Source organism: Hippopotamus amphibius, chromosome 4 (assembly GCF_030028045.1).
Source record: "Hippopotamus amphibius kiboko isolate mHipAmp2 chromosome 4, mHipAmp2.hap2, whole genome shotgun sequence".
In the NCBI taxonomy this organism is placed as follows: domain Eukaryota; kingdom Metazoa; phylum Chordata; class Mammalia; order Artiodactyla; family Hippopotamidae; genus Hippopotamus; species Hippopotamus amphibius.
Window position 1 is genome coordinate 158,605,421 of NC_080189.1, and position 112,176 is coordinate 158,717,596.

The window sequence follows — 112,176 nt, forward strand, 5'->3', positions numbered from 1 at the left end:
ATTACACATTATCACCACCTAACATAGAGACCCATTTGAGTTTTGCTAATTGTTTCAGTAATATCCTCTAGAAAACTGGAAGATCCAATTCAGGTGATATGTTGCATAAAATTGTCATGCCTCTTTAGTTTCCTTCAACTTGGAATAGTTCCTCAGAATTCCCTTGTCTTTCATGACCTTGAAACTTTTGAAGGTTACAAGACTGTTATTTTGTAGAATGTCCCTCAATATGGGTTTATCTGGTGTTTTCTCATGATTAGTTTCAAGTTATGTGTTTTGAGCGGGAATACCACAAAAGTGATGCTGTCTTCTTCTCACTGCATTTTTATCTATCTATCTATCTATCTATCTATCTATCTATCTATCTATCTACCTACCTATCTGTTTATTTATTTTGGCTGTGCCGCTGGGTCTTAGTTGCGGCACATGGGATCTTCACTGTGTCATGCAGGATCTTTAGTTGCAGCATGCGGGATCTTTTAGTTGCAGCATGAGGGCTTCTTAGTTGTGGCATGCATGTGGGATCTAGTTCCCTGTCCAGGGATCGAACTTGGGGTCCCTGCATTGGGAGCACAGAGTCTTACCCACTGGACCACAAGGGAAGTCCCCTTCTCACTGCATATTATCAGATGGTACCCAATCCAGATTTCTGTCATTACAGGTGATATTAACTTTGGTCACTTGATTAAGATGGTATCTACCTGGTTTCTCCACTGTATAAATTACCCTTTCCCACTTTGTAATTAACAAGTATTTTTTTAGGTGATATCTTGAAATTATGTATATATCCTTACCTAATCAAACTTTTACCCTCTAAAATGCAAATCAAAACTACAATGAGGTATTACTTCACTCTGGTCAGAATGGCCATCATCAAAGTCTGCAAATAATAAATGCTGGAGAAAGTGTGGAGGAAAAGGAACTCTCCTACATAATTCAAAAAGATACATGCACCCCAGTGTTCATCGCAGCACTATTTACAATAGCCAAGACATGGAAGCAACCTAAATGTTCATCGCCAGATGAATGGATAAAGAAGATGCAGTAAATATATACAATGGAATATTGCTCGGCCATAAAAAAAGAATGAAATAATGCCATTTGCAGCAACATGGATGGATCTAGAGATTATCATACTAAGTGAAGTAAGCCAGACAAAGACAAACATAAGATATCACTTATATGTGAAATCTAAAAAAAAAAAAAAAAGATACAAATCAACTTATTGACAAAACAGAAATAGATCCACAGACATAGAAAACAAACTTATGGTCACCAAAGGGGAAGGGGGGGGGAGGAAAAATTAGGAGTTTGAGATTAACATATACACACAACTATATACAAAATAGATAACCAATGAAGACCTGATGTATAGCATAGGGAATTATACTCAATATTTTGTAATAACCTATAAGGGAAAAAAAATCTGAAAGAGAATGTGTGTGTGTGTATACTCACTTTGGTGTATACCTGAAATTAACACAACATTGTAAATCAACTATATTTCAATTAAAAAAAAATTTTACCCTCTAGTTTCAGCATCCATTGATATTTCTTTGCTGAATTATTTCTATATGGTTGACAAATAGTAAATTTCGATCTCCACCATCCCTTCTCCATTTGTTGGCATTCTACGGTTAGAAAAAGTTTTCTCCTCTCTTCACTTATTTATTAACTTAGTTATATCAGTATGGACTCAACGATTCCTACTTATTCAATGGTTTGGAATCCCTTACTACCATCATTCATTTTGATGCTCAAATTGCACCAGATTTGACTAGCAGGAGTCCCTTCAAACTGGATATTCCAGACTCATCTTAGACCTTCTCTGCCCTAACCCTGGAATCAGGCATTTCTTAAAACAAAAACAAAAACGGGTTCCTTTAACTAGAAAACAGTGTTTAGGAACCAAGGTCTGAACACTTAGTGTGCTTATTGCTACTAGGGTGTTGCCGCTCCTGAGCCCTCTCAGTGGCCAGGGGTATGGAATATTTGCATATGTGTATACACACACATATTTACATCTGTGTTTGTTTTTCTATATATCGGTACATACTGAAAACCATGATTACCTCAATTCCAATCTAGTGTTCTATCTTTCTATATTTACAGCTTCCTTCTCCAACAGTAAGAACCCTCTCTCTCACTATTCTCAATATATCTGTTTATTGAATCATGTTATGGGCTGAACTGCATCCTCCTCGCCTCCCAATGCATGTGTGGAAGCCTTCACAACTCTCCTCTGCCTCAGAATGTGACTCTATTTGGAGACAGGGCCGTTAAAGAGGTGACTAAGTTTAAATGAGGCCCTCATTTTAATTTTAATTTTAATTTTTAATTTAATTTTAGTGGGCCCTAATCCACTCTGACTGGGGTCCTTATCAGAAGAGGACATCTGAGAGATACAGAGAGACTCCAAGAAGGCATGCACAGAGGAAAGACCATGTGAGGACAGCGAGAGGGTGGCCACCTGCAAGGCAAGGAGAGAGGCCTCAGGAGAAACCAATCCGACCAACACCGTGATCCTGGACATCCAGCCTTCAGAACACTGAGAAAATAAATCTCTGATGTGTAAAGCTACTCAGTCTGTTGTGTTTTGTTATGGCAGCCCAAGCAAACTAATACAGATCAATTTTGCCCTCCCTCCTCACCCTCCCACTCCTGCCCCAGCGTGTAATCGGTCTCCCATCACTGCCCCACCCATTCTGCCCAGCCCGCCCCCCTGCTGAGCACATGTAGCCTCCTTACCCCATCCAGGCTCCCGTACCCCACACTGGGCTAGTCTTGCTGCTGCTAACAAACATCCCCCTATCCTGTATAAGCCCGCCTTGTTCTACTCAGGATCTGACACCCCCATCACATGGCTACTTATCTTGCTTAGCCTTACTTAATGACTTTTGAACTAAATCTCACCTTCATTCTTACAGGGTATTTTTCACCTTTTCCAGGACAGTTTTCTCTAATAACAATGCAAAATGGAAAAACAGGTGAGGCTGCAAGGATACGTCCAATTTATTACCCGTATTGGCTAGACCTGAGTCAGCAGGACAGTCCTGCAGAACTCAAAAAATTCTCGAACACACAGACCTTATTTCAGTATTTACACAATATGAGCCTCCCCTCCTTCTGCTCCCTCTTGACTCCACCCAGGTTCCTGCCTGGTACCTCACTCAGGGAGGTGTGACCGTCCTGGTTCCCTCCACTCTCATGTTATTATCATTGGGGGACTTGAACATTTCTTCCCTCCTAGTGATGTCAATTGATGCCAAGGAAATCTAAATCTTCTTCATTTTCCTTGAACTCTGGGTTTTACTTTTTTTTGGCAGAGGCCTCTTTTCCTTAGTTTTTTTTTTTTTTTTTTTTTTAGTTATATCACCTTATTTCTGAAACATTATTAGACTTTTCTTTTTTAACTTTAGTTGCTCATCAGAGTGGGCATGAGACTGCAGAGGTTTGTGTCAAGGAGAACAATTAGATGTGCAGACAGAAGCAGAGATGAGAGTTCACGTAGCTCTCAAAAGGCAGAGAGAAAATCACCTGGGTTCCTGATACTCCAGCTCCTAATTCCAGTGCCACCACCTCTTAGATACCACAACATATCCCATAATACTTCCGCTAAATTCTACTTTGGCTTGTGGTAGCCTGACTGGTTTCCTGGTGCTTTGCACAAAGAGGAATGACTAGGACATCCATCTATCTGCAAATCTTAGTCCATCTAGCCAAAAACATCCTCATCTAAAATCAGCGCCTACAGTCCAACTCGAGGATGGAAGATGCCTTAGAGGACTGGGGCGGGGAGGGTGGGGGGAACTCGAGGGGGGGGGAGTCAAGGAAGGGAGGGAATACGGGGATATGTGTATAAAAACAGATGACTGAACCTGGTGTACCCCAAAAAAATAAAAAATAAAATCAGCGCCTACAAACGCTTTGTGATGGATAGTCCAGCCTGCCTTAAGCAAATTCTGAGAAGCACCTACTGTTGTAGCAATCTCATGTTCATGTAAATCCAGCATTCTCTGCCAACCAACTGGCCACACACAATCTCCAACCAACTGGCCACGCACAATCTCAGTATATTTGTAGAAGCTGCTTTGGCCTTATAGTTCAGGGACCAGCTGATTTTGTCACATTTATTCTGTGTATATTGCACTGCGATGGGCCCTATTCGTTCCGAAGATCTCCCCCACGGCTCAGCACCTACAATGTCTATTTTACTGAGCACTAAAGAATGTAGGCTTCCACCAGAGAGTGCAAACTCTGACAAAGAATCCAACTCGGAGTTTGTTCCTTAATACGGAACTGCTCCAGCTGTTTCCCTCTTAGAAGGTGTCCTTTCAATCGCACTGTCATATTACCTTAACTTATTCAACATTTCAGAAACCTGAAAAATGACTCTAAATCACAGACCTCAAATCCTTTATCTCACCCATTTTTATTCCTCTCAGAATTTATGTCCTGACTTCACACGTCTAAGAATGATTGCTCTGGCTGCTCGCACTGCACGATCTGCTGGGGGCGGAAAGCCCCAGCTGTGCTTTCTCTGCCTCTGACACCTCCCCCGGCAATCAACAGAACTCCATCAGGGCTTCCCTAATGGCTCCTGCAGCAGTGGGCAACGCTGCCACTCATTACCAGTGGCACTGTCACCACAGGGCCAGTGGGAACAAATGTTTATTTGGCTCCAGAAAATGAGCTGGCCCCACCATTAGACACTGTCCACAAAGGTGCAGTGAGAGGAAGCCATTTCCATTTGTAGAAAGAGAAGCTTACTTTGCTGAAGCCCCTACTGTAAAATGAAGTAGTTAAAGCTTCTGCAGCAAAACCCACCATGGTTGACACTTAGCCTCGTTTGAAGGAGCTGCCTCGTCAGAGGAGAGGGAGGAAAATCATACCCATGTCTCAGAATGGGAAGACAGATGTCTGGGAAACTGCCCTCTGCGATTCTCCTTTCCTTTCCCTGCTCTCTCGAGAGAGTACAGCTAAGCTGCTGGGATGCCCAGTGTGGAAGAAGGTTACACTGCAACTATGGGGATTCTGTTCCACTGGGTCCTCAAGTGTTCACCGTGGGTCAGGCACTGCTCTAAGCGCTTTACATAATCCACGTGTGTTTAATCCTTACATGGAGGTGGATATCCTCAGATCCTCATTTTTCATTTGGGTAAATAGGCCCAGAGAAGTCAAGAAACATGTCCAAGCTCCCACAGCTAAATTGTGAAGGAACAGGAATTTGAACACAGGCCAACTGGCTCCACCGCACAGTCTTAAATTCTAGACTGTATTTCAGATAACAGTTAACAATAACAAGCAACATTATTTATAAAGTGTCTGGATTTCCCAGGTGGTCCAGTGATTAAGACTCTGAGCTTCCATTACAGGGGGCATGGTTACGATCCCTAGTTGGGGAGGTTCTACATGCTGCCAGCTGAGGCCAAAATAAAAATTTGTCTTCCTTCCAATATACAAAACACCTTCAAATATGTGTCTCATTTATCCATAGTATAGTATTTCTCTAATCTGGAAAAGTGGGGTAACTGTACTTCAAATTACCTCTTTTAATGCTTAACAGAGGACTAGGTAGTGAAATTTGGGACAAAACAAGGACGAAATTAATTTTGTGAGAGCATGTAGCTTTCAGTGTTGATTCATCTGAGAGATGGGGAGGGGACACTATTTGTGGTTGAAGACGTTCCTTACTTTAGCCTTCTTGGTTTACCTACCTGACTGTCTACATACATGATTCCAGAAAACACGACAGAAACACAACAGATTCCTCTCTTGGGATCAGGAACAACATTGTCACCAGATTTTTTTAAAGCCTCTCCAGGCACAAGTACACATGGGTTTCTTGACGAATTCAGTTCTGCTTCAAGTCCTTCTGTAGTTTCCTAAATCTAAACTGGAGCCAAATTCTCCCCTATTCCCCTCCTCATGTCCAATAAAGGCAATGCTCCTAATGGCATTAAACAGAAATTCAAATGCAGAAGAAACCAGGGAGGCAGTAAGATTTGGAACAATTACATGCCTGAATTTTTTTTTCCTGCTCTTATTCTGCAGAATATTTTTTTCCTTCTCTCAATCTATAGTTTCTTACTTCTATAAAGCTGTTGACACTGATGAAGCCAGTCATGGGAAACAATGCACATTCTTTGAATGTTCTTCAGTCTTCCTGAGGAACTAAATGATGCTCATGGAAGCTACAGCAAGGTACTCTTCCTGTAAGCCCCTTCTCACTCTTCAATCCAGAACATCCTAGGAAGACCCCCAGGCTTGCAAATGTTTAGCAGAGTGGGGAAAAAGGTTTTTTAAATTATTTGAAGAATCCTCCAAATGGAACCACAATTCTTGGCTCTAAGTAGACAAATAATAAAAGAAAAAGTAGGCTCCTGCAATGGCCTGTGTGTCCAAGAAAGGGCTCTGCTGACTCCTAATGGCTGAGAACCCTCCCTAGGCAGGCAGGGAGTGGAGAAATGCACAACTGAGGACAAATCTTGATGAAGGAAATACCGTCCGTATCATAAAGAGGCCCAAAATGGCATTTCTTGGCTAATCTGGATGCCTGGGAGATACAGCCACAACAGCAAGTGTATGACCCTCTTGAAAGCACAACTCAGACTTCTTAGGCCTCAGGTCAGGGGCAGGACAAGAGGGGAATCCATTCTGCACACAATTCCAGAAAGACAAGCCTGGCTGTTTGTCTTTTTTAAATGATCAAATTGAGTTTTTGAAAATCATATTGTATAAGAACATGTATTGACCCGAAAAATGATTCCCAATAACTGTTTCAACAAAAAGAGTCATTTCCTCAAAGAGCCCTTTCCTAAAATAGAATCCAGCTCAATGGTTCCAGAGACTTTAATGAAGGTCCTATTAACAAAGGTGTAAGCAGGATAAAGAGACGAGGCCATTGGGGCGCCCACGAGCTAGCAACAGCAGGAGCCTATTACCACCAGGAGCCTTGAAGGGACAAGAGGGGGAAATGGAATTTTTGGAGCCTCATGAGAGCTGGAGCCAAAGGAGGGGCCACTGCCAGAAAACACATCCTAAAGCGGGCAAGGGATTCTCTCTCCTCTCTCTCACCAGCCTCCTACTGGTTGCACTCAATCAGGAAGCAGGCTGCAGAGGAGTCAACGTAATACATTTTGTAGATATGCACAAAGCAGGGCGAAGAAGGATGAGGGGGTATGCATGAAGAGAATAATCAACGTCACCAACCCACAGTAGCACCCCAGTCACTTCCTATCACATTAGCCTTTTTTTAATTGCTCTTATCATTACCTCATGTTTTGTTTTAATTTCTCTGTTCCCCTTCCCCCACCATTGAAGTGCAAGCTCCTTGAAAGTAAGGATTTTGTCTCTCCAAAACTATATTCTTACATGGAGTCCTGGAGTCCAGGAGGAGTGAGGAAGGCATCCTCTTTGCGGGGGGTGGAGACTACAGCCCAGCCCAGGGTCTCAGACCCTGTGTGGGGTTAGGAGGGCATCTGCATTGGGGGGGGTGTAGCGGCAGAGACTCCTGCATGTACGGCCACATACAGAGGGATTGTTCAAATAAGTAAGTTAAATAAGGCAATGGGAATTTCACTGTTGGAGAAGGGAGATACAAATATAGGAAGGGAAAAAGTTTGAATGAGCCCTGTGGTGATGGATTGGAATTGGAAGTACTGCTGTGAACTCATGGTTTCTAGATAGATAGATAGACCGACAGACAGATGGATAAATGGATAGGGTAAATGTAGATGTAAATGTGTACGTGTTTGTATTGTGTGTGGGAGTGTGTGGCTATATATTCCCAGCTGCAACTCTGTTCCAGTATCCTTGGAATAGGGATACCCTAATAGCAATACATATACTTGGCACTCAGATCTTGGCTTCTAAATACCAATTTCCACTAAAAGGGACTGGGACTCCTCAGCAAAATGACTCATTACAGGTCTGGGCAGAAAAAGTACAAGATAAGCCTGGGATGTCTTTTGCCAGAAAAGAATGATCAAAGGATGATGAGAACATGTCAAAAGGACACAGAAGTAGGTATGAAGAGCTTCTCCTAGCAAAACTAAGACAATCTGAGCATCAGAATAAATAATGATAAGGATGGATTTAACCCACTGAATAATATAGGAAACCATAAGCCCATAAATTAATTGAATGTTTGATAGAGTAGGATATTTACACAGACTCACAAATACTAGCCAAATTACAAAAAGATAGAGTAATATTGTACTATGGTTATATGAGATGTTACCACAGGGGAAGTTATATGAAAGGTACAAGGACCTTGCAACTTCCTGTGAGTTTATAATTATTTCAAAAAATTTTTTTTAATTTTTATTTTTTAAATAAAAAAAAAGAAAAAGAGTAGCTTTACATTGGAGAAGACTGGCTGACATCACCTTAATCAAGAAGTGAAAATTAACATCATCCATAATGGGACAAACCAAAATCACATGCTACCTGATAGGATGAAATGAGAAGAAAGCAGTGCCACTTCTCTGATTTTCCTGCTGAAGATGCAGTCTGAATCCAATCATGGAAAACATTAGACAAACCCAAATTGAGGGCCCAAACTGAGGGACATTCTACAAATTAACTGGACTGTAATCTTCAAGGGTGTCAAGGTTATGAAAATTAAAGAAAGACTGAAGGAGACAAGAGACATAACTAAATACATGTCATTCTGAATTGATCCTTTTACCATAAAGAAAAGTATTGGGACAACGCGTGATACTGGAGTGGGGCCAACGATTAGATGGTAGTGGTATAACAATGTTAGTCTCATGATTTTGATGGTTATCTTGAGACTATGTAGGAGAATACCCTTGTTTACAGAAAATACAACTAAGAGTATTCCAGTGTGAAAGTTCTCTGTACAATAATTGGAATTTTCTATTAGTTTGTGATTGTTTCAAAAAGAATTTTTTTAATTATTAAAAAAATAGGGCTTCCTAGGTGGCGCAGTGGTTGGGACTCCGCCTGCCAATGTAGAGGACACGAGTTCAATCCCTGCTCCAGGAAGATCCCACATGCCGCGGAGCAACTAAGCCCGTGCGCCCAAAAAAAAAAAAATAGAACTACATCTCTAGCACCTAGAACAGGCATGGCATTCCACGGGCTCAACAAATATTTGTTGAAGGAATTAATGAACTATATAAACAACTACAACAAATACATGCTTAGAAATAAAGACATCCAAATATTAACGGTGGTTTTTTGGAGGTACGGACTTTTCATAGGTAATTTGGGTATATTTTTTATTTTGTGAGTCTCTGTTTCTTAAATTTTCTGAATCAAGCATGTTCTATTGTTAAATTGGTCAGGCTGCTAACTAGTTAAGAATAATATTTTAGAAGCACCACTGGTCTCATCCTTGGGTTTGTGGGTTCCAAGATTTGATGTTATCAGTTACTTGGACCAGACTCTTGGAAACTGCTTCAGTCCACCCAAGTACATAGAATACCAATAATATACGTTAATTATTACTGGGATATATAACTTCCTGGTGTCTAGAATATCCTTGCCGATTACTCAGGACTCCCTCCTTCCCAGAATCATGTCCTGAGTGGCAGAATCAGTTATCAGCAGTTTGCTGAACATGCAATCATAATAAGGGGTTTGGAGAGTTTTGTGAGATATTTAATTCCTGTTAGGGAAAGGACTGGAGAATTACTCTGGATCCAGCTTTCCAGTGACCAAGACATTCACATCCCTTGGATACTACTGAATAAAAATTGACAAATTCTAATGAAAAGAATCCTTTTTCTGGGCTCTGGGTGGACTATTAGCACATAATGGACACGTTGATTATGTTTCTTTTATATTGATTATATTTTGAATTAACATCTCCATGATGGTATTTGACAGGTGTCTTAGTTCCTTTAACACCACATTTACATGTCACTTCTTAAAACGAACAACTTCTGCAGTTGGTTGGCTGTGCGTAATATGTAGATTTAATTATCATTTAAATTTTATATTTTAATAGATAATATATGCCAATAGTCAAAATTCAAAAGCTACAATGGGGTGAAAAGCTCTCTCCCATCCCTGTCACCTAACCACCCAGGTCCCCTCCCAAGAGGTAACCGATATTATTCCAGGGAGATATGCATACACACACACACACACACACACACACTTTTCACCCTATATAATACTTTACGTACTGTTCTTCACCTTGCTTTTTTCACCAAGAATCTGTCTTGGAGGTAATTTTACATCAGTACATAAAGAGCCTCCTTTTTTTTTTTTTACGTATTCCACTGAATGAATGTACCATCACTTTTTTAACTAGTCTCTAACTAATGGACACTAAGATGGCTTCCAAACTTTCCCTATTACACGATGTTCCATGTACCTAAGTCATTTTGCACATAAGCAAATATATTTTCAGGATGAATTCCTAGTAGTGTAATTGCTAGGTCAAAGGTATATGCATTTTTAATTTTGATAAATATTGCTATATTGCCAAATTGTCTCCCTTAGAGCTTGTATGAGAGCCTCACTGAGTATTACAAAGTTTTGGACTGTGCCTATCTGGTTATGAAAAACAATATGTCAGAGGAGTTTTGAACTATAGTTTCCTTACATTGAGTGAGGCTGAGCATCCTTTCAGGTTGACTTCCTTTTCTGCATAGTTGGTATAGCCGCTGCTCCCTTTTTTATTGAGTTTATTTGTAGGAGCACTTTATATTTTAGGAAAATTAGCCTTTTCTGTGATACAAGTTGTAGATATTTTACATCCAACTGGAGTATGTCTTTCGACTTTCATTATGATAGTTTTTGTCTTGAGAGCACAAACTCTGGAAACTGCCTGGGTCTGAATCTTGCTCTCTGCCACTCACCAGCCTGAGCAAGCTACTTAACCTCTCTGTGACTCAATTCATCAGTAAAGTGGTGATACTAACAGTACCCGCCTCACAGGGTTGTTGTAATTAAAAGAACAAATATACAGAAAGGGCTTAGAAAATATGTGGCACGTGACAACGACTATAAAAGTATTGTGTATTTCTTACTGTAGTCAAAGTTAATGCTGACTCATTTAAGGTGCCATTTCAAAGAAAAACATATTTGCCTTGCCTTCAAATTCTGGAGATAAAATGAAAAAAAAAAAGAAATTATTCTTCCTTTTGATAAGTAATATGGACTATTTACATACCAAGCCATCCACATAATAAAGGGTGCTCAGTCCATGGGAGTGTAGACCAAGCAGTGAGGTGCTTTACGGTCATTGCATTTACTCTTCACAACCACTGTCCTCAATAAACAACAAGGTCCTACTGTCTAGCACAGGAAACTATATTCGATATCCTGTAATAAATCATAATGAAAAGGAATACAAAAAAGGAATATATGTCTAACTGAACCACTTTGCTGTACAGCAGGAATTAACATTGTAAATCAACTATACTTCAATAAATTTAAATATATATTTATGTATAATATAAATATTATAAATTATTATATAATATTAAAATACAATATAAATATTATATATATATATATTTGGGGGGAAAAAACCCCACTTCAGCAGGTATCACTATCCTCATTTTACCTATGAGGAAATTGAGGTTCAGAGATGCCAAAAGACATGCCGAAGGCCAAGCTTCCTTTGTGCATTGATTTGCAAATATTCTTAATCTTTTTTCTTGGCGTGCCTGCTGCAGGTCCCCAAGGCACCCCGTTCCCTCAGTGAATATTCAAGAGAGCCCTCAGGCTGGCTATTTGCCATTCATTCACTCAGCAAGCCCCAAGCCAACTCCTTCTGACTTCCTCCTGTGACTCTGGCTCTTCAGCTTGGAATCCCATTTGACTCCTACCACAGAGTTCATCAAGTCTTACAGATTGTCCCTCCTCTGAAATGTGCCTCGACTCTACCCCTGCCTCCATCCCAGCCGCTACCACTCTGGTTTAACCCTGACTATCTTTCGCAGGGACTGTACCTGCACTAAGCTTCTAAGAAGGCTCCCAGCTGACTTCCTCACTCTTTCCTCTCCAGTTTCATCTACAGTGCTGCCCAGGTGATTTGCCTAAACCACAGCTCTAGTCTTACCACTCCCCAACTCTCAAATCTTCAGAGGCTCCCTCTGCCAGCTCCTTACCCTTGATATTTTGACCCAACCTATTCTGCCAGTTTTGCTTCCAAGACTCCTCGCCCATCCAGCCAAAACAAATGCTTCACTATTTTCAGTCAACTTGTTTGTTGAGCTTAGACTTACTCTCTCTGCTTTCTCTTCCAGGCAGCTCAAGCTTCAAGAAGCTGTCCTTTATTCTGACTATACTCACTTCTATCCTTACCCTCATCACCTCTTCCCACTCCACACCCTTTCTTATATAAAATTCTTGAGAGGTGGAATCCTACATTCCTTGTTATTTATTGAAATGCTTTCACACACAAGTACAACTGATAAACCTCACAACCTATTTCCTAATGGGTCTCGCCACTCACAAGGCCCTGGGTTAACAGGACACGTGGTGTGAGAGGTCTGCTCATAGCAACAACCAAACCTGGCCCATTTGAACCCAGCTCTCCTCACAAAACTGTCACTTCTGCATAGAGAACAGAACTGTAGTTCCCAAGGTGGGTAAGGGAGAGATGGAGTGGGAGGTTGGGGTTAATAGAATATATATAGAATGGATAAACAACAAGGTCCTAATGTACAGCACAGGGAACTATAGACAATACCTTGTAATAAACCATAATGGAAAAGAATATGAAAAAGAATATATATATGTATAACTGAATCACTTTGCTGTACACCAGTAACTAACACAACATTGTAAGTCAACTATACGTCAATAAAAATAAAGATAAACCAGGTCTGGGGGAAAAAAAAAAGCAAGATGTCACTTCTGGTCAAGGGCCCATCACAGGCTTCCATTTTCCTTTCAGATCTTTATGGCTGTCAGTTGATACCTAGAACAGGCACAGCACAAAGAGACTATTCTGGAAATATCAGTGGTATGAACAAACTTTGCACTGGAGAGAACATCAGAACGTTACATCAACTTCCTTGTTTCAGCAGAAGAAATCAAAGCACAGAAAGGGAAGAGACTCGCCCTAGGTCACACAGCAAGAAGGAAACAGAACAAGATCTAGAACAGAGTCCTCCTGACTGAAGTTCAGGGCACGCTCCTCTGCACCTTGGAGCCACGCAGACTTAGGGTCAGCAGCCTCAGCTACCAGAGGTCACAACCGAACCTGTCACCACCAGTTCAACACCTGTTGCTTTTTGCTCTCACTATATCTGAGCCTCCTTCGCCCTTCCCGCAACACAATCTTTCCTCCTCTCTAAGTAAGTTTTAAAGGTAGGGGTCCCGAGCGGCGAGAGGACTTCCCTGGGCTGCATCAACCGGGTTGGACACAGAAAATACCCGGTGCTGCGTGGGGTACCCGCCGCTAGGGAAGACATAGCCTCGCAGCTCCACGGGTCCAAACTCAGCCTCCGGCCCCGCCCCGGCCCTGCCCCCAAGCGCGCCCGGCCCCGCCCCAAACGCGCGTGGTCCTGCCCCCAAAGCGAATGAACCCGCCCCAAACGCGCCGAGCCCAATCAAACCTGCCGCCGACTTGCGGCCTCCTCTCCAGGCCTGGGCGGAGCCGGGCTCCCAATCCCCGCCCTCTCCATAAGGTCGACCCTATTGGCTTAGACAGTAGGGGGCGGCCGCCATGGCCCTATCCGCTGCGACAACGCGAGAACGGACGCAACTAACTGGCAGACACTGCACCTGGGTGGTTCCGGGTCTTTCCACGCTTCGCCTCCACGGCTGCCGACCCTGGGCCCAGCGGAGAGTCGGAAAGGACGCACTGATCAAGTAAGTCTGCGCGGACTGAAGCAGTGTTGGCGTCGGTCCGGGGGCGGCGGCTGCTCCCCCGACGGAGCTCCGGGTGGGATAGGGGCTGGGGGGAAGGGGGAGAAGGCCCGAGAAAGGGGCGGAGCGGAGCCGAGCACGTGGAACGCGGGCCGGACCCTGGCGTGGGTGGGGGGCTGGGCCGGCGAGCTCCCGCTGTGTGGAGTCAGTGGGCGCCCGGAGCTCGTGCGTCCGGTTGGATGTACCGCCGTAAAGACGGGGCGGGGGGACCCCGGGTGTGGTCGCCGCGTGTCGACCCCGAAGGAGCGTTTTTCCAAACCCCGATGTGAAAGCGCCACCCAACACCTGTCAGTGGCGTCTAGCTGAAAGTTTAGGTTGTGCTTGGCTTTTCTAGACAGGTCAGCGTAACAGCTAACGCGAGTGCCTGCTGAGCGCCAGGCTGTGCCAGCTGCTTTGCAGGCATGAACTAAGCTTTCCACACACCAGCCCAGCGGCGGGGGTGGTAGTATGATACCTCCGTCAGACGCAGAAAGAGCCCTAGAGAGGTGGTCACTCACCCGAGGGAGCTCGCGGGCTGGCGAAGTGTGGGGCCGCGGGATGAACCCCAGCTTCCCCAGGTAACCTCCACACCGAGCTGCGGTCGCGACAGAGCCACCCTCCCACGCTCGCGCTGTCCGGGAAGCCTCGTCGTCTCCCCAGTTAGTTGTCGTGACACCCCTTCCCCTGGACGGGCGGGTCGGGCGGTCCACAGGCTTCGTCAGACGCAGAAACAGCCCGAAGGAAAGAACACCGAGGCCACAGCTTCCGGGAGGAAACAAAATTCCAACGCCCCAAACTCTAGGTTTAAAACATCAGTGGAGAGTGCAGTTGAGGTGTGGTGTCCTGAGGTCGGACCAGCGGGGGAGGAATCCTTTTTCCCCCACGCGCTGTGTCTTTCTGGGCACCGTACTCGGCCCTCTCAGCCTCGGTTTCCTCATTTGTGTGGTAGAGTTTTTGTTTTTGTTTTTATTATTATTTATTTATTTTATTGGCTATGTTGGGTCTTTTTTGCTGTGCGCGGGCTTCTTTTTAGTTGCGGTGAGTGGGGGCTACTCTTCGTTGTGGTGCGCGGGCTCCTCATTGCTGTGGCTTCTCTTGTTGCCGAGCACGGGCTCTAGGCGCGTGGGCTTCAATAGTTGCAGCACATGGGCTCAATAGTTGTGGCGCACGGGCTTAGTTGCTCCGCGGCATGTGGGATCTTCCTGGAGCAGGGATCGAACCCGTGTCCCCTGCATTGGCAGACGGATTCTTAACCACTGTGCCACCTAGGAAGCCCTGTGAGGTAGAGTTTTAAATACCGACGCAAGGTGGGCCTGGCGAGCCCCGCATAGAAGCCGCTTCGTGTCGGGCTTTTCCAAGCCAGTGGCGTTAGCGTTGCCCACTCTGCGGTCCGGGAGCCTCTGTAATATCAGTTCACCTGTCACTGGATATTTAGGATGTCTCACTTATAACTGTTATAGTCATGCTGTAGTATTAAAATCTTTTTCGTTTGTTTTGGGGATATAATTCACATACCATAACATTCGCCGTTTTACAGTGTACGGTTCGGCAGGTTTTGTAGAATATTCGCAAGGTCGTGCAACCATCTTATTCCAAGACATTTTTATCGTCCCAAAAAGAAGCTCTGTAGCCCCAGCGCGGCCGAGACCGAGGCACTCTTGGGCTGCAGGCCCAGGGCCCCGCGAAACGTGCTCGGCAGGATGTTGAGGCCCCGCTGCTCAGGTGGGGGCCGTGGAGCCTCGGCCCCACGCTGAATTTCGGCTGTGGGCCGCAGCTTGGACCGAGCCCACTTCTCACAGAGGCCGGGAGGGAGGCTGCCTGCCTCGGCGGCCGGGCCTTTTCTGGGCCGCACCCTCGGGGTTTGGCGGCCAGGCCCGGAATGGCATGTTGGGGGAGGGGAAGGAAGCGGTACCCGGAAACTGGGCGGCTCAAACCGGGAGCACTTTGGAGAGATGAGCCAAATCTTTGTCGCGCCTGCGCAGAAAACTGCCAGGCTTGGCGGCAGAGCCGATTGTCCCACGAGAGCCTCGCAGAGACCCCACATTTGAAGCAGGGTCCGGAAAACCGCTGAGGAGGGTGCGGAACTTCAGGATTATCGGTCCACCGCTGCCTTTGAGAGACTTGCAGCAAAAGGAACCATTGTAAAAACGAATATGGGATGACCTCGCAGTGACATCAACATCAAGGAATGGAGAAGCTAAGTAGCTACCTGAAGTAGAAAGGACAAGTCAGCACATCCATCCGCTGGACGTGTTAATTCATGGCGATCCCAGTTACAGAGGGCCACAGTGGATGCTGTGCAGACAACTCTCATCTGGAGGAAACTGTTGGCAGTTTTGAAAAGCAGAAAGTAAAGGATATAAAGGCAGTATTTTCAGAATTTATCACTATTGAAGTGCTATTTCACAGCAAAGCTTCAGAGGTATACAGTGCTGCCTACCAAAATATACAAAAGATTGATGAGAAGATTTTAGGTTTTCAAAAGCTCTAGGTATTCACCCGATTATCCATCTCCCTTATATATTGTAAGAGCAGATTCAGAGTTGCCTTTTCAGAGGTTTGTGTCAGCTAAGTGTGTATCTGGAAAAGGACAGGTGTCCACTTATGGACGAAGAGAGGATCAACAAGTAGAAAATGAATTAGATATTACAGAAGAAGAAAATTAAGTTTTCTCAGTACACTTCTCATTTCCATTTTTATCTTAATGTGACTCAGAATTCAGGATTGCTGAATTGTGAAAGTTTATTCTGGCTTGCTATGCTAAACATCAAAATGGGATGCTATTGAAAATAGGGGGAAAAAAATTAAAGGATATTTATGCTGACCCAAAATGAAGGTTTTAAAAAATATTACAACCCAGTCATTTCAACTTCTTACCTAGTGACATATGATCTTGTTGTATAACTCCCACACTTTTTTTTTTTTTAAGATTATGAGTTTCAGAGTATTTCATATTAATGTACCTGGTTGGGAGTCTTATAGTAAGTAGATATCAAAAACCAAAAGATCTACCAATTCCACTTAGCTTCTTTTAGATTGACCCTGCAAAAGGATCCTATCTAGTCATTTTGATTAAATATAAATTCTATCCCACAGGGACTTCTGTGGTGGCACAGTGGTTAAGAATCCACTTGCCAATGCAGGGGACACAGGTTCCATCCCTGGGCCGGGAAACTCCCACTCGCTGCAGAGCAGCTAAGCCTGTGCACCACAACTACTGAGCCTGCACTCTAGAGTCCACAAGCCACAAATTCTGAGCCCATGTGCCACAACTACTGAAGCCCATGTGCCTAGACCCCGTGCTCCACAGCAAGAGGAGAAGCCTGCGCACTGCAACAAAGTAGCCCCCACTCGCCACAACTAGAGAAAGCCCATGTGCAGCAATGAAGACCCAACACAGCCAATAAATAAATAAATTTATTTATTTTAAAAAAAAAGTCTATCCCATGAAGCTTTAAATAAAAAGACAGGTTATCTTTTCTTAAAAAAACTTTTACTGAAAAATGAAGTTTCATCATTTGGTCTGTAAATTTACCTTTCAACAAGTGTATAATCAAACAGAATAAAGGAAATGTAACACCTATATATCCATGTTTTACAAATGCACAGAGCATAAATTTTAGTTTAAAGTCACATTCAACTTGATTCTGACTTTAAAACAAAACTGCTGTCATACTCATAGAACAGACTTGTGGTTGCCATGGGGGAGGGGGTTGGGGGAGAGGTAGGTTCAGAGGTTGGGGCTGGCAGATGTAAGCTATTTTATATATATATATATATATATATATATACACACACACACATACATACCGTGGATAGATAAACAACAAGGTCCTACTGTAGAGCACAGAGAACTATACTCAGTGTCCTATGATAACCCATAATGGAAAAGAATATTTAAAAAAAGAGTATATATATATATATATATATATATATACACACATATAACTGAATCACTTTGCTGTATGGCAGAAATTAACACACGTAAATCAACTATACTTCAATTAAAAAAATTTTTTTAAACTGCTGTCATACTAAAGTATTACGTATGATACTACAGCTTTTGGATAGCTAGTAATTTGGTGGAATGTTGCCCAACAAAACATAAACAAGAACACATAGAACACCATAAATCATTTAAAATTCTGTAAAAATTTTTCTGAGCTACCATCTAGATAATAAAAAGATTTAACAGTTACTCATATCCTTGGAAACATAAAACAGTTTAATCAGAGTCTTTATCAACTCATCTGGAATAACTGGAAGAACGAATTATTTATAACAGAAAAGTAGATTTTCAAGAAACTTTAAAAAAAAGGACCCGGACATTTATGCTCCCTGTTCTGTACCCACTCTTCCTTCAAGCCCCTGGCAACCACTTCTTTCTCCCTCCCTGAATTTGCCTATTCTGGAGATTTCAGATACATCATATAAATCATACAATGTGTAGCCTTTTATGTCCCACTTCTTTCACTTAGCATAGTGCTTTCAGGGTTCATCCACATTGTAGCATGCCTCAGTACTAAATTCTTTTTATGGCTGAATAACATTCTGTTGTATGGATGTGCTATATTTTGTTTATTGATTCATCAGTTGATGGAAACTTGGATTATTTACACTTTGGGGCAATTATGAATAATGCTGCTATGAACATTACTGTCCTGATTTTTATATGGCCATATGTTTTCATTTCTGCTGAATTTTGCTAGGTCATATGGTAACTCTATGTTGAACCTTTTGAGGAACTGCCAAACTGTTTTCCAAAGTGACTGCAGTGACTTACGTTCCCACCAGCGGTGTAGGACAGTTCCAATTTCTCCACATTCTCACCAAGGCTTGTTATTTGGTTTGGTTTTGTTTGGTTATTAATTATAGCCATCCTGGTAGGTATAAAGTGGTATCTTATTGTGGTTTTGATTTGCATCTACTTAATGACTAATGATGTTGAGCATCTTTGCATGTTCTAAGTGGCCATTTCTTTGGAGAAATGTCAGATTTTTTTCCTTTTTTTTATAAATTTATTGTTTATTTTTATTTTTAGCTGTGTTGGGTCTTCATCGCTGTGCATGGGCTTTCTCTAGTTGGGGTGAGTGGAGGCTACTCTTCGTTTCCGTGCTCGGGCTTCTCATTGCGGTGGCTTCTCTTGTTGCAGAGCACAGACTCTAGGCACACAGGCTTCAGTAGTTGCAGCGAGTGGGCTCAGTAGTTGTGGCGCACGGGCCTAGTTGCTCCGAGGCATGTGGGATCTTCCCAGCCCAGGGCTCAAACCCATGTCCCCTGCATTGGCAGGCAGAATCTTAACCACTGAGCCACCAGGGAAACCCTCCTTTTTTTTTTTCCCCCTCATTTTTTAATTGAGTTATTTTTTTTTTCTTGTTGAGTTGTTTATATATTCTGGATACTAGACCCTTATCAAATATATGATTTTAAAATATTTTCTCCCATTCTGTGGGTTGTCTTCTCACTTACTTGATAGTGTTCTTTGCACAAAAGCTTTTACTTTTGATGAAGTCTAATTAATCTATTTTTTCTTGTGCTTTGGCACCATATTTAAGAAACCATTGCTTATTCAAAGTTCATGATGATTTATACCTTTGTTTTGTTCTAAAAGTTTTATAGTTTTAGAGCTTGAATCCATTTGAGTTCATTTTTATACATGATGTGAAGTAGGGGCCAGATTCATTCTTTTGCTGGTGAATATCCAGGTGTCCAAGAAGTTGAAAAGATTATTCTTTCCCCCCTGAATGGTCTTGGCACCTTCATCAGAAATCAGTTGGCATAGATAGATGGGTTTATTTCTGGAATGTCAGTTCTACCCCACTGATCTGTGTTGCTATTCTTGTGCCAGTACCAGTGTCTTGATTACTGTAGCATTGCGATTGGGAAGTGTGCATCCTCCAGCTTTGCTCTTTTTCAAGATTGTTTTCACTCTTCTGTGTCCCTTGCATTTCCATATGAATTTCAGGATCAGCTTTTCGATTTCTCCAAAGATGGCAGTTGGAATTTGATAGTGGTTGTGTTAAATCTGTGCATCAATTTGTAGACCATCTTAAGTCTTGCAATTCATGACATGGATATCTTCCCATTTATTTAGGTCCTCATTAATTTCTTTCAACAATGTCTTATGGTTTCAGTGTATGAGTTATGCACTTATTTGTTAATTTTATTCCTAAGTACTTTATTCTTTTTGATGCTATTATAAATGGATTTGTATTTAATTTCATTTTCAGATTATTCATTGCTAGTGTATAGAAGTACAATTGATTTTTATATATTAATCTTGTATCCTGCAGCCTATGCATAGTGCCTTTAGCTTATAACATAACTAATTAATGAATACAGCTTTATCCTTTTGTCTGAGGCTTAAGATAATTGATCCAAAGGGAAACCTATGCATGTGGTATTCAGGAGCCATTAAAATGGTTGCTGAGAAAAGTGAGTAAAATTATTTTTGGTTGGGGGTGGATCAGAATTTCAGAGAAGGGAACTACAGATAGGTGAAAGAGCAGACTAGGAACTAAGGAGAGATCATGAACCCACTTTGGAATATGTTGAGTCTGCTAGGTCTTTGAAAGTAGACAAGAGGCAGTCTTTTAATAAGAACTTGATGCCCTAGAGGGGTGCTAGGTTAGAGATGAAACTGTTTGCAGGTGAGATGGTATTAAGTATGAAATGAAGAGGTTCTAGGACAGGACGTTGGCAAACAGAGTGGGTGACCTAAGGGAAACTAGAGAAGGATGAACTTGGCAAGTAAGAAGAGAACCAAGAGAAAGATATTCCAGAAACCTGTGAGGAGTGAAGCTTTGTGGTGTCACGTGTTGTATGAATAAGGGCTTAAAAGGAGACCTCTAACTTTGGCAAGTAGGCGATCATTAGTTAATACCTCAGCAAGACCATTTTAGCAGAACGGTGAGGATGGAGGGGGCCTGACTGCAGTGGGTTGAGGAATGATTGGAAAATAAAGAAGTGGAGTGTGTGCATATAGACCATACTTCCAGAACATTTCTGTTCCTTTTGGATTAGAGGTGGAGCACATACAAATGAAAAACCTTGAGTGTGTTTATAAGCTGAGGTAAGGAGGGGGGGAGATTGATTAAACATATGAGAACAGATGTGTGCAGAGTTTGAGAAGGAAATGAGATCAGCAGCCAGGAGAGATGGGTTTGCCTGGAAAAGGCACAGGGGCACCTGTTTCTCCAAGACAAGAGGGAAGATGATAAGAATTAGTAAAGGCACAATGAGAAGCCTGTGCACCGCAATAAAGAGTAGCCCCCGCTTTCTACACCTAGAGAAAGCCCAAGCACAGCAATAAAGACCAACACAGCCAATAAATAAATAAATAAGTAAATAAATAAATAAAATTTTTAAAAAAAGAATTAGTAAAGGCAGACATTTGTGGAGGGGATGAGAAAGAAGTTGGGGTATTCGTGCTGGTAACATCCCTCTTCTGGGTGAGGTGGGGAGCTATACATGACCAGAAGGAAGTAGGAAGGGATTTTAGGGGAGCGGTAACACCCTGGACTGTTGGGAGTGAATCAGACTAGGAATAAATAAAACTAGGTCAATTTATAATGTCCCAGCCGAGGATGATGACTCCAAGTCGGCATGGCTATATGATGTGCTTTATTAGTGCTTATTCATTCTGGCACAGGACTAGACAGTGGCTGGTTAAGCTAATCCAGATTGTGGAGTGACCCAGTGTAGGAAACAGACTGACTCTGAAACAGGCAAATCAAGGACTTCATTACAGAATTCATGAACTGTTTGGTTAAGTACGATACTCACTAAATTTGTCTTTCTTTGTATGGAATTAGCCCCAACTCACAGTCATAGGTTGACACAGAAGTCGGATAAATACTGAATTCTGAAATGTAGGTCCAGACTTCTGGTGCTCTGTTTGATGCTAACAGACACTCCCTACTCAAAAGTAGAAGTTGGGAAGTAAAAGCAAATAAATTTTCTAATCTATTCTTTGGTTGCATTCAGCTCTTGAAATTTTTTTCTAATTTTGTTATGGCATTTGAATATACTTTTAAAGTGTATTGGGTAAGATGTCACAGTGTCTCCAGTGAGTGGGGAAAGGATCACCAGGTGTTGGGAAAGCATGAAACTCACAGCAGCTGGTCTACCTACTACAATTCAGTCTCTTTAAGAATTCCTACTGTGATTGCCAGTGTTAAAACTTGTGATGATTTGATGATTAAGTGGTAAATTCACGCTATACAAGATAAGACTTGAGGAAGCCATTCAAAATAGTTATGGCAACATCAGTGTCATTAAGACATCATTCCTTATTTCAGCAAATGCATCTGCAGATCCTTTCCTTTAACAGCTAGTGTACTTCAGGAAGCTAAAACACCCTTTAAAGCACATTGAGAAGTCACACGCACTGGCCCCGTTTAATTTGTTCACAATTTTCCCTGCTTGATACTGAAACTGAGGAAGAGACAGTGTTCATTATTAACTATTCTTTATGAATAGGGATGTGTGTGGATTGAACGAAAAATTATTATATACTCTGGTATTAATCTGGTAAGGAAGAGAAGACTAGCGTAGGAGAGTTCTCATGCCAGGCTCAAACTGTCAACAGTTTGTGAGAGTCTGTCAACATGTCACACAGTGACCCAGGAGGTTGGCAGGTTGGCAGGCCAGGTGTCAGCTGTGACGTAAGAGGACTGCATCCAGAGAGGGGGCTACAGACACGTTGGGTGTTATTGGTGTGTCTACCTGGTGGCAGTCCTTCTACAGGTAAGTCTTGGTGGCAGCTTTAATGATAACCCAGGTTGGGCCATCCTTTTGCCTAGTTCTGAGCAAGAAGGAACTATCAGAAAGCAAACAGAAGAGAAAGGTGTACACATGTGCATTTGCATGTAATTTTCTTTCTTTTTCTCTTAGGAGCTGAAATGCATAAAAGCAGCTGGCAGAGTAGAAGACATGGGAGAAGGAGCCACCAGTACAACCCTTGGTTCAGACAACATGGTCATAATGAGAGGCAAGTGCTGTGGCCCAGTGTCTTCCTAGCATTGACAGCACCCTCACACACACGACTCCCTACAGGTCTTGGCAAAGTGCAGGGTCTGAGTTGGGGCCGACTAGAGTCTGTACTTGTCACACACTCCCAAGGGGGTGTCTCTGCTGCAGGCCAGCCCGCCTGCCACACTTTGAGTAGTGAGGAGATGGCCACAGTTGTCTTTCTTTTCAGTGTGACCATGACTTCTGACCAGAACCTTAGCCACAGGCTTAGAAGTAAACATTATCTGATTGAACTGGGGAGCACTTTCTCCATTTTTTAGACATTTTTCCTCTTTTTTTTTTTTTTTTTTTTTAAGCCTATGAAAATAGCTTTCTGGAAACCTAATTTCATTAATTCAGCCTAAACCCTAAGTAAGGGTCTCTAATATGTAATACAACATAGTATTTAATAAACACAAAATGGTATAAAGAATAATACAGTGAATATTATGTACTTGCCACCCAGCTTACAAAAGTAAAACTCAGTGTCTACTCAGGTGAAATCCCCATAATAAACATTTTCCACACTCTACTTTTCCGCATGAATGAAATACAAACAGTCTAGTCTCAGAACATGATTCACCCTACCATGTTCTGAGACTGGATACCTCTTCACAGTTCAGGGCTGCTCACATGACTTCTGGCCATAGGAGGTCTTTGCACAACCCTCTCCTCACCAAAGGAGACCTGTGTGCCAATTTCAAAACTCTTCCATACTCCAGAACTCCTTTTAAAATGGACAGATTTCTAGTTATAGGGTCAGAAGATGTCGAATGCCAGTATGCTCCTCTAGAACAGAGTTACTCAAACAGTATTTTTTAAAAAAAAAAAAGGTATCAAAGTGTTGTGCTAGGAACAAGAGCTTTGGAATTAGGAGGCCTGGGTTTGACACTCTACTTTTTCCTCTGTGAAATTGGTCAAGCTACTGATTCACCCTGAGTCACTCCTCTTGTACAGTACTTCTCTTCTGAGGTTTGCAGAAATGTATGTAAAGCCCCATCAGGCTGCCTGGCTCTGAGCAGGCCCTCTGTATGTGGTGTGCCTCATTTGGTGCAGGATAATGGGGACTGTGAGCTGAAGTCTCAAACTTGACCCACATTGTAGAAAGATCAGGACAGTACCCAGTGTTTGTACGTTTTATAAGGAGAACCATGGATACTTTTTGGGCCCCAGGCTTTCCCACAAGAGCACAGCGTGCAGCAAAATGTGATCTGTGCAAGAGGAGTCTTGACTCAGCTTGGCAGAGTCACGTGGAAACATGCTGGACAGCCACCTTCTAGGCTCCACGTGGAAAGAATGGAGCAGCAGTCCTTGAACTAGAAATGTAGACATTTGTCATGACACTTAATCCTTCCTCCTCTCGCTGCTGATCACAGATGAGCTGCCTCAGGAAGCTCCGGGCTATAAAAAGGGAGAATAAATAATCTTCTTTGAAACTGTGCATAGTTAGTATTTATAGACAAAAGAGCAAGTGTTTTGATTTCTTTAACCTAGTTTTGCAGTTTGTATCCTTTTGGTGTTATAGGGGGGCAAGGGAAGTTCTTGATTTTAAAGTGAATTTTACCAGAATTCTAAAATTAGATCTTTTGTTCTATCATTATATCTTTCAGTCTATAATTGCTAACGGAAGCTGCTTGTAACTTTGCAAAATGAGCATTTAAACCATGGCTCTATCCTGGTGTTGCTGAGCAAATCAGCGCTGTGCCGTGAACCCCAGTCTCTCCATCTGTAGGGTTGGGTAGCCAAGTAAAATTTAAATTCTTTGTACTGCTGAATGCAATAAAGAATGAAATCCACCTGGCCTTGTAACTGCTTTTGAGCTGACAAATGAGCCCAGCTGGTAAAACTCTTATTGGCCAAGATTTCCATTCTCATTTTCATCTGGAAAATTCCAAAAGACCTCACAAAGTGCTCAAATGAGGAGATAAAAAGGGGAACTACTGTGACATGCATCCTCTTAAGGATGAGAAACCAAAACCTTGCCCTGACTCTTTGGTGTATTTGCAGTAGGTAAACTGCTTCTAAGGAAAAGAGAGGTCAGTGTTCCCCATGTAATCGAGGGTCGGGGGTAAGGCTATGGAACTGTAGGACCCCACAGTCATAGAATGACTGGGGCTCACAGTTACCCTGACTGTGTATCAACAGGAGTAATGGAGGGGCACAGCAGAGCCCACAGGGTTCCAGCCACAGCGATGACGAGGCCCCCTCGACCTCCAGCACAGCTGGCAGTTCTTCTGTGCCAGGTAAGGCAGCCTGCTGGACAGGGTTTCTCCGGCCCTGCCTGTGGAGGAAGGTGAAACCCATTCATGCCTTGTCATCTGGTTATGTCTGTTCTGGCTGCCCTTCTTCTCAGCCCTGTGTCTCTTCACTTGGGTGTGGGTACACTCCATGTGTGTCATCAGCCCATTCCTGGCTCGGAGGAAGTTCTGGGAGCAAACTGAAACCCTAGTGGGAGAAGCCGGGCGTGCCGAGAACCGTGATCCCGAGGCAAACAGTTCCTCCCGCCTCCCCCCGCCCCCCACACTCGCCCCCCGGGCTGAACTGGGCCCAGGGTGGTGACTGGCGGTGCTAGCCCACCTCTTACCCCTCAGGAAAGACCAGCAACGGTGAGGGGTGGCGGACAGGCCTCTGGGCTCCTCGGTGCGTCGTTCGGTTCACAGTGTTTTAAGCTGAATTTTTATTTCTTTTAACTAAAGATCTACCAGGTTATTACTTTGACCCTGAAAAGAATCGCTACTTCCGCTTGCTCCCTGGGCATAACAACTGCAACCCCCTCACGAAGGAGAGCATCCGGCAGAAGGAAGTGGAGAGCAAAAGGCTGCAGCTGCTAGAGGAAGAGGACAGGCGGGGAAAGGTAGGCTCCCTGGCCCCATGGGCTGCCCTGTCCCCTCCACTCCTGCCAGCATCCACCCACTGCCTCAAGGAGGTGCCGATTAAACGCCCCGTAACATTCTGTGTAACCCACTTTAGGGAGGGTGGCATCGACTTTTCCCTGACAGGAACCTGATGAAGAAAATAAGAACAGGCAAGAAATCTCCTCCCACCACCACCCCCCTTTTCTTATTTGCTGGATTTCATCAGTAATTGTAACATTCTGTCCTTCCTCAGGAGACTCTTGGGTAGCAGCCCAATATGGCCTCTGTAACTGTATATTTTACATAGAAAACCAGGGTGTGTGGTTTGGATGTGAGGGTTTCTGGTATCCCTTCTGCGGATTAGATGCCGAGACATTTCGATGATCAGGGAGGCAATGGAATGGAGAATCCAGGCCCCACCGTCACCATAGGTTGAGTGGAAAGCACGATGCAGACCTGTGCAGTGTGCAGCGCCATCTCTGCACTCACTAGCCCAGTGGCTTCATCTCCTCAGGTGTAAACTGATAGGGGCCTTGGAGAGAGGTGCTGAGCACACGTCCCAGCTCGCACATACTTTCTTGTGATAAGCTTTTCCTATTTCCAGGGACAGGAGACTAGCAGAGGAGACGAATCAGATTTTTATGCGTATAATTTCTGCCAACCTAGTACCTGTTTCTTCATTGCATCCTAAAAACATAATTCATTATACAATAACATAAAACTTCATCGAATCTTTCTTTCTTTAATTTAGAAAATAGCCAGGTTGGGATTTAATGCATCTTCCTTACTACAAAAAAGCAAGCTGGGTTTTCTCAACGTCACCAGTTACTGCCGGTAAGATAATGCCTCGTTGTTGTTTTCTTCATGAACGTTCTTTTCCTGTTTCTTATTTCCATGGTCCCAGAATTAAGTCAGGATAAAGCGTGTAGCTGCTCTGTGAGGAGTCTTCACAATTGAGGAGCCTCAGCTCACAGCCTGCCTTCTGCTGCTGAAATCAGCCCTGAGAGAATCATCCTTCCTCTAGAGCCAGGGAGAGAGCAGAGGGGATCTAGGTTGAGAAATTGGGCAGAAATTTCTCAAGATGTTTCCTCTTTGTTACTCATAAATAATTTCTTGTTAAGTAGTTCATTCTGTCAGCCTTCTGCCTCCTTTTCTCCTTCTAATGAGTTGTCACCAAAAATGGAACACTAAGTGGATGTGCACTAAACTTTAAAGTGTCTTGATGTCTGATACAGTTCTAACTAAAGCCTTGTAAGATAGGTTGACACGTCCCCCTCAGAAGAAGAGACTGAGACTCAGGGTGGAGTGATTTGCTCAAGTAAAGCTAGGAAGGGGGGATCTGTCTGACTCCCAGGCCTGAGCTCCTGACCCCTGCATTCCACTGCCTCCCACTGTACCTGGGTCAGTGAAGAAACAACATGAGTGTGGTGGCTTACCCGGGGAGGCCCCCTTCAGGGAAGGCCAGCCCTACAGGCGATACCGGCCAGCTCACAGGGCATGCTTCTCCTGTGTTTCTCTCCCGAGAGGGAGAAGAGTTAAAGGTCTAGTTACAAAGATCTGTTCTTCAGCCTAAAGCATGCTCAGTCTTTGGTGGAGAGGAAAAGGGCGGCTGCATGCCTGGCTCTTCGTGAACTCTGTGACCTTCAGCAGGTTGTTTCATTACTCAGGCACATTCTCTTCATCTCGAGAGAAAGAGTTGCGCTAGATGATCCAAAACAAATCCTTCTAGTTCTGACTTTCTTCGACACTGTGAATGAGCCACCCATTTCTTTGCTTTAGTTTTCCTAAGAGTTCTAAAATTGAGATTCTTTGGGGCCTTGCTCAGCTTCATTGCTAAGATTTAATATGGAGAGAGAGCTGACCAGAGAAGATGGTCTTCAGAGTGTGGGACAGAGCAGAACCCCTGCATCTTCTTCATGGATATCTAGGTATGGCGTCCATCCCTCCCCTCCCTCCCTCTTTCTCCTCTGCAGTTTAGCCCATGAGCTGCGCGTGAGCTGCATGCAGAGGGAAAAGGTCCAGATTCAGAGCTCGGATCCCTCCGCTTTGGCAAGTGACCGATTTAACCTGATACTGGTGAGTGGGAGGGAGCCATCTGTGGGTTCCAGGGATATAGTTGCCATCCCCTGGACAACTCGTGGCTTAGCATTGGTCTTCGTCAAGCCTGGCTGAATAGAAGCCACTAGCCATGAGAGCAGGTTTTACGGTTTTAACAGGCACTTGCCAGCTACCCATTGGCAGATGCCAAGCTGGCAAGACAGGCTGTGCTGTGACCATTGTCACCCCCACTACAGCTCTGTCATTTGACATTAGACCTGGGTTCCACACACTGACCAGTAACTTTCCTTTGGGTATGTTATGTACACAGTTGAAAAGGTACACAGTGGACTAGGCGCTCCTGATCCTTTCTATACTGGACAGGATTTGGTGGCCAAACCTGAAGCGCCAGTATTCTTCAGTAGCAGCAGCGAATTAGTCTCTTGCTTTCTGTCACTGACCTCAGCAGCAGGGGCCTGCTGTCCAGCACACCTCCATTGCATTTGCAGAGACAAGAAAATGATCTCTCTGCTTCTGGTTAGACCTGGACTGGAAGCCAGGGGCCAGAGAAATGTTGGCAGAGGATCAGAGGGTCCACTGCAAACAGAAGGAGCCAGATCTTCCACCTAGAGTGGCAACTGCTGGCGGCTGAGGGACAGCCAAGGCGGTCTGCTGACAGGACTGGAGGCTGAGGCTACGGAATTGACACTGGAGGTCCTGCCCCAGGAGGCTTTGACAACAGAGCCCTTCCACATAAGCGGTGTCTGGGGCCAGGACTCATATTTTCTCCTGTGTTTGGGGTGCAGTTTGACCCAAATCAAGCAGATACTTTCCTGTGGTGGGCTCCCCTCAGGAGCCCCTTCCCTGGGGTTCTTGAGTAAACCAGGTGGGGCCAGTGGAGGTCACTGTGCACCTGCTGCTGAGCATGGCCCGAGCACCCGATCCTCACGCTGTGTGTGCTGGTGCTGGGAAAACCCTCCCCATCACCCAGAGTTAGGATGACTGGGAGGCTGGTGTGACCAGAGGGGTGGGAAGGGTGGTGTGTCACCCAAGAATCAATTTTTCAGATCTGACTGTAGTCACTGGTGGTGATTCTTCAGGAATATAACGATTCTTGCTGAGTAAACTTGCCAAGTGAGTGTGTTTTCAGCAGCATCGAAACCCATGTATATATGTGTATGTTATATTTATAAATATATATATAAAACACATAAACATATATATAAAGGTGTTGCTTTGAAATAATTATTAACCGTATTTTCTAAATGAAAAAGAAAATCTTAACAATAACCCACATCCCAGTGGCATCTTTTCTATTGTAATTTTTTTTCCCACGTAATGCCTCTTTTTACTTGGTGGTAATCATAGTGCCTGTGTAATCGGAATACAATTTTGCATTCTTCTTTTATCCCTTGGCAGTTATAACTAGCATTTTCCACATTGCTGTGTGGCTTTTGTGATGGCCGCATGCTCTGTCACCACGTGGCGTATCTGAACAGTCCTCTGGGTGGACATTAGAGCTCTCCCAAAACCGGTTCTGAGTGGGGTCCCTGTGCAGATGTCAGACTTGCTGGCCATGTCCCCTCACTGCCTTTTCTGCTGCTGAATTGTGAGACCAGATGCCTGTTAGCTTTGCCCAGTGATGGCTACACCAAATAGGCAAGTCAGGTCATTCCATGCTCCCTCACGGTTGGGAGCCCTCACCTGGTGAAAATGCACGGAGCACGGGGGCTAGGTAGATGGTCTTAGGCAGACCCCCTGGCTCAGCCTAAGGTCACCCACAGTCCACCTCCCCTCTCCAGGCGGATACCAACAGTGACCGGCTCTTCACGGTGAACGATGTCAAAGTCGGGGGCTCCAAGTACGGCATCATCAACCTGCATGGCCTGAAGACCCCCACGCTCAGGGTGCACATGGATGAAAACCTCTACTTCACCAGTCGGAAGGTACACGGCCCTTCCCTTTAGCCTTGGCAGCCCGCCTTGCCTTTGGATCCAGGGCCCGGTGGTAATTGGCCAAATTCAGAGTAGAGGAGAGAGCTTTGTGAAGAAGGCAGGGCTTGGTTACCTCATTTTCCCAAGGGAAAAAATGGAGTTTTAGATCCTGAGAACTCATGGGGGAAGAGAGGGGCCTCATTAGTTGCTGGTCTTGGAAGAAAAATGAATTTACATGGGGGAGGGCTTGAAGCAGTGCTACTTTAATTAGACTGTTGCAGGGACTTCCCTCCAGGAGGGTTAAGGTGATCTGAAGGAGTCCATGCTAAAGCACAGAGTTCCTGGGAGGTGGGCCATGGAGAACTGGGTGGCGGGTCCTCCCAGTGCATCAGGACATTGTGTCAGTCTCCCAGCCAGTCTGTAGCCAGCACTGAAATTTACGTAAATGTAAGGAGCTTGCTGTCTAGGGGGCAACCTTTACATTGCAGTGGGGTGATGGCTGCATCTTAAAAACCTGTGACTTTCTGTTCTGTTGAGACATGAGCCACAAGATGGACACAGGTTGAAAATGGTTTCTGAGCGAAGTGAGATCCGTTGCAGAGAACTCAGCCCCACCCTGGAGGGTATACCAGATGTCTCATTGTGAGGCCCATGCCAGTGATGAGGGACTGAGGCCTGGGGGCCACTTCCTTCCTTTCCCCTCAAGGTTCCACACAGTGGGCAGGGAGCTTTTGTTCTCAGAGTGCTTGTTGCAGCCCCTATTCAAATAGTGAGACCTGAAGAAAGCAGTCAGTCACGTGTCTATTCTATAAGAAAATATTTTTCTGTTTCTCTCCATAAGTTGGCAGTCAAATCAATCATTCCATCTTGCTTTGTTTCCTCACCAGGTGAATGCTGTGTGCTGGGCCTCGCTGAATCACCTGGATTCCCACATTCTGTATCTTTTGGCAGGTGAAGAGGTTTGGTGGGCAGGCCACGCCCTGATGGAGACCTGGGCATCTGTGGGGTTTGTGAGGTGGCGTTTTAGTGTCCAGAGGTCTGGGCCATTCTGCACATGCGTCTCACCCTGTAGGAAAGAGCAGTGCACCTGCTGGAAAACAAGGATTCCCAAGGAGCACGGAGAAGCAGTTGAGGTCCTGGAATGATGTCGATGTCACCATATGCCAGACGCTGTTCTGGAACGTGAGAGTTGGTGCTTTAGCAGAGGAAGAAAGCAGAAAGGAACAGTAAAGCCTTGAAAAGGAAAACAAATCCTCCATAGGCAAAGGAGAAGGAGCTTCCGGGGGCAGGGAAGCTGAGGGCACACACCAGAGAAGGGTGTTTTTGACATTGGACTGGGGCCGTGGGCTCTGGGCCTAGGCTCCCTGCCCAGAGATGGCCTTCTTTAGAGCTCTCTTCATTCTAGTCTCTGCCTTCCCTTCCCAGAGAGGCATCTGGGCTTTGTAGGAACACACAGTGCAGTGTCAGGTAGCTGGGATCCCTGGGTTCTCTTGGTGCAGAGGACAGCTGTCCACAGTGTCCTTCCTGGAGTGATATTGTTTGACCCCAGACCACGTGTTAATGAGTCTTGTTGTGGTTCATTTCCATAATAAATGAGTTCTTGAAACCATGTGACCACTTGTTATACCCAACATCAGCTTCAGAGTTGTCATAAGGTTAACTAGGTGACATCTGTGAATACACTTAGCACAGTGCTTGGCCACATCACGTGCCCTTAGCAAATGATGCCTGATTTGGAATCTGTTGGTTTGTTTTTTGGGGTGTTGCGGCGGGGGTGGGGGGTGTTTGTTAATTTGTTCCACAGTACTTTTAAAGGGGGTTTTTTGGTTTGTTTTAATATGTATTTATTTTATTTGACTGTGCTGGCTCTTAGTTGCAGCACGTGGGATCTTTTTTTTTTTTTTTAATTGCAGCATGCAAGATCTAATTCCCTGACCAGGGATCGAACCCAGGCCCCCTGCATTGGGAGCATGGACTCTTAACCACTGGACAACCAGGGAAGTCCCTCAAAGGGTTTTAAAGCCTAAAGCACATTAGATATCTGATTGTAAATTTTATGTGAGACAAACAAAACTATGTGTTCTGTAAATTAGAAGTTTTAGCAAGTCACACGAATTTTGGGGTTTCCCAGTACATACAGAAGTTGTGTTTATACTATACTGTAGTCTGTTGCATGCGCAGCAGCACTATGTTTGAAAAACAAAGCACATACCTTGACTTAAAAATACATTGTTGCTAAAAAAATGCTCATCATCATCTGAGCCTTCAACAAGTCATGATCTTTTTGCAACAGTGACATCAAAGATCACTGATCACAGATCACCATAACAAAATAGTAACGAAAAAGTTTGAAATATTGTGAAAATTACCAGAACGTGACACAGAGACACAAAATGAGCAAAATGCCATTGGGAAAATAGCACCAGTGGACTTGCTCAATACCAGGTTGCCACAAATCTTCAGTTTGCAAAAACACTATCTGTGAAGGGCAGCAAAGGAAAGCAGAGTAAAAGTATGCATGTAATTGGGTGTAACGCGTGTGGTTTGATCAGCGGCTTGCCCTCCAGTGGTCATTTCAGGTAATCTTCAGGCTTTTGTGACACCTGATGCTTCTGCTAAAGGTCTTGAACTTTCTCCCTTTACAGAAATGACACCTGGTGCAGACCTGCACTCTGCTTTTTCCCAAAGAGTGGTGGGAGGTTAGACTGAATTTTTTCTACACTTACCAGGTTCTTCATTGACTTGTGGCCTGTTAAAAGATTAACTCTATGATACTGGCCCTGTAAGTACCATACAAAATTTGGGTGTAAACTTTGGGTTTGCTGGGTTTCAGCCATAGTAACATGAGTAAGTGCACATGGGTAGGGACTTTCTCCCCACATCCTTGCCCTACAAACCTAGAAGGAAAAGATTTATTTCAGAAAGAAGTGAGCTGCCCAGGTACAGTGTTCTCATTTATAGTTTCAGCAGCCTCTATACTAGAGATAGTTAACATGGGACTTACCACCCAAGGCAACATGATACCCACACATCACACATGCAGAAGGTCAAGACCATTGCCTCATTGCCTGGCAAAGAGGTGCATTTTTTCATTGAGGTGTGTGTGTGCATTCTGCCAACATCTGTTGGACATCTACAATCCCTGTGCAAGGTGCTAGAGCTGGGCAGCTCAGCAGGTGGTCACTCTTTGCAGTGATGTCCATGGGGCAGTTGCAGGGCACAGGGATTGGGATGGCCTTCCTGGAGGTGATTCCCACATGGAAAGGAGAGGACGGAGCTCCCATTAGAAAGAAGAGTAAGGGGACTTCCCTGGTGGCACAGTGGCTAAGACACCATGCTCCCATTGCAGGGGGCCTGGGTTCAATCCCTGGTCAGGGAACTAGATCCCACATGCATGCCACAACTGAGGAGTCTGCCTGCCGCAACTGAGGAGTCTGCCTGCTGCAACTAAGACCCAGCGCAACCAAATAAGTAAATATTTAAAAAAAGGAAGAGTGAGGAGAGCTTGACACATTTGGCAGCAGTAAGTGGTTTAGTATTGGTGATGTCTGTGGCTAGGTAGGGCCTTGCAAAACCAAATCCTTAGGGCTGTGGGATGCCCCTGGAGGACCGTGGTCATGGATTCACGTCTCATATAGCAATGAGGGTGGTAGGCTGGTGAGGACTAAGGGTGGTGGAGAGGGTGTGAACTGATGAGCAGGCGTGGAGGGGAGAGACGAGCTTAGGAGGCTTAGGACTTAGTCCAGGGAATCTTGGTGATAGGAGAAGGTCCAAGGATGGAACGCCAGGAGAGTGATTATGGAGGCCAAGAAGGAGTGTGTAGTTAGAAATTGTGCTGCATGGCACAGGAGAGGACTGGAAAGCATTTATCAGATGTAGGTAGTAGGAGCTCATTGAAGACCTTGGGCAGATTATTTCACTGGAAAGGTGAGGGTCTGACCTAGGTTTCAGTGGGTTGAAGAGTAACAAGGAAGTGGGGATAAACAGACTCCTCTGGAAACTGAAAGGAAAGGGAAAGTAACCAAATCAATCAGAAGACAGTCCAGTAGAAAAGCAGGCAAAGGATATAAAGAGGCAGTTCAAAGAAAGGGAAGCCCAAATGACTGTGATCAGATGTAGTCAGAGAAATGCAAATTGAAAGGAGATATTTTATGCCCATTCAGATAAGCACAATTTTTAAGTTCTGATAGTGCCAAGTTTTGGCCTAGGTGGAGACTGGGGAAAACTGTTGGTGTAAGTAAACGATACAAGCACTTCAAGTTGGAGATGCATGTATTTTACAACCCCCTCAGCTCCACTCTAGGTGTAGCAGTGTTTTCAAACTGTGAGTCATGACCTATCCTATAAACTGTGACCCACGAAATCAATTTATTGAGCAGCTTTTTTTAATGAAATACTTTAGAAAATATCCACTTCATGTTTAGTAAGGGTAAATATTTTATGAAACTTCTGTTTCACATGTTTGTGTGTATATGGCACACGAGTGTAAGATGAAATCCTTCCCATAGGTGGAAGAAATTTAGAGAAGCCTTCATACGTGGGAGTAGGAGACAGGAGGCTAGGAAGAGAGGCTCATTCCAGCAGCAGAGGGGGAAAAAAAGGTGAAAACTATCTCAGTGCCCAGCAGCAAGAGACTGGATAAGTAAAGTGTGGTCTCTTCATGCAAAGGAATGCTCTGTGGTGAAAATGGATGAACCAGAGCTACAAATGTGAACACAGTTGCATCTAGGAGACAATGTAGATTAAGCAGTTGTAGAAGATTCTGTGTGATGCCATTTATGTGTGTTTCAAAATCAAACAGTTCTTTATATTCCTCATGGACAGATATGTGTAGTGGAAATATTAAGGCCTAGAACTCAGACCAGTTTTAGAATAGCGGTTTTCTCTGGGTGGGGGAAAGTTAAAAGGGGGCCTTTAACTGTGTCTGTGACATTTTTTTTCCTTTTGAAAAATCGGAAACTAAATATGGAAAATGTAAACACGTTAAATGTTGACAGTGGGTATTATTCTTACCTTTCTTTGAAGGGTACTGATGCTCATTCTCCTCCCAGAGGAGACTTGTACTTCAGTGTCCTTAACAGCTCTTCCAGGCTGTGCCTCATGGGAATGGCAGAGACGCCAGGCTGTGCCACCCTGCTCCCGGCATCACTCTTTGTCAGTAGTCATCCAGGTACCGGGGGCCCTTTTCCTTTGGATGAGGAGGTGCTGAGGGACATCTTTGTCCTCTGCCTCCCAGGAGCTGCAGCCAACTGCAGCATAAGCTTTGTGGTGATGGCTTGGACAGGAGAGGTGGGAACCATGGGCTGGTGAGCCCAGGTCGGAGCTTGCAGTGTGGGGACAGTCTGCAGAGCACCTGGGAGGATTCTTTAATCCCGACCCAGGATTTGTACTAGAAGCATGTGCATCTTCAATTATCCCCTCCTTTTGGGTTATTTCAGCAGCCAGAACCATTAAAAGTGTGTGTGACCAATACAAGAGATGAAAATATTTATTTGAGCCACTTATACAAATCACCCAGAGAGCATCTGCTAAGATCTTGCTGTAGGGCAGGTGCTGTCAGGGATACTTATATTCTGTCTGACTGAAGGCAGTCCAACTTCCTGGCAACATTCTGGATATTAAGTTTTCAGTCTTTCAGAGAATTAGGATCAATTAGGTAAGGATCAGGCCTCTTAAGAGTGCAGGCTTCAGGTAGACCTGGCATGAATCCCAGCTCTGCCCCTTACCAGCTTGAACAGATTGCTTAACCTCTGTAAAGTAAATACCTGCCCCCTCAGGTTACATGGAGGAGTAAATGCTTTAATGCACACTTAGCCTGGCGCCTAGCATTTCATCATACAGCAAGCTTTTAAGGCAGGAGTGTATTATCACCATTTTACAGATGAGGAGACCAAGGCAAAAAGAGGTTCAGAATTTGCCTTACAAAACCAAGAGATGGTGTTAGAGTCAGGATAGTGGTTCCCTTTAGGGAGGAGTGAGAAGGGTAGTAATTGGGAGGGGACCGGAAGGGTACTAAGGTACTAGAATGTTCCATTTCTTAACCTGGGTGGTGGCTACATAGCTATACTTTGAGATAACTCATTAAAGTGTATACTATGATTTGTACCCTTACTGTATGTTTTATCAATTAAAAAAAATTCCATTTAAAAAAGTTTGAGATCACACAGCTGGAATCGAAACCCTCTTATCAGTGACACCATACTGCTTCCCTGAAAGCTGTTGGTATTTCTAACACTACTACTGTTCCCTTAGCAGGAGACCGGCCTGGCATGCTCTGCAGTTTCCGGATCCCCGGGGCCTGGTCCTGTGCGTGGTCCCTGAACATCCAGGCAAATAACTGCTTTAGCACGGGTGAGCCACGGTTGCCTCCCCAGGTGCCCAGGGTGAAGGATTTCACAGACCCTAAATCCCGTCACAGTCCCTCTCCCCGGACCCAGAGTGACACTGTCCACCCCATACCTCTCTGTCAGGCTTGTCTCGGCGAGTCCTGGTGACCAGCGTGGTGACGGGACACCGGCAGTCATTTGGGACCAGCAGTGACGTCTTGGCCCAGCAGTTTGCTCTCATGGTTAGTTGGATTGAGAAGGGCATAATACAGAGTTTCCTAAGAGTGGATGTTTTGCTGGATTGGAATGGGATTCCCCTGTGTGGACTGTAGTCCTCCTCCCTCTTTTACAGGGAAAAAGTGGGCAGGCACCAGAAGTGATTAATGGGTTACTTGGTGAGTAAGTCAGCGCTGAATGAAATTTGGCTGATCCAGAAAGGTCTGGCTCAGCTGGTTTTAAACAACTTCCTGTTTAAATGAATTGCCAGCAATTCTTGAGTACTTGGATTAGCCAGCAGGACAGCAAAATTTTTTAATGTGTAAATTAAATATGTCCCAATTCGTTACACTTTTATATGCAGCTGTCAAGTTACACATTTTATAAATTTAAAAATCAAAATTCTAGTCATTACTACGTTTCAGAGACTTGACCCATAGATAGTGCCACCTTTCTTTAAAAGTGTGGAAGAAGATGTGCCAACCTGCTTTGGGCAGTTAGCATGGAATTCATTATTCAGGTTTCTTCAGCCATCTTCCCACTCTATCTGGGGCCCCACGTCTTACCTGGATTTCTAATCTCTCTTACTCCACTCTCACCACCCAGCTTCTCACTAACAGCCTGGGAGGAGAAAGGACACCCTCACTGCACAGGGAGAGGGGTTCAGGGTGAGGCCTTAGGAGCCAGTTGCAGCCAGCGGGGAGGACACTAGAGGGACACATGGTGTCCAGTTCTTGACTCTTTATAAGGAACCCTTCTGTCTCCACTGAGGCTGAAACCCTAACCAACCTGTCTCCACCTGTACCTCTGAGCCAGAGACTGGGATAGAGGAGGGGAGGCAGGGGGTGTACTCTGGAGGCTGGCATATCCCTCCCAGCCTTGGAGGGAGGTACTGAGCAGTGCCTCTTTCCGCAGGCTCCTTTGCTGTTTAATGGCTGTCGTTCCGGCGAAATCTTTGCCATTGATCTGCGTTGTCGAAATCAGGGCAAGGGCTGGAAGGCCACCCGCCTGTTCCACGACTCAGCAGTTACCTCTGTGCAAATCCTCCAGGAAGAGCAATGCCTGATGGCGTCTGACATGGCTGGAACGGTACGGGTACCACTGACTTTCTTCAGCCATTAGCACTAGCTCTGGGCCCTGTGTCAGACAGAGGCAGGGGAAAGGCATCTGGAGATCAGGCAAGTTGTGAGTTGTGCAGGGCTGCTGCTCTGCTGCCCACTGGGAGTCCAGTCTGGTCTAAACAGATGTGAAGCTGGTCCTGTGCTTTTTTTTTTTTTTTTTTTTTTTTTTTTAATAAATTATTTATTTATTGGCTGAGTTGGGTCTTTGTTGCTGCACACAGGGTTTCCCTAGTTGCAGCGAGCGGGGGCTACCCTTTGTTGCCGTGCACGGGCTCTAGGTGTGCAGGCTTCAGTAGTTGTGGCTCACGGGCTCTAGAGCATAGGCTCAGTAGTTGGGGCGCACAGACTTAGTTGCTCCACTGCATGTGGGATCCTCCCGGACCAGGGCTTGAACCCATGTCCCCTGCATTGGCAGGCGGATTCTTAGCCACTGCGCCACCAGGGAAGTCCCCTGGTGCTTTTGATGGAGTCTAGGGCTCAGGAGTTTGAGACTTGGATTTTTCTAACTTGGAGAGGTCTTTGGAGACCACCTCGCCCTCTCTGGCTTTCGTGCCTGGGGTTCAGCAGTATACCTGTTGGACCCTCCCTAAAAGCCCCTTGTGCTTCTTCCCACAGATCAAGCTGTGGGACCTGAGGACCACAAAGTGTATCAGGCAGTACAAAGGGCACGTGAACGAGTATGCCCACCTGCCCCTGCACGTGCACGAGGAAGAAGGGATCGTGGTGGCAGGTACCTGGGGACGAGGAGATCCATCCCATTGACCACTGTCCCTTAGGGCTCCCAGCAGCTTAAGCAGATAAGGGAGAAATTAGTCTAAAACAAAACTGAATAAAGGATTTTGGACAGTTGGGGACAGGGAGTCAAGATGGGATGTAGAGTTGGACATTAGTAAGCAACAGTTTAAGCACTCACCAGGTGGATAGCCCTTTGTCCCCACATCACTGGGCAAACATCATTTAAGTTACAGGCAAGTGAGAAGCAATAAAACATAGTGGCTTAGGAGACCTGGGGGTGGGGGTTAAGTCTGTGCACCAGGTCAGCAGTCAGTGTGAGCCTCGTCCCATCGTGCAGCTGTCCTGTCGAAAAACTTGAGCTCCCTGTTCTTTGTGCCTGCGTTTCCACCAGAGGATGCTGAGAAGAGAGATTGAGGTCATTGTAGAGGAACCGATGCCTGGTCCCTTTAACACCACCAGGAACCCATGATTTGTAGACTAGAAGCAGAGCTTTCTAGCACCAAACCCCCTTGAAAGGAGTTGACAAGTTGATGACAGATCATATGACTATTTGGCGGTTGGACAAATGAAACAGTAGGAGCTTGGCATTAAGGAGTATGTTCTCAGTTTTCACAGATCCCAAATTTTATAATATTCCTACAGAAAGTACTTATTTGCTGTGAAACTTTTTGTGGCTAAGAACCATCACTTTGCTAGAACTTTCTTAGACTTACTGCTGTCACCACCAGCAGCAATTAGCTTCCTTAAGTCTGTTTTCCACAAGTTTTCATCTCTGAAGAGCTTCTGCGTTCTGGATAATAGAAAAGATACGAGCCTTGTTGAGAGGCAGATGTGGGGAGTGGGCTGGCTGCAGTAATTCTTGAACTTCACAACCTGAATGACCCACACCTAAGGTCAGCTCAGATGGTCAAAAGCACACACTGAAATCTATGACACCTAAAGTCTGCCCTTCTCCTCCCCCTGAAGATCTCCAGTAGCACATATTGCCTGTCTGGGCTGCTGTAACCAGTGGTGTCAGGTGTCAAATTCCTCTCAGTTATGAACCCTGAAGACTATGAAGTCTTATGAACTGAACCATTAAACCAAAAAATGCTCTGGGGAGAGTTGTCACCTGATTTGGCCCCAGGATGTAATGAAGTTGAGATCTTCCTGGTTACTATGTCGGTTGGGCTCCCTCTTGAACAGCCCTTGTCACCAGGAGAAGCAGAATGGGCCACCTGATCGCCAAGATGCCCCATGAACCACCCAATGTGTCACAGCCAGCCAGTGCATCTTGTCACTTTGAACACCTGCAATCAGGTGTTCAAAGTCTAGAGCATTAGGGCGACCTATAACTTTAATTTTCAAAAATGACATCTTATCAGTAGAAATAATTTCCATTTGTGAGTTTGTTTGGCCCACATGGAAGCACCTTTGGCCCTGAGGAATCATAGGAGCCAGGGCACAAGTACACAAGTTCTCTCTGCATTCTCTCACTAACCTGCCACATATCTCCCCTCTTTCTTAGTGGGCCAGGACTGCTACACGAGAATCTGGAGCCTCCACGATGCCCAACTGCTCAGAACCATACCCTCCCCACACCCCACTTCCAAAGCCGACATTCCCAGCGTGGCCTTCTCTTCTCGGCTTGGGGGTTTCCGGGGAGTGCCAGGACTGCTCATGGCTGTCCAGCAGGACCTTTACTGCTTCTCCTACAACTAATTCTGCAGGTTGCAGCCTGGAGGGATGTGGATGTGACTCAAGGGAGCAAAGGTAGCCCTATTTTTGCCACAACTGCCACAATTTCAGTGAGGGCATTTCAAGCGGGGCTCTGTGTACACATATCCCATCCATCCAGCCGCTGGGGAAAAGGTGCTACGTTCTATGTGGAGACACTTCAGTAAAGTTATCTCAGTTAAGTTGTGGGCTCAAGAAGATTAAAAGTCCTTTTCATAAAAGGTACCTATTTCCTTTTCTTGTTGAATTCCTTAGAATAGTCCCTGTCCCTCCTCCCCCCACCTTTTTTTTAAACAAAAAATATTTTTCTAAGAGCTGAAGATTGACAGTAAAGCTGCTTCTTTCACCAAAAGCCCTTTCAAGAAGCCTAATGATGAGACTGGGTGAGACCATTAGCAGTCGGTGCCTGGGTCCCAGACATGCATCCGTACTTGAGAAAGCCAGCTAGAGAGAAGGGGGAAGCCATTTCTCTGAGTCTCTAGAGGATGATTTTAAGGCTGAGTTGGGAATTATTAAATTAGCCTTCTCAAAGTCACTCGATACCAGTGTCAGATCTCAGATTCTCATTTATTACCATTCATTGGCATTGTAAGGAAAGATGGATCCTTTTAGATGCTAGACAGGCCTTAGCATATGTTTGTTGAAGCACCTTCCAGAATGTTAGGTACAGCAGCTCCTGTTTCTAGCATGGTGACTTGAATGTCAGATTCAAGGGCCCCGTCTCAAAGAAAATTGGCCTTGACTTTTTGTAATCTAGGAGAAGCAGTTTGTGAGACGCTCATACAAAGTGTTAATACATTAAGAGCCTGTCTGCCAAACAATAAACTAGAAAGAACCACAACATGGTGTGTTGCTTCTGTTAATGATTTAGAAGATCATGATGCTTGGCTGCTGTAGCATCCAACCAGCTATAGTAACATCTGCTCAAATCTTGGGTGAGGAAAAAGAGACTGAGACCAGCTCTAATGGCTTTGCTGGAGAGCTTCCACTTGCCCCTGTGCCCCAAGAAGCTATGGACGACGTGAGCAGACTCTGGCCTGGGGTGGTTCAGCCAGTGGGATGTAGCAGCAGCAGGAGATCGAGGGGTTGTTAGTCCACTAGCTCCCCTCCTGCTGGAGTGTGGTGGGCTGTGGCTGTGTTCCTCTACCCAAGTCTACAGCTTCTGCTGGAACACAGCTCTCTGGATTCCAGTAACTTCTGTCCATTTGTCCCTTCCGACCTACAGCTGATAATTGCACCTCACTGTTGCTAGCCCAGGATGCTTCACCAGTTAAACTCTCTTTGGTTACCCCCTTGAGTGTTACGCATCATCCGTGTCCTGCCAGGACCCTGCTACGACTTAATGTGCAGAGAGAGAAATCCAAAAGACATGAGACTATGAGGTTGGTCACCTGATAGATGAGCAATATGTTATAATAAATATTTTTAGTGCCTTAGGTTTTGTGAATAACTTACCTGACTTGATCCTTAAAACAGCCCATAAAGGAGGGAGGACAGTAGTAGTAACATAAAAATCATTAGCGTCGTTTTCTGGGCACAGAGAAATTGAATGACTTGCCTCGGATTGCAGACCCGTTCAGTGCAGAGCTGGGACTTGTGACCAGAAGCTGTCGTGTTCTCAACGTTCCACACTCTTCCAATTGCTGACAGTACTTGTGTATCACACACAGCTAGTGCTAAGGAGAAATCACAAAGTAGCCTGGTGCAAGTGTAAACACGCAGTGCTGACATTTCGCATTTAATCGCTAAGTAAATGAATTTTTCTGGCACTCACCACAGGCTAAGAAGTTTGCCAATTGCCAAAATTCTTTGTTTACTCATTCAGACATCACCCCTGTATCTTTTGCAGCCTTGGCGTACTGACCTGCACATAGGTCCCAGGAAATAGCTATATGATTGAAGGGAATGACCACAGTCATAGCAGGGTCTTTCAGATTAATTTTGGTGACATGCCCCTCCCCAAGAGCACAAAAAAGCATATAAGTGCTGAGCCATGATCCCAATATCACTCATACTTTCGCCCCTTAAAGTTCTAAGTTCTCACAGTATACAAGTTTGTTCATTACATGATCTGCTCTTCATAGTCACTGGTATTGCACCTCTAGTGCAGAGCTTTTGCCACAGTTCTGTACTATTTCAGTGGAGCTGTGGCTGTTCCGTCCAACGTTGATCTCTCTCGTAGACCTTGGAGACAACTGACTACTCAAGAGAATACCTGTTGAGTTCTGACATGGAGGGCTCTATCCCCACATACTTTCATAATTCCTTTTCAACTGTGCCATAGCCCAAGTTTCTTGCTGGGCAGATATAATTGTCAAAGAATTAGTTTTAGGTTTCCCTTAGGCTTAAAAAAAAAAAAAGGTGGGGGAACATCTTCAAAACCTCTAAATTTACCAATCTGTTCTTTATCTTTGGTTAGTGGTCAGTGCTCCTAATGTTTGGTCTAGAGTGTATGAAAAATGGTTAAACGTAGCTGAGAAGTTGATTAAGCATTTGGTATGTCTGCTTGTCAGTGTCCCAAAGATGAGTACATTACACAGTCTGGAAGCATTTTTCACTTGCAGGTCTGTTAGGGCATTTGCCCCATTCCTCAGGTGACAATGAAAGGTAGAGACTAAGCAAGGGGTGGTGGCAGCAGGACTGAGCTCCAATAAACCCTTTGCTGTTTGCTTGCTGTTTGCCTTCTAACCAGATGAGAACAGTAGCACAAACTGGTTACCAGAAATGCCCACAGATCAACACGCGGTGTCTGCCAGCAAGGGCACCCAGAGGAGACCAAGTTAGCCCCACTTACCTGTCAGCCCTCCATCTGTCCTGGTCTAAATCTTTCATGTAACCACCTCTGAAAACAATTGCAGGCTAAACTCAGTTTCTCCTTCCATTTCTCCATTCAGGTATGTTAGTAAAAGCCTCTGGGTCCACTCCTTTCATTTTTTTCTGTTTATGTTTTTTTGGCTGTGCCACATTGCTTGTGTGGGATCTTAGTTCCCCAACCAGGGATTGAACCTGGGCCCTTGGCAGTGAAAGTGCAGAGTCCTAACCACTGGACCACCAGCAAATTCCCTGGGCCCACTCCTTTAAGTCTGCCTTTCCAGGCCACCCACCACATGGCCACTGCCATGGGAATGACCTTCCCCAAAGATCCCTGCATTCAATGGCTTCTTGTACCTTGGAATAAAAGGTGTAGCCTCTTGAGATTTGATCCATGTGCCGCACCCTGTTGCCCCTTCTCCACCTCCCACCTGGTGCTCTCAGGACACATGTTTCAAGTCCCTCCCTCATCTGGGCCTCTGCTCAAGCTGTCCTCCACTCCTTTCATCTGTGAAAGTCCAACCGTTGAGTCTCAGCTTCACAGAAACCTCCAGGAAGCTTAGTTTCCCCAGCACTTGCCACATCTAGACACTTCGTATGTTGAAGGAACAATTTTTGCCAGCATTATTCCCTTTTAATTCTTAGAACCCTGTGAAGCAGGTGAAAGTCACTCCAATATACTAAAGAGAAAACTGAGAAGAAAGCAATTTGTCAAAGGTCTCCTGCTGATAAATGGCAGAGCCACTGGGGTCTCCTGCTTAAGAGATCTATTAGGCCCCCTTGTGTTGGAGGGAATGGACGTTTTTACTTTTCCTCTGGAAGTTTAAGATCTCAACATCATTTTCCTACAGGTGACTTCTGGACCCATCTCTGCTTGCTCCTACCACCTGCCCACCTGCACTCTTGGCTTCATGTGAATGAAAGCAGCTGCTGCAAAAGCAAAATGAACACTGCGTGTGCAGGGCAAGAAAAGAGAACTTTTGGTTATTTTGACACTGGGTTACCTTCCTTTCTGGTCTGACTAGTGTAAGGAAGAGAGTTTGGAAGACTATTTGGGAGAGAGATAGGAAGACATGCTTCCTTTGTGGTCTAGCAGACTCCCACGCTCAGGGGCGCCCCCAAGTGACAGGACACGAGACGGTGGACAGCAGTTGTTCAACAGGAGCCGAGCAGAAAGCAAAGCAGGGCAGAGAAACGAAGCCAGAGGGACAGGTACAAAGGGAGAAAACAGTCTTTTCCTGGTGTTTCCATAGGTCCCTAGTAACACCTAGTCTCTCCTCCTGTGAGAGAGGATTCCTCAGGGAATAAACCAACTTATCTACAGGTAAAATACACCTCTTACTTCGCTTCTGTTCTGAAAGCCACCAGCTACTTTCCCATCAACTAGAAAGAGGCAGCAAAATGTACAGATGAAGTTAAAGGAAAGAGGCGGCACAGTCCATATTCCGCAGGAGGATTCCTTTATAACGGCAAATTTAATAATACACAGTACTAGAGCAGGGCCTCACTCACAGGCCACAGGAGGCAGAAAGGAAGCAGGTCTGAGAGGGACCAACACATTCCAGGGCTCACGTCACAGTGACACGCCAAGAATGACCGCCGCGTACCTCCCTGAAGCTCGGCCCACCCACCAGTTCAGTCAAGAACTATGTCGCTTTCAATTCTTCGTTTTTGGCCATTGACGATAAAATCCACCGTGATGACAGGATTTCAGCACAACAGTCTCTTTCCAGTCACGATAGATATGGATGTTTCTTGAGAAACAAAAGTTCATCTGACTTCTCTTGCCAGAACCGGAGAGAGAATTTTTTCTTAATGATCTGTTGAAATATTTACATATACTTTAAAAAAACCACTAACAGTCCATTCTGTGCTCTGTTTCCCTGGAATATTTCTCATGATCACCCCTCCAATAACTAGAGGGGTCCTGTGTCTAGGAATAAAGAATTAAGACACTTCAAAATAAGCAAAAACCCTAGTGCAACACTCAGTAGATGGTGGGCTGAAGGAGTTGGAAGAGGAGGGAAGCAGGTGCTCTATTTCAAGGCAGGGAAAGCCAAGTGGTCACACAGACGGAAGCAACAACAAGCAGGAAGCACTGCTGGGGAAGGCTTGTCTCCTTCCATGCTCCCCCCGCACGAGGGCCATCACGTCACCTGCGCTTGGACTTCTCAGGTCTGAGAACCCTACCCTCCCACCCGCCACCCATCCGTGACCTGCACGCTAAGCTGGGTGGTCTCTGACCGAAACGGGCCTCGGCAAGGAATTGGGCTCTGACTCTGGAGGGCCCAGGGAGATCCCAGCAGGCTATCCCAGGCAACAGGCACCTGGGACGCTCACCTGCCCCGTCTGGCAGCTGAGGGGCATGAAGGCTTCAAAGGCTCGGAGAGAGGCAGCAAAAGGTGACTAGCAACGCAGTGGCCTTGGGCCTGGCTCGGTTTTGTGGGGAAGACCTGCTGCCACTGCCACCTGATCCCTGTGCTGGGGACAGACTGTGCAGTCTTCAAGCCAGCAGCAGCCTGCATACACTCCACACTCCTTTCATACGTATATACGGGTATGTATTATATGTTTCTTATTTTTAACTGAAATAAAATGCAATGGATTCAGGTTCATTCCCCTTTGCTCTAAGCTGCTCGGTCCTCTGCCCTGAGGGGTTCACGCCTTCAGGCCTGCCACCAGGCTCACCCTGGCTCGCCATCTGCCCCACCCCCACCATGGGAAAGTGGCCCCAGGATGAGTAGAGAAGACACACACCACAACAGGTGACCAGGAGGAGGCCCTACCTCAACGAGACTTCGTTGCTAACCCTGAGAACCTAAGGAAATGTGAAGGACTTGGAGAGGGAGCTGGGGTTAAAGGTCACCAGGCTTTTTATTGCAGTTAAAGCAGACTCGGACAGGATGGTCCCAGCCTCGAGAGGGGACAGCCCGGCGGTCATGGGAACACTCGTCACAGAAGCCCTGTCCGCAGGCCCGGCAGTGGTGCTTGGAAAGCTTGACGCTGAACTCCTTCCGGCAGTTGTGGCAGTGCAGGATCTCATGGTCCGGTACCCAGTACGCCGGCCTGGCCGCATCCTTCACCAGACCTGCAGCACGCAAGGCACCATGACAGGCAGCACAAGTGGAACCCAACACCCGGAGGCCCACAAGGCAAGAAGCCATCCTCAGACACTTCACTGGCTCACAGTGTAACTGCACACAGGTCACCCCTTTCCACCCAGGTCTCCTTCATCCCCTAACCACCCAAGTCAGGATCTCTGGGGCTGGGGCCCAGGCACTGACATCTGTGTATCTATTAAGCTCTGCAGGTGAGCCTAAAGTGGGGCTGAATTAAGAACCACTCGAGTAATGATAAAGAAGTTCGGGCTCAGGAGTCAGGACATATCTTCATCCCAGTTCCACTAAGCCTGAGTCAGTTAGTAGATGCAGGATTAAGAGGTTCCTTAAATTCTCAGGGTCTCCACTCATCTTTAACAACCCACCTTCAAAAGTGGTTGCAGGATTGCAAGAAAAATGGGTCTGACTCACTGGGACCCAATGGCCAGTGAGTGCTCAGCAGGTGAGCGCCTGTGAGCACAGCTGGCAGACTCTGTGCCAAGGGCAGCCCCTGCCTCTCCTGGCTACCCGTGAGAGCAGATGCAACCTGAGCATCAAGCCTGTACAAATCCATCTGTTCCTACACCCCTGAGTCAAAAGCTCATCATCCACTCATTCTGTGAGCCACACTGATCCAAGCAGCTTTCATCACACCCACCCAGGAACCCTTGGTCTCTCCCCTACAATGGGCTCAAACACCCCAGGCCCGGCCAGCCCTGCCCAAGCCCTCCACACACTGGCAGGTTTCCCTTCCTCTCCCTCTTCCCATCCTGGTTATAAGCACCCCTCACATCCGGAGGTGAGTGGCTGTCTTAAATCTTAAAGGAATAACAGCTTGGCTGGTGTGGTGGATTAAAGACAGCCACAAATTCTTTGATACCCGGCCTCCTCCCTCGAATCTAGGCAGGCCTGTGACCACAGCAGACGGTAGCAGAACAGCTAGTTTCTAGGCCCAGGCCTGTCTCTGAGAGCCCTGAGCCACCACGTAAGAAGTCCACTACCACTGGAGAAACCACGTGGAGAGGCGTGGAGAACACAGGGAGGGGAAGGGTGGGGGCAGTTCTGAGCCCAGCCTTTGAGGCATCCCTTCCAGGCTACCCAGCATGTAAGTGAGGTTGGCTTGGCCCCTCAAGACCAGTCCAGCTACGATACTGGAAAATCCGGCAGTAATTCCAGGCAATGCCACTTGGAGCAGAAGCACTGCCCTTTCTGTGAGACATGATAAAATGCGAGTTACGTCTTCACATGTTCAGGTAGTTTGCTGTGCAGCAATAAATACGTGACGAGAAACAAGCAAACCTAAGTTTTCAGTCACCTCTTTGCTACCCAACTCAATCTAGGTCAGTAAGACTTTGACAAAATGACAGCCCAAGGCACTCCAAAAGCCTTCATCCCACATACACCGCACCCGAGAGGCACTGCCAGGCCCACCTAGTGGTATGTCAATGGCTGTCACCACGGCTCCCAAAGTGTTCTGCACGGCCTCGCCCACCTTCCGAGCAATCAGCGTCCCGCCTTCATCGTCCGCCTGTGCCTCAGCAACATCTGCAGACAACGAGGAAGGGAAAGTCGCCAGCTCGGTCATTTCCCAAGTGGAAAACTCAGAGGCCACAGCAGAGCGTTCTGGATGCTTCTCCCGGGGTACCACTGTGCTATCCTGCAAGGACGGCCAGGTTCTGGGCTGTGGGTACCGACACTGCAGCCAGTGAGATCTGTTAGTCCTTTACCTCAATCCTGTGGGGCTACTTTATAACCTCCCTTTACAGGGAGCCAGAAAGGTTTGAGCAGCATGACCCAGAACCCCTCCAGGCAGAAGACTCAGTGTAAGCCTGTGCTAAACACAGGGCAGGTTTAACACACACCGCCCCGCAAGGAGCAGCATCCCCAGAAGCCTGTTAACAAAGAGCTTAGAGGACGACTCAGCAAGACCAGGGGAGTGACTGCTCTCAGAAGGCTGACATGCTGAGGAACAGGGTTAGGCAGGCAGGAGTGTTCCCAACACCCAGTGCCAAGGAGAGAGGCTCCCCCTCCACCCTTGCAGCTCCCGGGCCCCACGTTACCTAACTGGGAATTCCTGGCTTCATAGCAGTTGTCACACACCCGCACGGGCGCAGGGCCCCAGCCCCGCTCGGGCACTGGCCGGGTCTTGGATGAACAGCTGTCACAGAAGCCCTCGCCACAGGCCCGGCAGTGATGCTTGGTGTCGTTATCTTTGAAGGATGTAGCGCACTTGTTGCAGCTCTGTTCCAAGTCCAAAACAAACAGAGAGGCATGTATCATTCATGTCTGCTCAGCTGAGAAAGTCAACCCGGGGGGACCATCTGGGAATGGCAAGACCACGATGGTCCCAAAGGAGGGGACCTAAGACCTGCAGCCACATGGAGTACCCCTACTGGAGCACAGCTGTGATTAGCATTTTCCTCTAAGTGCCTGGGAAGGTACCTCAGATCCACCTGGCTGAGTCACAGACAGGGTTCTCAGAAGGGACTGAGGCTAATTCCAGCCATAAGAGCAATGAGGATTCGTTTCTGTCACGGCTTCTCCAAAGGGCCTCTGGGGAGCTGATGACGAAGAGTTTCCCTGTCACAAGTGTCTGGGCCAAAGCTGGGTGCTCCCCTTCTGTGGGCGGCATGAGGGTTACATCTCAGGCTGAGGATGACTCTAGATAACCTCTAAAGGCCTCTTTTCCTCCAGATTCTATACGTATGACCTCAGACATCTGACCAATAATAACTGGCCCTTGCAGGGAAAGAAACTAAAATCCACCACAAAGAAAATACTTGCAAAATCAAGAAGGGAAATCTGGGCAAAAAAGGACACTGGCTGCCTCAATATATCCCACCCTTTCCAACACCCTGGAAGCTAATCTGATTGAGAAATTCCGAGCCTCCCTCACAGAACAAGCTTAGGACAGGGCGAAGCGGCCCGAGCAGAACGGGTTGAGCCAGGGGTGCGGGGCATCTTGCCGCACCATACCAGGATCTGGGAGTTGGGCCTCCAGTAGGCGGGGGCGATCTGGTCTGTCAGCCAGGACGTCACAGCCTTGGTGGGCCCGAGGCTAAGCTCAGACACCGACTGAGCCATGAAGTTCATCCCATCCAACAGGCGCTGGGCAGCATTGTTGTTGTCCTTCAGAAATCCATCAGTCTGAAATGAAAACGCCGGCCCCCAACATGCTCTGAGCGCAGGGAGTGAAAGGAAGGAGGGAGTCAAAGGAAGAAGGGAGAGGAGAGGGGTCTCGGGTGACTTAGACACTCATTACAGCCAACTCAGAACTACAGACTCCCTGGCAGAGACGCATGGGAACAGGCCAGGAATCCCTCTGGCTTCTGGGCAGTATGACACCCATGAGTCATTGCTGGTATCATTCTTCTCTTCAAGGTGGCCATCAGACTTGGTGCACAGCTGTTCAATTCAGAACTTACTTTGCCTGTAAGTGAGATATACAACCTAGAAAATACTTACGTAATGAGGACACCTCCTCCAGGAGGCCTCCCACCCCAGGCTGGGTCAAGAACCTTTCATCTCAGTTCCTCTAATGTCTGCACATCTCTAGGAATCCCATTTCCACATATAAGTGCAATGTCTGTTTATGCATCTGACTCCCCATTAGACTGAGCTGAGAACAATAATCCTTTTTCATTTTTGTATTTTTTGTAAGTATCTAGTTCAATTCTGGATACAAAGTACTCAACAACGCATGTCGATGAATGAGTGAAACCAGTAGAAGGAGAGGAGCCTACATTCCCTAATCCCAAGGCCTATGAGCAATACAGCCTAAAAATAAACTGGTATTACTGTTTTCTCGGAGTATAAACTACCACAAGGACGATAGCTTTTACAAGAAGAAACACAGATCAGAAACAAAAGAGATTGGTCCAAGAAGTCTAGTGAGAAAGTTATACTAGTTCAAAGCCACATTAAAGGGACTTTCCTTGTGGCACAGTGGTTAAGAATCCACCTGCCAACGCAGGGGACACGGGTTCGAGCCCTGGTCCGGGAAGATCCCACAAGCCACGGAGCAGCTAAGCCCTGTGCCACAACTACTGGAGCCCACGTGCCTAGAGCCCATACCCGCCACAACTAGAGAGAAAGCCTGCGTGCAGCCAATAAATAAATAATATTTTTAAAAAAGAAACATTGGAAATATAAGAAAAAATAACAAATTTCAACATATTAATCTTTGAAAAAAATACACATTAAATCCTTGGGACAGAATGGCCTGGGGACATCACGTCAAGGGGGTGGGCTGCAGAAATGAGACCACACTGCAGTAACCAATTTCAGTGGGGCTGGAAACTGGAAAGACAACAAAACAATAAGGAGATCTTCAGTTCTCTGGTACCTGCAGGATCCAGGAAAGCTCAAAGGTGGATCTGCAGATAGGCCTTAATTAGGCTGACCGGTGGCTTTAGGAATCACCCAGCAAGGGGAACACCACCAAGTAAAATAATCCCTTAGAGAAAATCACTTATCTTTCTTCCATGAAGGGAAAAGGTTCTGGATGTGTTGTGACTGATCGGTAATTCCAAGTGTGAATTGTGGTTTAATGCAGAATGAAAGCACCATATCACTGCCTCGTAAACAGATTTGTTTTTGCAGCATCTTGAATTCCAAAGTCAAATTTAAAAACAGTAAAGGTCCACAGTAATTCTGCTTCTTAGAATATACTTCAAGAATAATATACTCCAAAACAAAGACTTTCTTACATGAAGATGGTCACTATGGTATTTTCTTTGATAAAAAAAAATCATAAGCAGAATGAATGTTCAAAAAGAAGGGAATGGGGAAATCAGACTATAACACTAGACAGAATATTACACAGTGATTACAAATGAGAATCAAGAAAAGTGAAAGCAATGTGGAAACAGCAAAATTGTGGTATGAGAAAAAAGCAGTTAAGTGGCACATAAATAACTGCATCTATATGAACATATGCATATGGAAAATAAGTGAGGAGACTATGAAAAAATAAAGTTTTATTTGCTAAGGAAATGTAACTAGAGAGCAATTTTTAGTTTACTTAAAGTTGTGCTTCTAATATTTATGCAAGAAGAAATGGAAAAAATTTCAGAACAAGAAAGGATCTCCAGATCACGCCTTCGTAAAGCACCAATATATTAAAATTCATGGTTAACCTTAATTGTAAACAAGCTCCACTTTCCCACACACTGGACTGGACAATATGAGAGAAAACAGAAAAATAAAACAGCTTACTCCAGGCCACACATGCACAATCTCTGTCCGCACCACCGTATCCACAGGATCTTGGTTCCCAAACCAGTACTGCCGGCTACGATAGACCACGCCACAGGTGGGACATTCAATTACATACCTACAAGGAAGGCAAATAGATACTGTAACCCCACCAGGGGCCTGGAGAGGAAAACACACCAAACAACCAGTCACTGAAACTCACCCAGACCAGGCATATTTTGCGAGACCCATCCAGGGGGAGTCGGTGGAAGCAGCCGTCTTGGGCACCACGCTGACTTCATTACCTCTCTCGTAACAGGCCTGAAACATGGAGCACTCTGCCAGCTTCTGCTCTGCCCACCAGACCCCCTGGCCTCTCCACATCCCTGTCCAGCCCCACTGCCCGCAAACCAGACCAGCTGAGGGTTTACAGACCCTGAGTTTAGCACAGCAGAAGAAAGTCTCTCTAAAGAAGTCAGCGCCCTAAATGATTATGAATTGAATGTGTACCCATCCCAGGCCCCAAAACTGAGCTATAAATTATATCCAGACAGGAGAAATCCATCAAAACTGGGTTTCTGAAGAGCAATTCTGAACAGTCAATGTATGGGAATTCCCTGGCGGTCCAGTGGTTAGGACCCCAGGCTCTCACTGCCAAGGGGCCAGGTTTGATCCCTGGTCAGGGAACTAAAATCCCACAAGCCGCACGGTGCAGCAGAAAAAAAGAATGAATAGTCAGTGTAGATGACCCTTGCATTTATAAGCTCAACAGAATAAAGGGGACTGAAGCTAAAAAAATAAATAAACCAAGGGGCCCCCAGCAACAGACATGAGAATTCTTACGGTTAGAGCTGGAGAGAAGTTCCAGAGATACTCAATTTGAATATCAAATACTTTGCGATGCAGCAAAGAGTGGTCCCAGGCCAGTCTTCCCGAAAGGGGAGTGTGGCCAGCAAGCCAGCCGCTGGAGGAGAAGCTGGGTAGACTTACCTTGCAGGTAAAAACCCGGTTGTCGTACTGGTGGGAGTATCTGCAGCGGCTGCTGGCTTCATGAGGTACTCCTTCTTTCCCATGATTCATACTGTTCTTACATCCAGCCCTGAGTGAAGCCCAAAAGCTGACAGTGAAGCAGCTGAAAGGAGCCAGTGCCACTTACAAAAGTCTGACCCTGAGCCAGACACGGGGCCAAAACCAGAGCTCCATTATTAACTGGGCCCTGAATACTGAGCAGAGAGAGGGCAGTTTGTCTCAGAAACCCATGAGCCTCTCTCATACTTGCAATCAACATCCCTACACAGGTAGAGCAACCATCACTCTTGTATGAGGAGAAAGGGCCAAAGGAATAATCTCTTCTTGGAAAACCGCCTGGCCCCTCAATAGGAATGGAGGAGCCAGAAGACACCACCTTGACAAGAGCTAAAACCTGAATGGCCCTCAGGGAACTCAAAAATCCAAGCAGCATGAAATGGGAAGTTTAATCAGAATAGCCTGCCAAGATGCAAAACAAAAACTGACCCTCAAAATTTGGCAATGCATTAAGAGGAGGCTTAAGCTGAACAAGAAAACCTTCCAAATGAACAGTGAGCTCCGCTATGCTGACAACGCAAAACCAGGGACTGGGACTTTAGAATTTCACTGTGATAGGAGGGAAAGTTCTGGAAACCCTGGTGAGGCACAGTTAGAATGGAAAAGTGATGACCCAACAGAGCCTAAGCCTCTCCTGCTGGGCTCATGGGGCCCCTAAAGGAAGGCAAGTCACACTGGCAACCACCATGCCTCTTTCCTCTCCAAGACAATCCTCAGTTCTCCCTAGTCTAGACTGTGGAATCCAAGAGCCGAGTCCTTTTTACAAACTCAGAGCCAAGGTGGTGGCTCAGCAGGTGGCCTACAGGGACCAGGGCAAAAAGGCATTCACAACAGAAAAGGTTCAGGTCTCCTCTGTATGGGCAAATGTGGAGGACAGGAGCAGCAGTCGTGACGAGAGCAAAGACACTGCAGTGGTGAAAGGGGTGGAGAGCTGGGCGAGTGTCTGCAAGACAGTGCCTGCAATCTGACCCTCACACGCTGCATCTAAATCTCTCAGGCTCAGGCCTCCTAGGTGGCGCAGTGGTTAAGAATCCGCCTCCCGATGCAGGGGACACGGGTTCAATCCCTGCTCTAGGAAGATCCCACATGCCCGTGGGATCTAAGTCCGTGTGCCACAATTGAGCCTGTGCTTTAGAGCCCATGGGCCACAACTATTGAGCCCACGTGCCACAACCACTGAAGCCCATGCACCTAGAGCCCATGCTCCGTGACAAGGGAAGCCACAGTAATGAGAAGCCCATGCACTGCAAAGAAGAGTAGCCCCCACTCGCTGCAACTAGAGAAAGCCCGTGTCCAGCAATGAAGACCCAACACAACCAATAAATTAATTAATTTTTTAAAAAATCCCCTGTGCTCTGTCAGACAAGTCACTAGACTGTGACTGAAGACCCATCAACAGCTCAAATTAATCCAGTAAGCCTCAAGGTGTGGTCTCCATCCAGCAACATCAGTATCACCCAGGAACGTATCAGAAGTGCAAATTCTCAGGCCCTACATCAGACCTACTGGATCAGAAACTGGAGGTAAGGCCCAGCTATCTCGTCCTTCAGGTTTTCCTGATGCGTGCTAAAATGTGAGAATCCCTGCTCTGTTCCCTCTGTAACAAAGCGTGATCCATGGGCAGCAGCACAGGCATCACCCAGGAGCTTGCTGGAAATGCGGAACCTCACCCAGACCTGCTGATTCAGAATCTGCATTTAACAAAGTCCCGAGGGGATGCATACAGGGATTAAAGTTTGAGAATACTGCCCTAACTCAATGTTCTCAGCTCAGCTACACATCAGAATCATCTGAGGAGCCTTTTAAATACACCAGTGCTGAGGCCCCACCCCTTATCTGTTAAATGAGAATCCCTGGAGGTGAGGCCCAGGCCTCAATAATTTTGAAAGCTCCCTGGATAATTCTAATGTGCTCTAAGCATCTGCCCTCATCGTGAAAGGAATCAACTAGGAATGATACCTACCCCAGTGCTTTGCACACACTGGGCTATCAAATATTAGTGGAATGGATGGAATGACTACCATTGAAAGCTCTGGGAGGAGAAACATAGAAAAACAGGCAATCTAAAGTTTTCTGCAGTAAAAATTACCCAAACTAGTCAAATTCACATCTCAACCAGATTGGAATCTTCAGGGGATTCTTCATAACCATGTGTCCTGGGATCCCCCGCAACATCAACGTGTGCTCCCCAGACCATCAGGACCACCTGGGAACTTGCTGGAACAAGCCTATCTCGACCCCCACCCCATCCTTAAATCACAATCTGATTTACCCAGACCTCAGGTGATCCACAGGCACAGTGAAGTCTGCGAAGCACCGTTCACTCTGAGGCTCTTTTCCCAAGGTGGGGACTTACCCGCAGCTGAGGCACAGGGCAGAGCAGGTGAAGTACTCATCTGGAAAGAAAGAGCTGTGCGCCATCTGGTCATCAGGGATCTCACCGCTGAAGCGGTCACTCAGGGCCTGCGTGGCGGGAAGGTGACACATGAAGGGACTCGGTGGAGAGCCCGGAGCTCCGGCCCTTCCACTGCCTGCCTCTCTAACAGGCCCTCACTGCTGGCTTATTTCTTACAGGCTCCACAGCTAGAAGAGGGAAGCCAGTGACTTCTGCTCCTTATCCTCAACCTTCTTGGCCCAAGTTGCACCAATGCTCACCACAGGAAACCTCAGAAAGAACCAACCCATTTCCCAAGCGGTCAGAAGTAAGCAAAGTTACAGTTCTCTCCTAATTACCCTGGAAGTTATTATAAACACCTCACACACTCCGTCTTTCATTCAAAACCACCAGATATTGACTAATGCCCACTTCATCTTTGTGAAGCTGGGACCAAGAAACCGACACTCGAGAAGGTGGCTTGTCTTTAAGTCAGAGGCAGGCAGAGCTGAGAAGTGAGCTGGGAGTTTCCTGGGCGTCTCCACCAGTTCTAACCACAAGGGCACAGAACTATCTCTATGGAGAGAAAAGGGTTATCAGCCGAAAAGCAAGGAGGAATTATTACACGTTTTGGCAGCCTTTTATCAACCACAGTAACCTAAAAGACGGTAAATGGCCAAAATAAATGCCAAGAAGATAAAAATATTTGCAGAGACAAACTGAAAATTTTATGTTTAAAGGCAGCTTCCATTTCTAATCCTGTTTCCACTCACTGCTTTATACTGAAAGTATTCTTCAGACTGATTTCTTCCCTCCAGGCCCTTAGACATATGCAGTCGAAAAAGTTATGTAAATTAAACAGAAATGGGCTTTCTGGGCTTTAAAAATTATTAAAAATTATTAAATGCTCACAGTTCCAAGCTTCTAACTCTCAATCTCTATTCTGAGGCAGCCAGGCACTATTCCGGGGAACAGAAGGAATAGTAGCTTAAAACAAAAGGACAAGATGTTACTTACTTCCTTTAGTAAAAAGACAAAAGAAATTTTAAGATGAGATTTGGAAAAGGGGTAGTTTAGGTTTTAAACAAAGGTTCTCAAACTCTGAATGGAATTTCCCTTAAGGAGAACTTATTAAAGTTCCTTTCCCTTTTTTCAATGAAGCCTAATACCCTGAGATGTAAATCAACTGTTTACAAAAGCACATGCTCTCAATGTTGAGTCAGGTCAGGTGTTAAGACAAGAGCAGCAGCAAAGAATGTGTCAAACTAAGGGTGCGGACCTCACCCACGTGCATTCAAATTCAGCTCCTGCAAGGACAGTGCACACACCCATGAAACACCATCTGCCTGCGATGACCCACCAAGTGGCAATCCTTGACTAAGACCAAAAAAAAACCAGCCTAACAATAATACATATACGTCCTGTTCTCTTAGGGGTAATTTTATAAAGAGTAACTTAGAGAAAGCAGCTAAGATTTTTAGAGACTATAAAGAAATATGCATGTGACTATTAATGAGAATAAACGAGAAGCAAGGCAAGTAGAATCACTCACTAGCCTACACCATCCTCCTCTCTCTTACTTCAGGATGTGACCCATCCTTCGGGGATCTTTTCGGTCTCCTTTTCCACGAAGCCTTCCCAACCACTCTGGAAAGACCATGCCTTGCCCTCTCTCAGTGCCTGCTGTCCTCACATCTGAACCAAATACTGTGTGATGAGGCGATGAGGCAAAGCTACAAGCCTCACGTGTATTTTAACCTTTCCTACCTTTGTATCCTCCTCTCGCTGCTAGTAAATGTCCTAACAAGTACTCAGCTAGGACGTCTAGAATGAAGTGCCCCAGCACCAACCCCCATGCACACACCGACCCCTGCCCTTCCCTCCTCACCCTGGCCCTGCCCCTGTGCTAGGCCGCATCCCAGGCCCAAGGGCCCTCCCTACCTTATGGCTAACTACTCATTGATTGGCCAAATCACTGATAACTCAGGCCTGTATTTCTCAAACAGCTGTGTGCACAGCTCTCTGGAGCTAGCTGGTGGAAAAAGAGAACATTATCCTCCTAATGCATCAATTTCTGAAAGATCTGGGGAGGAAGTTATTTTTATATAAAACACAAACATGGATATAGTGTGAAACTGAATGGAAAATTTGCATACATAAAATATGAGACATGCACCCCAGTGTTCACTGCAGCACTATTTACAATAGCCAGGTCATGGAAGCAACCTAAATGTCCATCAACAGACAAAGGGATAAAGAAAACGTGGTACATATATACAATAGAATATGAGCCATAAAAACAGAATGATATTGGGTCATTTGTAGAAATGTGGATGGACCTAGAGACTGTCATACAGAGTGAAGTAAGTCAGAAAAAGAAAAACAAATATCGTATGTTAACACATATATGTGGAATCTAAATGGTACAGATGAACTGGTTTGCAAGGCAGAAATAGAGACACAGATGTAGAGAACAAATGTATGAACACCAAGGAAGGAAAAGGGGTGGGATGAATTGGGAGACTGGAATTGACATATCTACACTAATATGTATAAAATAGATAACTAATGAGAACCTGCTGTATAGCACAGGGAACTCCACTTCACTGTATAGTAGAAACTAACACAACACTGTGAAACAACTATACCCCAATTAAAAAAAAAAAAGTGACACCACAGTGTAAAGCAATTATACTCCAATAAAGAGCTTAAAAAAAAACTCAATCGGAAAACACACACACACACACACACATACACAAAAAGTGAGTCCCCCCCGCAAAGTTATTGCAGCTTGTAGTTGGCAGCTCTGCACTCTCTGTCTCTCTACTTCCTCACCTATGAAATAGGGGTGGCTAGTAGTACCTTCCTCACTAGGGGTCTCCATGGATTCACTGTGAAGATCAAATGAAGCCATTCATGTAGAGCACTTGGCACAGATTAAGAGCTCAGAAAACATTAGCTACCATTATTAATATCATTTTTATCTTTTATGCTGAGAATTCTCTTAGTTTCTCCCTTGGATACCCTCACTAATTCAGTTAACACAGGGGATATAAGAACTTCTCTCCTTTCCATGACAGCTCATTGGTCTTCATGGCTGTTTCACTTGCAGATGAATGCTTAGCTGCAAAAGGATGCTATGTACCTAAAGCAGTGTTAAAATAAGAAAGGAAAAAAAGGAGAGATAACTAAGGAATGCAGAAGCTACTAAAGAGGTATTACGAAAACCAAGGAAGAGCATTTTTAGCCCAGAGTTTTTTCTTTTAAACAGATAACTGAAGGGGATAACCTAAGTACTAGTTCTCCTTAGCAAAAATAATATCAGATTTAGCATGACTCCAACAGCTGAATTCAGAAGGCATGGCACTCCCCAATAAATATAAAATTGCAGCCCAATAATAATGACAGCCAAGGTTTTTTCTGTTCCAAACTGAAGTGGCCTGGTTCACTTCTCTGAAAGTTCTTCAGAAAAATGGGGGCATTTCTAGTATCTCAAGGCTTAGCATGAAACAATCGGCAGCCTAATTCCCAAGGGACAAATCCCCATAGAACCTCTATCATCACCTGCCCTAGACAAACTGTTGGCTTATGTTGACCAAGGCAACACTAACTTCTTATGACATCAGAAAGAGAAGAACTGCCAGACCAACCAGCCTCATCACTTCAGATGCTGTTAACCCATCCTCTCAAATGCTGGGTAACACAAGCATCTCATTTCCCTCACAAGTCACTGAAGAGCTGGCAGTCAGTAACGAAGCCGACCTTACAAGCATCAGGAGGACTTCATGAATCAAGAGTATGGGAACATAACAGTAACTGTTAAAAAGAAAATCTGGTTATTCACGTGGTTTAGATACAAGGGTAAGGAGACAGTGTCTTCCTTCCTCTATAACCTGATTGTTCCTTTCCAGAGTGGACACTACCACCTAATTCATATACTTCATCTTTCAAAACTTCCAAACCTCACATCATTCCACGGTTTCTTGGGTTCTCCTCCTGAGGTCCCAAAGCCATAAGAGGCAGGAAAGGACCTTTCCTGAGAAAGCCTGGGAAAGCACTTGAGACCAGTCTGGAAAAGGTTGCCTGGAAACCAGATGATCTTGAACTTTAGTTGCCTTGGCAACAGTAAGGCTCTTACTACTGAACCTGTAAGTTTAGCCCCCGTCATCAAAGGCTAGCAGTGAATTTTCTGATTCAAAATGGAGACTCTTAGGTAATCCATGATGCCAACCCCTCCCAAAAAATATAATAACTTTATAAATACTTAATAGGTGCTTCCTGATGTGACAGAATTAGAAAGTCAGAGTTACTACATTTATAGAGATCATAGGCTAAAGGAGGTATTACATAAAACCTATACAAATTCAACTTTAAAATGGTTCTCTCCATTATTCAGAACTATAAATACAGGCAACAATACTTAATTCAATACTCAATTCCCTTATTCAATGGGGACCTGAGCATTTCTTTTCTTTAAATAGACTTACTTGATCAGTGAGAATATGTTTTGCTGGTAGGTATCTGGGCTGTTGCTACCAAGGAAACAGAGCAAAGGAGTGAGTGGTCAAGAAGTGGGAAACAACCCAGCTGGGAAAAAAGGACTGGGGCCTGGGACCACAACATGGCTGAATGGCAGGAAGAGTGATCAGGTCAGCAGGATGAATCGGGAAATATACGGGCAAGCTGCTAGAGCAGAAAGTGACTAGATCTCTCACACTCACACACACACACACACACTCTACAAACTCCTCAATCTTTCTCATTAATCACAATTCCTTTTCAATAACGAGCATGAAAAGAGAATATGAGAAAAGAAAAAAAGATTTAACTTCTCTATGATCTGATATATTTAGGGAGAAAAAAATATATATATAAACACACACACACATTATATACATATACTTCTATATGCACTTATGTAGCACCAAAAACTTCTAGAAGCATATGCAAGAAAGTATACAGTGAGAAGGGAGAGGAGAGAAAGAGACTTAAGTCATACCTTACATGTTTCTGTACTATTCAAATTGTTTATCACAAACACACTTTGCTTTTTAACTTAAAAAACAAATATTTAAAATAACCAAACACTCAAATACAACTTATAAGAATGTCCTTTCTAAAGGCAACTGGCAATATGCATTAGGAACCTTTAAAGATGACCACAACTTCTGACCTTCTTAAAAGTGGGAAGGAACATAGCACAGGATAAAAAGCATAGACTTGGGAGTCAGACTACCTGGTTCAAATTCTCCAACACTTATGAGAGAAGTCATCTCAGGCAAATTAACAAACCTCTCTGTGCCTCCATTTCTCTACCTCAGAGTTGGTATGAGGATTAAATGAATGAATATACATGCGGTGCAGAGCACAGTACATTAATAAACACTCCAGAAAGATTGGCCGGCAGGATTGGGAGTTGTAATTTATTCTAAAGAAATAGACAGAATGTGGGCAATACCTTTTAATACTTGGAAAATATAATAAGGAAAAATGGAGACTATTATTAAAATAAGGGCAGAATTACTAAATGTAAAAAATGATCCATTCATATAAATGAAAAAGTATGCAGCTATTTTAAAAATGTTTTCATAGAATATCTAATAGGATGGAAAAAACGCTAGGCTTCAATGTTCCACGGGAAAAAAGGTACCCAAGTGCACATACATACATTCACAACCCTATTTCTCTTTTTACAATAAGTACAAAGAATCATATAATGCCCCATTTTTATTTATCTATTTTTTGCACACTGTTTTTTCTCTGCTATTACAAGGATGCTGCTATTAACATCCTCAAAGAGGTCTCTGTGTTCCTGTGGGAGAGTTTCTTTAAGGAAAATTCCTGGAAATGATATGGTTAGAATATATATTATGCATATCTTTATCTACACTATTGCATTTCAAAGTCGTTGTACTAATTTTACTTCAACTATAAGTTTATACAAGTTTACATTGCTTCATACCCTTTTTGACATTTTATTGCCAAACCCGTCAGTGTCTGCCCTTGCATGTTTGTGGTCTTATTTCTCTGATTACTAGAGATATGAGATTTCTTTATTTGGGCATCACAGTCTTGTTTGTCTCTTATGTGATTTGTCTCTCCATTTTTCCAAAAGGTTTATACATTTTTTCCTAACAACATTCCTGCATATTTTATGTAAGATAAAGAGAAAATCATATAGGAAACAAAATCATATCAATCATTTTAGAATATATTCCTAGGCTTCTTGAAGTGTTTACTTAGTGAGTTAGTGAGAAACTGGACAAGGTAAAGAATAAATACCAGGAGAGAAAGAAGAAAAAAAAAATTGGAGAAACAGCCAAACAAGTTATTTCGGCACTGATAATTTATCTGTTTATGACCATCCTTACTCTTTTGTTCCAAAAAGGTGGGCTACTTATTTTTTAAAAAAATACAACAACATAAAACAAAAAAAAAAGTGGAGGGACTTCCCTGGTGGCACAGTGGTTAACAATCCACCTGCCAAACCCACAGCAAACATCATTCTCAATGGTGAAAAACTGCAAGCATTCCCTCTAAGATCAGGAACAAGACAAGGATGTCCACTCTTGCCACTACTATTCAACATAGTTTTGGAAGTCCTTGCCACAGCAATCAGAGAAGAAAAAGAAGTAAAAGGAATCCAAATTGGACAAGAAGTAAAACTGTCACTGTTCGCAGATGACATGATACTATACATAGAAAATCCTAAAGATGCCACCAGAAAACTACTCGAGCTAATCAATGAATTTGGTAAAGTTGCAGGATACAAAATTAACACACAGAAATCTCTTGCATTTCTATACACTAACAATGAAAGATAAGAAAGAGAAATTAAGGAAACAATCCCATTCACCATTGCAACAAAAAGAATAAAATACCTAGGAATAAACCTAACCAAAGAGGTAAAAGACCTGTACTCAGAAAACTATAAGACACTAATGAAAGAAATCAAAGATGACACAAACAGATGGAGAGACATACCACATTCTTGGATTGGAAGAATCAACATTGTGAAAATGACTATATTACCAAAAGCAATTTACAGATTCAATGCAATCCCGATCAAATTACCAATGGCATTTTTCACAGAACTAGAACAAGAAATTTTACGATTTGTATGGAAACGCAAAAGACCCCGAATAGCCAAAGCAATCTTGAGAAGGAAAGGCGGAGTTGGTGGAATCAGGCTTCCCGACTTCAGCCTATACTACAAGGCTACTGTGAACAAGACAGTATGGTACTGGCACAAAAACAGAAATATAGATCAATGGAACAGGATAGAAAGCCCAGAGACAAACTACGGTCAACCAATCTATGACAAAGGAGGCAAGGATATACAATGGAGAAAAGGCAGCCTCTTCAATAAGTGGTGCTGGGATAACTGGACAGCTACATGTAAAAGAATGAAATTAGAACATTTCCTAACACCATACACAAAAATAAACTCAAAATGGATTAAAGGCCTACATGTAAGGCCAGACACTATAAAACTCCTAGAGGAATACATAGGAAGAACACTCTTCTATGTAAATAACAGCAAGATCTTCTTTGCTCCACCCCCTAGAATAATGGAAATAAAAACAAAAATAAATAAGTGGGACCTAATGAAACTTCAAAGCTTCTGCAAGCAGCAAAGGAAACTATACGCAAGACGAAAAGACAACCCTCAGAATGGGAGAAAATATTTGCAAACAAATCAACAAAGGATTAATCTCCAAAATATATAAACAGTTTATCCAGCTCAATATCAAAAAAATAAACAACCCAATCAAAAAATGGGTAGAAGACCTAAAAAGGCATTTCTCCAAAGAAGATATATGGATGGCCAAGAGGCACATGAAAAGCTGCTCAACATCACTAATTATTAGAGAAATGCAAATCAAAACTACAATGAGATATCACCTCACACCCGTGAGAATGGGCATCATCAGAAAATCTACAAACAGTAAATGCTGGAGAGGGTGTGGAGAAAAAGGAACGCTCTTGCACTGCTGGTGGGAATGTAAATTGATACAGCCACTATGGAGAACAGTATGGAGGTTCCTTGCAAAACTAAAAATAGAACTACCATATGACCCAGCAATCCCACTGCTGGGCATATACCCAGAGAATACCATAATTCAAAAAGACACATGCACGCCAATGTTCACTGCAGCACTATTTACAATAGCCAGGACATGGAAGCAACCTAAATGTCCATCAACAGATGAATGGATAAAGAAGATGTGGTACATATATACAATGGAATATTACTCAGCTGTAAAAAGCAATGGATATGAAAGCTTGTTGAGAGATGGACCAGATGTATTGTAAAGCAAGGAGATTATGTCGAAAAATGTTGTAGTTGTCTTTTATAAAAGTTAATTAAAATTCTAAAAAAAAAAAAAAAAGCAATGGAACTGGGACATTTGTGGAGACATGGATGGACCTAGAGACTGTCATACAGAGTGAAGTGAGTCAGAAAGAGAAAAACCGGGCTTCCTAGGTGGTGCAGTGGTTAAGAATCTGCCTGCCAATGCAGGGGACATGGGTTCGAGCCCTGCTCCAGGAAGATCCCACATGCCACAGAGCAACTAAGCCCATGCGCCACAACTATTAAGCCTGCACTTTAGAGCCAGTGAGCCACAACTATTGAGCCCATGTGCTGCAACTACTGAAGCCCACGTGCCTAGAGCCCGTGCTCCGCAACAAGAGAAGCCACGGCAATAAGGAGCCCGCGCAGCACAATATGGAGGAGCCCCCACTCGCCGCAACCAAAGCAAGCCTGCGCACAGCAAAAAAAAGACCCAACACAGCCAATTAAATAAATAAATTTAAAAAAAAAAAGAGAAAAACAAATATCGTATATTAACACATATATGTGGACTATAGAAAAATGGTACAAATCAACTGGTTTGCAAGGCAGAAATGAAGACACAGATGTAGAGAACAAACATATGGACACCAAGTGGGGAAAGCGGGGAGGGTTGGGGGGGTAATGAATTGGGAGATTGGGATACCAAATTGTACACTCTAAATATATGCCGTTTATTGTAAACAATAAAAAATAAAAAATTGAAAAAAAAAAAGAATCCACCTGCCAATGTAAGGGACACAGATTCGAGTCCTGGTCCGGGAAGATCCCACATGCCACAGAGCAACTAAGCCACTACTGAGCCTGTGCTCTAGAGCCGGCGAACCACAACTACTGAGCCCATGCACAGCCACTACTGCAGCCCATGCACTTAGAGCCCATGCTCCGCAACAAGAGAAGCCACTGCACTGAGAAGCCTAAGCACTGCAACAAAGAGTAGCCCCGGCTTGCCACAACTAGAGAAAGCCCACATGCAACAGCAAATACTCAACGCAGCCAAAAATAAAAATAAATAAATAATAAATAAATCCTTAACAAAAATAAAAAATAAACTTCAAAAAATAAATAAAATTTAAAAAATAAGTAAAAACAAAACAACCTGAGAAAGACAAAAACAATTTTTTCAAGGATTTGAGTAAGTTCCAAGACCCCACAGTTCCCTGGGGAGAGCACAAAACACACGCATAAACAGGTAACTCCTTCCCATGGACAGAGCAGTGGGCCCACATCTCAGTACAGCACAGACCCTGCCTCAGAGATCAGAAAATACAGGAGCCACATAAACTCTGAGGACAGCAATTACCAAGAATCCTCAAAACTCCCGCCCATCACAGAAAGCTTCATGAATCATAACACCTCATAAGAACACAGTGTAACTCTTTTTCTCAAAAGCACTTAACCAAAGGAGAAAAAAGAAAAAAAAAGTACCTAACAAACTGGCCTGGAGTAGGAGACCCAAGACACCTGCGGGTAGAATCCCTGCGCACTACTTACTGCTTACAGCACTTGGTGTCCCTGAAGGTCTTATTTAAACTTTAAGCTGGGTGAGCTTTGAGAAAACCTAGGGAACTCTATAATCCAACCATTGGCATAGTCATCAATATTCACACTGATCAGATTTTACAGCCCTTTGTATAACACAGTATGGATTCAGCCACTTTTAAGAATGCTTGCAATACTTGGGTGTAATCTTCCACTTTACCTCTGAGCCATCACAAGGACACTGGCCAGTAAATCTAAGTATACTTTAACCTCAAATTCTAATTAGAAATAAGTATTTCATGAATTATTCAAATATAATCATTTTTCATAGTTTTTTTCCCCCTTCATATTATTCACATTAGTTAACACTTATTGAACATTTACTACAAACAAGTACTTTGTTTCTTAAAGTATGTGTTCTCATATCATCCCCTCCTCAACTTCATCAGGAACATCCTACTACTGCCCCTATTTTAAAGATGAGGAAAGGTCTGAAGAAGTACTATAAGGGCAAGGACTGCTGTCTATCTTATTCTCCACTGTATTCCCAGCACCTGAAATGTAGTCTGCCTGGTACAGAGGTTCACTCATTTATTTGCTGAATGAATGAAGGAAGGAAGGAAGGAAAAGACAAACTAATTTCCTAAGACCAAGCAGCAGGTAAATGGCAGAACTGGGATTCCAACGCAAGTCTGTCTGACTCCAAAGTCCAAGCTTTTATAGCCCAGTCAGGCTGCTAACAACAAAATACCACAGACTGGGCAGCTTATAAACAACAGAAATTCATCCCCCACATTTCTGCAGCTGGAAGTCCAAGATCAGGGTGCCAGCATGGTGGCCTTCCAGTGAGGGTCTGCTTTCCAGTTCTCAGATGGTGCCTTCTCACTGTGTCCTCTCTTGGTGAAAGAGACCAAGGAGCTCTCTGGGGCTTCTTTTATAAGGGCACTGATGTCAGCTTGAGGACTCCATCCTGATGACCAGATCACCCAATCAGCTCCCAAAAGCCCTCTTAATATCATCACATTGGGCATTAGGATTTCAACATATGAATTTGGGATGATACAAACATTCAGCCTTCAGCAAGCACTATGCAAAAACCATAACCCCTCCTTTTTAAAAAAAAAAAAAAATTTTCATTTTGATATAATTTCAAACTTGTAGAAAAGTTGCAAGAATAGTACCAAGAACTCCCATATATAATTTACCCACATTCATAAACTGTTTACATTGTGTCCCACTGCAAACCTTTTAAACTCCCTTCCAGCCTCAGGTGCTATGCCCTAACCCTCAGGGCACCCCTGAATCCCTAGTTCAAGTGGTCATGTCAACACTTCCCTGTCCTTTCTCCCAATCCCAGCACTCCCAGCACAGCCCCAGCGGCCCTGCTCCCTCCCTGCTCCTCTGTCCTCAGCCTGCAGGCACGGTGACACAGAGGTGCACAGAAAGCAAACCGAAAAAAGGAAGCAGGAGTGGCAGGAGCTGATTTGATGAATTCATTATGAAGAATGGTAAAATAAGGTTTTTCTCAAAGATGAGGACCTGTCACCTTTTAACTATCATCCAAGATTCCTCCGGACTCATGTTCCTGGCAAGATGAGGCCATTCGACAGGTGCAAACTCCACTCATGCCCCTCCTTTCATATAGCCTCTCTTTCCAGCCCAGGTTTCCAATCACTGGCAACACCAACAAAAGCTGGAGAACTGAGTGTTCTCACCACCCACTCATACCCCAATGAGAAGCCCTCGGGGCAGAAGCCAACTGACCTTCAGGGCTTTGAAGATGACCCCCGGGTGCCGGGGAGAACGGGTGGTGTTGTTCTCCAGTTGCTGCTCCAAAGCACGTCGAAGACCAGAAAAGTCCGTGGGAGGGTTGTACGTCCTCGTTCCCTTGTAGTGAATAGAACTGAAGGCTTCAGGGAAGCGGCCCAGTTTCCGGAACCGGTCCTGGATAAGCTTCTCAGGCACCTCAGAAGGGTGATCTGGGCAAGCAGAAACAGGTACATGAACAGTGGCCTTGCTTTAAAAGAAAAAAAAAAGTCACCTGTCTTTCATTATAAAAGGAATATATAGTTTGGCTCCGTGCATATATAAAGTACATAACCAGGCAGAACTGATCTATGCTGTTGGAATTAGGTTACCTTCACCTAGAAGGGAGCACAAGCAGGGCTTCTAGGAAGTGGGTGTATCATTATCTAGTACTGAATTCATGTGTATGCTCAGCTTGTAAAAATGCATCACGTATACATTTTTGATATAATGTGCGCTTTTTGGTATGCACAGTACACTTCAAGGAACTGCCTTTTTAAAAAAAATGTGTAAAAAATCCAATCATGTCAAAGCATAAAAAGAAAGAAATGTATTTGTCCTCTGCTCCCTCCTACTCCTCAAAGGTAACTACAGGTCAATGTTTTCCCTTTCAGGCTTTTTTTTTCCCCTACACAATTACCATCACATACATGCAACTTGCTTTTATCACTCAATAAAATACTGTAAGCATGTGTCCTTGTCGTGATACACTCTGAGGGGTTCTTTATTCTTTGTAACAGCTAGTCTTCCATCCTATGGACACATTTCACCAGTCACCTATAATGAGCATTTAACATAAACAGCTACTTTGATGGGACTTCCTTAGTGGCACAGTGGTTAAGATTCATACTCCCAATGCAGGGGCCCCGGGTTCCATTCCCAGTTAGGGAACTAGAGCCCACATGCAAGCTACAACCAAGAGCTCACGTCACAACTAAGGAGCCCTTCAGCTGCAACTAAGAAGCCCACCTGCCACAACCAAGGAGCCCATGAGCCACAACTAAAGAGCATGCCTGCTGCAACTGACCCAGCACAACCAAATTAAATAAATAAATAAATATTTTTTAAAATAAAATAAACAGCTGCTTTGAAAGTGCTGGTCTTATGCTAGTGAAGCTGTGGACAAACTGCCAGCATGTGAGGGTATCAGCTTCCCCACAGCTTCACCAACATCTATCCAGAAATCTGGGAAGCAGCAATGTAAAATTCAATAACTATTTTGGAGGCAGAACCTGGAAGAACTTTTTGTTTTAATTTCCTTTAATATTTTAACAACAAAATCACTTCAATTAACACTGGAGGGACTTCCTAGGTGGCGCAGTGGTTAAGAATCTGCCTGTCAATGCAGGGGATACAGGTTCGAGCCCTGCTCCAGGAAGATCCCACATGCCACAGAACTAAGCCCGTGCGCCACAACTACTGAGCCTGTGCTCTAGAGCCCATAAGCCACAACTATTGTGCCCACGTGCCACAACTACTGAAGCCCACGAGCTTAGAGCCTGTGCTCCACAAGAGAAGCCACGGCAATGAGGAGCCCCCGCAACACAATGAAGAGTAGCCCCTGCTTGCCACGAGTAGAGAAAGCCAGAATGCAGCAAAGTTCAATGCAGCCAATAAATAAATACATTTCTAAAAAAAAAAAACAAAACACTGGAAATACGGCTTTAGCTCAAATTTAAAGGTACAGTCATCAAAGAGAAGTAGCCAAAATTCTGCAGTTAATCCCTAAGCCCATCTCCTCCTGAACTTTTCCTGTGGCAGTCACTTCTTTTTTTTTTTTCATAAATTTATTTATTTATTTATTTTATTTATTTATTGGCTGCATTGGGTCTTTGTTGCTGCACACAGGCTTTCTCTAGTTGCTGCAAGCGGGGGCTACTCTTCATTGTGGTGTGCGGGCTCCTCATTGTAGTGGCTTCTCTTGTTGTGGAGCACGGGCCCTAGGCGTGTGGGCTTCAATAGTTGCGGCACATGGGCTCAGTAGTTGTGGCTCACGGGCTCTAGAGCACAGGCTCAATAGTTGTGGTGCACGGGCTTAGTTGCTCCACGGCATGTGGGATCTTCCCAGCGCAGGGCTTGAACCCGTGTCCCCAGCATTGGCAGGCAGATTCTTTACCACTGTGCCACCTAGGAAGTCCTGGCAGTCACTTTTGAAGGAAGGAGCAGCAATATCCCAGGGCAGCCCATCAGCAAGTGACTTCTCCCAACACCACCCAGGAGCCTGACCACCTGCACTTCCTCCCAACATCAGCTCCCAGCTTGGCCCTGGACAACTAATTGCTCCCAAATGATTATGGGAGCTTGGTCTGCTCATTTGTAAAACAGAGGTAATTCATTTGCCTACTAATTCCCACCTAGGAATCCTCTGTCCAAAAAAGGACCAGGATCTAACAAAATCAGAAAGTCTACAAGACAGAGAAATAGGTAATTATCAATTTGCCCACAATTCTGGCACCTCTCCAACCCTGTATAAACTCTGGCTGTCTTGGTTCCATCTTAAGATTTCAGGAAACAGTGATGCTATTCCATCACTGGATTTAGGAGTTAGAGACCTTGTTTCGAATCCCAATTTTGCAACCTGCTAGCTGGAACCTCCTTGGTTACATAACCTAAGCTCTCTGAGTTCAGTTTCTTCATATTTCTGTAAAATATGGCTGCTGCTGACCGAGCTGAATAACAAAGATACATTAAGTTAGCTTTTTTTTTTAAATGTTGGGACTTCCCTGGCAGTCCAGTGGTCAAGACGTGCACTTCCACTGCAGGGGGGCACAGGTTCAATCCCTGGTCAGGGAACTAAGATCCCATATACCACGCAGCGAGGCCAAAAAATAAAAATAAATAACTTAAATTTAAAAAAATTTTTTAAATGTTATCTTTGTTACTCAGCATTTGTTTAAAAAACAATAACAACAACAAACACCTAGCATAGTGCATGGCACAAAGCAAAAAGAAGTTACTTTTGAAAGGCTGGTTATTTCAAAATCTTGACCTGGAAATTAGACCTTCTCCTCACCAAAGTTATAAAGATCCAAAGTGGCATAAAAATGCTGATCACAGGAGGCATCCTAAAGCTAGCATTCCCGGGACCTCCCTGGTGACGCAGTGGTTAAGAATGCAGGGGACACAGGTTTGATCCCTGGTCTAGGAAGATCCCACATGCCTTGGAGCAACTAAGCCCGTGCACCACAACTACTGAGCCTGTACTCTAGAGCCCTCGAGCCACAACAACTGAGCCCGAGTGCCACAACTACTGAAGCCTGCACACCTAGAGCCCATGCTCCACAACAAGAGAAGCCACTGCAATAAGAAGCCCACATACCCCAATGAAGAGAAGCCCCGCTCGCTGAAACTAAAGAAAGCCCATGATATGTGTATAAAAACAGATGATTGAACTTGGTGTACCCCCAAAAAAATAATAAAAAAAAAAAAGAAAGCCCATGCACAACAAAGACCCAACTCAGCCAATAAATTAAAATAAATTTATTTATTTATTTAAAAAATTTTTTAAATAAATAAAATTAGCATTTCCAACCCCCTCTCCTTATCTTAGCGTCCCAGGCTAATGAAGCTCTTCTCCCACTCCAGAATATTTAGATTTCTCATCTTTCCACTAGACCCAGGTCCTTAAGATTCTAACTCCTTAATACAGTCCCAGTCTTCCACTTCCCTCCTATTGCCCTGGCTCAGGCCCCATCACTCCTCACCTAGTACTATGATAACCTTCTAGCCATCTCCCTGCCTCCAGGCATGCCTCTCTAGTTCATCCTGCAACAGGCTGCCAGGGATCTTTTGAAAACACAGATTTGATCACATAACTCCCTGATTAAAATCCTTCAGGGGGGGCTTCCTAGGTGGCGCAGTGGTTGAGAATCCACCCGCCAATGCAGGGGACACGGGTTCAATCCCTGCTCCAGGAAGATCCCACATGCCGCGGAGCAACTAAGCCCGTGCGCCACAACTATTGAGCCCATGTGCTGTAACTACTGAAGCCCACACGCCTAGAGCCCACGCTCTGCAACAAGAGAAGCCACAGAAAGGAGGAGCCCGCGCACCACAATGAAGAGTAGCCCCCACTCACCACAACTAAAAAGAAAGCCCACGCACAGCAAAAAAGACCCAACACAGCCAATAAAATAAATAAATTAGTTAATTAAAAAAAATCCTTCAGGGGCTCTTATCATCCTTGAGACCTATATTGAGGCCATCCATGCATGATCTGATCCCTAAGTATGTCCACCATTCCCTCCCACACAATCTATGCTTCAGACACACTGAGCCTCTTCATTCAGCAAATATCTAATAAGAGCTTACTGTGTATCAAGCACTCATCTAGGCTCTTCAAAGGCAGCAGTGAATAAGACAGGCAGGGTTCCTGCCTTCATAGAGTTTCCATTCAAGGGGAAAAGACAAAAAACAAGTAAACAGACAGGATATTTTCAGACAACGACAGGTGCCTTGATGCACATGAACAGGGTGATGCAATAAGACTGTGCCCACCAGGGTACAAGATGGACCACTTTAAAGGAGACACTTGGGAAAGGCTCCAAGGGGGTGACAGTTGAGCTGAATTTGAAAGAGGAAGGCTAGCTGGGGGAAGATTGTTCCAGGTAGACAGAGTTGCACATGCAAAGATGGGAACAGATAAAAGGCTGGTGTAGCTAGTAGAGGGAGTAAAAGCGGGTAACTAGGGAAAGAGTTCAGAGACAGAGGCAGGAGGTAGAGTGAGGAGACCATAATTAGGAGTTTGGATTTTATTTTGATGTAGTGGAAAGCCATTGGCAGGTTGTAAACAGGAGTATGACATGATCTAAATTATAAATTAAGCTTTTAAAAAGCATCACTCCCCGTGCTTTGTGGAGGACGCATTGAAGGGGGCAAGAATGGAATCCAGGAACTCACTGTACAACTACCTGCAGTTCCCTAGATGCAACGAGCTCCTTCAGACCACTAGGGATTTCCTCTTCCTAGAGCATCCTTCCTCCCCTCCTCTATCTAGCCAAGTATCTAGAGTTCAAATGTCACCTCCTCTTTCCTAGATTTCATAAGGAGGTATAAAGGGTTCCTGCCCTGCACTCTCACAGCTCCAAGACCTACATCCACCACAGAACAGAACACGTGTGGTCTCTCCAACTAGACTATCAGCTAGTCAAGGGTGGGAACTGTTTTTTCTTTTCAGCTTGGGGTCCCAGTGCTCAGCACATGACACTGTGCACTTAATAAACTTTGTTGACTGAATGAACATAAATAATGTAACTGTTTTAGGGGCCAATACTACTGTCCCCACCTGCACCCAATCACTGTCGTCGCACCTGCTCCCTCAACCCCCGACTCAGGTGATGCTCTTGCTTCCTATTTCTCTAAGAAAATAGAAACAATAAGACAACTTCCACACACACACACCCCCCATATCTACCTATTTACCCATAACCATGTCCATATAATCAACCTTCTCTCCTACTGTTATGGATGGACTGTCCATGCCCCTAAGGTCAACCCTCCATCTGTCTATCACTCCTGCTTTCTCTCCTACATCTGCATTTCTTCCTTTCTAGTGAATCATTCCATTCATTACACAAGTATCTGTAAAACCTCACATCTTAAATTTTAAAAAAGGGAAAACTCCTTGAAATCCCACATCAGCCTCCAGCTATTACTTCATTTGTCAGCTTCCCTTTATAGAGAGAACTCTTTGAAAGAGGAGAATATACTGCCTTAAGTTTTCTCCTTCTATTCTCTTGATCCCACTCTGCTCAAGCTTTCATGCCCACCACCCCTGGGAAACAGTCCTATCCAGACCACCAAGGACCTCTATATCGCCAAAGCCAACAGGCAATTCTCAACGCTCATTCTGACCACGAGCAGATTCGGACATGCTTGATCACTCCATCCTTCTTGAGATACTTCCTTATGTCTTGCCCAGGCAGAAATTTTTCTGAGCCATCTACCACCACCAAGTTGCTACTGCAGCCCAATGTACCCAGAAAGGTCAATGTGTGACACAGTACCCCATCTACTCACCAGAGCCCAGCAGCTGGGTGTGCACAGTCTCGTGGAAAATGATAACAGCAGGGCCCAGGGTGGACAGGGGGACATCCAGGCCACAGCGGGCAGTGGTAGCCTTGAGCTCCTTGGTGAAGTGCTTCAGATAAGCTTCTGAGGCGTCCCCAAGGAACTTGAAGAGGTCATTGTGCAGTCGGTCTGCATGAGTTCGATAGATGACGAGGTCTGAGATGGCCAGGACCTTAAGCAGCAGCCGTGTTCTCTGGCTTAGATTCACTGTGGCCCCCAAGAGACCTTCTGTGTCTATCACTGCTACTCTGTGGACTGGGTCATAAGCTGCCCACACTCCCACAGTGCAGGACTCCTGGGCAGGGGAGGTTTTGAAGACTTCCCGGCCATAAAAGAAAGTGTGGTTGAGGGTATGAGACTTCCCATCCCCAGTATTTCCAAAAATGGAAACCACTTTCAGATGCTGATCAGGTTTGCAGTCCAATTTCCTGATAAAGTCCTCTTCATTCGTCACCTTCCCAAAAAGGGGGGGGGAAAGACAATGAAATATGGAAACTGCAAAATGGCTAGAAACCCCTTAAGAAGAACAAGTGCTTCCCAGGGTCCCTTGATAGACTTGTCAAGGTGGCAAGGAAAAGAAGCTCCAGGAGAACACCCTCTCACCCTGCACTTACCCCTAGCAAACAGCTAACGGGAACTTTTAAAGCCTCAGTCAGTATGAGAACTTAGGAGCTAAAACTATAAACTCTTAGAATAAGACACAGCAGGAAATTTTGTGACCATGGATTAGGCAATGGCTTCTTAGATATGACACCAAAAGCAATATGACAAAAGAAAAAAATAGATAAAATGGACTTCATCAAAATTAAAAACTTTTACTCTGCAAAGGATACCATCAAGTGAAAAGACAACCCAAAGAATGGGAGAAAATATCTGCAAATCACATATCTGATAAGGGACTAGTGGTCCAGAATATATAAATAATTCTTATAACAAGTAAAAAATAACCTAATTAAATATTAAGCAAAAAAACTGAGTGGACATTTCTCCAAAGAAGATATACAAAAGGTCAATAAGCACATGAAAAGATGCTCAGCACCACAGTCATCAGGGAAACGCAAATCAAAACCACAACAGGGTATCCCTTCACACTCACTAGGATGGCTGTGATCAAAAAGACAATAACGGCGCCTCCCAGGTGCCGCAGAGGCTGACTCCACACTCCCAACGCAGGGGGCCCAGCTTTGATCCCTGGTCAGGGAACTAGATCCCACAAGCATGTCACAACTAACAGCTCGAATGCCACAACTAAGGAGCCCTCATACCGCATCTAAGGAGCTAGCAAGCTGCAACTAAGGAGCCTGCCTGCCGCAACTAAGACCTGGAGCAACCAAATAAATAAATTTTTTTTTTAAAGATAATAGCAAGTTTTGGTGAGAATATGGAGAAATTTCAATGCTCATACACTGCCAGTGAGAATGTAAAATGGCACAGCCACTCTGGAAAACAGTAATGGCAGTTTCTGAAAAAGTGAAACATAGAGATACCATATGTCTAAGTAGTTCCACTCCTAGGTATAAACCCAAGAGAACTAAAAACACACGTCCACACAAAACGTGAACCTGAGTGTTCATAGCAGCAGCATCCATAATAGCCAAAGGTGGAAACAACCCACATGTCCATCAGCTGATGAATGGATACACAAAATATGGTATATCCATACAATGGAGTATTATTCAGCCATAAAAAGGAAGTACTGATACATGCTACAACATGGATGAAACTTAAAAATATTATGTTAAGTGAAAGAAGCCAGACACAAAATGTTACATATCCTTTAATTCCATTTATATGAAATGTCTGTAACAGGCCAATTCACAGAGACAGAAAGCATGTTAGCCGTTGCCAGAGGCTAGGGAAAGCAGGGAATACGGAGTGACTGCTATTGGGTACAGGGTTTCTATTTGGGGTGGTAAAGATGTTCTGAAATTAGATAAAGCTAAGGGCTGTACAACTTTATGAAAATACTAAAAACACTGAACTGTACACTTTAAAAGGATGATAAAAACATATGTGAATTACACCTAAATAAAGCTGTTTAAAAAAAGAACAACTTATCTATCCATAATTCCAACTTCATCTATCCATAATTCCCCTGTTTACAGTTTAAAGAACACTGCACTCCTTGTAAAAAGGCAATCTAGGAAGGAAGAGACCTGATGCCACTGAGACCCCAGAATGGAGTTCCAGAAAGATGCTCAGAGGCTCTCTTAGAATACAGAATGCCAGGGTCAAAGCTCCTAATTCAAACTGGCAGTGTTCTACTCCAGCTAAAGGCGGGATGCACCTTTACACCTAGTATCCTCCAGCCGTAAGAGAAAAATCACATTCCTGATTCTCAAGAGCCTGCTGGTTTGATAAAGAGAAGTTAGAGAAATGTAGACAGACCACTGGGTGTGACAATAATGTCTTCATTTCCCATAATCTCATCAAGATGGTAACGCACTCATCCTATTAATAACATCACTACTGTTACATTAATAGCCTTAATGTTAATGATAATATTAATAATTTTATTTACTGAATGCCCACTGCAGTGACAGTGCCCTTCACTGGATCCATGAGGGCAGAACTGAGTCTATCTTTACATCCCTAGTACCTGGGACACAGCCTGGCACATAAGAGGAGTTCAATATCTGGTTACTGAATGAATGAATGCCAGGCACCTTGCTAGGTACTTTAATCACCTTTCTCCACCCTGTACCTTCCACAGGGCTTAACACACAGCAGCATTTGATAGTGGACTCACTGGTCTCCCAGGCAACAGACAAGAACAAGAAGTTTCACAGAACAGCCCACTTTGGACCAGCGTCACTCAGCCAGCCTCGTTCCAAGCTCTAAGTTGGCCACAAGAGAAACAAAACACAAGCTCCATAAACCTCTACCAGGAGGAGTCAGATAAGGTCAGAGTGGCTGACTGCAAGAGCCATCAAACAGTCCTGGCAAAGAAGACTAGGCCGGGGGTTCTCTCCTCTGGAAATCTACTCCATCATGCATCAGCTACCCAAAAAACAACAACTGCTATCCAGGATACTCACGAGTGGGCATCTGAAAAGGGGCCTGTAGGAGCCGTTAGGTACAGAATTAAATGTCTCAAGATTCATACTGATTAAGTACCCACCGAATGATGTACACAATAGACACAAATAACTCATCCGGGTCAGCATGTGGGAAATTATTTTGGCACCAGGGCATGTTAAACATTCAGGTTCACATGTTGAGCATGTGCAGATGAGTCCAGTGCAAAGAATTCTGGGAGGTGGAGCTCAAACCTCAGGCTGGTTTTTCTAACACGGAGCCCTGGATAATCATTTAATATGCACCGACTGCACTTTTTCACAGGTAAAATGAGGATATAACCATCTTTGCCTCCCCCGACTGGGTACTGGTGGCTAATCGGATCAACAGATAAATGAGAAAATGCCTGGGAAACAAACTGTGCTTCATTTTCCCTTCTTCTGCCTTTCACACTATTTTGCTCCCTGTTGTACTACTCAATTCATCCTTAACCTGTGGGCATTTTCCCGAGCCAGGAAGGCTTAGGTGGTAGCAAGACTGGTTTTCAGTCAGGGGAGGAGACGGTCAAGAAGAGATAAGAAGATTCCCTTTGATGAAGGAAGGAAGGGGCCAGAAGAAGGCCGCTGCTCTACTCGTTCTGCCTGTTCACAACCAACTTCCCACTCTGCTCCACTCCTGGAGTGAAATAAGCCACCTGACTCTAAGCCCTGCCACCTGGCCACCCCGCCCAACTCGACATGTTGGAAATGGTCCTCGGCCCTTACACAACAGCAAAAGCAGGCGCAGCACCCCAACGCTGCTCCTCCCCGACCTCTGCCTTCTTTCTTCCTCCACCTTACGTGGACCTCAGGCAAGCCTGAAACGCCCACATTCTACTCTCGGCTTTGCCACTGTGTGGCCTTGGAAAAGCTACTTAACTGCTGAAGCCTCAGGGAAATGAGATAATAACAGATACCACAGCTCCTAGAGGATGTGATACAGCATGCGAAGGGCACAACACACCGCCCGGCACGCAGGAAGCACATGATGAATAGCACCCATTATCCTGTAAAGATGAGCCCACTGGGAAGGCATCCAGGGGCGCAGCAGCAGCGGGGCCTGCGCCTGCTTGTGGCTCAGAAGTTGCTCATCCAGGGACTCAAGCAGCCAGGTGGTGAGATCTAAACTGATTCTTGGACTTCCCTGGTGGTACAGTGGTTAAGAATCCACCTGCCATAAATAATGAAGCAATGTGAATCTGTGTATACTAATGAGCTGCTTTTTTCTGTTGAGACTATCATTTGTCTTACCCAAGGGGCAATGACCTGAATTGGATGTCTGAAGTATAACTTATACAGCAATAGTTCTGTAAATACACTTAAATAAACTAAAGATATTTAATAAATATAGTATTTATACTAAAAATAAAAACAAAAAAACCCCACAAAGAATCAGCCTGCCAATGCAGGGGACACAGGTTCAATCCCTGGTCCTGGAAGATCCCACATGCTGCGGAGCAACTAAGCCCCGTGCGCCACAACTATTAAGCCCGCGCTCCACAACAAGAGAAGCCACCACAATGAGAAGCTCACGCAGCGCTATGAAGAGTAGCCCCCACTCGCTGCAACTAGAAAAAAGCCCATGCGTAGCATCGAAGACCTGACGCAGCCAATAAATAAATAAATAAATATTATTTAAAAAAAAAAACTGATTCTATCTGAAAATGAAAGATTTCACTGCTTGCTCCTGATAACTCCTTTCCACTCCCTCTACGCAAAACATATTATTATTAATACTGACTTTAGAGCTGACTCTTGGTCAAAGGATAATCTAATATCATATCCACCTTGAAGAAACCCAACAGTACACCCCTCTCTCTATCACTGTCTCACCCACAAAGCTTTTCCCTTTGTGTAGAATTCCAAGGAGAGTTTCTAAAAGGAAATGTAACAGTACTCAGTCATCTCCACTGTTCCAATTCAGAGTTCAGAGCAGTTTACAGCAGTGCAAAGTCAACCTCTGACCCAAGCAGGCAATGGGAATGATGATAGTCTCCCTCAAGAAATTCCTTCTTAGCCCTCAGAGAATTATTCCAGAAGAGTGACACATGGGCTTTGTTCTAAGGAGGCCTGGGAAGGGAAAAGCAAGAGACGGGATAGAAACTGAAGTAAAAAGCCTTGGAAGGAGGAAAGTTCAACAGAGCACAGAGACCAAACGTAAAACTCCAAAGACACTGGAAAACACTCCAAAGGAAAGAAGCTCAGCAATGAGGTCCCTTCAGTTCTGGTCTCTCTGGGTGAAAAGGATCTGATTTATACCAACTACAGTCATACTGTCACCTAAATTTTTATGAAGGTGTTCCTTTAGCTGAAGGCAAAAATCAGCTCCTTCCCCAAAGTAATGGAAAGGGCAAAGGGACGCATGGCTGCTCCCACCACAACCTAATGCTCGTAAGAAATCCCACCGTGAGCCAACAAGGATGATTGTTTATCTCTGCACAGAGATTCTAAAGTTAACCTACATCAATAAGTTATTTCCAAAGTTAAGTTCCCACTAATTACTTTTATGTGATGGTCTCTGGTGACTTTTTTTCTGCTTTCATTCCATTTTTGCTCGAGTTCAGAAGAAGAGACAGAACCCAAAGAAACCAAACCATTCTCAATCTTATCAGAACTGGGATCACTATCCCAGAAGGAAACTAGAACCTGATTACTTCATTTAATCTGTAGACCAAAAAAAAAAAAAATGTTGCCTACCATTTCAGTAAACAAAGAATGTTGCCTGGGACTTCCCTGGAGGTCCAGCAGTTAAGACTCTGTGCTCCCCATGCAGGGGCCCAGGGTTCAATCCCTGGTCAGGGAACTAGATCCCACATGCCACAATAAATATTCCACATGCCGCAACTAAGACCTGGCACAGCCAAATAAACAAATAAATTAAAAACAAAAACAAAAAAGAATGCTGCCACCATGAAGGCATTAGTCATTTCAGCTACCCCACCCCTCCCGCCTTGGTTTGCTCTGGGGGTGGGGTTCAGGATGGAGAAAAACAGGATACTGGCCTAGGTAGCGAAGATGTATAATTTCAGTGAGCCCAGACTCTTGCATCTTCCCATACACAGAAAAGCACTAAAATCATTACCTTGAGATGTCTGTTCTTTGTGACTGGCAGTAATCTTTTGATGTTGGATTCCAATTTCTTTCCTTTTTCCAGCAAAAACTCCCATTTATCCTGGTCCCTCTCTTAAACCCCTCTGAAGCAGTTCCTCAGAGCTATCTGAGAAGCTGTATCCCAGGCTATAGTCCTCAGTGAGGTCACCTAGTAAAACTTAATTCTCAAAACTTAATTCTCTCTTTTAGGTTGTATTTTTTTTCAGTTGACAAATCAACAAACATGTATTGAGCCTCATCTAGTGTCTGGCACTAACCTAATGATGTTAGACCAGCACAGGTATAGAATTTAGGTAACATTTTCCTTCTTCTGTGGGAAGGAAAGGAGACGTAGAAAGTGAGAGAACTCTTCCTTCAGAAATCCAGAGCCATTTTCATCATGTTGAAAAAAACTCCAGGCAATGATTTAAGTCCATGGCCTAATTTTCAGACAGAATTTTTACTTAAACAACATCAAACAGATCAGTAACCAGTCCATTTTTAAACCAGAGGAGGTTCCATTCCAATGGCAAACCCCTGCTGCCAGAAAGTTCTAGTAAACCTGTTTCCCCTCAACCCAGCTGGTTCAGAAAATTACCTTTCATTCTATCCTCAAAGGAGTGAATATCTTTGTGTCTGCCCGTGTATTTGTCAATAGAGTTTCATGTAAAAACAATTGTTTCTCAATCAAATGTTTTCTGAAGACCGCTGAAGTCACAAGACTGGCTTCACAAACACATGGAGCACATTTGGTAAGGGCAAAGATCACTTTCTTCCACTCTGGTGTCCCCAAAGAGTTCCATTACTTGAGAGGTCAGGAATTCTCCTCCCATGTCTTCTAACTACCGGCGGTGCTTCTGACACGTGACCAGAAGACCAGGACCAGGAGCGTTGCCTGCAGCTCCCCTCCTCCTCTAGCAGGAAAGAGAAATGTTTCTCTGCAGAGATGATCCACAAAACAAATTCTTTTGAAAGGGTCATTTTTAGCTCCTTGGGCAGTTTCTTTGACTTCACCCAACGCACCCAGTTTAGCTCTCCTTTTATCTCTGAATAAAAAGCTTTCCAAAGCCATGCTGAATTCTGAGGACAGACTGGAAATACCAAGTCATCCTCAAGACCCACATCATCTTCAAGGGAATCTTCCAAGGAGCTTCCAGATGGAAGATGGAGGCCCCCTTTTAAGTGGCATGGCACACCCATATCTGGCCAGCTACAAAAACAGACAGAAGCTCTGGTGTAGGCTCTGAGACTTAGCAGTAACACCACCAGGCTAGACAGAAGACAAGAGAGCTGAGCACAGGGATTTATATTCAATATCCTGTAATAAACCCCAACAGAAAACTTTTTTAATTTTTTTAAAAAGAAAGAGCTAGGTTCAGATCCACCTGTACCTGGATCACACTGTGGACAATTACTCTCCTTCCGTTGCCCACAGCCTCCATTCTTCACCCACCATCCCTGTTGACATTTCCCCATTATTCCTGGTTCCGAGCTTCCCACTAGAACATACTCCAGGCTGGCAAGGGTCCGGGCCGTGTTGTTCACCACTGCAGCCCTAGCACAGAGCCTGACACATAACAGGAAATCTATACTTATTTGTTAAATGAATGAACACAGCACAGAATGTCTAAATGCTACATTCTCTCTAGGGAAGGGAACGGTGTAGTTGTTACCATTAAGGGTCCAATCTGCCTCTACCACTCACTGACTTTAGAATAACCTTAAAGAAGTTATTTAACTTCTCTGGGCCTCCGTTTTCTCACCTGTAAAATGAGAGTAACAACACAATCTACTTCACAGGGCCACTGTGAGGATCAGGTGAGATAATGCACAGGGGGCACTCAGCACAACGGAGGCATGCAGTAAATGCTAGAGAAGCGCTGACTGACATGATTGCTGCAGTTGCCCTGGTTTGCCTCTAGGGCACAGTCATCACCACCACTGCAGAATTTCATTCCATTATCCCAAGCAAAAACCCTCCTGAGGGAAGGTTTCCAATAAATGACTCATTAAAGAATTAGGAGGATTTCCCTGGTGGCCCAGTGTGTAAAGAATCCACCTTGCAATGCAGGGGACCCAGGTTGGATCCATGGTCAGGGAACTAAGATCCCACATGTCTAGAGGCAACACACGCCACAACTACTGAACTTGAGCGCCTCAACTAGAAAGCCTGCCCGCCACAAACTACAGAGCCCACACTCTGGAGCCTGCACGCCACAACTAGAGAAGAGAAAAACCTCCCCACGCCACAACTAGGGAGAAGCCCACATGCTGCAACAAAGACCCTATGCAGCCAAACATAAAAAAAATTTAAAAAAAAGAATTAGGGATAATGGGACAAGGAAGATACTTACTCAACACATACCACTCCCTCCCTCAAAAGGATGTTTTCAATTAAAAAAAAAAAGCTGTTATAAGAATGCATAATACATAAATTATGCATAAGAATGCATTCAGTCTTCAAAACAATAATGTGACATGATTCCAAGAATTATTAGTACACTAGAGACTCCCTAAAGTGCATTTCTCACAGTTTATGTTGAAGACCTTAACAGATGACACAGCTTTATAAGGAGATCTTTGATGTCTGACGTGGAGACGGAAAGGGGCCTGGTTTCTATTCTACATGGAATGTGATAACAGAGCCTGGCAGAGTAACAATATAGCATATAACTATTTAAGTAACAGTAGTAACCACTCCAGCAATATCACCCTCCTCTGAATTTCCATAGTGGCCTCTCCATACTGCTCTGAGGTCATCCACCTTATTTCTATGTATTTGTTTGTTGCTGTTGTTGTTGTACCCCACGGCTTGTGGGATCTTAGTTCCCTGACCAGGGATCGAATCGGTTAAGCCCGAGTGTGCTTAACTGAGTGTTAAGCCCGGTTAAGGCAGTGAAAGCCTGAGTCTTAACCACTGGACTGCCAGAGAATTCCCTATGTATTTGCTTCCTATCACCGCTCAACAGTCCTCTCCCCAAAGGCAAGTTCAGTGTCTCAGTGCCACTTTCTAACTCTCTCAGTTGTCAGCACACAGTAGGCACTCATTAAATGTTTGCTGAATAATGATTAAACTGATTTATTCTCATTAGTGTATTTCATTCATTCAACAAATATTATTTTAGTACCTACTATATGCCAAACGCTGTTCTAGATGAGGATGAACAGAAGAGGAAAAAAAATCACTGCCTGATAAAGTCATAAAGATGTTCTACAACTGACTTTGTTAGTGGTTGTGTACACCTGTGACTATACTAACAGCCACTCCACTGTACACTTTCAATGGGTAAACTGTATGGTATGTGAATATCTCAAAAAATTATTTTTGAAAAAAGTAAATGCAACATTAAAAAGGACTGAGATACTAATGGCTTTCTTTTATCGTAAAATTAAGATAAAATCGTATACTCTTCTGTAGTTCTGTATTTTCAGTATTTTAACATGATGAGTCTATGTTGTCTTTATAATTGGAAAATAATACATGTTTAAAAAAGACCAAAAAAAACCCCCAAAAAAAAACCAAAAAATCACTGCCCTCTGGGATGGACTGCTTGACAGGTACAGGATTTTCTTCTGGGACAATGAAAATGCTTTAGAACTAGATACAGGTGGTGGTGGCTGCACAACACTGTGAATGTACCAAATACCAACAAACTGTCTGCTTTAAAATGGTGAATTTCATGTTACATGAATTATACTCCAACAAAAAAAATCACTGTCCTCAGGAAGCTTACATTCTAATGGGGAGAAGAAAGAATAATCGAACAAAAACAGTGTATGTGGTGTACAAAATGCCCAGCGACATGCGAATCAAGAAACTGCAGTATATCCATACAATGGAACCCTTCTCAGCAATACAAAGAAATGAACTGAGACATCCCCCATTAATGACCTTCAAAGACGTGGTGAGTGAAAAAAAACCAAAAAACAAAAAACATGGTGAGTGAAAGAAGCCAGACACCAAACTACTGCATTAACCTATTTACACAAAACTCTAGGAAAGTCAAATCCATAGCGTAGAGAACAGATGAGTGACTGCCGGGGACTAACCTCCCAGGGATACAAGGGAACCTTGTGGGGGGATGGAAATACTCTGTATTGATTGTGGTGGTGGTGCTGGTTACACATGTGTATATACATTTGTTGAAACTCATAGAACTGTACACTTAAAATGTGTATATTATATAACATGATATAGAAATTATACCACAAGAGATGATTTTAAGTACATGTTGTGTCAAACAATGAGAAGTGGAGTGAAAAAAAAACAGGAGAGAGGACTAGGACTACCAGGTATGGGCAGGGGTTGCTCTTTTAAATATGGTGGTCAAGGAAGGCAGCACTATGAAGCCAAAACCTTTTTAAATCAATCCCTTAAAAAAAAAAAAAAAAAAGCAGCAAGCTCAATCTCCGTGGTAGAGAAAGAAAGACAAATGTATGACCAATCCACATCAGTACATAAGCCTAAAATCATTTATATGTAGTTCTAGGAAGAAAGCTTTTTCCCCTGGCAGTGGTAGATTTAACTTCTTAATTCATGAAGTAAGGGGAGAAGGAAAAGAAAGGAAGAAAAGAGGGAGAGAGAGAGGAAGGAAGGAAAGAAAGGGAGGGAAGGGGGGAGAGAGGGAGAGAGAGAATTAGGGAAGGAAGGAAGGAAGGAAGGGAGGGAGGGAGGGAGGGAAAAGAAGGCAGGGGGAGGGAGGGAAGGAAAGAGAAGAAAGGTAAAGCAGATCGTCTTTCTGCCTGCCTGCCTGCTTGTCTGTCTGTCTGTCAGATGATTCAGATCCAAATAACAGAGTTGACTAAGGCGAGGGAAAAACAATCGTGCACCCTGTGACCACAAACTAAGCCCATGGCCACCAGGACCAGAAAGGGCATGCAGAAAGAATTACAGGATCCTCAAACAGCCTCCACTCAGAGACAAGCACAAAAGACAGTGGGGCTTTCCCATGAATGAAGGCCTCTGCCATCCCTCCCCAGCCTTGCTTAACCTCTGAATTTTCATTTTAAAGCATTTTTCACAGAGATTACGCCAACTAATAAGGCACATAATTGATGCTCAATTAATGTTTATGACTGCTGTTGAATGATACACGTAAACTGAATTACTCTTTGAAAGAAAAGGTTACGAGACATTATGGAAAACAGTTTAGCCACGAAGGTGACATATTCACCAGGCAGGAGAATGGGCTGAGAAGCAGAGGAATTTCTAGAATACTCTGACTGCTGAATTGCTCAGGATCATGTTCTCTCTTAACTTGAAACTGGGGTGTCCTTGACCACATGCCAGAACCAGGTTCTGTCTGTTCTTTTCAAGTACTCGAACATCTAAAGTCAAATTCCCTGGGAAAGACAGCAACAGTCCAGTCACAAGTAGAAGAAAATCAGGAAGGAGGGAAAAAAAATTCCAGAAGCTACCAGAAAGCAGAATCATCCTCCAGTAAAGTCAAGCCAGAGGTCAGGTATACATACTTCTCTGCCCAAGGACTCCAGCCACCACCAAGCTGACCTCACAAACCAGTCAAAGAGAGCCTCTTAATTACAGGCCAAAAGCCATTGGAAAGAGGGGCAAAATGAACAAAACATCCTCCAAGGAAACATCCACTTTTTCCTGCCTCCAAAAGTTCCTCTGTGTCTCTTCCCATAGGTCTTTCCAATTCTTCTTGCCTGGAACTTTCTATATCCTTGTTTTCTTTCCCTTCTTTGGGGCCTCACCCATTAGCTTTCCTCTGGTTGCCCCTCACTGATCACATGTACTCAATACACTTTAGCAGTTCTAACTTCAGCCAGAAATGATCTCTTGGGAGCTCCTCCCAAAGCAGGCAGGACTCCCCAGAAAAGTCCAGCCAGCCATCAGAAGGCTTCCGTGTGACACAATCTGCAGGACAAACTCAAGAGTGGTACAGCCAGGAGATGCATCCACAGGGAAAACATACACTGTCAACTTAATAAGAAATCTGCCTGTTATATTAACCTGGCTCAAAAAACCAAATGTTTGCCAAAGTCCAGAAAAAAATCCATCACTGCAAGGAACTGACAGATCAGAAAAAATTACAATCACACAAACTGGAGGTTACTTGAAATAGTTAAAGATAGGTTCCCTGAAAAGCTGACTCACAGTGGTTTTGATGGCTTGTATGGGTCAAATTTTAAACAGCCCTGGACTAAACAAAATAGTCTCCCAGGTTAAATGCCAGGAGCCTGTTACAACTGAATGAGCCCAAAGCTGAGAGAGCTCAGAAGATGCTGAGCAGAAACTAGAGGCATATAATAGGGGCTCTTTCATCTTCCTGCTTGTCTGAGTCATCCTCAACCCTAGTTTCACAGTAATACCATACAATGCCCTCCCCCTACTACTATTACTAAACAAAAGGGGCTTTAACTTGGGTTTCTAGGAGTAAAAGGTGGTGGCGGGGGAGGGAGCCTCTGCTGTTCCACCAATCACTGCTTATTATTTTGACAGACAGCCCCTAAGCAGATCTATGGGAAGCTTTTCTGTTACATTTTTTAAATATAGAACCTAATAACCAATAGTAAATATATTCTGACCAGAATTTGCCAAAGGGCTAACCAGCCACAGCACCAGAGTTAGTCCTTACATTATAATAGTTTGACCATCCAAAGAGAAAAATAGGAAAGTTCCACAATTTAGAAGGTTATGGGACTTCCCTGGTGGCACAGTGGTTAAGAATCCACCTGCCAATGCAGGGGGCATGGGTTTGAGCCCTGGTCCGAGAAGGTCCCACATGCTGCGGAGCAACTAAGCCCATGTGCTGCAACTACTGAGCCTGCACTCTAGAGCCTGTGAGCCACAACTATTGAGCCCATGTGCCACAACTACTGAAGCCCACGCACCTAGAGCCTACACTCTGCAATAAGAGAAACCACCACAATGAGAAGCCCATGCACTGCAACGAAGAGTAGTCTCCACTTGCTGCAACTAGAGAAAGCACAGCAATAAAGACCCAACACAGCCCATAAATAAATAATAAACTTATTTAAAAAAAAGAAAGAAAATTATGATCCCCAGGTTCCTGACCTATTGACCAGTTAAGTCCTGAGAGGTTTCTACCAGCCTGTCTGAAACAGAGGTCCTGGAAAGAGCAAGCCCCAGGAAGGTACCCTAGACCAGGAAGCAGAGGACAAGGCTAAAGGGGTCACCAGGAGATGAGTCTAAGACAGAAGAAGCACAGAAATGGGACAGACCAGCATAGCCAGTTTGTGGTTAAGGATTCCCATATAGTACAAAAACATCCTCGCTTTTTTCCATTCCTGAATCCCACTAGAATAATGTCTCTTTTAGACAATTAAAAAAAAAAAAAAGCCAAGTCCCAGTATTTTGAGCCACACTATTCTGGGACTGTAAACAAGTGAAGCAGCCAAACAACGTGATGGGTCTTCTTAAAGCAACGGTCTCAGTGAGATAAGGTCCACTGCTGATTTCACTGAAGGAAGGACTCCAAGACTCACCTTGGCCTTCTCTTTCAGACAGGGCCGAAGGCTGTCTATCTCTGAGTCAAGCAGGGCCTGCCCCAGGGAACACTTTCTTAGCTTCTCATTGACCACTCCTGGGTCACTGGGCTTCCCTATCGCCCCACATGTTCAGCAGGAGGGGATTTAACTTCAGGAGTCTTTTGGCATGAAAAGCTTCCCAGCTCTCCTACTAACAAGGGTCAGTCAGCATAAAGACGAAACAGGGCCAACTGCTCATCAGTGTGCTGCTCTATTCTCTTGGAAAGAAGACAGTTTACAGGAAGTTTATAGAAAAGAGACAGTGGAGAATAAAGTGGTTGTGAAAGAAAAATTTGTATGGGGTTTAAATATATATATATTTATATTTGATTTATTATATATGAATATATATAATATATAAAATCATATATTTACTATATATGATTTTTTTCACCTTTTCTCTGTGACTAGAAATATTTCGGTAAGACAAGATGTCTGAATCCCTCCCAAGACTCAACAGATAGGAAAATACTACCCCCTACCTCCACTAAGAACTTTATTCCTCTAACCTTTGACTTATTCGCTAAGGGTGTTGTCTCTAACTTCAAGAGATTATAGATGACTTGTCAGTGTGGATCATTTACTTACTGTGGGCTCTAAATAATGGATCCATGAGTTGTTTGGTTTCCCAAGTACAGTTCCACCTAAGTCTAGAAAAATCAATGAACACAACACAGAAAATCTAACCATTTTACTAGAGCGGTTACAAAATATGCCAAAAGAGAATACTGATTTCAGCTAAATTACTTCTGAGGAACGAACAGAACCAAAAGAGGGAAGAAAAAGTGGTGTACTAGATGAATGTTTTCCACTTCACTAGAATCCAGATCTCCTATCAGACCAAACCTTCATCTCTTAAATCAGTTTTCTCAATCTCAGCATCCCTGACATTTTGTACCAGATAACTCTTTATGTGGGGGTTACTCTATGCATTTTAAGGTATTTAGCAGCACCCTGGCCTCTACCCACTAGTACAGGGTAGCACATAACCCCCCATTCCCCAGTTGTGACAACCAGCAATATCGCCAAACGTTGCCAAACCCCGCAGGGGAGCAAAATCACTCCTGGTTGAGAACTGCTGTATTACATAATACCAAATGAGATTTTTTAAATTCTCTCTTTATTGTGCGAATTGAGTTCTTAAAGTGTTATCAATTTAAGTCAATAAAATCTGGGATAGTAAATAGGTGTTATTTGCACAAAACAAATGTCTAGGAGTCACTACTGAGTTCTCTCATTCCCTCACCCCTTCACCAAATATATCAGCACTCTTGTTTTACATCCAAACTTTGTCCCAAATTCATCAATGTCTTTCCATCTCCCCATGTCACTGATAGCACCAAATCAAAGCCAGCTTTCCCCTCAGCATCTGAAATAGCCTCCTAAGTGGTTTCCCTGCTTTCCCTCTTGCCCTCCCACAGTCACTACAATCTAGCTTTCACACCAAAGTCAAGAGCCATCTCTATAGGGATCTCTATAGGGGCTTCTTAGGTGGCACAGTGTTTAAGAATCCGCCTGCCAATGCAGGGGACGCGGGTTGGATCCCTGCTCCAGGAAGATCCCACATGCCACAGAGCAACAAAATCTGCGTGCCACAACTATTGAACCTGCACTCTAGAGCCCATGAGCCACAACTACTGAGCCCATGTGCCACAACTACTGAAGCCCATGCGCCTAAAGCCTGTGCTCCACAACAAAAGAAGCCACGGCAATGAGGAGCCCACGCACCACAAAGAAGAGTAGCCCTGGCTCACCACAACTAGAGAAAGCCCGTGTGCAGCAATGAAGACCCAACATGGCCAATAAACAAATACATAAATGAATAAATAAATAAATTTATTTTTAAAAAAAAGAGGATCTCTATACAACTTCTATCAGCTCATGTGACTTTCCAGCATAAAGCAATCTGGTGCTTCCCATTACACTTAAAACCCACACTTATGTCCATGGCCTACGAGGCCCCACGGGATCTGACACCTGCTTATCTCTGCACTTCTATCCTCACCACTCTCTGCCAGCTCGCTCCAGCCACACGGGCATTCTTTCTCTACTCAAACATGCCATCCCACCTGCTTTCTGTTCTCACCCCCCTCTGTCTGGAGGTCTATTTCCCGAGGTAGTATTAACCATTAGGTCTTTGCTTAAAAATCACCTCTGCAATTAAATCCCTGATCACCCGGCAAAAGTGGCTTCCCAGTCACTCTTCCTTGATTATACATCTGAACCAGCTTTTTATGTGTTTACATGTGTGAACTCTGCTTTCCTCACTTGAATGGTAAGCTCTACAACGGCATGGACAAAGTCTTATTAACCACGTCTCCCCAGAGCCTAGCAAATGCCTGGCACCAGAACATATACTCAATAAATGTGATAGGGACGCCCCTGGTGGCACAGTGCTTAAGAATCCGCCTGCCAATGCAGGGGACATGGGTTTGATCCCTGATCTAGGAAGATCCCACATGCTGCGGAGCAACTAAGCCCGTGTGCCACAACTACTGAGCCTACATTCTAGAGCCTGAGAGCCACAACTATTGAGCCTGTGTGCTGCAACTACTGAAGCCCGCATGTCTAAAGCCTGTATTCCACAACAATGGAAGCCACCACAATGAGAAGCCCATGCACAGCAATGAAGAGGAGCCCCCACTCTTTGCAACTAGAGAAAGCCAGCGCACAGCAAAGAAAACCCAACATAGCCAATAAATAAATAAACTTAAAAAATAATAATGTGATGAATGAATGAATATCTTTGGCTAACAGGTCAAATGTGTCCATTTAAGAGCCACCAATAATGAGTTCCTGCTTCTGAAACCAAAAGTCAATCTCTCCTCAAATTTGCCATTCTAGTATACACTCAAATGGCAACAGGATGATCATAAAATTGTCACCTCCAAAAGGAAGCTTTTTGTCCTTTTAGGTTTTCCAAAAGAAACTAAATACTACTCAAATCACAAACAACAAACCTTAGGAGATTCTAGGCCAGAGAATTTGAGGGAACCGCACTTAACAGTAACAGCCTACAAGCTGCTAAAATAATCACTATGTATGAAACTGAAAATGATCAAAACCCACAAATGCCTAGAAACATGAAAAGGAAAACAAAGTTGGGGTCTAAATCATGGAATCTTCACTGCTATGAGAAAGGAGTTCCTCAGTGATAACCGTCTTGCATTTATACAGAGCTAAGTTTCATCTGATCCTCACAGCAGCCATGAGGAACTGGTGAGCTGATGCTATTGATCAGAATGTAGTTTGATTAGAAAGTTTAAAAAAAAAAAAAAGAAAGTTTAAACGACTCAGTGAGAGAGAACAGGAGTGTCACAGAGCAAGGATCTTAGATCTCAAACCCTCTGCCACTTATTGCAACTTGATCTTGGCAAGTCACTTCATCTCTCTGTGCTTCAGTGTCCTCATCTAGAAAATACAATGCCCCGCCCCCCCATCAAATACATACGCATATGCTGGTATTAGAAGGTAAGACCTTTGAGAGGGGATTAGATCATGAGGGTAGAACCCTTACGAAATAGGATCAGTGCCCTTATAAGAGACCCCAGAGAGCTTCCTTCTACAAATGTGATGACACGGTGAGAAGAACCAAGCCCTCATCAGACATTGAATCTGTCAGTTCCATGATTCTGAACTTCCCATCCTCTAGAACTGCAAGAAATAAACTTCTGTTGTTTATAAGCCACCGCATCTATACTATTCTGTTATAGCAGTACAACTGACTAAGACATACAACTTACTTCACAGGGTGTGGCAGGCTGAAATTGCCCCCCGCCTGCCCCCCAAAGATGTCCACATCCTAATGCCCAGAACCTGTGAATATGTCACTTCATGGAGCAAAAAGGCTTTGCAGATGTGACTGAATTAAGGACCCTGAGGTGAGGAGATTATGCTGGATTATCCAAGTGGATCCAGTGTAACCAAAAGGATCCTTGTAAGAGAGCGGCAGAAGGGCCACAGAGATGCAAGTGACAACAGAAGAAAAGACATGGAGAAAGGGACTGGAAGATGTTAACACACCTAGCTTTGAAGTTGGATGATGGGGCCACAAGCCAAAGTACATGGGAAGCCTCCTGAAGCCAGGAACGTAAGGAAACAAATATTTCTTCCCTAGGGCTTCCCGAAGGAACACAGCCCTAGTGATCCATTTTAGGACTTCTGACCTCCAACCTATAAGAGAATAACCTTGTGTTGTTTTAAGCCACTAAATTTGTGGTAATTTGCTACAGCAACAGGAAGAAACTAAGACACTGAGTTATCATCAAGATTCCATGAGCTCAAATGCTAAGAACAGTGCCAAACACCACACTAAGAGCTCTTTAAATTTTAACTATGATGAGGCAAGACCAGAACCCAGGGGAGACTCAGAGAAGTACTGCAGAAGCTGAGAAAATAAGGTTCAGAAATTTGGTAATATCAATCTAAATTTAAAATGCACATATCATTTAACAAAAAGATCCCATTTCTAAATAGATTTATAGGATATTCAATACATCCTTGGTTGTAATAACTCAAATATCCCTTAATAGGCTGAAATTATAGAAAAACCATTCAACAGAGTACTAGACAGCCTTTAAATAATGAGGTAGACCTCAATGTGCTCATAAGGAAAGTTCTACAAGATGTATCCTATAGTGAAAAACAGCCAAGGACAGAACAGAAAGTATATTAGATTCCCTTTTTGTTGAAAAATTAAAAGGATACATACATATATTCATAAGTATATGTGAAAAAACTCCAGAAGGGCATGTAGTTAACTGTTAATGGTGACCGTTCTAGCAAAAGAGACTAAGGGTATGCAGTAGGAGGGAAACGCTTGTCATTGTATGCCCTTTCATACGATTTTAGGTTTTTTTACTAAGTATGTGTGTGATATTCACTTCTAAAAACTGAGGTTGAGATATGACATCACCAATCAAGTATTTATGTGCTGACAGCATGCCCACCATTGTACATGACCCAGGGCACAAGACGTGGTCCTGCTCTCCAGGAGTTCACAATCTAGCTGAATTCATCATGTAGATTTATATCAATCATCTCTCTAATTGTTTTAGACATTCACATCAGAAAAGTGAACTAGATATTTTCTCCAAGTACTTTTCCACTATGACTCTATGAGAACAAATCACCACCTAAAACTCTCATTCAATCCATTAGTCCCAACCAGTGCTGCTTGCAATTAATAAACTGTTATTTCCAGGGAAGTGGTCAATGTTTATGAAAGAAGAAATCTTTACAAAACAACCTAATTATATACACATTACACACTGCAAAAAAAGAAGATTGGATTTGTCTTCTTCGGTACACCTCCTTATATTTTCTTAATTCTCTACTAAGAAATATGTATCAATGCTACAAAAAGAAAAAAGAAAACACATCCTCCTCCACTCAAAAAATACTCTTTTTGGTGCTGACACAATAGCCATGAGGATTACTGGTTCATCCCAAATCTTCCCCCACATTTTACAGAAGTGACAACAATCCGAAGTATGACTTTCCAAAGGCTGACATTAAAGAGAACTGGTGGCAAAACCAACAAGAACCATCCAAATCCAAGTGTTCCATTTATAAAATATTTAGTCCACACTGTCACCCAATTAGAGCATAATCCATAAAGGAGACATTATTGCTAACCAGGGAGGAAGAATGAGATCTGGGTCACTCTTCCATAACTATTAGTTCCTCTCTGCCAAGAAAGAAATGTGTGTGTTAGCAAAGTATTTAGCTGACAACAGAAGTACATGGAAATCATGATGTAATTCATTTCCATAATCTTATCTAAGGAGGAAAAAGACAGATGAAAAATATTTAGTGGGTAATTAGAAAGTTTTCAATCGGTAACTTACAAAAGTACTCCTCCAATCTGGAGACTTGAGGAGTCATCACAGCTAAAAATACTGAATGTACCACAAATACTCCGATGCTGACAAATACAACACACTGGTGCTAGACTCCAAGTGCCAGGCCCTGTGATAAGGGCCTTTCCATTTCCATTCCTAAGTTCTCTGAATCCTCTCAACTACTACTATGATACAGAAGTGACCCTGAGGCATGGAGTTTAAATAACTTGCCATTGGTTTTACAGCCAGTGAGTGAAGTCAGGATGTGAATTCAAGCAGTCTTCATTTGGGGAAAGTATAGATATGATAACTGTACCACCTTCACAGGAAAGGTAAGTATAAACATTCTACTACCCCTTTCCCAATCACCCCTGTCACACACTTCCATCTCCCCAACTTGCTCCTATCACACGCCACTCTCTTCCCAGCTCAAAATCAAATCAAATATTCTCCAGTCCTTCTGAAATCCCAGATGCCCTTACTTGCTTCTACTGATCAGAAGCCAACACATGAAAATAAGAAGCCATCTGGAGAGGATATTACCCTTATGAAAAGCCACTTTTCAAAGACCTGCTTCTAAATGGAGCTAGCAGGGTTACAACCCACAGCTCTGCACTCTTATGGGACCCACCAAACGTTAGTGCTTCTTTCCCTGCACACACACACAGTCCCACCTCATTCACATGTATTCACAACTTGCCAAAGCGCTCTCACTGAGAAAATGGTTCTAAATCAGTTCTTCCTGATAATAATCCTAATAATAATAATGACAGCTACCATACACTGAGCATTTACCACATAACAGGCTTCACAAACACTGTCATTTCATCCTCACCACAACCCAATGAAGTAGGCACTGTCCCCAGTTTATAAATGAGAAAACTAAGGCTCAGAGAGGTAAAGTAATTCAGCCCAAGGTCATGCAGCTGATAAGAAACTAAATCTGACTCCATGCAACTTACGCTTTTGGGGGTCTTGCCTTTTACTGATTAAAATGCGAGGTCCTCCTGGACTTTCCCTGAGAGCCACCTGCTAACAACCAGATCTGCTCCACTACTGCATGAATCCTCCTACCACTGAGGGCTTACCTGAATTTCTTCATTTTCATCTACTAGGAGGAAACTCACAACCTTCTCAGTCATCTTCTTCCTCTTGGTCTCCTCATCCATCCCTTCTTCCTCCAGCAACTCCTGGACCTTAGCGACGTGGTACACGGTGACAGGGTGCCTCCTTTTGTTACCCCCAGAATGAGTCCTCTTCTGGCACTCCAGGCACAAGTTGATTTTACAGGTCTGGCACCTCACGACTGCCCTCTGCTTCATACCTGGAGAATGCCCATTGGGGCCCTTGCAGGGATCACAGTAAGGGACGTGGCCAGCTTTGAGTCTGATCCGCTCGTGGTTTCTAAGGCGCTCCTGCCTATGGAGCTCCTCCTCGCAACGGAGACACTGCAGACTACAGCACTCGTCACACTCGAAGACAGCTTCATCAGTCCCGCTGCAGGTGTAACTTTCCTGACACAGCAGCCCCGGGTTCAGGCCCTTCTCTGCTGGGGAAGTCTGGGCACTCATATTGAGACAGGGAAGGAAATCACCTACCATATAACGGTATCTGGGCTTTCCCCAGAAGTGAAGACAAAGGCGTTGAGTCTGAAGACTGAGCACAACTTCCACAGGGTTCTCAACACCCTAAAAAAATTTTTTTTCTTTTTAAAAACGGTCGATGTCCTATTAGAATTCTTCACACACTCACAAATATTTGAATACTTAATTTTCTGCCTCTAAGACTCCTGAATCAGCAGCAACGTTGATTTGGTATGACAGTTTCATCCTCCATAAAGTGCAGGCAAATCTGTGGTCAAAATTAACTTGAATGGGTCTTTTATGGCTATCTGAGAAAGATCTGATGGGTTCACTGAGGTGGGCTCATGAGTGGGATCTCAGCCACAAGGTTTTGGTAATGAAAGAGAGTGGTCAGGAGCTTTTCAATATTATCCAACCTCAAGTCAATATTTCAGGGGATACCTAGAATTGAGGCAGGAAAAGGATTTCACTCACCTAAAAACAGAAGTGCACCTTAAAAAAAAATTGTGATTAAATATGACGCCAAAACTCCCAAGAGAAATCTCATTCTTGCTTGTAAAACTCACACTGGCTCACTCTGATCCTAGAAATTTCTCCTCAAAATCATGGTAGAGGTTGCTCCTTTTGAAAGCAACCACTGCCTCTAGGCTCAAGGCATTTAAGAGACTGTGTTGCTTTATTTCCCAGACTGAAATTCTCTGCTCCCTCAGTTATTAAATTCAGAATCAAAAGCACTCAGCAAATAGTCTTGCAGAGACAACCCTCTGCACCCCTACCTGCACCCCACAATTGGGAGAGGTGGAGAAAGAGGCCTGTAAAAAGCTAAAGAAACAATAATAATAAACTTTAGCTCCATCAAAGTCCTGGGCAGATCCAATTAACCTTGTAACTGGACTGTTTCAACTCCAGACAGATGTCTTTTAACAACTCTAAACCTGGAAACAAAAGTCACCATTCCATGTCTAAAAACAATTAAAAACAATCGTACTTCCTTTCGTCCTTTTCTCCAACTGCAAATTAAGGGAGCAACAGGAGACAGAATTCCTCCACTATGGCCCACTGCAAAGCCAGGCCTACAGTGAGTTAAAACAATTTTTCTTTGTCACTCAAAACCCAACTTTAAAACAACTGAAAAAAAAAAAGAAAGAAAGAAATGAAAACGAAAAAAGAAAGATAACTGGGGCTTTTTGTCACAATCATATTCCCAACTCCCCTTTGCCTTGACACCCATTCTAACGCTCCAACGAAATGTAAAGCCCTCCTTTCGGGTATTCACTCCTCCCATACAGTAATCAACCTATCCATCTTATTTTTAGATAAACAAGGAAGGCGAAGGGAGTGACTAGGAGACCTTATTTACACTCTAATCACAGACGTGCCCAACCAGCTCTCACAACGTTAACAAAAATCAAAATTTGTCACAATTGTGAAAAATATAAAACCAATCTTCAAAAAGATACCTCTCCGCCCACCAGACCCAACCAAACAATCTGCCCACTCGGCCTCCCACCTCGACGCCTCTCCCCAGCCGGGGAGTCCTCCCCCTCCCTTCCTCCCGGACAACACCACCACAACCCGAAGGGCAGGAGCAGGGTCTAAGAACAAAGAAGGTCCCCCCAAATCTCCCCCACGCTGGCAGAGGCCAGAGCCGAATCCATTGTTTATATCACCCCACCCCCACCCCAGCCGCACCCGCCCCCCCCTTCCTCCCGGGGGCAGAGTGAGCTCCAGGGCTATCGCTCGTACGGCGCAGGGCCGTGCCCTTCCCTCCCCGATCGCGGCGTCCCGGGAACCCCACCACGAAGCAACTCTGCTGCGGCGAGGCGACGTCGGGGGACCACGGGGCGCCGGTGGGGGCGGGGGCTGTTCCTCAGGGCACCGGTGGATCCATCCTCATCTCCATCTCCGCCCCCTCCTCCTTCGCTGCCTCCCGGGCTTCCTCCTCTCCTGTTGTCAGTTAGGATCAGCTGATCGGAGTGAACTTCTCCCTGCTCGGACTAACAGGAAGGCGTGAGCTGTGCAGCCCAGTGAGGGAGAAGCGGGAGAGGTGGAGCCTGACGCCGGCGAGGGCGGAGAAGGGCGCGCACAGCCTCCTGGGAAGTGTAGTTCCCCAGAGGTGCGTCCTTCCCCACCTCCCGGAAGTGAAGCCCCCTGAATGACTACAACTCCCAGTGTAGAAGACTCTGCTCTTGCGAAGAGGCGGGAGAGCCAGGCCTTCGAGCATCATGGGACTTGGAGTTTTTCCGGTGATTGTGGGTTCCGCAGGTTTCAGCACGTAGTTTTGGGTAACGGCCAGAGAAGAAGTGGCACTAAATTGGAGAACTGATGTAATATTTAGTATAGCAGAGGAAAATAATTCGATTTCAAGTAACCCTTATTGCACACAACTCCTTCAGAAATGTGTAAAAGCAGGCAGTCTCCACTTACCCAAGTTCATCTTACACGAACTAAGGCGAGACCAGAAAGAATTTGTAAGAGAATATAAGTACTCTTGTGGGAGTTTTGTTTTCCCTTCAAGAGTGTTCTGCAAGCCAACCATTAATTTTTTTCTCCATTAATTTATTTTTCTGATCTTTCCTTACATACCTTCAGAACTTGCAAATTTTAAACCGACTTTTAGTTAGAGGAGGTACATTTATTCAGGTAAGCTTTCAGGCTACAATACAGGCTAATGGTTAACACTGTTATCTGGCTTTTTGTGAATGGTCTTATATTTGTTCAGGGCTTTTACTTTTTGTTTTTTTCGTTTGTTTCTTAGAACAACACTGAAAGAAAGCCTGATGTAAAGAGCATTGGCCTGAGATGCTGAAGACTGGGTGCTTGTTCTAGAAAACTCTTGGGAAAATCACGCAACTCTCCATGAAATACAAGGATTGTATCGTGTAATCACTGAGGTCCCTGCCAGTTCTAATGTTCTATGAGTCTGTCTTGATAATGTTAACCCAGGAGAGAAAACGAAGGTTAAGTGACTTGCCAAGGTCGTAAAGCAAATTATTGACGAAACTGGGACAAGAACCCATCTCCTTACTTCAAGTGAGATCATTTTTTACCTTATGATTCAAGGGACATAGAGCAGTAGTAAAACCGGATATACATAATAATGAATAAGCCATGTGTGAGGGTTATATTGCTGAAAATTATGTTTTCAAGACTGTGCAAATAGCCAACAGTTGGACTAACAGCCACAACATGGTTGAGAAATGCCACATCACAAACTGGGAAATTAAGAACTAAGCTATCCATATAGCACTTTACAATTTCCAAGTTTTAAAGGGAGAAGGTGGAAAGAGGGACTTTAGAAAGGAAGTTAAGATAGCAAGTCTTGAGCTAGGTTCTTCAGACTGGCTAGCATGGCATAAAATTTCCCTAGGAGGTTTTGTTCCTAACCTACCACTATAATTTTTTGTAGCCTTCATACTCCTAATTATAAAATGAGGATATTAATATATCCTGAGAACAAAATGGTATTTAATCTTTTTTAAAATAAACATGCTCATTTTTAAAGTACATTTTTTAAGTTAAAATAAGAACCCCTAAAACTGTGGAAAATGGCTGCCTCCAAGAATTGTAACTAAGGTGAGGAAAAAGAGACTTCTTAAATACATTTATACTCTTGAAATTTTTTACTATTTAAGTGCAATATGTCAATAATAATGCGAAAAACTATTTTACTTTTATTTCTTGTAATAGATCACTAGAATTATCAGATTCCTTCCTATTGTCAGATGGTTTCACTCATTCTCATTCTTTGTGTGCTTAGTTATTTTTTACTATGAGCTGCATTTTCCTTAGAAAATTTTTTGTGGGCATTTTAAAGGCTAGGATAAAGGTTCATTCCTCCTGAGAATATAGTTTTGCAGCAGAGATCACTTTAAACTAGCACTGTTTGGTTGCTTTTTTTTTTTTTTAACCCACCAGGAGATATAGATTTAGGCTACATATCACTGAGAGGACTGGCTTATGGGTCCAGTACCCCTCGACAGCTCCCTGCAGTCACCCCTTCCAAGACAACTTTCTTTACAATCTGTTAGGTGGGGGTGTGTTTACTTGCAATTCACCCTTACACTGAAACTATAGACCTTTGAGCTCCCAGCTTTAGAATTCCCCTTCCAACGAGGCCGTGGGCTTAGCCTTCTGTCCTACTTGCCCCCAGGCCTAGAAAAACAAGTTTAAGTTCTCTAGGTGCATCCATGCTGCTGCAAAAGGCATTATTTCATTCTTTTTTACAGCTGAATAATAGTCCATTGTGTATATGTACCACATATTCTTTATCCATTCATCTGTCAATGGACATTTAGGTTGGTTCCGTGTCTTGGCTATTGTAAATAGTGCTGCAATGAACACTGGGATGCATGTATCTTTTCAATTATAGTTTTCTCTGGATATATGTCCAGGAGTGGGATTGCAGGATCATATGGTAACTCTATTTTTAGTTTTTTAAGGAACCTCCGTACTGTTTTCCATAGTGGCTGCACCAACTGACATTCCCATCTACCATGTAGGAGGGTTCCTTTTTCTCCACACCCTCTCTGACACTTAATATTTGCAGACTTTTTGATGATGGCCATTCTGATGGGTGTGAGGTGATACCTCATTGTAGTTTTGATCTGCATTTCTCTAATAATTAGCAATGTTGAGCATTTTTTTCGTGTGCCTGTTGGCCATGTATATGTCTTCTTCAGAGAAATGTCTATTTAGATCTTCTGCCCTTTTTTTATAGTTTTTTTTTTATATTGAGCTGTTTGTATGTTTTGCAGATTAATCCCTTGTCAGTCGCGTTGTTTGCAAATATTTTCTCACATTGTGTAAGTTGTCTTTTCATTTTGTTTATGGTTTCCTTTAATGTGCAAAAGATTTTAAGTTTAATTAGGTCCCATATGTTTATTTTTTGTTTTATTTTCATTACTCTAGGAGATGGATCGAAAAAGATATTGCTGTGATTTATGTCAAAGACTGTTCTGCCTATGTCTAGGAGTTTTATAGTATTCAGTGTTTTTTTATATAAATTTATTTACTTATTTATTTTTTATTTTTGACTGCATTGGGTCTTCATTGCTGCACTCGAGCTTTCTCTGTTTGCGGAGAGCGGGGCTACTCTTCAGTTGCAGTGCGTGGGCTTCTCAGTGCAATGGCTTCCCTTGTTTCGGGGCATGGGCTCTAGGCATGTGGGCTTCAGTAATTGTGGCACACAGGCTCAGTAGTTGTGGCTTGCAGGCTCTAGAGCCTAGCAGTAGTTGTGGCACATGGACTTAGTTGCTCCATGGCATGTGGAATCTTCCCAGACCAGGGATTGAACCCGTGTCCCCTGCATTGGCAGGCAGATTCTTAACCACTATGCCACCTGGGAAGTTCCAATATTCAGTCTTACATTTAGGTCTTTAATCCATTTTGAGCTTATTTTTTATATGGTGTTAGAGAATGTTCTAATTTCATTCTTTTACATGTAGCTGTCCAGTTTTCCCAGCACCACTTGTTGAAGAGACTGTATTTTCTCCATTGTATGTTTTTGCCTTCTTTGTCATAGATTAATTGACCATAGGTGCGTGGGTTTATCTAGAGATTATCATACTAAGTGAAGTAAGCCAGACAAAGACAAATATATGATGTCGTTTACATGTGGAATTTAAAAAAACAAAAAGGATACAAATGAACTTATTTACAAAACATAAATGGATCTACAGACACAGAAACAAACTTATGGTTACCAAAGAGGAAAGGGGGACTTCCTAGGTGGCGCAGTGGTTGAGAATCCGCTGGCCAGCATCAGAAAATCTACAAACAGTAAATGCTGGAGAGGGTGTAGAGAAAAGGGAACCCTTTTGCACTGTTGGTGGGAATGTAAATTGATACAGCCACTATGGAGAACAGTATGGAGGTTCCTTGAAAAACTGAAAATAGAGTTACCATATGACCCAGCAATCCCACTACTGGGCATATACCCAGAGAAAACCATAATTCAAAAAGACACATGGGGACTTCCTAGGTTGCACAGTGGTTAGGGGTCCACCTGCCAGTGCAGGGGACACGGGTTTGGTCCCTGCCCCGGGGGGATACCACATGCCCCGAAGCAGCTAGGGCCATGCACCACAACTGTTGGGCCTGTGCTCTAGAGCCTGCGACCGCAACTAGAGAAAGCGCATATGTAGTAATGAAGACCCAATGCAGCCAATAAATAAATAAATAAATAAATTTATTTAAAAAAATAAAAAGAGGAAAGGGGAAGAGGGATAAATTAGAAGGTTGGGATTAACATATACACACTATTGTATGCAAAATGATAACCAACAAGGACCTACTGCATAGTACAGGGAACTATACTCAATAGTTTGTAATAACCTATAAGGGAAAAGAATCTGAAAAAGTATATATATAACACATATATATAATATATATATAACTGAATCACTGTGCCGTACACCTGAAACTAACACAACATTATAAATCAACTGTACTTTAATACATAAATAAATAATTAAAATAAAAATTATATATTTTCAAGGAGCCCTGAAAACAATAAAAAATAAAATGATATAAAAAAAATAAAGCAATATAAGAGAAAGATTTTTTTTAAAGTTTAAGTTCTCAAGTAAGATGTGTGCCCTAGGGTAAAAGTAACATCATTGCTCTATTTACTCTCTAGATCCTGCCTTCACCTAGATTTTGGTCTGATTTTTCCTTGTCTTCTTATTGACTCTTCACTATTTTACCAGTATTTTTCATTGTTTCCAGCAGGATGGCTGATTGGCCACATTATGAGTCATTATACAAAAAAGAAGCAGTGAAGCTTGTGGTTAGCTCAGGGAAGAAGCCAATATGATCAGGGCCCATGGTGTTTGTTGGCAGTGTTCTACTCTTGACCTTTGTGGTGGTTGCACCAAAATTCACTTGATACTTTTGCTCTAAACAATTTATGTGTTTTTTGTACTTTCCCATTTGTATATCTCACCATAAAAATAAAATTTAAAACTTTTATTTAGAAAAAATGAGTAAAGTAAATGGTGACTGGAAAGTAGAATCTACAAGGTAATCTAACCAAGCTTTTGGACTTAATAATTTCCTTAGGTCATTCAACACAGCATTTTTAAAGGTCTTAACCACAACAGGACATACAAAACAAGTAGAAGAAAGGTTTTCAGGTTTGTCCCCTTCAACTTCCCCCTTAAAGGGAGTCCTCAGTATAAACACGCGTGCACACACACACACACACACACACACCCCATTGGTCTTTAGCTATTAAAATATATACTCCTGGGCTTCCCTGGTGGCATGATTAAGAATCCACCTGCTAATGCAGGGGACACAGGTTCGCGCCCTGGTCCGGGAAGATCCCGCATGCCATAGAGCAACTAAGCCCGTGCGCCGTAACTACTGAGCCTGTGCTCTAGAGCCTGAGAGCCACAACTACTGAAGCCCGAGCACCTAGAGCCCATGCTCTGCAACAAGAGAAGCCACTGCAATCAGAAGCCTGCGCACTGCAAGGAAGAGCAGCTCCCGCTCACCACAACTACAGAAAGCTTGCACACAGCAATGAAGATCCAATGCAGCCAATAAAGAAATAAAAATTTTGAAAAAAGAGTCAATGTCCCTTAAAATTTAAAAATAAATAAAATAAATAATAAAATAAAATAAAATAAAATAAAATAAAATAAAATAAAATACACACTCCTGAATTATGTGGCTATATCCAGTTATCCAGTGTGGATTAAGCTAAGTCTGTTTCCCAAATGGTGCTAAGGGATGGCATTCATTTCCTCAGTAAACTTGTCAGAGCCCAGATCCATCCTTCGGCCTTGTAGACACAAAAATTTTATTTTATCACCCATCTAGATGGATCCATCTCTTAGGGTTAGACACTCACTAACTAAGCTTACCAGCCTGAGGATGCCAATCCAATAGTTTACAATGAGACATCACTGTTACCCAGACTGGAATACTCAAAATTAACATAGCACATTTGTTCCTCTGATAATAGTCCTATAGGAGAAGCCTATTGTAAAGGTGTATAAATCAGAACAAGAGGAAAGTATTCAAATCAATTGAATATTTATGGTAAAAGGCTAACATGTATAGACCACCTGTTAGAGATAGTCTCTGCCCATGGAACCAGAATAATTGAATTCCTTGAGAGTTACTTTTCTGCTTGACATTACATGGCTATCCACTAAGAGCTTGGAAATTCACTCTGTGTAATTAAGAAGAAAGTTATTTTATTGGAAGGCCTTTAGGTATCTTAAAATTGTTGAGAAGTTTGGGAAACCCAACTCAAAAACTAGTCAATGGAGGCAGTTAGCAGGAATCAGAACCAAATTCTCACCATAGGAGGTCAAGGTGGGACACCATCATTAGCTCTGCCTTCACTGAAGACCTTTCCAAGTACATTCTATGCTACTGCCACCACTGTGTTCTCAGTGATGGCAACTGTGGTAGGCAGAATCATGGTGTTCCAAATATGTCCACATCCTGACCCCCACAATCTGTACACATGTTACATTACATCGCAAAAGGACTTTTGCATATGTGACCAAGATTAAGGATCTTTTTTTTCCAATTAAAAAAAATTATTACTGAAGTCAAAGGAAATAAAATGATTCTGCCAAATTGCTATAAAAATTTCTAGACGCTTCCTCTCAGTTTCCATGCTCATCTCATCAGAGGCCAGTAGCCATCATCTCAGGGAGCGATGCCTAGTCCCAGACCTCAGCAGGTGGAGCCCTGCCCCAGGCTGTCTTTTCTTTTTTTTAAATACTTTTTTTTCATTCATTCATTCATTTATGTATGTATTTATTTATTTATTGGCTGTGTTGGGTCTTCGTTGCTGCACACAGGCTTTCTCTAGTTGAGGCAGGCAGGGGCCACTCTTTCTTGTAGTCTGCAGCCTCCTCTCTGCCGTGGCTTCTCTTGTTGTGGAGCACAGGCTGTAGGCACATGGGCTTCAGTAGTTGCGGCACACGGGCTCAATAGTTGTGGCTCACGGGCTCTAGAGCGCAGGCACAATAGTGACGCACAGGCTTAGCTGCTCCATGGCATGTGGATCTTCCTGCAGCAGAGAGATCCAACCCGCGTTCCCTGCATTGGCAGGCGGATTCTTAACCACTGCACCACCTAGGAAGCCCCTGCCCCCCAGGCTTTCTTAGTTCTTTTCATCAGTCACTCAAAACTGAGCACTTCTGGGGCCTGCCGCGTACGGCACCCTGGGCTAGGCTGAAGACTGGCAGGGTGAGGGAACGGGAGCTCTGGGCAAAGGATCGCCGCTGTCATCTTCAGGAGCAGGACAAAGAGGCTGGCAGGTCGCTGCTCGTTCATCGCGTGCTGCACCTGCCTCAGAGTCTTTGCTTCTTTATATGTGTGTGTATATATACATATGGTTTACATTTTTTTGTTTTTATTTTTGTTTTTTCGGCCATGCTGTGTGGCATGTGGGAATCTTAGTTCCCTGACCAACCGGGGATCAAACCTGAGCTCCCCTGCAGTGGGAGCACACAGTCTTAACCATTGGGTCACTGGGGAAGTCCTGTTTCTTTTTTTTTTTTTAATATTTTAATTTTATTGGCATATAGTTGATTTACAATGTTGTGTTAAGTTTCCAGTGCACACCAAAGTGATTCAGTTATACACATACATGTATTCATTCTCTTTCAGATTCTTTTCTCATATAGGTTATCACAGAATACTGAGTAGAGTTCCCTGTGCTATACAGTTAGTCCTTGTTGGTTATCTATCTTATATATGGTAGTGTGTGTAGGTTCATCCAATAAGTTTAAGGCCCTTGAGATAGGACGAGTAGCCTGTGTTATCCAGGTGGGCCCAATCTAATCACAGAGCAGAGAATCTTTCCCAGCTGTGGTCAAAGACAAATGTAATGACGGAAAGAGTTAGAATTGCTAACTTTGAAAAGGGAGAAAGGGTGCCATGAGCCAAGGAGTGCTGGGAGCCTCTCAAAGGTAGAAAAGCCAAGGAAACACATTATCCCCTACAGCCTTGGAAAGGAACACAGTCTTGCCAACACCTTGATTTTAGCCCAGTGAGATCTGTATCTGACTTCTGATCTCTAAAACTGTAAGATAACAAATTTGTGTTGTTTTAGCCACTTAGTTTGTGGTAATTTGTTACAGCAGCAACAGAAAACTGAGCACTGCTGCTCTGAATAATTTTTTAACTGTCTCTCAACATTCAAACTTTATACGTCTCTCAACATTGAAACTCCTAGGCAGGAAATCTACTTGTCTCACATGGATCACATATTTGTAGCCTGGATATAAGGAAAGTGGAGAGATGGAGGATCTTTTTTTTTTTTTTTTTGGAGTAGGAAGCATGACATTGTGGGAGACTACCTCCAAATAGGAAAGGAGGTTGGCTGTTGGACCACAAAATAATTGTGTCCAGAAGAGGCATTCCTATATTTTACTAAGAGGACTTTGCTTCTTCTATACTTAAATGGATTACTTACTCCATTCTGGTTGGTAGTTTTTAAATATGATAATATTTTTTATCAGATTATGTTTGAATCCACTGACCTATGAGCTATATTTTCCTTCCAGTAGTTGAGGCAGAAATTGCAAATCAAACTGTCTTAATCAATAAAAGAAATGTATTGGCTCACATAACTGAAAAATCTGATGATTATAATTTCTGCCAAATCTCAATCTTGGAGTCAAGAGTAACATGCTCAGGACATTGTTTCTTTCTCTATTTCTCAGCTTTCATAAACGCAGTCAACTAATTTTTGACAAAGGTGCAAAAACAATTCAATTACAGGAAGGATAGTCTTTCCTCTCTCCTAGAGGAAGGATGGTGCTGGAGTAATCGGACAAAAAATAGGCAAAAAAAAAAAAAATTTAACCTCAACCTGAATCTCATACCTTACACAAAAATTCATTCAAAACTGATCATAAATTTAAATGTAGAATGCAAAACTATAAAAGACTTATGTAGCAGAATACTCAGATTTTGGATAAACTACAACAAATATGTATTTCTGATAAGAAAGTAGGAGGAATCCCAACTGTTAAAAAAAGAAAATAAAAAAAGTAAAAAATGGCAGAGTGGTAAACTCATGGGGAAGCCCTAGGGAACTATCCTAGAGTCTTGATAACTAATAACTATGGAGGAGAATAAGAGAGTAAACTTTAGGCAATGAAAGAGAGGCCTTGAAAAAGAAAGCTTGGAGTCAAAGGATGGGCCACAAAAAAAATTTACCTACCAGCAGGGGGAGCAAGAAAAGAACCCTGTCTCTGTGCCTGTAGGTGGACTAATCTATAGTAATCACAATAATGACCATAAGCATCTCTTCTGAGAATTTGTAAACATAGTTTTATCATCAGGAGGGTCTGAGGCTTGAATTGAAGTGACCCCAGGCTGGTAGTGCACTTTGGCACACAACAAGTATGAATGAAAACCCTCTCTGGAGGAAAGCATTCTCAGCCCAACTCTGAAGTATTATCACAGATAAACTTAAGCTAAATATGTACTAAAAAGCAAGTCCCCATGAATAAGAATCAGCAGGAAGCAATATATTTTTACCTCTGAGACTCTCAGCTATTATAATTATCAAATGTATTAATTATATAAAGAGAAATTTCCAATTGGTTTGATAAAACTAGCAAGAAATTGTAAGACAAAAAATGATCAAGCAAAACTTTTAGGGAAAAAAATACGATAAGTAATGTTTAAAATTCAATGGACTGGGCTTCCTAGGTGGCGCAGTGGTTAAGAATCCGCCTGCCGGGGCTTCCTAGGTGGCGCAGTGGTTGAGAATCCGTCTGCCAATGCAGAGGACACGGGTTCGATCCCTGCTCTAGGAAGATCCCACATGCCACGGAGCAACTAAGCCCGTGTGCCAAAAAAAAAAGAATCCGCCTGCCAATGCAGAGGTCACGGGTTTGATCCCAGCTCCAGGAAGATCCCACATGCCGCGGAGCAACTAAGCCCGTGTGCCAAAAAAAAAAAAAAAAAAAAAATCAATGGACTGCTTTTGGCCATGATGGAGTAATAGGGACCAGATTTACCCTCCTCCCTTAAGCAGCTAGAAAACTAGACAAAATATATGAAATGATGATTTTGAGACATTAGACAACAAGCAGCAAAGGACACTGATCTCTGAAAAAAAAAAAAAAAGAGAAACAAATGAGACGAACCCTATAATTGCCCCACTGCTACTACCTGGAGAGAGTTTCCAGGTGCAGTGCAGGAAGGGAGAGCCCAAACTGATCCCAGCAGTTTCACTTAGTCAAAGAGACATGATTCGAAGTATGTGGAGGTTGTGGGGATGAATTTACCCACGGGGAGAGGGGTACAAAAGAAGAGAAAACTCTTCAGAGAGAACTCAGGAGATCTACAGACAATTCTCACCCAAGTCCTTGTGTGAGAATATGAAGAAACTACTTGAGGCTGCAAAAAGAAGACAGAAAGAGAGGGGAGAAGAATAGAACAATTCCTGCAACTCACATAGGGTTTGGATATTTTATGTTCCCTTCAGCAGACTGGAAAGACTTTTTAATAAATGAGATATCCAAATGTATTCAGAAAGGTATTGCCTTAGTAATGAGGTTAAATTAGCCTTTGACTAAAGGCTGCCCTGGACCTAGGCTAACAAAGTTTAAAAAAACCAAGAATGGATTTCCTAGGTGGCATAGGGGTTAAGAATCCACCTGCCAATGCAGGGGACATGGGTTCGATCCCTGATCCAGGATGATCCCACATGCCATGGAGCAACTAAGCCCACGAGCCACAACTATTGAGCCCATGTGCCACAACCATTGAAGCCATCATGCCTAGAGCCCATGCTCCGCAACAAGAGAAGCCACCATAATGAGGAGCCCGCGCACCACAATGAAGAGTAGCCCCTGCTCACTGCAGCTAGAGAAAGTCCATGTGCAGCAACAAAGACCCAACACAGCCAATAAATAAAGATAGATAAATAAATAAATAAATTTATAAAATAAAAAAAAAGCAAGCATGAAAAGGATCACACAAATTCCAAGTAACTGTATGCCATAACAAAGTCCAATGGTATATTAAGATATAAAATCTAAAAATAAAAACATATGATGCTCACAATATCTGGAATCTGATAAAGAAATTACCATATAGGCAAAGAGGTAAGAAAATATGAGCAATACTCAGGAGAAAAGTCAATCCATAAAAACAGAACCAAACATGACACAGAAGATAGAATTAAGCAGTTAAGAACATTAAAACAGGTATTATAAATATACCCCATACATTCAAGAAGGTAGAGAAAACAGGAGCATGATGAAGACAGAAATGGAATTTTTTTAAACAAAGAACAAATTGAACATCTAGAGATTAAAAATACACTATCTCAAATTAAAGATATACTGTACAGGATTAACAACAGACTAAACACCACAGAGGGTGGAAAACATAGCCATAGAAGGTACTGAATATGAAACACTGGAAGAAGAATGACTGGGAAAAAAATGAACAGAGCATCAGCAATCTGTGGAACCATATCAAGCAATCTAGTATATGTGTAATTAAAGTCACAAAAGGAAAGGAGAGAAAGAGGAAGGATAGAAAAATATTTCAAGAAATAAATGGTCAAAGTTTTCCAAATTTGATGAAACCTGTAAACGCACAGATCCAAGAAGCTCAACGAACCCCAAGCAGAAAAGACATGAAGAAAACCACAGCAAGGACCTTATAATTGAATTGCTGAAAGTGAGTGATAAACAGAAAATCTTGAAAATGGTCCAATGGAAAAAAGATATATAGCAGAGAGGGGGAAAAAATAATGATAGCAGACTTCTCATCAAAAATCAGGTAAGCCAGCATGAAAAGCTGCTCAACATCACTAATTATTAGAGAAATGCAAATCAAAATGACAATGAGGTATCACCTCACACCAGTTAGAATGGGCAACATCAGAAAATTGACAAACAGTAAATGCTGGAGAGGGTGTAGAGAAAGGGGAATGCTCTTGCACTGTTGGTAGGAATGTAAATTGATACAGCCACTATGGAGAACAGTGTAGAGGTTCCTTGCAAAACTAAAATTAGAGTTACCACATGACCCAGCAATCCCACTCCTGGGCATATACCCAGAGAACACTGTAATTCAAAAAGACACATGCACTCCAATGTTCATTGCAGCAATATTTACAATAGCCAGGACATGGAAGCAACCTAAATGCCCATCAACAGATGAATGGATAAAAAAGATGTGGTACGTATATACAATGGAATATTATTCAGCTGTAAAAAGGAATGAAACTGGGATATTTGTAGAGACATGGATGGACCTAGAGAGTGTCATACAGAGTGAAGTGAGTCAGAAAGAGAAAAACAAATATCATATATTAACACATATATGCGGAATATAGAAAAATGGTACAGATCCATCTGTTTGCAAGGCAGAAATAGAGACCCAGATGCAGAGAACAAACATATGGACACCAAGTGGGGAAAGCCAGGGGAGTGGGGGAGAATGAATTGGGAGGTTGGGATTGCCACATATACATTACTAATAAGAAGAAAAATACCAAACTGTACACTCTAAATATACGCAGTTTATTGTCTATTAAAAAAATTAAAATCACGTAAGCCAGGAAACAATATAACAACATCTTAAAAACAATGAATGAAAAAAAAAACTGTCGATCTATAATTCCTTACTAGTAAACGTCTTTTATAAATGAAGGCAAAATAAAGACTTTTTCAAACAAAAATAACCACCGAGAATTCATAATAAGCAGACCTGCACTATAAGAAACGATAAAGAACAGTATTCTGGCAACAGGGTAATGATACCGGCAGGAAATTTAGATAGATACAAAAGAACGAAGAATGATGGCAATGTCAAATATATGGACAAATATAAAAACATTTGCTCTCATTGTTAAAATATTGTAAAAGATGATTGTTTATAATAAAAATAACAATAATGTATCATGGAGTTTATAACAGTTTATAAAGTAAAATGTAGGAAAATAATAGCACAAAGGATGGGAGAGAAAATGGAAGTATGCAGTGGTAAATTCTATATGAGTGGTATTATATTTTTTGAAGTTAGAGTGTGATAAGTTAGCAATATATATTGTAAACCCCAGATCAACTGAAAAACAAAACAAAGATGTATAGCAAATAAGCCAATGTTAGCAATAAATTTGAATAATAAAATGTACTCAATCCAAAATGAGATAAGATGGGAAAAGGAGTAAAGGACATAAAGAACTAGTAGAAAACAAATAGCAAGATGGCATACACAAACCCAGCCACGATGAAAATCCCATTAAATGTAAATGATTTAAACACTACAGTAAAAAGGCAAAAAGTGTCCAGTTGGATAAAAAAGCAAGGTCCACTATATGCTATCTATATGAAATACACTTTAAGTGTAAAGACATAGAGTAAAAAAGATTGAAAAAGTTATACTATGAAGACATTAATCAGAACAAATATGGAATGGCCACATTAATATCAGATGAAGAAAATTTTAGAATAAGAAATATTATCAGGTTTAGAAAGAGACATTTCATCAAGTGAACATATGCATTCACCGAATAACAGAGCTTCAAAATACATAGAGCAAAAATTGAAAGAATTGAGAGGAGAAATAGACAAATCCACAAATAGAGTTGGATATTTCTATACTTCTGTCAGTAATTAATAGAACAAATAGGACAGAAATCAGTAAGAATAGGAAGACTTGAACAACATTATCAACCAACTTAACATTCCCAACAACAGCAGAATATACCCTCTTTTCAAGTGCACACATGACATTCATCAAGATAGGCAATAAAATAAATCTCGGTAAATTTACAAGTATTGAAATCATACAAAATGTTTTCTCTGACCACAATGGAATTAACTAGAAATCTATATCTGAAATATACCTGGAAAATCCAGAAGTATTTGGAAATTAAACAATACACTTCTAAACAACGCTTTGGTCAAAGAAGCCACAAGGGAAATTAGAAAGTATTCTGGACTAAATGAAAATGAAAACACAACAAATAAAGACGATTCTTAGAGAGAAATTTGTAGGATATAATTCTTGTCTCAGAAAAGAATAAAGGTCTCAAAGCAGTTATTTAGGCTATCATCTATGAAACTAGAGAACAAGAGCAAGTTAAATCCAAAATAAACAGAGAGAAGAAAATAAGATCAGAGCAGAAATCGATGACATAGAAAACAATAGAGAAAATAATCCAAAAGATGGTTCTTTGACAAGTTTTTTTAAAAATTAATAAATTTATATCTAGACTTAGCATTATAAAAATGGAAATGAGAAAAAAATGGAAACAAAAATCACTACAAATCCCAGTAAAAGAATAATAAAGTAATAATTCTAGTATAGTATAGTAAAAGAATAATAAAGATATAGCATTAATAACTTTATGTTATCGTAAATTCAACTACTTACAAGAAATGGCCAATTCCTTAAAGGACACAAACTGCCAAACATGACTCAAGGAGAAACATAACCGGAGCAACACTTTATTTTTTAAAAAATATTTATTTGCTTATTTGGCTGTGTTGGGTCTTAATTGCAGCATGTGGGATCTAGTTCCCTCCGCAGGGATTGAACCCGGGCCCCCTGCAATAGGAGCGTGGAGTCTTAGCCACTGGACCACCAGCAAAGTCCCCCGACACTTTATCTATTAAGATGAATTTTAGTTTAAAACCTTCTCACAAAGACAATTCCAAGCCCAGATGGCTTTGGGATGAATTCTACCAAACACTTAAGGAAGAAACAATATCAATTCTACAAAAATTCTTCCAAAAAATAAAAGAGGGAACCCTTCCCAATTCATTTTTTAAAATTCAGGCATAATTGGCATATAACATTATATTACTTTCATGCGTATAACATAATGATTCGATATGTGTATACATTGTAAAATAATCACAATAAATCTAATTAATATCTGTCACCATATATAGTTACAAATTTTTTTCTTCCCTTTCTTTCTTTTTCTTTCTTTCTTTCTTTCTTTCTTTCTTTCTTTCTTTCTTTCTTTCTTTCTTTCTTTCTTTCTTTCTTTCTTTCTTCTTTCTTTCTTTCTTTCTCTTTCTTTCTCTCTCTCCTTCCTTCCTTCCCTCCTTCCTTCCTTCCTTTTCTTTCTTTTTTTTCTTTTGCCACACTGCACAGCTTGTGAGATCTTAGTTCTCCAACCAACTAGGGATGGAACCTGGGACCTCGGCAATGAAAGCACAGAGTCCTAACCACTGGACCACCAGAGAAATTCCAAAATTTTTTTCTTGTAATGAGAAAGTTTAAGATTTACTTTATACTTTCAAATCTGCAATATGGTCACAGTGTTGTATTCAATACATTACATCCCCATGATTTATTTATTTTATAACTAAAATTTTGTACTTTGGACCCCCTTCACTCATTTTGCCCACCCTCTTAATCTCCATCTCTGGCAACCACCAATCTGTTCTCTGTATCTTTGAGCTTGGTTTTGTTTTTGTTTTTTTTATTATTACTATTATTCATTTATTTATTTATTTTGACTGTGTTGGGTCTTCGTTGCTATGCGTGGGCTTTCTCTAGCTGTGGTGAGTGGAGGCGCTACTCATTGCAGCGGCTTCTCTTGTTGCAGATCATGGACTCTAGGCCTGTGGGCTTCAGTAGTTGTGGCTCAGGGGCCCTAGAACGCAGGCTTAGTAGTTGTGGTGCACAGGCTTTGTGGCTCCAAGGCATCAGCTTGTGGGATCTTCCCAGACCAGGGATCGAACCCGAGTCCCCTGCACTGGCCGGCAGATTCTTAACCACTGTGCAACCAGGAAAGTCCCTTCTTTTGTTTTTTAGATTCCACACCAAAGTGAGAGCATACAGTGTTCATCTTTCTCTGATTTATTTCACCTAGCATAGGGCCTTCAAGGTCCGTCCAAGTTGGCATAAGTGTCAAAATTTCATTATTTTTATGGCTGAATAATATTCCATTATTTGTGTATCTCACATATTTTTTATCCATTCATCCATCAATGAACATTTAGGTTGTTTCCATATCTTGGCTACTGTAAAGAATGCTGCAGTGAATATGGGGTGCATATATCTTTTTGAGTTAGTGTTTTCATTTTCTTCCAATAAAATACTCAGAATTGGAATGCTGGATCCTATTGTAATGCTATTTTCTTTCTTTCTTTCTTTTTTTTTTGGAAACTCTATACCGTTTTCCATGTGACTGCAGCAATTTACATTCCCACAAACAGTGCACAAGGACTCCCTTTTCTCCGCATCCTCACTATCATTTGTTATCTTTTGTCTTTTTGATAATAGCCATTCTAACAGGTGTGAGGTGGTGAGGTGGTTTTTGATTTGCATTTCCCTGATGATTAGTGATGCGCATATTTTCATGTACCTGTTGGCCATCTGTAGGTCTTCTTTGGAAAAATGTCTATTCAGATATTCTGCCCATTTTTAAATTGGATCTGTTATTGTTGTTGTTGAGTTGTATGAGTTCTTTATGTATTTTGTTTATTAATCCCTTATCAGACATATGATTTGCAAATATTTTATCGCATTCAGTAGGTTACCTTTTTATTTCATGGATGGTTTCTTCTGCTGTGCAGAAACTTTTTAGCTTGATGAAGTCCTACTTGTTTATTTTTGCTTTTGTTCACTTTGTTTTTGGTGTCAGATCCAAAACATCATTGCCAAGACTGATGTCAAATAGTTTATCAGCTATGTTTTCTTCCAGGAGTTTTATGGCTTCAAGAGAAAATAATTCCACTTACAATAGCATCAAACAGAATAAACTACCTTGGAATAAAGTTAACCAAGGAGATGCAAGACATATACTGAAAACAACAAAACGTTATTGAAAGAAATGAAAGAAGACATGAATAAGTGGAAAGACATCCTGTGTTCATGGATTGAAAGACTTAATATTGTTATGATGGCAGTACTCCCCAGATTGATCTACAGATTCAAAGAAATTTCTATCAAAATTCCAAACACTTTGTTTTTGTAGAAATGGACAGCTGATCTTAAAATTCATGTGGAATTGCAAGGAACCCTAAGTAGCAGTCTTGAAAGTCTTAAAAA

The 112,176-nt window shown here is 43.3% G+C and overlaps 2 protein-coding genes and 1 pseudogene across 11 annotated transcripts; 2 read left to right on the forward strand and 1 right to left on the reverse strand.

Annotated features, from left to right (window-relative positions):
• Nucleotides 1-13,688: 13,688 nt before the first annotated feature.
• Nucleotides 13,689-45,215, forward strand: DCAF4 (DDB1 and CUL4 associated factor 4). 6 transcript variants are annotated; one of them, XR_009053387.1, is made up of 16 exons: nt 13,689-13,806; nt 22,738-22,834; nt 25,000-25,097; nt 25,551-25,708; nt 26,461-26,543; nt 27,683-27,785; nt 29,549-29,692; nt 30,568-30,617; nt 34,771-34,850; nt 35,933-36,031; nt 36,151-36,248; nt 37,138-37,311; nt 37,959-38,073; nt 39,586-40,016; nt 41,020-41,176; nt 43,457-45,215. XR_009053387.1 is itself a non-coding variant. In XM_057733797.1 (14 exons), the coding sequence occupies exons 2-14, from the start codon at nt 22,746-22,748 to the stop codon at nt 39,777-39,779; spliced, it is 1,485 nt and encodes a 494-aa protein (XP_057589780.1). In that variant the 5' UTR covers nt 13,689-13,806; nt 22,738-22,745; the 3' UTR covers nt 39,780-40,635. The 6 variants fall into 6 exon arrangements, 1 of the variants encoding a protein (XP_057589780.1); XR_009053388.1 differs by having other exon boundaries at nt 39,586-39,830; XR_009053386.1 differs by lacking the exon at nt 41,020-41,176 and having other exon boundaries at nt 39,586-39,830.
• On the forward strand, nt 14,311-16,508 carry LOC130851977 (CBY1-interacting BAR domain-containing protein 1-like; annotated as a pseudogene).
• ZFYVE1 (zinc finger FYVE-type containing 1) lies at nt 44,289-95,167 on the reverse strand. 5 transcript variants are annotated; one of them, XM_057733793.1, is made up of 12 exons: nt 94,955-95,167; nt 92,662-93,597; nt 72,022-72,526; nt 65,962-66,176; nt 54,342-54,448; nt 51,890-51,998; nt 51,123-51,220; nt 50,921-51,038; nt 48,680-48,850; nt 47,764-47,944; nt 47,135-47,248; nt 44,289-44,425 (listed from the first exon to the last, which is right to left on the reverse strand). In XM_057733793.1, the coding sequence occupies exons 2-12, from the start codon at nt 93,172-93,174 to the stop codon at nt 44,418-44,420; spliced, it is 2,139 nt and encodes a 712-aa protein (XP_057589776.1). In that variant the 5' UTR covers nt 93,175-93,597; nt 94,955-95,167; the 3' UTR covers nt 44,289-44,417. The 5 variants fall into 5 exon arrangements, with proteins under 5 accessions (XP_057589776.1, XP_057589775.1, XP_057589777.1 ...); XM_057733792.1 differs by lacking the exon at nt 44,289-44,425 and adding an exon at nt 45,456-45,693 and having other exon boundaries at nt 94,955-95,166; XM_057733794.1 differs by lacking the exons at nt 44,289-44,425; nt 92,662-93,597; nt 94,955-95,167 and adding exons at nt 45,456-45,693; nt 77,826-78,368.
• Nucleotides 95,168-112,176: the final 17,009 nt, after the last annotated feature.

Bases quoted from the DNA above. Each gene is read 5' to 3' on its own strand.
- ZFYVE1 (XM_057733792.1), bottom strand. From the start codon at position 93,174: ATGGTAGGTGATTTCCTTCCCTGTCTCAATATGAGTGCCCAGACTTCC. The intron at 66,177-72,021 runs GTGAGTAGATGG...CTGCTTGCCCAG, and splicing joins CACCCAGCTGCTGGGCTCTG to ATCACCCTTCTGAGGTGCCT. The intron at 51,221-51,889 runs GTAAGTCTACCC...TCCATGTTTCAG, and splicing joins ACCGGGTTTTTACCTGCAAG to GCCTGTTACGAGAGAGGTAA.
- DCAF4 (XM_057733797.1), top strand. From the start codon at position 22,746: ATGCATAAAAGCAGCTGGCAGAGTAGAAGACATGGGAGAAGGAGCCAC. The intron at 22,835-24,999 runs GCAAGTGCTGTG...GTGTATCAACAG, and splicing joins CAACATGGTCATAATGAGAG to GAGTAATGGAGGGGCACAGC. The intron at 37,312-37,958 runs GTACGGGTACCA...TTCTTCCCACAG, and splicing joins CGTCTGACATGGCTGGAACG to ATCAAGCTGTGGGACCTGAG.